This window comes from Saimiri boliviensis, chromosome 9 (assembly GCF_048565385.1).
Source record: "Saimiri boliviensis isolate mSaiBol1 chromosome 9, mSaiBol1.pri, whole genome shotgun sequence".
Taxonomy (NCBI): domain Eukaryota; kingdom Metazoa; phylum Chordata; class Mammalia; order Primates; family Cebidae; genus Saimiri; species Saimiri boliviensis.
The window spans coordinates 74,484,258-74,628,436 of record NC_133457.1 but is presented as its reverse complement, the minus strand read 5'-3'; positions in this window follow the sequence as shown (position 1 = coordinate 74,628,436).

The following is a 144,179-nucleotide window of genomic DNA, read 5'->3' as shown; positions in this document are numbered from 1 at the left end:
AGTTCTGAAAGAAGAGAATGTTTGCCTGAAGGCCACTTGAATGTTCACATACTTAAAAAAAAAAAAAAAAAAAAAAAAAAAGCTTGGTCTATGGACTTCAAATTAGGCAGGGAATACAGAACTCTCCTTCCCAGGAGTCTCTTAACTAAAGGGAGTTGTAAGAGGAACAGTTGGTCAGTTTACAATTCCATGGGAGAATAAGAACACCCCGAAGCTAATCAAGAAGGGCTGTGGATGCGTGTGTGAGTGCCTGCTTGTGCCTGAGGCCTATGTGTGTGGGCTTGTGCACATGTGCATGTGGACGTTTCCGAGGCTCTCAGAGGATGAGCAAGGCCTTGGCCGTTTCCATTCCGCAGGCGTTAAATGCATTTCAGAATGAACAAAATGAGTCTATAAAATGGGTGTCGTATTTTGAATGTTTACTTTGCACACGTGTGAGGTTTTGACGGTGATCCTCATGGCCTCATTTGGAGCTCATGTAGAAAGTTTAAAATGCGTGGCCTGCTGGGCTGAACAGCTCCATCTTCGGAGCCGCTTCTGGCCCCTTCCACCCCAGCAGAGGGCGCCGTGTGTCTGTGGGGCAAGAGAGACCATGTGAGCTGCCAGCTGCTTTTCCCGGAAGCAAGTAGGACAGCCACTGGCGTGGGAGAGGCCTTCTCAGAAACCCTGAGCCCTAATATGTTTATGGGGTATTTCCCACCCTGGACTGACCCACATCTGCTTGGAGGGAAAGAGCAGACTAGATTGCATGATACGGACAATGTGAGTTTGACTTCACTGATCCCTGGAGGCTGGAAATTTTCCCTCTGGCAAGCAAGGTTACATCTAAAGACTAAACCTCCCACAGTACCGGAGCCAGGAGGCTGCCAGCTGCAAAGAGCCCACGAGCCTGGGAGAAAGCTTTCTGAATCACGAAGCATGAGATTTCATTAGGCTCACTGGAGTTGCAGCTGCCATGGTGGGTCCATGTCTGCTCTGAGGCCTGGCCCTGCCATTCCAACTGGCGGCCACCACCCTGCTGGAAGCCCAAGTAGAGCTCTGGTCTGCAGCCCTGAAGCCTCCCAGGAGGAGACACTGGCAGGGCATGAGACAGACCCAGTGCAGCCAGGCATCAGAAGGGAGGGGCTCCGCCAGCAGTCTCAGGACAGGGGCAGGGCTGAGGAAGCCGGGGAAGGGAGCGCTTCCCTTATTCAAGTAGGTGGCATGTGGGCAGCCAGAAGAAACACATGCAGGTGGGAGACCAGGACAGCAGGGGCAGACATCAAGGTGTCCTAATGGATGGGCACATGAAGTTAAGGGCCATAGGCCAGGGCAGTTCAGCAGCTACAGGAGAAGAGATATATGTGGTACACGGGCCTAGAGGCTAGAGGTATTGTAGGCAGGCGCAGCCTGGCCCAGCCCAGCACCGAAGTATCTTCAGCATGTATTGCTGGAATTGAATTGTGTTGCATGGATTTGAACCGAGGAGGTGGATGAGCCAGGGAGGAAGAGGAAGGGCTCAGGGGATGAAGGCCGATGAGCTTACATTTCAGGCTCAAGCTGGCCTCAAACCTAAGGCCTATGTGAGAAGGGCTGGTGACTCAGACTCATATTTTTATCCACTGACTTATTCTCCAGCCCCCTCACAGCAATGCAAACCAGATTTGTGCTGACTCTCTGATGGCTGCAGAGGTCAGCTTGCTAACGAGGTACGGCTCTGAGGGTTTCACTGTGGTCTTAACTCCCCATAGTGCTGGGGTTCTGATGACTGCCAGCTCTCAGACCTGGGCCTCGCTGGGGGCTGTGCAGTCACGCTGCACTGAAGGCCTGATATTTTCCCATGTGGAAAAATACGTTCTTAATTATCGTTCAGAATGATCCTTGCTGCTGGGAACCACAGGCAGGCTCTGGGATCTCACTTTTGCTGGTGACATGGGTCCTCACACCCAAGCAGCCTTAGTGGAAGGGCAAAGGCGAGAACAAGAAAACAATTCCCTGAGTAGGGAGAGAACGGGAAAAAAGGCTGCTGCTGCTTTAACAAACATGAATCACAGAACTGCAGGCCTGCCAAAAAGTATGGCTCCTATTCATCTATCAAAACAGAACGGGCCTCTTGAGATTTGAAAAAGTCACATGCCTAATAGGGCAGCTTCTTTTGGCAAAGAGAGTGCGGATTTGCTTGTGATGTACATTTTAAAACCAGCCCACCCAAACTGAGGGTCATTCTATGAACCTAACCTGGAGTGATCAGTTGTCCAGGCCATAGAATATAAACGAAGGTAGGGGGTGCTCCAGGTGAAGGGAGGCCAGCGAGATGTCAGCAAAGTGCAACATGGCCTTGCTGCTTCTTCTGCCTCCACGAGGGACTTGAATGGTACAATTAGTGAAATCCGAATAAGGTCTGTAGATTAGATAATAGGTTTGTATTGGCCTTAATTTTCTGATTTTGATAATTTTTGTAGTTATGTGAGAGAATGTTCTTGTTTTTACACACACTGAAATCTTTAGGGGTAAAAGTGAAGAGAGAGGCAGAGAGAGAGAGAGAGAGAGATTGAGAGAGAGGAGAGCAGAGATAGTGAAAATGCTCAAATTTGGGGTCTCCGAGTGAAAGGTATCCGGGAACTCTTTCTGCTCTTACCGTAGCTGTTCCGTAAGTCTGGGTGGCTGGTTCCTTGCCCTCTTCTTGGCCTGAGACCAGCCCTGGATACAGTGACACGCATTTTTTTTTTTTTGTCCCTGTGAATTTTACCTGCCTGGTCCTGCGCCTGCTCTAGTCAGGGTCTCAGAGATGACCTGGCGTAGTCCTCTGCTTCCTGACAAAGGAGAGGAAGACGTGAGTCTGGTCGCATTCTGGAAATACTCTGCCTTCGTTCTCCTCCCTAGCAACCTCTTGAATCAATCCCTGTGCTTTCTTCCACTAAGCCAGAAAGCAGACTCAGACTCTGGGTAGCCATTTCAGTCCCTTGGGGCAGACACCTGTGCAGAAGCCTGATTGCATTTCTGTCCTGGGAACGGAGAGAAGAGAGCTCTGTGGACTGTGTAGCCTGGCAAGTCTTTCTGGAAGAGGGGGCCTGAGTTCAGCTTAAAGAATGGGTGGGTTCGAGGGGGTCTCAAAGCAATGGGAAGGGACTGGCATGGGTGACCTTGATTTGGGTCCACTCAGACATCCCTTGGAGCCAACTATATGCTTTGAGCCAAATATAATGCTTCTTTTTTCTCTTCCTCCTTAAAACACCTGTGTATAGAGAGGTTACAGGTTTAGAAGTAGGAAACGAAATTCTTTAAGTTCTGGGGTACATGTGCAGATCATGCAGGGTCGTTACACAGGTATACACACGCCATGGTGGTTTGCTGCACCCATCCCCCATCACCTATATTAGGAATTTCTCCTAATGTTATCCCTCCCCAATCCTCCCACGCCCTGCTATCCCTCCCCTAGCCCTTCCCCGCCCCCCAACAGGCCTCAATGTGTGATGTTCCCCTCCCTGTGTCCATGTGTTCTCATTGCTCAACACCCACTTATGAGTGAGAACGTGCGGCGGCAAAGTGGATTTCTACATTCAGCCTTGCTGCAGCATCTCTGCAGGTCAGAAAGAAAAGAAAGAACAGATGCTGCCTCGCACCATCCACATCCTTCTGACCCTCAGAGGTCACCTGCAGACATCCCTGTACATGCCAAAGATGTTCTCTGGCCTCCACGTGGATGGACCACGAGTGACTGGGGACCTACCCCGGCCTCCTTTAGCAGTGCTCAAACAATGTGGGTGGGTAAGACCCAGACTTTCTCACCCCTCCCTTTGGTGAGACAACTCCTAAGTCATAGCATCTGCACAGCCTCTCTGTAGCCTCAGTTGCCCATGGAAGTAGTTCATTCACCCCATTTTGTTTGTTTTTATTTTTTAAATTTTAGACTCAGGGAGTACACATCCTTGTTTGTTACATGTGCATTACAAGTGTCATCGTGGAGGTCTGGCTTCTAGTGTATCCATTAACCAAATATTGAACATGGTACCCAGCAAGTAATTTTTCAACCCTCACTTCCCGGCCCCGCCTCCCCTTTTGGAGTCCTCATAGTTTGATCTCTCCATCTCTATGTCCACATGTACCCACTCTTTAGCTTCCATTGATAAGTAAGAATATGTGATAATCTACTTCTGAGTTAGTTCACTTAATGAACTCAGCTGGATGGCCTCCAGCTTCATCCACCATGCTGCCCAGGACACGGTTTAATTCTTTGTTATGGCTGCATAGCATTTCATATTGTATATGCATAACATTTTCTTTATCCAGTCAACTGTACATCAACCCCATTTTATCAACATTTCTTCCTTCTCTGTCTCCTTACTCCCCCGGGGTGTTCTCTGTTTACCTTTCAAATATATTTCCTGCCCCCAGTGCTAGCCTCAGGCTTCACTATTGGAAAACACACATTAAGACCGCATTTGACTGTGAGTGAGGATGATCTTCCTATATTTTCTATGTGGCAAAGGCAAATGGAAGCTTGAGGACAAAGGCAGATCACTGAGGTAACAGGACACCTGCGGGACCTTCTCTGTGAGCTCATCTGAGGGCAGAGCGAGCTCAGAGACAGGGAAGAGCTGCCATTCACTTCCTGGCTGCCCCAATTCCTTCACTCTGAAATCTGCAAGAGAGCAGGCCAGTCTTCTGCCCTGAGGCTGAGGTGGGGGCGGTCCAGGCAGCACAGTTGCCAAGTTTTCGCTTCTGCAGGCACACCAGGGAGCACAAAAATGCCAAATCCTCCCCCAGATCCCCAGAAACAGACAGCTCTCCTGTTTGTCCTTCCTGGACTGCTGTGACCTGTGACCAGATAATGGACTGGTCTTAGGACTCTGGGTGACATTCCTCTGAATTAAATTCTCAGTTATCCGTTCAAATCTAAAAAGAACAGCTCACATAGAAAGTACATTTGGCGGGGGGTTCGTCAGGGTCCTGGGCCCCTTTCCGTCTGCCTTCACTGTGGGTGTGAGAAGCTGAGATGTGCTCGGGTCACAGGTAAAGGGCAAATGGAGGGGTCTCGGTGAGTATTTCCACTGGAGGGCACTACAGCAGAGCAGTTTGAGGCTGAGTTTTTTGTTTTCTTTTGAGACAAGGTCTTGCTCTGTCACCCAGACTGGAGTACAGTGAGGCTATCACGGCTCACTGCAATCTCGGCCTCCGTGCTCAAGTGATCCTCCCACCTCAGCCTCTCAAGTAGCTGGGACTACAGGTGTGTACCATCATGCCAGCTAATTTTTGTATTTTTGGTAGAGATGGGGTTTTGCCTTGTTGCCTAGGCTGTTCTCAAACCCCTGGGCTCAAGTGAGCCTCCTGCCTGAGCCTCCCAGTGTGCTGGGACTACAGGCGTGAGCCACTGCACTTCACCTTGGATTTTATTTTTTAAGATTCTTTATGAGCAGGCTAAAAGTCATTCTTGAATCATGAGGAATGAGTGATCTCCAGCCCACAGTTTACATTTCTGACAAGGTGGTGTCATTTTATGATTTCCTTCTGGGCCTGTCCTGGCAAGTGGGAGGCCTAAGAGAGTACAGCCTGGAAAAGAGCATTCCACTTCATTTTCAGCTCGATTACCATTTCCTGAAATACCACAGTTCCTCAGAGCGGGGCCCTGGGCCCCATGAGATGGGAGGTGCAGATTCACCACAGAGGCAGAGCAGGTGGGCCTGCTCCTTTAACTTTCTGGAGGCTGAGATAAGAACAAAAGGCACCAGCTTCCTATGGCTTGGGTTGAAGAGAAACTTCGTCCACTCCAAGGCAGTTGACACGCAAGCCAAGTAGGACTCCCTTGCTTTCCATTCTCTCCTCGGAAAAGGGCTTGGCCAAGGAAAGAGACACAAAGCGGGCTGCACGCGCACTGAGCTCTCCGAAGACACGAGCCCGTTTCTCCATGTACACCTTGGTGGGTGCAGCCCCGGTTCCTGTGGAGGTGGCAGAGCTACCATCCACCCCTACACTGAACAAGCATGGCTGGAGCCAGAGTTCCTGGGCTCAGTGAGCACGTCCCCCTTTCTTACAGAACACTCTGAGGCAGCTCTTAACAACTCAGACCAGATGAATGAGCACCCACACATGCCCGCTATTCCCCAAGTCAGTAACCAGCCCCTTGCAGAAGGCTGGCAATGCTTTATACCTGAAGTCCTTCTGGGAAAGGATTTGTCGTACGGGTTATCCTTTCAACATGGATAAACATTTTATTGCACATTAATTCTAATGTAACTGGAAATAATCCTTCTGGTGAGAAAAGCATAATTCTGCTGGCTTCTGGAGACTGGGAGAAGCTTTAGCACCCCCAAGGAGGAAGCCCTGTGAAAGGAGGAAGTGAGCATCACGGGCTTCAACGAAGATGGTTCTGCAGGTTTCATTGAACTTGCAGATGAGTCTTCACCCGCTTATCCGAACCTGGCCATTATGGTCTGCTTCTCAGGGGGCCAGTGACTTGACAGTCTGTGCATGCCAGAGTGGGGACTGTCACTGGGTGAGAGCACCCCGTCAGCCCCATTTCTGGAGAAAAGCAGGAGTTTAGTTCTTGGAAAAAGTGCATATAGGTCCTTAAAGAAATGATGTTGCCCGGACTGCCTTGCTCCCCCTAAAAACCAATGACCTGCTTCTAAGTCAGTGGCTCAGCCTGCTACTGTGGAATCCCCGTTTTAGAATAATGTGGGGTCAGCTCTCCCCACTCCATTGCATGCTGGGGCCCACCCTCTGAGCTTTATGCTTGGAAAAGTAACAGCTACCAGTCTCCTCCTTTAGCGACTTTCCATGGCTTAGAGACGACGGTCCAGGTTCGCGTCCTGCAGCCTAAGCGCCCTGTGTGACCAACTGTCACTCAGTCATCTGCTGAAGGCTGGTGCCTGTGTGCTCTATGTTCTGCTGACTGAGGTGCCCTCACCTTTCCCAACACATCACTTGGGGACACTCCCCATCTGTGTGTGGAATGCATGTAGAGCACCTCCTTCATCTCCTTAGCATGCTTCTATCATCTCTTGGGTTGCAGTTCACCCTGTGGAAGACCATCTTGAATCCCCGGCAGTTAGCTGCTCCCTGCTCTGACCTGTGAACATACCTCTGAGACTGCGCCATGTACCGTGGGGAACCAGTCTGCTCCTGGCATTCTTCTCTAATAGGGATCTCTGCCTTCCCACCTCCTACACCTGGCGCATGGACAGTGCTATAAATGTTGTTTGAATATAGAAATTGGTAGGAGGAGGTCTGGAGTCAGGGTGATCCAGTGCTCATGGGGATGGCTCAGCTCCTGTTCCCAGGCAGAATGAAATCCCTAGGGCAAGCAAGGGAAAAACCTATCTCAGAATTTAGCACCCCCAACATGCTGATGTCTTATATCAAGCATTTACCCACCTGCTAGAGATCAGTGGCTCCAGAGGAAGCAGCACATAGACCTTTGTTCCTGGGAGACACTAACCCGAGGCGTAACTCAGTAAAGGCTGACTTTGACTTGCCATCCACGAGTTTCTCAGATCCCCTTTACCTTCACCTGGTGGGGAATGAGCCATCCCCTGCTGTCTGTTTTCTGCCCTCTTGACACCTGGATTCTTGTACCAGGGTTGAATTTCTAGGTTTTTAGCAGAGACTTTTCAAGGGGCTGAACCCTTCTGAGCCTGAAGAGTATTGTTCTTCTCTCTTGCTCTCAGCAACTTGATTTTAAGGTCAGCATACCATTTCTTCTCCCACAAGGGTTGGGATATATTGTATTATTGTCTTTGTTCTTCACCCCTCTCTGTAGCCAGCCTCCACCATGTGACTTTGACATACTTCCCATTTGAATTGGGGCATAATTCCCATACTTCTTGCCATTGGGTGTAGTTATATGACTTGCTTGGGACAATAGTAAGAGGTGAGTATTTCTACTCTCCTCCTTGAGCCCTTGCCATGGCCATGAGAACATTCCAAGCTAGATGCTGATCCCAGGAGAAAGATGAGAGACAAATGGAGCAGAGCCAAGCCCCTAGACAGCCGAGCCAGGATTAGCTGACTCTCAGCTAGCAGAGACCTGTGAGAAATAACTGATGACTGTTGCTATAAACCTGAAAAATAACTCCAGATGGATTACAGATTTAAACATAAAACCTAACACCATAAAAACTCTAGAAGAAAACCTGAGCAATACCATTCAGGATGTAGACATAGGCAAGGACTTCATGACTAAAACACCAAAAGCAATGGCAACTAAAGCCAAAATAGACAAATGGGATTTAATTAAACTTAAGAGCTTCTGCACAGCAAAAGAAACCATCATTAGAGTGAACCGGCAATCAACAGAATGAGAAAAAAGTTTTGCAATCTACCCATCTGACAAAGGGCCATTATCCAGAATCTACAAAGAACTTAAACAAATTTACAAGAAAAAAAACAACCCCATCAAAAATTGGGTGAAGGATATGAACAGACACTTTTTAAAAGAAGACATTTATGCAACTAACAAATGCATGAAAAAATGCTCATAATCACTGGTCATTAGAGAAAAGCAAATCAAAACCACATTGAGATACCATCTCACACTAGTTAGAAGGATGATCATTAAAAAAACTGGAGACAACAGATGCTGGAGAGGATGTGGAGAAACAGAAACACTTTTACACTGTTGGTGGGAGTGTAAATTAGTTCAACCATTGTGGAAGACAGTGTGGCGATTCCTCAGGGATCTAGAAATAAAAATATCATTTGACCAAGCAATCCCATTACTGGGTATATACCCAAAGGATTATAAATCGTTCTATTATAAAGACACATGCACATGTATGTTCACTGAAGCACTGCTTACAATAGCAAAGACTTGGAACCAACCCAAATGTCCATCAGTGATGGACTGGATAAAGAAAATGTGGCACATATACACCACGAAATACTATGCAACTATTAAAAAAATGAGTTCATATTTTTTGCAGGGACATGGATGAAGCTGGAAAATATCATTCTCAGCAAACTGACACAAGAACAGAAAACCAAACACCGTATGTTCTCACTCATAAGTGGTGTTGAACTATTAGAACACATGGAAACAGGGAGGGGAACATCACACACTGGGGTATATTGGGGGTGAGAGAGCTAGGGGAGAAATAACAGGGGGTGGGGGCATTGGGGAGGGATAACATTAGGAGAAATACCTAATGTAGATGACAGGGGGATGGATGCCACTAAGCATGTGTATACAATGACACGTGTATATGTATGCAACTATTCTGCATGATCTGCACATGTACCCAAGAACTTAAAGTATAATAAAAGAAGAAAAAAACCTTTGGAGTGGTTTGTTACATAGCATCATTGAGGGAATAGTTAACCAACTAATATTTAGAGAAATTTTGGGCATAACAATCTGATGCCCAGTATGTTGCCCTGTCCACTTGGCGTGGGAAGCTCATACCAAGAACATCAACTTTGGCACACACACAACCCCCTCCCCATGACAAAATTGGATAGCACATGCTGCAGGGTTGTCTTCTTAAAAGACGTGTGTCCCTGTGACATGAGGTAACACTGACGACAGAAACTGAAGTGTTTCCACCAACTTCAAATTTCCATTTCCCCTTCTCCCTCTCTCTTCCCTCTACAAAGGTCTATAGTGTCCTGGTGATGAACAAAAACAACAACAACAAAAACCTCAAAGGAACTTTTGTTTAATTCTCAACACATCTGTTCTTCATTTATGGGAATAATGGCTAAAAACATCAGAGAGTTTACATCTATGTCACATACTATGCACTTTTATAGATGATTGTTTATTATTTATAGAATCCTTGCAATGTTGATGCTAAGTAAAGGTGATGCTTTAAGTTCACCACAATGTCTGATCTGGGAGCATGAAATAATGTCTTCAAGGCCATGTGTAGATCCTTTATCCACAGTGCACTTACCATGGTGCTTTCTCTAAGAAACACTGATTGACCAGAGAAATGTACAGCCCACATTTCAGCTCTAGGAGCTTCGTTGTGTGGATGGAGTGAAGGGTAATAGTCCTTCCATATTTTTTTAACCAAAAGAACAGGATTTTTCTTTCTTTCTTTTTTCTTTTTCTTTTTCTTCTTCTTCTTCTTTTTTTTTTTTTTTTTTTTTTTTTTTTTTTTGAGATTATGCAGTAAATGAGAAGCTCTTAAATGGGCAAGTTTATTCATTTCTTTGAGTATTTCTGTAAGTGAAACAAAAGATTTTACCCTAAGAAATATGGGGTATTGGCAGCATTAAATTTGAATTTGTTCTCCAAAGAAATTTGGAAGCCAGTATATCTTTTTTCTTTTCTTTTCTTTTCTTTTTCTTTTCTTTTCTTTTTTTTTCTTTCTTTCTTTTTTTTTTTTTTTTTTGAAAGAAAGAAAAAGAGAAAGGGGGAGAGAGAAAAGGAGTCTTGCTCTATTGCCCAGGCTGGAATGCAATCTAAAAATAGGTATTAAAAACCTCTTTTATGTCGATAATTGTGCATAACAGCAGAGACAGGAAGGAATAAGGAAAGAAAATAACAAACAGCCAACCAAGAACAGGATTTTTCTAAGTAGATATTTGGCATAGATGATGGTATCTTTTTTCTACAAAGAGTTTTTAAAACATATGCCCTTGTCTACTTTTTTTTTTTTTTTTGAGACGGAGTTTTGCTTTTGTTGCCCAGGCTGGAGTGCAATGGCACCGTCTCGGCTCACCGCAACCTCCGCCTCCTGGGTTCAAGCAATTCTCCTGCCTCAACCTCCTGAGTAGCTGGGATTACAGGCACGCTCCACCACACCCAGCTAATTTTTTTTGTATTTTTAGTAGAAACGGGGTTTCACCATGTTGACCAGGATGATCTCGATCTCTTGACCTCGTGATCCACCCGCCTCGGCCTCCCAAAGTGCTGGGATTATAGGCGTGAGCTACCACGCCAGGCCGCCCTTGTCTACTTTTAAAAGTATTTGTACACTCATTCTTGATTAAAAAAACTCTCAGAAAATTAGGAATAGAAGGGAACTTTCTCAAGCTGATAAAGAATATCTACCCAAAGTCTTTCATTGCCATTATATTTAATGGTGAGAAACTGAAATCTTTCCCAGTAAAATAAGGAACAAAGCAAGGATTCTCCCTCTAACCACTGCTTTTCAGCCTCACACTGAAAGTCCTAGCTAATGAAATAAAATGTGTACTGATTAGGAAGGAAGAAATAAAACTGTCTTTGTTTTCAGATGATGTAATTGTCAAGAAAATTCTCCCCCAAATTGAAACAAACCAGCTTTGGAAACTAATACATAATTATATCAAGGTTGCAGGATACAAGACTGATACATAAAAGTAAATTGCATTTTTTTAAACAATAAGAAAAGTTTGTTAAAATCAGGTGAGTTCCAACAAAGGGTGGCTCTGGCTTAAATAATACATCAGTTTCTTGATCACTTTATATACCCAAGTTTTGTTTTTTTTTTTCTTTTTCCTATTCTTCTTTTTATTATACTTTAAGTTCTGGGATATGTGTGCAGAATGTGCAGGTTTGTTACATACATATACACACGCCATGGTGGTTTGCTGCACCCATCGACCTGTCAGCTACATTAGGTATTTCTCCTAATGCTATCCACCCCAGTGTGTAATGTTCTCCTCCCTGTGTCCATGTGTTCTCATTGTTCAACTCCCACTTATGAGAACATGAGGTGTTTGGTTTTCTATTCTTGTGTCAGTTTGCTGAGAATGATGGTTTCCAGCTTCATCCATGTCCCTGCAAAGGACATGAACTCATCTTTTTTATGGATGTATAGTATTCCATGGTGTATATGTGCTACATTTTCTTTATCCAGTCTATCATTGATAAGTATTTGGGTTGGCTCCAAGTCTTTGCTATTGTGAACAGTGCTGCAACAAACATACATGTGCATGTGTGTTTATAGCAGAGTGATTTATAATCCTTTGGGTATATATCCAGTAATGGGATTGCTGGGTCAAATGGTATTTCTGTTTCTAGATCCTTGAGGAATTGCCACACTGTCGTCCACAATAGTTGAACCAACTTACACTCCCGCCAACAGTAAAAAAGGATTCCTATTTCTGCACATCCTCTCTAGCATTTGTTGTTTTCTGATTTTTTAATGATCTCCATGCTAACTGATGTAAGATGGTATCTCATTGTGGCTTTGATTTGCATTTCTCTAATGATCAGTGATGATGAGCTTTTTTTCATTTGTTTGTTGGCCACATAAATGTCTTTTGAGAAATGCCTGTTTATATCCTTCACTCACTTTTTGATGTTTTTTTCCTTGTAAATTTATTTAACTTTTTTGTAAATTCTGGATATTAGCCCTTTGTCAGATGTATAGATTGCAAAAATTTTCTTCCATTCTTTAGGTTACCTGTTCACTGTGATGATAGTTGCTTTTGCTGTGCAGAAGCTCTTTAGTTTAATGAGATCTCATTTGTCTATTTTGGCTTTTGTTGCCATTGCTCTCGGTGTTTTAGTCATGAAGTATTGGCTCATGCCTATCTCCCAAATGGCATTCCCTAGGTTTTCTTCTAGGGTTTTTATTGTTTTAGGTCTTACTTTTAAGTATGTAATTCATCTTGAGTTAATTTTTGTATAAGGTGTAAGGAAGGGGTCTAGTTTCAGTTTTCTGCATATGGTTAGCCAGTTTTCCCAACAGCTTTTATTAAATAGGGAATCTTTCCCCATTGCTTGTTTTTGTCAAGTTTGTCAGAATCAATGGTTGTAGATGTGTGGATTATTTCTGAGGCCTCTGTTCTGTTTCATTGATTGATGTATCTGTTTTGTTACCAGTACCGTGCTGTTTTGGTTATTGTAGCCTTGTAGTATAGTTTGAAGTCAGGTAGTGTGATGCCTCCAGCTTTATTCTTTTTGCTTAGAATTGTCATGGCTTTACAGGCTTTTTTAAGATCTGCATGAAATTTAAACTAGTTTTTTCTAATTCTGTGAAGAAAGTGAATGATAGCTTGATGGGGATGACATTCAATCTATAACTTACTTTGGGCAGTATGGCCATTTTTATGATATTGATTCTTCCTATCCATGAGCATGTAATGTTTTGCCATTTGTTTGTGTCCTCTCTTAGTAAATTGCATTCTTACATACATACCAGCAATATTAGCACCTCAAAGTGAAGTACTTAGGTATAAATCTAACAAAATATGTACAAGAACTATATTAGGAAAATGACAAAACTCTGATGAAATAAAAAAGAAATACAGAGGTAGTCAATGTTCATAAATAGACAAAAGTGTCAAGATTTCAGTTCTTCTCAATTTAATCTATACATCCAATGCAATCCTAATCAAAATCCAGCAAATTATTTTATGAATATTGGCAAACTAATTATATAGTTTATATAGAGAGGAAAGAGATCCAGAATAACCAATACATATGGAAGAACAACACTGGGGAGTTAACACTACTTTCCTTCAAGACTACGATCAAGCTACAGTAATCAAGACAGCATGGTATTGTTGAAAGAACAGATAAATAATAGATCAATGGAACCAAATATAGAGCCTAGAAATAGACCCACATACATGTTGTCAACTGAACTTTGACAAAGAAGCAAAAGCAATACAATGGAGGAAAAACAGTCTTTTCCACAGGTGGTGCTGAAACAACTGGACATCACATGCAAAACCATGAATCCAGATACAGACCTTACACCATCTATGAAAAATAACTCAAAATGGATTGTAGACATAAATGTAAAATGCAAAGCCATAAAACTCCTAGAAGATAGCATATGAGAACATCTAGATGAATTAAATATGACAGATACTTTGTAGATATAACACTAAGAAAAAATTGATAAGTTGGACCTCATTAAAATTAAAAAAAACTTCTACTCTGTGAAACACAGTTAAGAGAATGTGAAGACATGCCACGGACTGGGAGAAAATATTTACAAAAAACATACCTTATAAAGGACTGTTATTCAAAATATACAAATAACTCTTAAAAGTCAACAATAAAAAACAAACAAATAAAAAATGAGCCAAAGACCTGAATGAAAACTTCACCAAAGAAGATACAAAGATCACACACAAATGAGCATATGAAAATGTTTTCAACATCTTATGTCAGCAAAGAATTAAAAATTAAAACAAGGAAACACTACTACATGCCTGTTGGAATTGCTCAAATTCAGAACACAGACAACATATCAAACGCTGGAGAGGATGCGTAGCAACAGAAACTCTCATTGCTGGTGGAAGGGCGGAATGATCCAGCCACCTTGGAAGACAGCTTGGAGGTTTCTCACAAAACTAAACATCCTTAATCATAGGATCCTGGAATTGTACCTCTTGGTGTTTGCCCAAAGGAGTTGAAAAGTTAATATCCACACAAACATCTGTGTTTAGATCTGCAGATATTAACTTTTATTCATAGTTACCAAAACTTGGCTTTATTCATAGTTGCCAAAACTTGGAAGCAACTGAGATGTCCTTCAGTAGGTGAATGGGCAAATAAACTGTGGAACGTCCAGACAACAGAATATTATTTAGCATTTAAAAGAATGAGCTATCAGGCAGTGAAAAGACTCTTAGGTAACTTAAATGCATAGTACTAAGTGAAAGAAGACAACCTGAAAAGGCTACATGCTGTATGATTTCAGCTATATGACATTCTGGATAAGGCAAAAGCACAGAGAGAGTGAAATGACAGCTGGCTGTCAGAGACTTTGGGGAGGGAGAGAAAGATGAATGGTGGAGCACAGAGCATTTTTAGGGCATTAAAACGACTCTGTATGATACTGGAGTGGTAGATAGATGCCACTATACATTTGTCAGAATGCACAGCACCAAAAGTGAGCTCCAATGTACGCTGCAGACCAAGTGGCAGTGATGTGTCAACGTAGGTTCATTCATTATAACAAAGGCATTGCTCTGGCGGGGGATGTGGATTACGGAAGAGGCTGTGAGTGAGAGAGGTGGGGGATACATGGAAGATCTCTGTATTTTTCTCTTAATTTAGCTGTAAACCTGAACCTGTTGTTTAAAAAGTCTTTAACAAATAGCATTTGTAACAGCTAACAAACCCTCTCTGCCACTGAGCAATATTTCTTAGCTATAGTAGCCATTCTGAGGTCTGGCCTCAAGGCCCACCCTGCCCGGCTCATCTCGGATGGTATTATCCATCTGCTCATTGGGCTTTCTTGGTCATCTCAGCATCTGCTGTGCCCAGACTGTTTTCCTGGTTTCCCTCCAGGGTTCTTCCCTGTTGGGAAAGCTTGATTCCACTTGCAGCCTCCTGATTCTTCCCATCCTTCAATAGTACCTTCCACATAGCACCTGCTCTAACAATGCCATGACTCAGCTTAACATCATGATTCTCCTTCCTTCCTTCCTTCCTCTCTTCTTTCCTCCCTCCCTCCCTTTCTTGTCTCCTTCCCTCCTTCCTTTCTTCTTTCCTTACCTTCATCCTTCTTTCCTTCTTCCTATCTTCTTCCCTCCATTCTTTCCTGTCTTTCTTCCTTTCCTCTTTTCTTCCCTTCTTCTTCCTTCCTTCATTCTTCCCTTCCTCTCCCCCCCTTACTCTGTGTTTCCCTCCCTTCCTTTCCTTCCTTCCTCCCTTCTTTCTTTCCTTCTTTCCTTTTTTCCTTCCTGCTCCTTCCCTTCTTTCTTTCTCCCACCCTTCCTTCCTTCTCTCCTTTTCTCCTTCCTCTCTTCTCTCCTTCCCTTTCTTCTTTCTTTCCCTTCCTATTCCTCCATTTTTTTCCTGTATCCTTCCTTTCCTTTTTCCCCTCCCCACTTTCCTTCTTCTTTTCTTCCTCCCTTCTCCCCTCTTTCATTTTTCCTTCCCTCCCTCTCTCCCTTTTTTCCCTTTTGTTCCTTCTGTCTTCCATTCTACCTACCTTCAGAAAACGCTAGGTGAGCTCCCGGTGCGGCTAGCACTTTGTCAGACACAAAGACATGGGCAGAGACATAGAGAAGCCCCACCCTTGTGGAGCTTGCTGTCTAGCTGATACAGTTAGACATTAAGTAGATAAAAGTATAGAGTTACAAATGGTCAGTTGGATGAAGACAAAACAACAGGTAATGTGAAGTCACAAAACTTGACCTAATCTGAAGATCAGAGCAAATGTGAATGTGTAAAAGTACTTGAAAGGGAGGGAAAGGCCTTGAGGAATGACTGTCTCAGCACATTCCTTCAATGCACTCATTCAATCATCTGCACGTTTATTCCACACACATCAGTGTTCACCATACTTGAGAAACACTGGAGGGTCTGTGACAAGGCTGGGGCCGATGGAGAGGGAGGCAGATCCTGCCGGGCCTCGCAGGCCCAGTGTAGGGTTAGGGAACAGACAGGCGGTGCAGTAGAAAGACATTGTCAGATTTTAAGAAGGGGCTTCTCAAGACCAGGTGCATGTTTTGAAAACAATGTTATCTTGGGTTGTGGGCACCTCAGAAGTAGGCTCTGCGGTGGAGAATGTATATGGGAAGTTGATTAGTATCTTGGGGTCAGCACCTTTGAAAGGGAAGGTGGGGGAAGACAGCAGCATTGGGCCAAGGGAGGCGCTGAGCTGTTGTGCAGTCTCAAGGGGAAGTCTCAGTTGACTCCATGGTATGTGTTAGACCTGGAATGTCCCTTTGAAAGTGTCCCAAGTTAGGATGCGGAAGCTGAACCGCATGCCCGTCAGTCCTTGGATAGAGCTGAGCCAACAAAACATCTGACCCTGAGCGCAGCTCTTCAGCAAGAGCACAGAGGAAGAGGGTGTCTGCAGCAGCACCCCAGGGTGCTCCACATGTGTGTAGGGGCTGCTGAGTGACAGCTGCACCCGGGGTTGGGCTGGGGAGACCTGGAGGCCCATACACCTGGCCATTTTTGTTGGGCACTCTGCTGACCCAGCTCATGTGGGCAGAACTGACAGTGGAGGGCTGGCATTTGCTCTCATCTTCTGCCAGAAATCTGTCAGGATTTTTTTGCTCTGTAAGTTGAACGTAGATTCTTAGAAAATTAGACTAGATGGAAAAAGGTGCTGTCTTCAGAATTAAAAAGCTGAAGGGTGATCCAGTGACATTTTCCAACAGGCAAGTCTTATTGTACAGATGTTGGCCAGCTGTTCCTTTCACTGACGCAAGGCAGTCATCGGGACTGGGTTTAAGCAAAGACTCTCCAGATTGAGAGGCTCTGCTGGCCCTGAAATGAGAGCCTAAGAGACCTAGATCTTTCCTTGAGATGTGGGATGATGAATAAGGCTGTCTCTTGTCTATCTTTTAGACTTTGGTTAATAGACTATTCTCCGAGGCGCACAATAGCATTTTATGGATTTATTGCACCATCTGGAGAAATGTTTGCCAAATAGAATATTTTAGTGTATGTATATGAGTTAAATTCAGAAAATGTGCACTACTATGAATGTTATGAAGACATTAGGTTGGTGCAAAAGTAAAATAATGGCAAAGACCACTGTTACTTTTGCACCAATCCAATATAACTGACACATTCCGTTGTTTTTCTTCTTCTATCTCTGAAACACAGCTCGTCTCCATCCTTAGTGACCCTTTCGTGGTGATGTCAGTGTGCTTTAGTATCTGCAGAAGCCCCTCTTCTCTCCTAATGTCTTTTTAAACAGCCAGACAGCAAGACCTAAGCAGGAACAGGCCATCCTTCTGGGCACCCCTGTGTCTCAGGGTGCCTGATAAGTGCTGGCTGCTATGAGTTAATGACTTTCATTTTGTAAACAGTCTGGAAGCAAGATCACCCAAATTTTAATAAAAACACATTTATAATGTGTGCATTGTATCTTTTTTTTTTTTTTTTTTGAGCCTACCTGTGTCGCCCAGGCTCGAGTGCAGTGACACGATCTCAGCTTACTGCAACCTCCGCCTCCCGGGGCAAGCAATTCTCGTGCCTCAGCCTTCCGAGTAGCTGAGATTACAGACAGCTGCCACCATATCTGGCCAATTTTTGCATTTTTTGTACAGATGGGGTTTCACCATATTGGCTAGGCTGGTTTTGAACTCCTGATCTCAGGTGATCTGCCCACCTCGGCCTTCCAAAGTGTTGGGATTACAGGTGTGAGCCACCATACCTGCTTGTATCCATTTTTAAAACTTGAAATTGGATCCGTTTTTAAACCTCACTCTATAGCACAAGTAACTGCCACTTGAGTTGTATGACTTTAAATGGGCCTAGTGATTTCTGAGCCCAAGAACAAAATGCGTGTAACGGGAGTGATCAGATTTGCCTGACCACTTTATGAGAATTAAATAAGATAATGAACATGAAACCACTCCATCAAGTATGCAGTAGGGGCATTTTAATTCTACTCTAATAAAAATAATTTAAATGGGATATGAAATGTATAAAATGGATTGCTGTGGAACAGCTCTGACAACAAGGTCAGGCATGTTTGGGAACAATGTCTCAGGCCCCTCCTCTAGGACTGCCTCCTGGAAGAGCTGCAGCTGGACTTGGCTGAGGCCTGGCGGGTGCTATCCATTACACTTTACTATTACGGCTTTTCAATAGCTGTTGAAGGCACTGACTCACCGTAATGTCAAGTTTTCAACAACGTAGAAAGAATAAAGACAAGCTAAGGAAAAATTGTTTTTGCTGCTATAAATAAAAGTATAAATTGAAGTTAGAAGAAAAATGCTATCATAAAACACAAAAAGCTTCAGTGAGTATTAAAAAGGAAAAAAAAAACAAGGTGTAAGGAAGAAAGAGCTAGCAGAAAGCATGCTGAGCTCATCAGGCTTGCTGTGGTAAAGATATAAAAGTTTGCCATTTTGAAGAATAAAAATATGACTTTATGATTCCTATCTTGAAACCATATGCTCTATTAGACCATTAGTTACTTTCTCAGTGAGATGAGTGCTCTTTTTCCTTCCAATAAGTACAGTTTTCTTTTTATTTTTACCGGGATCCACGACTTCAAAGAAAACCTATAAACTTAATGAAGTTTCTCCTAAAATCTACAACAAAGAAAACAATGACAAAGGAATTGCCCACAGTTCTGTGACTCCAAGTGAATACTGAGGAAAAGAAAACAATGACAAAGGAATTGCCCACAGTTCTGTGACTCCAAGTGAATACTGAGGAAGAGATGGCTGCACTGGGCTCTCCTATCAGTTCTTGGAATCGTGAGACAATCCAGCAATAGAAAGAAAACAGAAAATCAGCTCCCTGGGCTGCAAACTGCCTGTTCCCAGTCTCAGATTTTGCAAATATCTATTTTGTAGAATCAGCAGGAGCAAGCCATTAATGTCTTTATGCAATCTACTTGAAGGCAAAAATAACAAAGATGCCAGTCAATACTCTGCAAATGATGTTTATGCTAGCCTGGGGGACTCATTGTTTGCCAATGTTTATTAACATAGCTAAACAAGAAATCCTTTCTATCTTGATGGTAGCACAGAGGGGATTTCATGTTGAGGAAATGCCCACAGCAGTCATAGTAAAACTTTCAGAGGTCTAAGCCATCTTTTCTCAAAGGCTGAGTCCCAACACCTCATTATCAGCTAACACCATTTCTGGTGTTTCAGCATAGAACCCTTTATTCTCTTAACAATGAAGGCTAATAAGACATTGTTAATTTCTAAAACAAACAAATCGGGACCTTAAAGTTTGACTTTCCTAAGAAATAAAAATATTTTCCTTCATCACCACATGCTCTACAGAGTGCAAAGTATTAGCAAAGGATAAGCATTTCCTTATAAATATCCAGATCAATATTGAAGTAGCTCAGGATTGTGCTTGACAGGATTTGAGCTTTATCGGTGGGAATCTTAAGGTCTCCCACAGTGGTTTTCGGTGTTGATAAAGTTGGCATTTCTTTATGACTTGAGTCCTTGCCTGGGGGCTGCAGTCTGAGAAGCAGCAGGATTTTGTTTAAAGCCAAAGACTTCCTTCATCCTCAGAAAGCAAGCAATGAGCTGTTTTCCTCTCCTCATTTGTCCTGCAACTGCGGATTTGTCTCTGGGGCTCCGCTCTGTTGACTTCAGAGAAGCTATGCATACACTTGGCCTCATTCTGCTCTAAGACTCAACTGCAAACACAATCCACTCTGTAAATTGGGAGATTAATTTCTTTTGAGAAGGCTCAACTAGTACCAAGTCTGCTTATAGGAATAACCTTTAAAAATCAAACGAGCAATTTACAGATGTCAGAACCAAACCCAGAAGGGTCAATGTTTTGTTTTGTTTTTAATGGAAAATGCACTGCATTTGGCAGAAGAAGAAAAAAAGCCTTCAAAGGGCTCCAATTACTCAGAGGATAATATGTCTTTATTTTGATGGCAACATGATCACCTATATTTCCAAACCTTCATGAAATGATGGAAAGTGGTCTTTCTAAGTAATCATCAGCACATTCTCTGTTTATCAAATTACCAGTAGACCCATGCAAGGAATTTTGGATAAAGAGCCATTTCTTATTTTGAATTACTCAGAAATGGAAAATATTACCTTCTGTTCAATTTTTTTCCATCCATACCACCATTCACAAGTGAAGTCAAGGGAATACTCACCTGCATAACATTTCACGGCAGAACTAAGGACCTTGGAGGTTTATCTGCAGCTCCTCAAACAACAAAACACTGGATATTTGCAAATAACTCCATAAGGAGCCCACTGCCAAATAGCAGCCCCCAGGCTTCTGAGTAAAGGGACTTCCCTTGACCAAGCACCCACCTAAACTGCTGTCTCCCACATGGGGGCCCTTCTGCTTCTGGCTCTCCTCTTACTGTCCTCCTGTCCCTCTTGCCACGCCTCTCCACCTGCTCCATTCTCCTCACTCCACCCCTGCTGGCTCTGGGAAGGAGAAGTATCAACCCACGAGGACAGGGAGAAGGGACTCCTTCTGACACACAGCCAGGGCCTGGGAGATTAGCTCAGGCCCAGAAGTGCCACCTAGGAGATTGGAGTGGATTCTATGGGGACTCCCAGAGGGGCACTGACTAAGAATGTCAGAAAACCCAGGATATCATATCACTTAAAAGGAGTGCTCTTAATAACTCAACTGGGGTAATGGTTTCACAAACCTGGGTATCCCTCAGGAAAGCAGCGGAGACAGGGGCTCCTGGGTGAGAAGAACATATGGTATTGGAAAGAGCCCAGATAGGGGAGCTAGACAACTTAGCCTCTGACAATGATATTGATAATGAGGAGGAAGACCCAGGCATTTGGGATTCCCTGCCCCTCTGTCATCCACTGTGCATCTCCATAAAAGAGAGAGAAGGCCAGCTGGCACCTCCTGAATCTCATTCCTGAAAACAATAGGCTAGGTCTTGGGGAAACTCTCCAGAAGGCACTATTTTTACTTAAAACAAGATCAAACCAGAAACCTTTTCACATGTGAGTCCTAAAACTGTAAACCAGAACCCTTTCATATGTGATTCCTGAAACAGTAAACAGAGACCTTTTCACATGTGAGTCCTAAAACTGTGAACCAGAACCCTTTCATATGTGAGTCCTAAAACTATGAACCTAAGATTCTTCTCTGTGTAACATCTAACGTATAAGCCTATATAGAGGCTGAACCTCCCTTTGTTAGACCAGCTTGGCTGTTAGGCACCTATGCCACCTTGCTCCCAGCTAAAATAAATTCCTTCCTCCTATATTTGGTGTCTGAAACATCCTTTCCCGTGGCCACTTCTGCTACATTTTTGATGCATTGGCCAGGAAGCAAGTCTTGAATAGCAGATGGCGGGAAAAAGTCTCTTAAGTGGTTTGCCTAGCCGTGTGAAGCATCCCTGTGGGGGGACTAATGCTCGCTGGGGTAACGTATCCTAAGAGTGCTCCCAGGCAGGTATTTGCCCAGTGGAAAAGCCTCGCCAGAGCAGAGCAAGGAGGCCCTGCAGTGTCCATCCGCCCAGTGGCTGAACACCGAGGAGGAACAAATATTTGGGGAAGTCTGGACACTGAATTTGGTAAGATTGAACCCAAGAAAGTAGCCCACCTCATTTTGGGTGGAAGTATGGACTTATCACCCATGGGTGTCAGATCGGCACATTGGAAGGTAGCTCTCTCTGTAATCTTGGAAGCTTTTGCTTATGGTTTTGAATTGGAGGGAGAGCAATCGGATGTGTATCTGTATGTGTCGATGTGTGTCTGTGTCGTCGAGCAATTTTATAAGAGAAGATCAAATCCAGGAAAGTAGCCCACCCCATTTTGGATGGAAGCATGGCCTGATCACCCACAGGTGCCAGATTGGCACTTTTGAAGGTAGCTTTCTCTGTAACCTTGAAAGCTTTTGCTGATGGTTTTGAGTTGAAAGGAGAGCAATTGAATGTGTGTCTGTGTGTGTAAATGTGTCCAACCGGACTCATCAGTCGTAAAAGTTATCGGGCCCATGAGGAAGGGCCTCATGTATCGAACAATTTGTAAGAATTAAAAACAGCCACAGAAGGCTTGAGTAAAGAAGCCTCTGGGAGTAGTGTAAAAAGATTAAAGTAAATGTAAATCAGAAAGTGCTCTGTGCTGCATCTTGCTAGGCAGAAATGGGAACTGCTGTGAGTGAACTAACACTCTCCTAACTGTGGGAATTGTTTCTTTGAAGTGTTTATGTGGGTCATTTCCATTGCCATTCCACCCTTTAGAAACCATGCTGAAAAATGTCAAGAAGGAATTTAGTGGGAATTATAAAGTAACTATAACACCAGAGAAATTAAGAGTTTTATGTAGGGAAAACTGGCCAGCATTTAGGGTCAGTTGGCCCCCAGAGGGGACCCTAGACAGGTCCCTTGTCTCCAAAGTAAGGCATAAGGTTATATATGGCGAGCTAAAACACCTCAATCAATTTCCATACATTAACTCGTGTTTGCAGTTAGTTTTAAACCCTCCAGAGTGGCTAAAAGAGCAAACAGCAACTGTTTTAGTGGCCAAGGAACAAACTGCTAAAAACGGCCATCCCCTCGCCGCTGAGAAACACGAAATCTCAAGGTCCAGGGAAATTCAGTGGTAGAAACAATGACTCCCAAGGTTTTAGTCAACCCAGTGGCAAAAAAGTTTTGTCAATAATGCCTCCTCCTCCTCAAGGACTCCCTGCCCCTGGGCCAGAGACCTCAGCATCCCCACCAGAGCTGTACACCCCTTAAAATCCTCCAGAGCAAACAAAGAAAAAATGTGAAAAAACTCCACCCATTGCTGCTCGCTTCCCAGAGGGTACCTTCCCCCTCTGGCAGCTCGTCTGCAACCCAAGGCCAGGGTGCAGATGCCTTTAAAAAAGTAGAGGTACACAAAAGTGAACAAGGATGGCCACATGGTAAAAAGGCGTGTTTTCACGTACCTGACATTCACCTCAGCTAATCTGATCAATTAGAAAAATAACAACCCGTCTTATACCAAAAAACCCCAAGCTCTCATTAATCTACTGCAAACTATTATTCAGACTCATAACCCTATTTGGGCTGATTGCTGTCAGCTGCTTATCCATCTTTTTAACGAAGATGAAAGGCGGAGAACACTCCAAGCCTCTTCTAATTGGCAGAAGGAGCATGTTCCTGCAGATTACCAGAACCCCCAAGAGTATAGAAAAAGGAGGCGGGGGAGGGTTCCTGGAAAGCCCCACAGTCTGCCAGCCCAGGCCTGCAATACAATCAGTGCATATTCTGTTAAGAAATAAAACACTAAAAAAAAAAAAAAAAAAAAAAAAAAAAAAAAAAAAAAAAAAAAAAAAAAAAACAATGTCCACAGTTAACTGAGGAACAGGACAATCCTAAGCAGGAGAATACAAGTAAGCGTGAAGGGGCTCTGTTCAATCTAATGGAAGGGCCACTGAACTAAAAGAGAGGGGGGCTAGACTCATATGCCCCCAAAGAACCCATGGTCCGGACAACAGCCCTTAACCCCCCATCAAAAAAACAAAGCCAGTGTTGTTAAATCTATTAAGGTGTTAAGACAACAGACTTTCTTGTACTTAATAAATTGCCCCTGCACCCCTTCTCCGGCAAAATCTGTTGTGCAAATCGAGGGCCACTATCCCATTCAACAAAAGAGACAACATGCAACTAAAACTGCCTCAGTCGGGGGTCATCCAGGCCCTCACTGTCCCTTAGGAAGGAGGGTGGAAAGTTTCTAGCCAGAAGCAGAGGACAGATACTATCACCCAGGCCAGTGCAGGGTTTGCGTGGCTTTGCACCCAACTTATACATGCAGTTGGGATTATTGCCAGCAGTGGATAGTTGGTTCACTTAATTGAACCTAAAAAATACCTCCTTAGCATTGGACTGGCCTTAGAGGGTCAAAAACTATTTGCATTTCAATGGGAAAAACCCAGAAGCAGGTGTAACCACTCAATACACCTGAACCCAGCTTCCCAAAGGCTCAGAAACTCTCCCATCATGGTTGGGAAGGCATCAGCCTGTGGCCATCCCCCAGAATCTTCTTGCTTGCATGCTTCATCCGTATGCTGATAACCTTCTGCTGGGACACCCTACGGTAGTCACGTGTGCAAACAAATGCCTTACTTCAGCACCTGGAGGACTGTGGGTATAAAGTCTCTAAAAGGAAGCCCTGATTTGCCAAAAAGCAAATGTAATATCTGAGGCTTACCATCTGGAAGAGGGAACGCAGCTTAGAAGCAGAGAAGAAGCAAGCCGCTTGCAAAGTAACAAAATCTGAAACTAAATAGCAGGTGAAAAAGCTCCTAAGAGTGGTGGGTTTTGTAAATTCTGAATTTCCAAACTTTGCAGTACTGGCCAGACCCTTACACAAAGTAACAAAGCGGGGAGAGAAAAAGACAAAACACCCTTCGAATGGGGCAGAAGCTAAAAGCGAAACTTCTGTCGGCCCTGGCTTTAGGGTTAGCCGATTTTAACACAGCCTTTTCATGCTGTCAAAAAAGAAAAAAGAAAAAAATGGCAATCAAATATTCTAGCTTCAACTCTAGAAAAAATTTAAATATCAAAGTACCTCACACAGCAGTGACTCTAATGAATACCAAAAAAACTCATTGGTAAGCCCGCCAAATACCAGGGCCTGCTATGTGCAGAGGTTGTACAAGCCGTACATAAGACCACTCTTTTAGGTCAAGAGTCACTTGAAAAGATGCTGTGCTGGTACTTTTACATCTTACACTTCTCAGCCTTAACCAAAACTGTAGCACAGTGATGCATTCATTATATTTTGGCCACACAACATGAGACAGGGTCCCAACTATTCCCCCTGGCATTCAAGCTTACAGAGCAGCTCTGTTTAAAAATCTCCAGGTAAATTTTACTAAAATGTCCAAGTGTGAGGGACATAAGTATTTGTGAGTCCTGGTGTGCACATACTCTGGATGGGACTGAAAGGGTCCATAAAGTACCCCGTGTGCTGCTTCAAAATTTTATCCCTAAGTTTAAACTGCCACTGAGCATCAGATCAGACAACGGGCCAGCATTTATGAAGAATTTAGTCCAAAAAACAGCAACGGCCTTGGGTATCACCTGGAAACTGCATGCCGCCTACCGGCCTCAGAGTTCCAGAAAGGTAAAAAAATAAATAAATAAACTGGACCATCAAAAACAGCTTAGGGAAAGTGTGTCAGGAAACAAAATTAAAGTAAAGTCAGGCACTTCCCTTGGTGTTATTCAAAATTAAAGCCACCCTCTTTAGGAAAAACAGGATATTCCCCTATAAAGTCTTATACCATAGGCCCCCTCCCCTACTCTAGGCACTCCTAGGAAGTCAGGAGTGGGGAGCGATTGAGTTAGGATGCCCTAGGGAGAATCGCTTAGGATACTTCAACCTGAGTAAATAATGAATGTTCTGTAAGCCTTTTTCTCCCCAGTTCACCCTTTCTCATTAGGTAATCACGTGTGGATAAAGGACAGAAGTACAGTACCTCTAAAGCCACAATGGAAAAGACCTCAGACCTGATCCTGACCAATCCCACAGCTGTGAAAGTAGAGGGAATCCCAGCCTGAATCCACCGCAGCCGTGTAAAAAAACAGTAACACCTGAGACTTAGACCAAGGCAAGGACTGCAGAATCACCTTAAAAAGGACAGCCAGCCTTGCTCCAGCCACATCCTGAAAGCTGGCTGGTCCATGCATGACCGAAGCATGTGGAAATTCATCGTGGGACTTGTTCTTTTTAATATTTGGACTTGTACAGTAAGAACATTAACTAATTTTAAAGAATGCCCTCAGTATGTACACCAGGTAGGGCATAAAAGTTACTGCCATTCTTTTGTCCTACAGTTCTTAGAAATGTACAGGGACACAGAAGGGAACCTGTTTATATAGTAATACTCAATATAAAGTGTGTAATCCATCAAATAAACAAATAGCTGTGTCATAAGCATCCTTAAGCCCTCTTTCTTCCTATTACCTGTTAAGACAGGTGGGCTGTTAATGTATTCAGTCTACTCACCTAGAGAGAAAAAGAAACCTAAAGATAGGAGAATGGACAGATAAGTGGCCACTGGAGAAAACTATTATGGATTATGGGCCAGCCACTTGGGCAGAGAATGGCTCATAAAAATACCAGACCCCTGTTTACACGCTCAACTGGATCATCCGGTTGCATGCTGTTTTAAAAATACTCACGAATGAAATGGACAAAACTCTGTCCCTTTTAGCCCAACAACAACAACAACGACAAAAGCTCAAAAAAAAAAAAAAAAAACAACCAAAAAACAAAAAACTAATTTACCAAAACTGGTTGGCCCTAGATTATTTGCTAGCAGCCGAAAGAGGAGTCTGTAAAAAAGTCCATCTAACCGACTGCCGTCTGCACATAAATGACCGGGGGCAGGCAGGGAAAGGTATTGTGCAAAACACGACCAAACTGGCACACGTAACTGTACAGATACGGCACAAATTTAACCCTAAGTCTTTATCTGGAGGTTGGTTCTCACCCTTAAGGATTCAAAACCCTCTTCGTAAGTGTTCTAATAATAATAGGTGCTTGTTCGTTGCTCCCTTGTCTATTCCCCCTGTTCCTTCAAATAATTAAGAGATTCATCACTGCTGTAGCTAGCCAAAATGACATCACAAGTATATTAGATAAATCATTATCAGTCAGTTTCTTCAAAAAATCTGGAAAGTAAAAATAAAAGTGAGATCTCTCACTGATATTATAAAATAGTGAGGGTCTCAAAAGGGGGGATGAGGAGGGAGACCCAGGCATTTGGGATTCCCTCCCGCTCTGTCACATCCACTGTGCATCTCAATAAAAGAGAGACCAGGCCAGCTGGCACCTTCTGAATCTCATTCCTGAAAACAGGCTAGGCCTTGGGGAAACTCTCCAGAAGGTACTATTTTTACTTAAAACAAGATCAAACCAGAAACCTTTTCACATGTGAGTCCTAAAACTGTAAATCAGAACCCTTTCATATGTGATTCCTGAAACTGTAAACAGAAACCTTTTCACATGTGAGTCCTAAAACTGTAATCAAGAACCCTTTCATATGTGATTCCTGAAACTATAAACCAAAACCTTTTCACGTGAGTCCTAAAACTATGAACCTAAGATTCTTCCACGTGTAACATCTAAAGTATAAGCCTATATAAAGTCTAAACCTCCCTTTGTTAGGCAAGCTTGGCTGTTAGGCACCTATGCCTCCTTGCTCCCAGCTAAAATAAATTCCTTTCTCCTGTATTCAGTGTCTGAAAAATCCTTTCCCACGGCCACTCCTGCTACAGTAAGAGTGAAATGATGCGTGAGATCACAAGAGAAAATTTTAGAGAAGTAAAACAGTAATACAAACATAAGCCACAGCTCTGGAACTTCGCAGCAGCCAAAGTCCTGGATAGTAGGGCTGGGAGCAAGGTGGCTGGATGGAGCAGGTTTTACAAGAATCACAGACATTTGTGAAAATGGGACTGAAGCTGTGGCCCTGAATATGTAAATTAAACATGTAACAGGCCACTGAGCATGAGTGGCAGCCTGTCTGTGTACACCATCACTCAAACAAGCTTACTCAAATGAGAAAAGTATGAGATTGCAGCGAGCTCATTGGTGAAGTGACATCTTGAAAGTGGTTATATAAGAATATCTGGACATCAGGCCAGTCCTATCCTCATCATCACCGCAACAGGAGCTGACCTTTCTCAGGTGCCTACCATGTGCCTCACACGTGCCATCTCATGTAATGGGGTAGGATGGGGTCATGGGGTCAGGGACATGATTGATTCTAATGGGCAGTGTGATCAAGTTCTGGGCTTGCTTCCCGGTCCAGGTGGGCAGTGGGATCCACAGTAGGACATTCACGGGGACATAGCAAGAGCAGCTGCTCTGGAGGAAACAAAAAGGCCAGGGTCCCTGGTCCAAAGCAGGTCAGGAATCAAGAAAACAGAAGGAAGGGCTTCTCTAGAGTATGGACAGGAGGATCTGTACATTCACAGGCACTCATGCTCAACTTCTGCGATTGCTAGGCACTTCTGACTTTCCTGCATGGCACAGGTCTTTTTGTGACCTATTAGCAATGAAATGGAGGAAAAGCAAAATTGGAGGCAGGCCCTGGGTTACTAGCACTGCTTCTGCCTCTACTTCACTTTTGTGACCTTGGGCCAAAGTTTTGTGGTGCATCTGGAATCGACTACCCTTTCCACGAATTTATAGAGGGGAGGCTGTGTGTGAACAGTTATCAGTTTATCTTCCAATATTTTGTAAATCATACCATGACGGATTGGTGTGAATGGAGACCTAGCAATGAGCACTTCCAAATGGTGCCATGGAGAACTGAGAGAGCAGTCTTACTCTGTGATGACTACTAACTTCACTTTTTCACTCTTTTTTTTCTTTCAATAGAAACAGGGTATTGCTCTGTTGACAAGATTGGTCTTAAACTCCTAGGCTCAAGCCATCCTCAGTTCATTCTGCATTTCATGAGTTAGTACTTTGGCTTTTAGTTGGAACTTCAGGTGCACAATGAAGCGAAGTGGAAAAGACTGAGCGAATGATGACTGGAGGAAAATATTCACAGTGTGGATCCTTGTTCTCATTCTCATCAATCACAATTGCTAAAAGAAAGCATCGGTAACTTGCAGTATTCTCAATATCACTAATATCTATTCACTAACAATTTTGTTTCCAAGCAAAAAGGCAGACTTTGCCAGTAGGAAGACAGTCTATGTGGGCAGGGGGACTATTTGGGGACTATATAGTATATATTATGTGATTCTTGAATTATGTGGTTATTTTTTTGCTTAACTTTGTGTAATCATGTGAATTTAAGAGATTTCAGATACATTTGGTTTTTCACATTAAACTGTAATTAAGTTAGGATTGATGAGCATTTAGCAGTCTCAGCTCTTTCCAGGATTTTAATTTCCTTTATGATTTCTAAGGTGCCTATCAAATAAAGTACACTTGACATCTAGGCTTGTAAAAGAGAAGCTCATTTATTGGCATTCTGTGCTTTAAACACACCTGCACACATTAATAATGGCAGAATCTCCCAATCACCTCTTCTTCCCTTCACTCACAGGGCTTGGATTCTGGACCAGCAGCTGTAAGAGCATGAGCTCTTTCTAGACCAATAAAGCCATGGCCACTGTGTGCATCTATCTAGAGAGCTATGATGAGTATGGCTGGCCTTAGCTGGTGTTGTATAGCACGTGTTGATTTTTCCAAAGACAACCTCCCGATTTTGCCCTGAGAACACAGGATTTTAGAGCCCCTGCTACAGAATGTAGGGGATTTAGATGCAGTTCACGATCAACCATTGCCCGATTTGCCCCTCACTTCCTATTAGATGCCTTCTGGAATTCCCACCTTTGGAATTTTTTTATTCTTCAGATTTCCTAACAGGGAGGGGTCCAATCTGCTTCTCTGTCATGTCCTCACCTCACACTGTCCCAAACACATTCCCCAAAGGACACTTTAACCTCCGTTAGCGATTGTCACCCCAGGGTTTTTAACTGCCCCCCCTCTTCCTTGCATGAATTTCCCATTCCACTCACTTTTGACAGGAATCTGTACAACTATGTGCAGGCATTTATAATTCTAGCAGGAAAAGGACGCCAGTGCAGAACACAGGGGATATAAATAGAACAGTGTATACAGGAGAGAAAATACTCTCTAGGTACCACTTGAATGTAGAAGCATGAATCAATGACACCCTAAGGATGAAGAGATACCATATCTCTGCATTGTTTTCTAAGTCAAATGAAAGCTAATTTTAGTCTAATATTTTCATTTTGTTCTCTGGAGTTGTTCATGAGCATCAGGAGTTCAGGGCCATATAAAGGGAAACCATGAGTTCATGGTGGTCATGGTGACAATTGCTGGCAGCATCTCCTTCCCTTTAGACATCATCACTGCCTTGGAAGTGGGTCCTGCTGCACCTAACTCCAGCTGAAGTCCAGCAGGAGTGGTTAATGCTCTCTGACCTCATCCAGACCACAAGGAAGTCTGGAGTGTTCCCAAGGAAGGGGTTTATCCCAGTCCTCACCTGCCCATGAAGCCATCTCCCCTTCTGGCCCTGATGGATTGACCTTCACCTTCAATATCACAAATGTGCCATCTCTGCCTGAGCCAACCCAGCTTTATTCTCCAAAGACCGCTGAGCCTACTGACATAGCTAAAAGCTGTTAACCTCTTGCTGCTTGCAGAGATTGAGCCTTAGGTGTAGACCATGGGAAGTGGAAATAATTATCCTCTAGGTGGTCTTCAAGGAAGAAAACAAACCCAAGTGAAAGACTTCAGGGTTCAGCTCCAATATGTAAAGAGCTTGGAAATTACCAGTCCCATTTTTACAACAAGAAAAGAAGGCTGAACACACTGAAAATCAACAGTGCTCTTTGACCCATTAAAGAACTGAGGTCACAGGGCAAACCCACCACCCTGAAGTCTGAAGAGGCAAGCACATTCAGGAAGTCACAGCCAAGATATGCTTACTGGAACCAGAAGTTGCTGTAGTAGTAACCCAGGAGGACAACTAAATGGTCATTTTGACTAATTGCTGGAGGCTGTGTGTGACTAATGTGAGAGTAAAAAACTCCTGGGGGCCACAGTCTTAGGGGATTCCTACACTTTCATGGGCTTTAACTCCAGGGGACCCACCACTTGAGTGAAGAGCCAAGAAAAACTCTCCTGTTTCTCACAGGAAGTAGGAAAAATAAGCATTAAAAATATACCTAGAAATAGAGGCTTCTCCCTAACAAAGACAGAAAGGGAAGTTTGTTGCCAAAACAGAGGGAAATCCTTTACCAGAGCAATATCCAACTCCAGGGGAGGGAAGTTTTCCAGTTCCAGCCCCCATTGGCATGTCTGAGTCAGGGAGGGGAAGCACTAAGAAGCCCATATGAAGTCACATCCTGGGGCATAGGCCTAAAAGACTGAGGTTTAATCATAAGAGTATAAAACATTCCTCCCCAATACTTTGCCACCACACCAAAAGAGCTCTACTGCAATAACAGTGGCTTGTAGTTGAAATGCTGCAAGCTATAAACTCTACTTAAGAACAAGTTCTTAGGGAAGCCCGAAGATAAGAGAAAAGCTATTGGGTAGTTATAGTATATGGATATCCAAAATGAATAATAGCAACCTTATCATGAACAAGAGGAGGACATTGGGATTACTCTATTACATGGTGCCTGCACTACCTGTAAAGTGATATGGTGTGGTTTGAAAGTGGATTTAGATTGTGGTAAATGCATATTGCAGACTCTAAGGAAACTGCTTAGAAAATCAAAGACAAAGAAAAAGGCTTGAAAGAAGCCAGAGGAAAAAAGATACCTTTCATATAGGAAATCAAGGATCAGAATTACATAGGACTTCTTTTTGGAAACTACACAAGCAAGAAGACAGTACAGTGAAATGTTTAGTGTTGAAAGAAAAAACATCCACTAACCTTGAATTCTATATCCAGCAAAATTATCCTTCAGCTTGAAGAAGAAGTACTTTCTCAGACAAATAAAAGATTAGAGAATATCACTGATCATTAGAGAAATGCAATGAGATACTATCTTACATCAGTCAGAATGGTTATTATTAAAAAGTCAAAAAACAACAGATCCTATTGGGGTTGCAGAGAAAAGGGAACACTTATACACCATTGGTGGAAGTGTAAATTAGTTCAGCCATTGTGAAAAGCAGTATGAAGATTCCTCAAAGAGTTAAAAACAGAAATACCACTCAGTCCAGCAATCCCATTACTGGGTATATACCAAGAGGAATATAAAGAATTCTTCCATAAAGACATATGCACATGAATGTTCATTGCAGCACTGTTCACAATAGTGAAGACATGGAATGGAGGTTAATGCCCATCAATGACAGACTGGATAAAAGAATGTGATACATATACACCATGGAACACTATGCAGCCATAAAAAAGAAGGAAATCATGTCTTTTGCGGAATGTAGATAGAGCTGGAAACTGTTATCCTTAGCAAACTAATGCAGGAACAGACTACCAAATACTGCATGTTCTTATAGGTGGGAGCCACAGGAACACAGAGAAGGGAACAACAGACACTGGGGTCTACTTGAGGGTGGAGAGTGGGAGGCGGGAGAGGAACAGCAAAAATAACTGTAATCAAATAATCTGTATGACAAACCTCCAGGACATCAGTTCATCTATATAACAAACCTTCATACATACACCCAAACCTAAAATAAAAGTTAAAAAGAAATAAGATATTTCATTACTAGCAGACTTGCCCTGCAAGAAACGTTAAAATAATTTCTTCAGAAGGACGAGAAATGATATAGTCAAAAACTAAGATCTACATAAAAAAAGAGTATCAGAGAAAGAATAAACTAAGCTAAAACAAAATTGTTCATTTTTCTTATTCTTAATCTTATTCTTATTTGTTCAAAGTAATATTAGCAACAATGTGTTGGGTAGTTATAGTATATGGATAACTGAAATGAATAACAGCAACATTATAAAGGACTGCAGGAGGAAATTGGGATTACTCTGTCATAAGGTGCTGCACTACCTGTGAAGTGGTACAATCTTATTTTAAAGTAGATTTAGATTTTCGTAAATGTATATTGCAAATCATAAAAAAGTTACTTACAAAACTTTAAAAGAATTACAATTTGTATGCTAAAAGGAACTAAAATAGAATTATATAAAATGCTTAATTAAAATCATGGAAAGAAAAATCTGAGGGAGAACTTTAAAAAAGGAACGAAGAGCAAATGGAGAAATAGAAAGCAGTTATTAATCCAGTTATATTAATAATCAGTTTAAATAAGAGCATTCTATATACACCAATGAAAAGGCAGAGACTCAGGATGGACCAAAAAAAAAAAACAAAACATGATTTGGATAAATGGTATCTACAGGAAAACTTTAAACACAAAGTCTCAGGTTTTAAGTGAAGGGATGGAGAAAGATATGTCATACTAACTAATCCAAAGAAAGTGAGAGTAGTTATATTAATTTCAGGCAAAACTGACGTCAGAGCAAGGAAGATTACGGAATAAAGAGAGTCATTTCCTAATGATAAAGGGATCAGTTCTTCACGGAGACATAAACATCCTGCTATGCATGCTTCCAACAGGACACTAAGGCATGCAAGGCAAAAGCTGGTAGAACTGCAAGAAGAAATAGACAAATCCAGTATCATTAGTTAAAGACGTCAATAACTCTATCAGCAACAGGCAGACTCGGAAGGCAGAAAATCAGTGACGACACAGTTGACCTGAGCTGCACCATCAGTTACACTCTGTGACCTTCTTTCTGCACAGGCGGGGCAAGGGAAGGGAACAGAGACTGGGACACGGTTTCCTCCTGGCCTTAACTAACTAGTAATGTTTACGTTTAAAGAAGGTGAGAAGGAATGTCCTTGAACACAACAAAGGCCATGTGTGACAGGCCCACAGCTAACATCCTACTCAGTGACAAAGAGCCAAAGAGTTTTCCTCTAAAATCAGGAATAAGACAAGGATGTTCACTTGTAGGGAATCCATGAGCCCCACATTGGGCACCAGAATGTAGGAAGCCAGCCCTACATCACCCATGGGTACCCCAAGTTCAGTGATGACAAAGGAATCAGAGAAAGACAGATTAAGAGAAAAAGTGGGACCAGGGGCCATCACTTTATTACTCTGGAGGCAACAGTGAAGGCCCTGAGCTCTGATCACCCACACTATTTATTGATTACCATGACTTTGATCTATAGGGTAAAGGTGGAGTGATGGTGGGGAGAGGGTGATGATGGAGTAAATCAGTGAGCCGGCACTGGTGTGTCAACCTAAGGATTGATAACAGTGGCAGTCTGGGAGTTTCACAAAACAAGAACATGTGGTTATCTTTAGCTTATTATCTATGTGCAGCTGGTGGAACATGGGCCTTACAAGGAGCCTGTAAGTCTGGCTACGTCATAGTGCTATGAAGGGGTTTTATGTCTTTGAGCACAATGTTTATGGTAACAGAGCCGAGGTCACCCTGCACTGGAACATGAGGCGTGGAGAGGCCTTTCTCCTCAGAGGCCTCCTGTGGCCTTCTGCAGTTTGTTGTTCCTTGTTGATATGTTACTCATAACCAATTTATGTAGGCACTCTGTAAGTCCTTTCTCCTTTTCAGTGTTTCCCAACACTCACTCTCACCACCTTTATTCAACACAGTACTAGAAGTCCTAGACAGAGAAATTGGCAAAAATAATAACAATCATGATCATCATCATCATCATCATCATCATCATCATAATGAGTACCCAAATCAGACAGAAAAAAGTAAAACTGCCTCTTTTCTTCTGTTTGCAGGTGACATGATTTTAAATAGAGAAAAGTCTGAAGATGCCATCAGGACACAAAAAAGGAACCACACACACACACATTAGAACTAATAAAAGAATTCAGTAAAGTTGCAAGATATGAGACAACATACAAAACTCAATATGTTTCTGCATGCTAACAATGAACTCTGAAGAAGAAATCGAGAAAACAGTCCCATTTATTTTCAAATAGCATTTGAAAAGTCTTAGGAATAAATTGAATGAAGGAGGGAAATCATTGCACCTGAAAACTGTAAAACATTGATAAAATTAGTTAAAGGAGATATACATAAATAGAAAAATATTCTTGCTTATGTACAGGAAAAATTAATGTTGTTAAAATGTCCATGTTACCCAAAGCAATCTACAGATTCAATGCAATTCTTATCAGAAGGCCAATACCATTTTTCACAGAAATAGGAAACAATTATAAAATTTGTATAAAATCACAAAAGACCCCAAATAGCCAGAGCAACTTGGAGCAAGAATGAAGCTGAAGGCATTACACTTTCTAATTTCAAATTATGTAACAAAGCAATAGTAATCAAAAAGGTATAGTACTGGCATAAAAGCAGACACATAGACTAATAGAACAGAATAGAGAGCTGAGAAATAAACCCACACATGCATGGTCAACTAATCTTTGATAAGAAGGCCAAGAATGCACAGTGTGGAAGGGCTGACCTCCTTAATAAATGGTTGTAGGACAAGAAGATGTCCACATGCAGAAGAATGACATTAGGCCTTTATCTGACACCATACACAAAAATCAACTCAAAATACATTGCAAAATTAAACCTAAAGCCTAAGATCCTAAAACTCACAGAAGAAAACATAGGAAAAGACCCTCAACATTTGTCTGAGCAATAATTTTTTAGATTTGACACCAAAAACACAGAGAGAATAAGCAAAAATAAACAACTGGGACCGTATCACGCTAAAAAGCTTCTGCACAGCAGAGGAAACAAGCAACAGAATTAAAAAACAGCCTATGTAATGGCAGAAAATATTTGCAAACCAGATCTCTGATAAGAGGTCAATATCCAGAATATATAGGAATTCATACAACTCTATAACAACAACAGCAACAGCCCAATTTAAAAGTAGGCAAAGACTTGGATAGACTTTTTCTCCCAAAGAAGAATACAAATAGCCAAAAGATATATGAAAAGATGCTCCACATCACTCATCATCAGGGAAATGCAAACTAAAACCACCATGAGATACCACCTTATATTTATTAAGCTAGTATTATCAAACTGTCAAAAGATAAGAAGTGTTGGTAAGGATGTAGAGAAAAGGGAATTCTTGAGCACTATTGGTGGCAAGGTAAATTGGTACAGTCATTACAGAAAACAGTATGAACGTTTCTCAAAAAGTAAAAAATAGAACTACCAGGTGATCTAGCTATCCTACATCTGGGTGAATATCTAAAGGAAATAAATCACAATCCCAAAGAGGTATTTTATTCTCATGTCCATTGTAGCATTATTCACAGTAGCTAAGTAGGAAAATAGGTGTCTGACAATAAAGGAATGGATAAAGAAAATGTGATACGTATATACAAAGAAATAGTACTCAGCCTTAAAAAAGGACATTTTGTCATTTGTGACAACATGAATAAAGCTGGAGAACATTATGCTAAGTGAAATAAGCCAGACACAGAAAGACAAACATTGCATGATTTCACTTGTTATAAAGTCAAATTCATATTAACAGAGTAGAATGGAGGTTATCGGGGAAGTGGGTGGGGAAAAGGAGGAGTTAATTAGTCAAAAGATACAAATTTTCAATAACAAGATGAACAATGTCTGGAACCCTAATGTACAGCATTGGTGACTATAGTTAATAGGACTGGATAGCATACTTGAAATTGCTAAGGGAATAGATCTTAAGTGTTTGTAGTACACACACACACACACACACACACACACACACGCAGAAGCACACACATAACTATCTGAGGTGTTGGATACATTAATTAGCTTGATTGTATGGTAATTATTTCAAAATGGATATGCATATGAAATCATCACATTATATGTCTTAAATAAATGCATTTTTAATTTGTCAATTTTACCCAAATAAGGTGAAAATAGCGATAAAATACCACCAACTGCTCCATGGGTAGTGATCACCCTGTAGTCAGACCTGAGCTTAGAGCCCAGACTCTCGAGCTGGAATACTGTCACCCCTGTGGCTTCAGTTTATTTAGTAACCTTAACGAGGTCTAGTAGTGTGTGGATTTTCACAGCACTCATCTGTATTCCCAGTGTTCACTGTAATGGCCATATCCAGGGGGAGTAATTACTTATAATTTTGAAGGATGAGGCTATTTCCTTCTCTCTGAAATACTCATTAAACAAAATTACTGCACTGAACAATAAATACTATTAAAAGCACACAGCATTATACATAATACCTGAAAGTACAAAACAGTATCTAATGGACAAAAAGATTCAATTGAATGAAAGCTAGACAAAAGGTTGGGAATTTGTGGGAGCCGTAATCAAGATGTCTACTGCATTTAGAAAATTACATAATTAAAATTGTACTTGGCCTTGGCTGGTACATAGCATACAAAGAGATCCTGACAATTGCAGAAAATTACTTTGCTGAGTGTTCGGCAAAGTATTTTGCCCTTTTTTAGGATCATTCTCCATCCTCCTGCCTTCCCCCTTTCTTCTAATTTGTGCCCACCTGTTCTGAGTTCTCATCCTTCAGGCAACTGGTAATGCCTTCATCATTCATGTGAGCTCAGGGGTCATTGACTCCCTGTTTCCTCCAGGTTTCCAGATTATCTCTCAGAAAGAAGAGAGGCTCTATATTCATGCAAGAAACAAGTCTTCAACAGCCTTATTCTATATTTAGAATAGAATAAGTGGGAATCTGTCCTTAAGCAAGCAACAGATCTCCACTTTTTCTATTCTAATGAACACAATACTCTTTGAAGAAGACATATTGGCTCGAAGTGATCTCAGTCAATGCAGTTTGAAACCTGTTTAAAGAAATTTTCAAAAAAGAAGGAAAAGAAAGTCTTGAGCAATGAACTGAAAGTTGTGAGTGTGCAGTTGCTCATTTCAGATGCCAAAAATGAATACTTCTAAGATCATTTCATAAAAACACTGTAATATTTTTGTGACGTGAAGAAGATAAAGACCTTGATGTTAGAGGCATGTGAAGAGTTTGAAAATCATTCCCTGCTCCTCTGAAAACTAAAATTGCACTTAGCGTATGCCCAGCAACTGCACTCTTGGATATGTGTTCCAGAAAAGTGAAAATTTATTCACAGAGAAACTTGCACATAAACGTTTTATTCATAAATAGCTGAAAATTGGAAATTACCCAAATGTCTTTCAGTGGTGGATTGTTAAACAAACTCTGGTCCATCCCAAATTTTGGGAAATTACTCAGCAATAAAAAGAATGTACTGAGACACGCAACAGCTTGAGGAATCTTAAAGGAAATTGTGCTGAGTGAAAAATTCTATCTTAAATGGTGACATACTCCATGTTTCCATTTATATGACATTCATGAAGTAAATGACAAAGATGGAGAATGGATTGGTCATTGTCTGGGGTTAGGGTGAGAGGGAGAGGGTAAACACCTATAAAGGGATGGCCCAAGGAGGGAGTCTGATGTAGGAATATCTTGATTGTGTTGGTGGTTACATGCAGCTGCACATGTGATGAAACTGCATGTTGATACACACAATCACAACTCATACACACAACACACACACACACACAACACATACACATATACACACACGACACATATACAGTGCACACAAACACATTACACACACACCACATACAACACATACACACACACACCCCACATATACATGTACACACACAACACATACACACCCAACACATATACATGTACACACAAATAAGTACATAAAAAAAAAAAAACGGTAAAACTGAACAAGCTCTATGGACTGTATTGACATCGATTCCTGCATGAATTTTGCTCTATGGATACTTAAGTTGTTACTGCTGGTGGGCTGGGTAAGAGTGTACAAGACTTCCCTGGTACATTTTCTTGCACCTTCCCATGGATCTGTTTTTGTTTCAAAGTCAGTTTTAGAAAATAATTTTATAAAATGTAAATGTGAAAGAAAAGGAGTAACTAGACATTGATATTTGAGATAATATGTAACTCTAAACAAGTATCTGTAACGCAGTCAATGAATAAAACATGACAAGAGTACCTCTATTTTATTCACATTTGCAAAATTAGTGTAGTTTTCAAAACGTCTTTCAAAAATATCTTCTCACTAGGAAAATGGGGATTGCCTGACATTTGGGACTGCTTCACATATGTACCTAAGTGATCAGGCTCTTCTTTGGTGCCCACAGCGCCCTGGGCATAATCCTATCAACACACACACAGATACCTGCTTGTGCGCTTCTCTTTTCATCAGCTGCTGTTTCTTAGTGTCAGAAAAATAGCATGGGTGAGAGTAGAACTGGATTAGTTCATTTCTTCCTTCGTTCTTTCCCTTGTTCATTCTTCCACCCACCCATTCATCAATGTGTTCATTCACTCATTCTTTCCACAAACACTGAGACCTACAACTAGGCACTAGGCATTGAGTGCTGGGTGCTGAGTGCACGGTCAGAAAGCTAGAGAGATAAGATGCATGCCCTTTGGAGTTTACATCCCTGTGAAAGAGCTAAAAAATAAAATAAAACACCAATCACAAAAGTAGATAAACTAATGAAGAAGATAAGTGAAAATTGTGATTATCTTTTTGCAAATAGGAATAAGAACTAAGGTAAAGGAGAGTGGCAGAGTTGGGGGCTGAGGCTCCTTTTGGTCAGAAGGTCAAGGAGAACCTCTCTGAGGATGGCATGTTTAGGCTGAGGCCAGAAGATTGAGAAGGGTGAGCAGTACGAAGAGCAGGAATAGCACTCCAGGCAGAGGGAGCAGTACGTACAAAGGTCCTGGGGTAGGGAATGGTCAAGTATGCTAAGGGAGTCAGTGGAGGCCAGTGTGCAGGTCTAGGATGCCCAGGGCTTAGTTTCCAGGGGAGAAGTGGAGAAGCCTGAACTCACACCTTCATCTGTAGACACTATTCCAGGGTAAAACATCGCTGAGGCTCTTGCTATGTTAATTCTTATAGGATACCAATTTGTTTATTTTCAGAACCACATCTTGAGTTTTGAGAAAAATAAAAGAACATTTTAAGGCTTAGAATACTGCTGAGTGTATGAGTTCAACTCTGGACTTTCCCAAAGCTTGTGGTTCTCTTTGGCCTAGGTCAGGAATGAAACGTGGAGAATCATGTTAACGATGGTTCCTAAGTTGCCATATCCACTCTTGGTGGCTACAGGGGTGAGGGGTACTGTCCTCCTGCATGACAACTCAAACCCCCTTATAATTTTCACCCTCGCTTTTCAACTCTGTGGCCAAGGAGGGTCACAGGCAAGGACAGTGCTGGACACGGGGTTGGTGGGGAGAGCCTTTCCATTTCCTGTATCAATGCTGGGGCTCCCTGGGGGCTGCCAGGTACTTGGTGTACTGATTGGTGTCCTCTGTGTACTAATCCACTTTGAGAGAGTCTTTCCCTTATTTTGCATGTCGGTTGTGTATGTGGAGAGTGTGGCAGGGAGAAGCACGTGGTCTCAGGAGGGGCTGAGGTCAGTCCTGCAAGTCTGAACCTGAGAACACTCCTTGACACTTCTTTCTCTTTCATCTCCCCATATACCAGCCATTTCTAAATCCAACTATTTTTCACCCAAATAACTCTTAAGTCTGTCCCCTTCCCATGATATCCACAGTCATCTCTTAGTCAAAGCTGAAATTATCCTTTAGTTGGACCTTGGCGTGTTTCAGAGGGGATGCATTTGCCCTTCATCCCCCAGATTAAACCAGTCCAGCAACTTCCCATTTTCCCACTGTTAGACCAAAAGTCAGAATCCTTGGCATGGACAATGGCCTGGGGATGGCCAAGACTTGTTGCCAGCCTGGCCTCCCTTGTTCTGCTCCCCACATCTCTGTGCCAGCCACGCTGGCCTTCTCGCAGCCCCAGGAGCACCCCGCACCATCTCCCACCACACGGTCCTTGCACACGCTGCTGCTTCTGCCTGGAAAGCCCATCCATCACGTCTTGCACAAATATATCAACCCCACTTAATTCTGCACATCTTCAAGGGCTCAGGCCTAAGCTTCACTTCCTTAGGGAGTTTTCTATCCAACGGACTCTACTCCAGTTGAGACCAGTTGCCTTCCTGCCCTGTGTAGCAATGATTGGCTTAGTATCTGTCTCCACTAGAGTAGAACCTCCATGGGGACAAGCGCCTCACCAACATTGTTCTCCAGTCTGTCCAAGGGGCCCAGTACGGTGGCAAACACATAGATATTGTTTATTCAGCAATAAAATAGGTACTGAATGAGCAAATAATGAATTAATTGGAAAGCGGGAGTGGGGGATCTTGGCTTCTAGTCTCTCTTTCCCTCTCTCCCACCAGCTCAATGAGCAGAATAATCAAACTAACTAGATAAGTAGAAGGGGTAAAACGACAGGGTTTGGCTAGTAAGAGCTGCGAAACATAGGAAAGAGAAATTCATAAATGTCCAATGGATGCAGGCAACTGAAGGACCCTCAGCATCTGACATTTCTCTGAATATAGCAGAAATAGATCTAAAACCCATCAGTGGCTTGGCCCTTGGGCATTTAGATTTTTGTAGACTACTACACATGTGGGCAAAACCACTTCCAAACTGCTGGGCTAAGTATAGATTACCACTTTCCTGCGTGCTTTCAACGTTTATTTATAGGAGAGAACAGTGAGTCAATGGTCCTGAGGGGCCCATGGCAGGCCGCCGAGGGCTCAAACAGTCTGGCAGCACCATTGGCTCATGTGCGTACCAAGCAAACTCATGTTCTTGCATCCAGCTTTGAAGCTGGTGGGAGATACTGGATAAGGACTCTGTTTTCAAGGGACAATCACCTTGAGCTAGCTTAAGACTAAACGGGAAATTTGCATCTCCAGACCTGAAGCCGTGTCTTATAAAGGATCAAAACCAAGCGCAAAGCCATCAGGCCTGCTTCGCTTTGGGTGTCTCATTCATTCTCTTTGATTTTAGAGTGCTTTGGTGGGGGTAAGACGGGATCCTGCTCCTTCCATTTAAAAGACTTGCCTAGTTTGAATGGGAATCTGAGTCCCGTCCTAAACTCTCAGAACAGGACCCCGACAGATCCAGCTGCATGAGGGTCTACACGCAGCCCAGTGAACCATGGCCAGGTTGGGGAGGTGGTCATGAGCAAACCACAGAGCTTCTGAGATGCACTCCTGAAAGTTAAGAGGGGCTGAGGAGCTGGTGGCAAGCTTGGTAAATGTGCTAAGAGGCTCCTACAGTATGACCCCCATCTTCGGAATGAAGAGTCTGTACTGAATGATTAATAGAATCAGCAGCAGGAGACTCCAGGTGAGGACGACTGCCTTTTCACTACGTTTCATCTGGTTTGCTGTACTGTACCCAGGGGGTGCATGCACACATGTACACATGTACTGTGCATGTGCTGTACATGGTATGAGACTGGAAGTCCCTGGGGTAAGAAACGGCGTGGTCTGGTGTTCTAACAAATACCGAATATTCTACTGGGGCTCAAAAATAAGTAATAATGACATCATCCCCATGGCTTTTTCATTGCTAACACTAGCATGGAAGCTATTCATTATGGCTTAAGTCATCCCCAATAATCAAAACAAGGCACAATCTTGTTGAAAAACCTACTTGCTTTGCTGCTGGGAAATGCTGTCATGTGAGGAACTGAAGCATAATGAGAGTGACACATAAGAGTTTCCACATGTTGAGAGCAGCCCGCCTTCTCAAGCCTTCCTTTGGTTTTCTATGCCTGTACATTTGATTTTATGCATCTTGTAGAATTCATGGCCACCTCCATTCTCTTTCCATTGAGGATGTCTCCTGCCACCCCAGTCCTTGACCCAGAGAAACAGCGGGGAAGTATCAGGAGTCTGGAAGATGTCTGAATTATCAGCAACTGACAGTTGTGGTGTCAGAACACAGCGAGGCCGGTCGTGAAGCTGAAGCAAAGAGGGTGATTTCACACTAGTGTGTGCTGACCACGAGCTCCACCGGTTCACACAGGTCTCTTTTATTCCAACAACAGCCCCTTGAGGTCGGTATGAAGTTACACAGCAGCACTGGGTAACCACTGAGCCATTTAATGCACAGATGTGAATTTGGGACAATTTTTCTTACAGTGATGTGGGGAGCAGATTCATCAACATATAGACTAGAGGCAGAATGTTTATGTTCTGCAGAGCAAAAAAGAAAAAAAATAATAATTCTCTCAACCATCAAAAGACCAAGAAGGCGTGTTGATTTGCAGGACAGAGGGGCTTCGGGAGCGATGTGCCTGGAGCCAGGGGAGTGCCGCTGAAGCGCGAGGGATGCGCGGGGAGGGGCCGGATACCGTGCGCATTGCCTGGAATCATTTTCCTAAGCTCATCAAGGAGGAGCCGGGTTTCCTGTGGCAGCCGCCCCTGTGATGACACGAAGGAAAAGGATATGATCAATATCCTCTCTGAAAAGGGTGGGAAAAGGGCACCCTCCCCTGGACTCACACACGTTTTTTTCCACCTCAGCAAGAAAGAGTGAGGTCCCCACAGTTTCTGCGCACATCAGGGCCACAAACATGGACACCGTCTGGTTCACCTTTCAACTCCGAGGCCTATCCTGGGACTTACAGAGTAGGTGTCAAATTCGCATTTTAAGACAAATGCTTAATGGCTCCATTTCAGACATTTTCCTCAATTCTCCCCTACACCGGAAGCAAGCTTAGTATAGAAAAATCTCCGCAGAGAAGTGGAAAGGTTTAGGTTATCTGTGAATGTTTAACTGAAGGACTGTGGACTCAGGACTCCTTTGGCTTCACACAGATAATTAAAAATTGAAAGTGCTCTGAACATTTGTTCATTTTTTTTTCATCAGCAGCTGATGCTCATGAAACACACAGAAAATTCACAATAGTATTTGGTCGAGCCCTTTGTTCTTCCTGCTCCGTGTAAATTGCGGCCTGCAGGAGGGTTCCCCGCAAACCTGCAGGGTGGTTATGAAGGTGGATGAGCTCTGGGCATACTCCGGTTTTCAACTCTGCTGTCGGATTAGACACCCTCCCAGATGGAACCGCCCCACCTCTGGCTATAAATATTATAACCCCAGGGATTTCGAAGGAAATACACATTCAGTGCTGAAGGTCCCAAGTGTGAATTTAGCCTAAGGAATGTGGAACGGAGCCCCTGCCTTTAAACTTTATAATAAGGATCCTTCCTGGAAGCGCAGACTCCCAGGCTCAGGTGATGCTTTTTTCCTGGAAAATCAAAGATCTGGAGAGCGGCGGCCGCCAGAGCAGGCTCTCGGAACTCTGGCTCTGACTTCCTTCTCTGCAATTCGGCTTCCTGACGCCTGCATGAAGAAGCAAAGCACGAAAATGGCCATTGTCCCCTTCTAATTGGACAAAAGTCCAGACAGGAATAGGCCTTGAAAAAAGTGAGATTCTGCCCTGTTTTCATCCAGACCTGACACTAGGATCCTTCTTATAATACTCTGGTGAAGAAAAAACAAGTCACATATTTTCTTTACCTGGGAATATTGTGAAATCATAAAACTTTAAATAGAGCATTATTAAACCCACACTTCAGAAAGAAAATAATTGTATTCCTACATTCCAATTCTAACATACACCCTTCCCATACACTCCTACATTCTTCGTGTTCCTGAAACAGAGATGCATCTTAGAACCAGAGTTTACATGAAACATGTGGTGTTCCTCTCTTGAAAACAAATCTGTTATTGAGCTGGTCTCTTCCATCTCATGGCATCTGAATTAGGGAAATGTGCCACGTGTTTTTCACCATCAAATTAATTTAAACAAAAATATACTCCAGAACTGCAAAAGGTGACTCTAATGAGCTCTCTCCCAAGATTTATTTATTCGTAGACAAAGGGATTTCTATTCTTATTCAGTTGGTCTTTTGCTTATTTTTGGTCATATTCTTCATGTAGGAACCCCATGTATTTCTTAGCCTACCTTGATCTTTATCGGGCTGTTATATTGCTTTTTCAAGACCTTGTTATTGTTTGCAAAAACTCCTTATTCTCTGACTAGGACTATGCTCATCATTCACTTTGAAAAAAATATTAATTTCTCCAGTGATTTGCTCCCCCTAATGCTCTACAAAATGCCAGCTGCCTGTGGATATTTCTGGAATTGGCTGCTTGAACCCAAAGGCTCTTGACTTTTGTGATAATTTTTCCCGTGATCCTGGCTGTGACTGTAGCATTTTGACGTGAAGAAGGACAAGCTGGCTGGACCTTGAGCTGCAAATGAATTTCGTGGTGGGCAGGACTGAGGGTATCATGTTACTTTCTGTGTAAGACCACCCACTGTCTGCCCGTGAACTCCTCACTCTCCCCCACCCACTGGGCTGTACAGCAGCTCTGGGTACAGAGCCATTTTCTTGAGTCATTTTCCTTCAAGTAGACGAGCCACTCAACAACAACACACATTTGTTTTTTGGGTTTTTTTTTTGAGACAGAGTCTCACTCTATCGCCAGGCTGGAGTGCAGTGGCGCAATCTCAGCCGGGGTTCAAGCTACTTTCCTGTCTCAGCCTCCCGCATAGCTGGAAGTACAGGCCCGTGCCACCACACCCAGCTAATGTTTGTATATTTAGTAGAGGCAGGGTTTCACAACGTTGGCCAGGATGGTCTAGATCTCTTGACCTCATGATCCACTTGCCTCAGCTTTCCAAAGTGCTGGGAACAAAACACACTTTAAGACTACCACTTTGCATCCACCGCTGTGTCAAGCACGATGGTGACAGGCAGGACAACCCTTGGCATAAAAAGATTGCTTTGATTTTCAGGTGTAAAGGTTCTGAGCTCATGAGCCTTTATTCCACAAAGACAAGTTACACGCACAGGAGTCCTCAGGGCATAACAGAAAAATAATGCAAGAAAGCACCTTTCTCCTACTAGTAATTCACACTCTGTCTTGTGTTAACCCAGATTCCTTTATCAGGACCCTGCAGCCATCCCTAATTGCTGGGCATGTGGGCTGCTAACACTTCACAGCTGCATACTTTTCTGAAGGACTGCCTTTGGCCAATGGTTTCCACTCGTCCTGAAGTGTCAGGCAGCGTACACATCCCATGGTATCTGATACAGGAATACAAAGGGCTGGTCCCTTGCCTCGATGTGGGATATGCCTATAGTGCTGTCGTGCTCGCTGTAGTGTCAGGCCGAGATCAGACTCCAGGCAACGCCACATTTTCACCTGTCCCTCCCCCCGCCCCACCTCATTTCTTCCTTGTCTCTTCTAAAATGATCTTTTAGTGAATAATTTAGAATAATTCTTATTTTGGGTTTTGCTTCCAGAAAAATTAACCTATGAAAAATGTTTTATCTCTTTAAGAAATTTAAAAAGAAAAACAAAGAAGGGAGGGAAGACAGGTAAGATTGCCCTTCATGAAGGCCTTTTTCCAGGACTTGCTCTGGAAAAGAAGCCACAATACCACCCCTGTGAAAGCTTCCTGCCTTCAGCCACGCCACCCCGGTCTCTTTAGAAGAACCTTTCAGTAGCATCCCTCTAGAGCAAACACCACACACTATGCACCCCAAATAGCTGCCAAGAACTGGAACAGGGGCAGCAATGGCTGTCCTTCCTCTGGAGGGGGGAGTCAGATCCTTGACCCATGTCAGAGTGGGAAGTAAACTCAGGTTGAGTTTAATAGAAGGATCATCTAAGGGGCTCATGCAGAAGGGAAAGGCCTTCGCGAGTCAGGTGTTCCGTGACTCTGGAGTTAGATGAGAATCTTAGAGTTCTATGAGGGAAGTCACTATGAAACAACTTTCATGGAATTCCAGAAACCCATGTCAAAAAGTAGCAAGAAGAGATTCTTTCTTGCACTGCAGTATATGTAGGGATAAAATATACATTTTGAAATGAGACACACTGACCACAGACAGAGTGAATAAGGGGGTTACAGAGGGCTGAATCCACCCTCAAGTTACACCAGGCTTAAAGCCTGAAAGCAGGAGATGATATCCCAACTCTGGTGACCCAACAGGCCTTTAGGTAGGTGTTGGAAATCATGGGAGACAGTTAAGCCAGAAAGAAAAGAATCCCACAGTGTGTGAACCTGAGCTGACTTGGTGGCCATGGCTGGGCTGGGCTGCCTCCGGCTCCTCTGGTGTGAACTTACATTTCAAGATATGACACTTGATCTCAAAACAGTGCAAAACACATGAGAGCAAGCTGTGTGCATAAATTGGCTCCAGCGCACAAAACAAATTAAGTACAGATAAAAACACATTTCTTTTAAATAGAACTGGCCTCCCAAGTTATAAAAATGTAGTGATTTGATTCCTGACCCTATGTTTCAGGACTCGTCACTGTAAGAACAACCAGACCCATCTTTGTCATTCTGTTTGTCCATCCATTCCTTTCTCAACAAAGGATGAACAAGGAAAGATAAGAAAAATGAGGGAAAGACTGAATGACTGTGGAACTGAGAAGCGTCAGACATGGATGATGGGTAGATGGAGGGATGAGTGTATACGTGAGGAGAGAGAGAAAAAGGGGAAATGGGAGATGGGGAGGCATACATTTATTTATAGATGGAGAATAAAAATCGCTATTTTGTCTCCATAGAAAAAGCATTTCTGAGAATGAAGTCAACACAGGAAAAAATAACGAAGACGAGAGAGGGACAGATGCCTGAAGACTCACGTGAACTACTGGGTCCCCTATAATATAGTAGGAACAAGAGTAAGCTAAAAATCAGTTTCAGAGTTTGCCTGGGAAGCAGGAGAACCTGTGAGTGCCCAATGTGCCTATCTGAGTACGTTCACTTAAACATTTCTGCCCAGGCCAATAAATTCCATTTCCCATTGTCTTAGTCCCTCATGTGTCAAGTGTGTTGGGGGGATTAATTTAATATTTGAAATATCATATGATTCTTTTTTTAAATTATTATACTTTAAGTTCTGGGGTACATGTGCAGATCTTGCAGGATTGCTACATAGGTATACACATGCCATGGTTGTTTGCTGCCTCCATCCCCCCATCATCTACATTAGGTATTTCTCCTAATATTATTCCTCCCTAATCTCCCCAATCCCTGCTATTCCTCCCTTAGCCCTCCCACACCCCAACAGACCTCAGTGTGTGATGTTCCCCTCCTTGTGACCATGTGTTCTCATTGTTCAACACCCACTTATGAGTGAGAACATGTGATGTTTCATTTTCTGTTCTTATGTCAGTTTGCTGAGAATGATAGCTTTCAGCTTCATCCATGTCCCTGCGAACAACATGAACTCATCCTTCTTCATGGCTGCATAGTATTCCATGGTGTATATCTGCCACATTTTCTTTATCCAGTCTATCTTTGATAGGCATTTGGGTTAGTTCCAAGTCTTCGTTATTGTAAACAGTGCCACAGTGAACATGTGGCATGCGTCTTTATAATAGAATGATTCATAATACTTTGGGTATATACCCAGTAATGGGATTGCTGGGTCAAATGATGTTTCTATTTCTAGATCCTTGAGGAATCGCCACACTGTCTTCCATAATGGTTGGACTAACTTACACTCCCACTAACAATGTAAAAGTGTTCCTATTTCTCCACATCCTCTCCAGCATCTGTGGTCTCCTGATTTTTAAATGATCTCCATTCTAACTGGCATGAGATGGTATCTCAATGTGGTTTTGATTTGCATTACTCGAATGACCAATGATTATGAGCTTTTTTTTCATATATTTGTTGGCTGCATAAATGTCTTCTTTTGAAAAGTGTCTGTTCATATCCTTCACCCACTTTTTGACAGGCTTGTTTGTTGTTTTCTTGTAAATTTGTTTAAGTTCTTTGTAGATTCTGGATATTAGCAATTTATCAGATGGGTAGATTTTATGATGGTGAATACTGTTGAAGTTTTCTTCATTTTGTTTCTTATATTAAAAAAATAATCCAACTGGGTGCAGTGGCTCACTTCTGTAATCCCAGCACTTTGGGAGGCTGAGGTGGGTGGATCATCTGAGGTCAGGAGTTCGAGATCAGCCCTGGCCAACATGGTGAAACTCTGCCTCTACTAAAAATACAAAAATTAGCCAGGCATGGTGATGGTTGCCTATAGTCCCAGCTACTCGGGAGGCTGAGGCTGGAGAATCACCTGAACCCAGGAGGCGGAGGTTGCAGTGAGCTGAAAACGTGCCACTGTACTCCCGCCTGGGTGACAAAGTGAGACTCCATCTCAAAAAAATAAAACAAAACCCATCTAATCTGATGGCATACAAAAAGCCTGGAAGTCATCGTTTCTGTCCTCACAAAAGGAAAAAGCTAAAGAAATTGAAAATCACCTCTCTTCAGGATTCAACAGAGATTAATGTCACAGGGCAAATGCTGCCCCCAGAACTGTAGAGGCAATCAAATACAGAGAATCATAGCTTACTAGGAGAAGAGAGTGCTGCTGCAGCCAGTGACTCATAGGAAAACTTAAGGGGTAATAGACTAATTAATTGCTGAAGTCTGAGTGTTTTCTCCCGGAAACCCAGACTTATGGGGACCTGCACTTTCATGAGTTTAATCCTCAGGAATTTAATCACATTCTTAGAGTGAAGATCAGAGAATATTTTCTTCCTAATTCCATTTGGGACCTGGGAAAAAGAACCATTTGGAAATATGCTCAGAGTATTCTGTTCTCCATAATGAAGACCTGCCCTCAAAATACACAAAGCAAAACAAAAACTGTTTTATCAGAGCCTTTCTCAACATGGATTAAGAGCAATATCCAGCTCTAGCCTCTTCTAATCTCACTGTTCTATCTAAGTGGTTGGGGGAGCGGAGAAGCATTTGTGCAGGTCACAACTCAGAGGCACAGATCCTCTAAAAGACTTGAGATCTAATCACAGAATTACAGAATGCTTCCTCTCGCCACACAGTTTACCACCACTTCAACAGGACTCCAGGGAATAACAAGATAACAGCTGAAAGAACTGTTAATGTCAGATCTTATTTAAAAAAAAAAAAAAGTCTCTGGGGAAACTGAAAGACAACAAGGGATACCCAAAAAATGACACCAGGGGATATTTACCCTCTGATACCTACAATTGAAGCAAATAAAAGATGTCTTAACTTCTAGTCAGAAGAATTTTAAAACATCACACTCAAGGCCTATTTATTTGTTTCTTTTAGTTAATATATTATTTTTGGTTTCAGTAAAAAGTTTACAAAGCATACTAAAAGACAAAAACAAAAACAAAATTAAAAACCCAGTCTGAAGAGAAAAACCAAGCATCAGAACCAGACCCAGACACAGCAGAGATTTTGGAATTATTAGACCAGGAATTAAAAATAACTGTGATAATATACTAAGGGCTCTCATTAAAAAAAAAAAAGTCAGTGTACAAGAACAAATAGGTAATGTAGGCAGAGAGATGAAAACTCTTAAAAAGATTAAAGTAAAATGCCAGAAATGAAAAACACCATAACAGAAATGAAGAATGCCTTTGGTGAATACATCAGTAGACTGGGTGTGGCTGACAAAAGAATCTGTAAGCCTGAACACATGCTACTAGGAAACTTCTCAAACTAAAAAGGAAGGAAAAAATAAAAGAAAATGAATAGAATATTCAAGAACCATGAAACAATTTCTAAAGGTGTAACATATGTGTAATGGGAATAATGGAGGAAAAGAAATGAAAGAATGAAGAGAAGAAATATTTGAAGTAATAATGGCTGAGAATTTTACAAAACTAATTACAGACACTGACTACAAATCCAGGAAGCTCAGAGAACATCAAGCAGGCCAAATACCAATAAAATCTATACTTAGATATATCACATTCAAACTGCATAAAATCAGAGACAAAAAGAAAACCTTGAAAGAAGCCAGGTGGGAGGGGGGACCACATTACCTATAAAGAAACAAGAAAAATAATTATATCTGATTTCTCTTAAGAAACAATTCAAAGGCCGGGCGTGGTGGCTCATGCCTGTAATCCCAGCACTTTGGGAGGCTAAGGTGGATGGATCATGAGGTCAAGAGATCGAGACCATCCTGGCCAACATAGTGAAACCCCGTCTCTACTAAAATATAAAAATTAGCTGGGCGTGGTGTTGTGCATCTGTAGTCCCAGCTACTTGGGAGGCTGAGGCAGCAGAATTGCATGGACCCGGGAGACATAGGTTGCAGTGAGCCGAGATCGCGCCACTGTACTCCAGCCTGGCACTCTGGTGACAGAGCAAGACTCTGTCTCAAACAAAACAAAAAAAAAAAAAAGAAAAAAAAAAAAAGAAAAGAAACAATTCAAACAAAAAGAGAGTGGAGGAAATATTGAAAGTCTTAGGAAAAAATACCATACACACACACACCAACCTAGAATTCTGTATCCAGTAAAATTACCCCTCAGAAGTGAAGGAGAAACAGACTTTGTCAGACAAGCAAACACTAAAAGAATTTATCATATAAGTTAATCTTGAATCCTGGGATTTTGTTATATAGTTCACTAAACAATATTTTATGAAAAGGCTTATGTATTTTATCTCTACACCCACAGAAAATGTTAACTTACTGTATCAGTCAACATCTTCATCAGAATCTGAGCACTAAATTTTATTTATTTCTTCTTCTTCTTCTTTTTTTTTTCTCTTAAAGTTTCGGGATACATGTGCAGAACATGCAGGTTTGTTGCATAGGTGTACCTGGGCCATGGTGGTTTGCTGCACCTATAAACCCATCATCTAGGTTTTAAGACCCACACACATCAGGTATTCGTCCTAAAACTCTCCCTCCCCTTGCCTCCCACCCCACAACAGGCCCTGGTGTGTGCTGTTCCCCTCCCTGGGTCCATCTGTTCTCATTGTTCAACTCTCACTTACGGGTGAGAACATCAGTGTTTGTTTTTTTGTTCCTGTGTTAGTTTGTAGAGGATAATGACTTCCAGCTTCAACCATGTCCCTGCAAAGAACATGATCTTATTCTTTTTTATGGCTGCATAGTGTTTGATGGTATATATGTACCACATTTTCTTTATCCAGTCTATCACTGATGGGCATTTGGGTTGGTTCCATGTCTTTGCTATTGTAAATAGTGCTGCAATAATCAAGTGTGTGCATGTGTTTTTACAGTAGAATGATTTATATTCCTTCAGGTATATACCCAATAATAGGATTGCTGGGTCAAATGGTATTTCTGGTTCTAGATCCTTGAGGAATTGTCACACTGCTTTCTACAATGGTTGAACTAATTTACTTTCCCACTGAAAGTGTAAAAGCATTTCTATTTCTCCACAGCCTCACCAGCATCTGTTGTTTCTGGACTTTTTAATAATCGCCATTCTGACTTGCGTGAAATGGTTTCTCCTCATGGTTTTGATTTGCATTTCTCTAATGACCAATGATGATGAGCTTTTCTTAATATGTTTGTTGGCCACATAAATGTCTTCTTTTAAGAAGTGTCTGTTCATATCCTTTGCTCACTTTTTGATGGGGTTGTTTTTTTTCTTGTAAATTTGATTAAGTTCCTTGTAGATTCAGGATATTAGCCCTCTGTCAGATGGGTAGATTGCAAAAATTTTCTCCCGTTCTTTAGATTGTCTGTTCATGTTGATGCTAGTTTTTTTTTTGCTAGCACTGAATTTTAAATGCTGACCTACTTGTTATTGCTTTATACTGGGTTCAACATGGACAGTGTCTTACACAAATATCTTTCAAGAATTACCACTCTTCTCTTCTCCCATCACTCCAACCAGGCCTACACCTGCCCTGAGTGGCTGCAGTTATCAGCAATGTGAGAAGTGGGAAATATAATTATAGCCATCATAAAAAAAATGTGAAGTTAAGTGAAGCTAAGGCAGTGAAGTTATAGTCCACCCTGCACTGCGGCTTTGGCGGTGCAAGAGAACTCAAAGCTGACACTACTTTTATTTATGTGCATCTCAGTTTAAAACAGCAGAAATTATCACTACCGGAGTGTTGAAGGGGAAGTGTGAAAATGTCTAAGCTTACCCCTACCCGCCCAGAAGTTCCATATTTTGGTACAAAACGTGAGCTGATGAGCATTCACTTCGATCATGCACAGTGTCACTGCTGGTCTGTGCAATGCCCTCCTCTTATTTCTATTGATTGATCAATTCATCCATTTGTTGTTTTGCACTTTCTTCTTATAATCACTATTATTCTCCTTTCCCAAAAGGAATACATGCTAATATTTGCAATAAATGTGCTTGTATATGTACATATCATTGAACAAGAAGGATTTTTTTTTTCTTTTAGAGTAGTATTTGACTTCTAGAAAAGTTGTGAAGATTGTACAGAGTTCTCATATATCCCACACCCTGTTTCCTCTATTATTGACATCTTACCTTAATAGGACATATGTGTCACACTAATCAATCAATACTAGTGTATCATTATTCATTAAACTCCATACTTTTTATTCAGATTTCTTTAGTTTTTCCCTAATGTTCTTTTTCTGTCCCAGGATCCCATCCAGGACACCATGTTATACTTAACCGTCATCTCTCCTTTGCCTTCTCTGCTCTGCTACAGTTTCTTAGACTTTCCTTGTTTTTGTTGACCTTGACATTGAGGAGCACTGATCATGAATTTTGTAGAATGCCTCTCATTCTGGGATTGTCTGCTGTTTTTCTCATGATTAGACAGGGGTTGTGAGTCTGTGGGGAGATGACAGAGCTGAAGCGCTATTCTCAACGCATCATACAAGGGTGCATGTCACGAATATGACTTATCATGGACGATGTCACAAATACAAGGACAAGAATACAAAGAAGAAAATTAGCATTTCTATTATCATGCTTGTTTCCGTTTTGGCCACAAGACTAGAGTTGATACTTAGATACTTATTTCTGTCACTACCCATTCCATGTTCTTTTGTCTTCAGCCAGCACTTCAGCGGCCTTTGTAGTGACCCCAACTTTTATTCCTAAAGAGTCTGAGTGATGACTATTTCCGGCTAATTTGATTGCAGAAATCTGTTTGCTTTTATTGCTAAATATGGGAGTCCTAGGAGATTTCTCAGAAAATCCCCTGGGTTCCAGACATAATCCTCACCACAAAGAAGCAGCAACTTTATTTCTATTGATAACCAGGACCCACATCAGGACCAAAAAAAAAGGAAGCACTAGTTTGCCCATCATTTCAGTGGCTACATTAATGGTTCCGATTCAAGACCAGGGCCATTGTGTCTTCTGGTTGAATTAACCCTCTCTCTTTAGACCCCTAAAATAGCAGAGCTGAATTTTCTGGACTGAAGCAAGAATTCTATGAGTAGATCATTAGCAGTAATTGAGAGGCTCCATTCCTGCTGCCATCCCTTGGCTCCTAAATGTGAATTTCAGCTATGAGAAAACCTGTACTATATATTGGTCACTGGCCTAGAGCATACAGGTCATTCTGTAGGATAACCCACCAGCCCTCAAGGTTTTTGTCACATGGCTGTTGCATTAATGGAGTCTCATACAGGTCATTGCAGCATTCTTTCAGGACAACTTTTTAGGGTGATGAGGTACATGGCAATCATGATGCCCAATCAATCTGTTTCTTTTCTTTCTTTTCTTTTTTCTTTTTTTGAGATGGAGACTTGCTCTGTTGTGCAGGGTGCAGGATGGAGTGCAGTGGCACGATCTCGGCTCACTGCAAAGTCTGCCTCAAGGGTTCAAGTGATTCTCCTGTCTCAGCTTCATTAGTAGCTGAGATTACAGGCACATGCCACCAGGCCTCACTAATTTTTGTATTTTTAGTAGAGATGAGGTTTCACCATGTTAGCTAGGTTGGTCTCAAGCTCCTGACCTCAAGTAATCCACCTACCTTGACCTCTCAAAGTGCTGGGATTACAGGTGTGGACCACTGCTCCTGGCCTGGACCTGTATTCTTGTAAAAGAGATACCCTGGTCAGAAGCAACACAAAATGGTCCAATGGCAGTAAATCAGATATTGTATAAATTCACAGATACTGATGCTGGAAAAAGCTTCATAACCAAAGAAGAAAAATCCACATCCAGAATAGATGTCTACTTCTAGTAAGGAAACATCACTGACCTGCTACATTGGAAAGAATTATGTATCAGTTAGGGTCCCTGCAGGAAACAGATGGCATCCACAAGGGTTAATTAAGGAAAATTTAACAATGGGCTATTTACAAGGGTATGATTCAAGGTGTAGAAAACTCACAAAGGTTGGTTCAGCTAGGGAGATGTTACCTGCTTTGGCCTGGGGTTGGAGAGCAGCAAGGAGCAGCTACAGAGCTGGAGCACCCGCTTATAGGAGCAGCACACCTCATGGGAGTGCTGTCTTCAGATAGAGGCAACCTTTCAGGGAGAGACCTGGGGAGTGAAATCCTCTGCTCCACTCTGCTCTTGTCCTCAACCCTCCTTCTCATGTTCGCCGTTAATCAAAGCCACCTAGAAGTCTGAGGATGAGAGAGCCTGCTGAGTAGTCCCCATAGGTTCCACAGGTCAGCCTTTGGGGACACGAACATGTCAGAGAAAGCAGAAGCCAAGTGGTGAGTGGTAAGTAGAGCTGGAGGTCTACATAGACATTCTCTACTCCCCTCTTTTCACTGGGCAGTCTCCATCCCCTCCTTTTTCCAGATGAAAGTCCCTAACAGAAGAAACACACAAATTTCCATCAGCTGCTTATCATGTAGGAGCTGTTAGTAAGGTTACCCTCCTTTCTCAAGACTTAACAATTAGTTTTCACCAGTACTTTCATATAACATTCCAAGGGGGTTGAATAGAAGGAGTAATAATCGGCATGAATCACAGCTACTCTAGTAACCCCTTTTGTAGCTGGAAGTGTGGTTTTCTTCACCCATATTAGGAGTGTGCACGTGGAAGATGCAGTTATTAGGAATACAGGATCAGAAGACCCAAGGCAGAACACTTGCCCTTCTCCAAGGAATGGCTGTTTCATCAAAATGCCAAAAAGTACCATGAAACAAAATTATTTCCGAAGGGAACCTAGGCATTGACCAACTTGCTGGGACTGCTGGGAGAGTGGTGTGTGGGGACAGAGGGTGGACATTTCACTCAGGGAGGGGGAGCTATCACCTTGGTCAGAACTCAGAGACAAGGGGCAACTTCATCAAGACCAAATTAAAACACTGAGTCATGTTTAGTTTGCAGCCGGTTGTAACCCAGTCCGTTGACCCTAAAATGAGACCTGGGAATGAAAAGTAGAGGGCCTGGAATGTTATATTCAAAACTCACCCTTCCATCATCCCTCATTGTTCCCATTCTCTGATCTACTTTTTTGACAAGCAATGGCTTTATCCCAGGAGGGAGGCAGCCTGATCCTAACGGATCCATCACATTCAGAAGTGGAGTCCTACCTAGAGTTAGGGCCCTTTCCAATCAGCCTGAAGACCTCATCACTAGGATTTGTCACTGGGATAGTACAATGGCAAAGACATGTCTTGAGGACAGAACTCGTAGAGTCAGGATTAAAAGTGAGGTTGGTGGAATGTCTGATCAGTCCACAGACGGGTATCAGTGTCTTCAAAAATGGCTTGGAGGCAATTAGGGCATCCTCTTCTCTTGTGATCACCAGATACCTGTGATCACCAGAAGACTGAATAAAATATGTTTAGCTGACGTAGACATACTAAAGGCTAGGGACTTTTGCAGAGAAAGCCCTGGCCAGATGATGATCTGATTCAGAAAATGCATACCAGCTCCACTTAGACCAAGTAAAATATAGAGCTATTTCAAGTCTAAAACTCTGTTCTTCACCTAAGGAGATAAAATCTGACCAGGTTCTGTCTATCTTCTGTTTTTAAAGCTGGTCAAAGAGGTAGGGACAGAAAGAAACCAAATATCCACAAAAAGAGTAAGGAAGAAAAAATCTTAGAGACATGGTGACACCAGCCAAGTCTGAGTAGCTAGGGCCAGTGTGGAGATAGCAGGTCAAATGGGAGCTGCCATGGAAGCTTCCAGCTTCAGGTAACAGTGCAGGAGAACCCCTTCCCAAGCCTGTATTCATTGTCTACGGCTGCTATAATCAGTTACCAGAAATTCAAGGGCTTAAAACAACACAAATTATATTCTATCATTCATAAATTCCAAAAGAGTCTTGCTGAGCTAAAATCAAGATAATGGCAGGACTGCATTTCTTTCTCAAGACTCCCAGAGGGAGTCCTTCTCGTTGTTACTTCCAGCCTCCCAAGGCCACTGTCTTTCTTGGCTGCTCACCCTTTTCTACCTCCAGAGCCAGCGACAATGATTGTGTTCTTACGTTGTATCACTCCACCTTTTCTCCTCTTCTTTCTCCACATTTGAAAGCCCTTGTGATTACCCTGGCTCTCCTGGCTTATGCAGGTTAATCTCCATATTTCAAGGTTGGTTGGTTTGGAAGCTGATTTTGCTTCCTTAGTTTTTCTTGTCATGCTATATGACATACTATGGGTTCTAGGGATGGCGTTGTAGACATCTTGGGAGTGGATAGAAACCATTATTCTACTTACCACAATTTCACTTAAGAAGCAATAGGTGAACCAGCAGCTGAACCTCAACACAGGAATCCACCTGGATCTTCTATCATGAAGAAGAAAAGCCTATCTCACTCAAGAATGCAGGAAAGCAGCAGGAGAGCTGAGGTGTCCCTGAGCCCTACCACAGAAGGGTCACACCAAGCCAACCCACATTCTATTCTTCCCAGAGCATCAAGTGGGTCCTCAAGTGAACTGCCCATGAAAACATAAGAGGTTGGAACTCAAGGTACTAGAAGTGGGTCACAAGTGACAGATGTGTTCTTGACAATAAATGACAGAGAGCTGAGCCACTGCCTAAGGTAAAGGCAGGACAGGCTGGGTCAGTTTGGCTTAAGGAGCAAAACCCACCTAACCATGCCTCCGTGGTCGTCTGTAAGGCAGAGCGCAGGGATGATAAGAAGGGAGATGGCATGTAGGGTGGGCGCAGAAGCAGGAGCTGGGGAATGTCAGGGCTGATGGAGACAGCTTCCATTCCTCAGTTGTTTTCTTAGGTTGTTTCCCCCAGAAGCCCACCGTGAAGCAAAGATTTGAGAATAAGATTTTATGAGAGGCGATATCAGCAAACACTGCTACAGGAGGTGGGTATGACATGGAAGGGAAGGCAGCCAATGTAGTGTGCCTTCGTGAGCAGGTGCCTCATGGGGAACTGGAACTTTATCCATGAAGACCTCTGGGAAGTTGGGAAGAATCTACCTCGGCATTGTCCCGACAGGGGGTGACAGAAGCTGGGGCATTTATCTATCAACGTTTACTTATCGTTGAAGTCTCTCCCGAGGCATTAACCTCCTGTCACCTTTGGCCTGCCCTGCATGTGGGCCCAGCATGTCTCCCTTGCCAGAGGAAGCCTAGGGCAGGGAACAACATGCATGGATGGTAACGAAGGATCTGAGCACAGCAGCAGCAGCATCTGCTCCGAGGATGGAGGAAGGCATGATGGGAAATCCCCAGGGTAGGGAGGGTAATAAACAAGAAGGTAATAAACGAGAAGACTCAGAGGTTCCGGATGGAAGGCTCAGGTCTGTCCCCAGCGTTCTTTTCAGAGTTCTAGCCCAGTATGGCGAGCAGCATGCAGAAATGAATAACTACTCTTCATATTCGCCTCCTATGTGCAGATACCACAGAAAGATGAAGGCTGAACAAAGCCAGGCAGTAATGGTACATAGCAATTAATCTTCTGCAGTGGTATGTATAAAGTCCTCCCAACCAAATGGGGTCTGAGAGTTTTATTTTGATAGCTCCTCGGTAGCGGACAGTGGAAGGAAAAGGATACATGGAAAAGAATACTTCAGGGATGGGATTTAAGTTGTCTTCAGACTGCGAGCAACACAGGACAGAAGAGAATAACATTTTTTCCAGACAAATCTAAGCCATGTTCATTGTTTAATATCAAAGACATGCAAAAACACATTGAATAGAGGTTAATTAAGAGTATAATAACTGAATCCTACAGACCTATAAATCCCCCATTGTCATGGTCCTGAAGGAATATAGCCAGCACAAAGCCAATAAAAATGCTTAAGAAGATAAGTACATTTCCACTTGAATTGAGGACACCTTGGACTGCTTGCTAAGGAATAGCAGCTTTAAGTAAAGGACTGAGAGAGTGTCCTTAGCTGGTTAGAACAAAGACACAATTTGCTTTCATTTCCCTGTTGGCTTTTATCAATTTACAAAGAGGCCTTGAAGCAAAGGAAAAGGTTAATGAGGATGTGAAACATATAGCAGCATTTGTTTATTTAGATGAGATAATTATTTTCACAGTGCAAGAAGAATAGAAGGAAGGTCTTTTGGATATCTGGTCCCCTCAGGAGAATAGTTTGATGTTGTCCTCAGACATGTGTCAAGTTCCCTACACCATTGTTAGTGGACAGGTCTCCGCCTGGAGACAACATCTACCTTGAAACTATTCATGATCAACAATAGCCATGCACCACCAACTGTAACAGAATAAAAGAAAAAAAAATGCTTCGGGCTTTCTAGAGGTTTTTAGGGTATTCCTAGATTACTGAGCTCACAATATCTTAAAGCAGGGTTAAATCTGGAAGACCAAGCCCTTCCAAAAAGAAAGGAAAAGACCACAGGATAAAGGATATTTATTATCATCAACTGGCCTCAATCCATTAATTATAAAGAATGTTAAAATATCTTAGGGAGTTTTATCCGATGTTTGCAGAGAAATAATTCCAGATTGGTAAGCCACTCAACTGTTTAAAGCAGACTTTTCAAATGCTTAATTCTTTTTCAAATAATTTTATTAAGTTCAGGGGTACATGTGTAGGTTTGTTACATAAGTAAACATGTGTCATGGAAGTTTTTATACAGATTATTTGATTACCCAGGTATTAAGCCTAGCAGCAGTAGTTATTTTCCTCACTGACAGTGTGTGTTCTTTCCCTCTATGTATCCTTTTGTTCTCATCATTTAGCTTCCTCTTATAAGTGAGAACGTGCAGTGTTTGATTTTCTGTTCCAACCCTAGTTTGCTAAGGATGATGACCTCCAGCTTCATCCAAGTCCCTGCAAAGAATATGATATTATTATTTTTTTTTCCTGAGACAGAGACTCACCCTGTTGCCCAGGCTGGAGGGCAGTGGTGCAAAATCTTGGCTCACTGCAACCTCTGCCTTCCCGGGTTCAAGCAATTCTCCTGTCTCAGCCTCCCAAGTACCTGGGATCACAGGCACCCACCACCACCCGCAGCTAATTTTTGTATTTTTAGTAGAGACAAAGTTTCACCATGTTGGCCAGACTGATCTCGAACTCCTGACCTCACGTCATCCACCCAGCTGGGCCTTCCAAAGTGCTGGGATTACAGGCGTGAGCCACTGCACCTGGCAGATACTGTTCCTTTTTTATGGCTGCATAATATATTATGGTGTATATGTACCACATTTTCTTCATCCAGTCTATCACTTATGGATATTTACGTTGATCCATGTTGTTGCTATTGTGAACAGTGCAATAAACATATGCATGCATGCGTCTTTATAATAGAATGACTTACATTTCTTTGGGCATATACCTAGTAAGGAGATTGGTGAGTCTAATGGTATTTCTGTCTTTAGGTCTTCGAGGAATGGCTGCACAATGGTTGAACTAATTTACACTCCCACCAACTGTGTAAAAGCATTCCTTTTTCTCTGCAATCTCACCAGCATGTGTTGTTTGACTTTTTGATAATAGCCGTTCTGACTGCAGTGAGATGATATCTCATTGTGGTTTTGATTTGCATTTCTGTAATGATTAGTGATGTTGAGCTTTTTTTATTCATATGATTTTTGGCCATATGTATGCCTTCTTTTGAAAAGTGACTGTTCATGTCCTTTGCCCACTTTTTAATAGGGTTTTTTTTTTTTCTGGTAAATTAGTTTAAGTTACTTATAGATGCTGGACATTAGACCATAATCAGATGCATAGCTTGCAAAATTTTTCTCCCGTTCTGTGGGTTGCCTGTTTACCCTGTTGACAGTTTCTTTTGCTGTGCAGAAGCCCTTTAGCTTAATTAGGTCCCATTTATCAATTTTTGCTTTTGTTGCAATTGTTTTTGGCTCCTTCATCATAAAACCTTTACTCATGCCTATGTCCTGAATGGTATTGCCTAGGTTGTCTCCCAGGATTTTTATAGTTTTGGGTTTTACATTTAAGTCTTTAATCCATCTTGAATTAACTTTTATATATGATGTAAGACAGTGATCCAGTTTCAATTTTCTGCATATAACTAGACAGCACCATTTGTTGAATAAGGGATTCTGTTCTCATTGCTTGTTTTTGTCAGATTTGTTGAAGATCAGATAGTTGTAGGTGTGTGACCTTATTTCTGGGTTCTCTATTCCATTCCGTTGATCTATGTGTCTGTTCTTGTACCAGTCAGTACCATGATGTTGGTTATTATAGCCCTGTGGCATTGTTTGAAGTCAGGCAGTGTGATGCCTCCAGTTTTGTTATTTTTGCTTAGGATTACCTTGGCTATTTGGGCTCTTTTTTGGTTTCATATGAATTTCGAATTAGCTTTTTCTAGTTCTGTGAAGAATGTCAATCGTAGTTTAGTAGGAATAGCATTGAATCTATAAATTGCTTTGGGCAGTTATAGCCATTTAAGGAATATTGATTCTTCCTATCCATGAGCATAGAATATTTTTCCATTTGTTTGTGCCATCTTTTGAACAGTGGTTTATAGTTCTCCTGTTCTTTCTCGTTCATCTCCCTGGTTAGCTGTATTCTCAGGTATTTTATTCTTTTTGTGGCAATTGTGAATGGGATGATGTTCCTGATTTGGCTCTCAACATAACTCTTGTTGGTGTATAGGAATGCTAGGAATTTTTGCACATTGACTTCATATCCTGAGACCTTGCAGAAGGTGTTTATAAGATTAAGAAGCTTCTGGGCTGAGACAATGGGGTTTTCTATATATAGAATCATCTAGATATAGAATCATGCCATCTGCAGTTTGTCTTCCTTTCTTCCTGTTTGGATGCCCTTTATTTCTCTCTCTTGCCTGATTTCCCTGGCCAGGCCAGAACTTCCAACACCATGTTGAATAGGAGTGGTGAGAGAGGGCATTTTTGTCTAGTGTCAGTTTTCAAGGGGAACACTTCCAAATTTTGCCCTCTTGGCATGATGTTGGCTAGGGGTTTGTCATGCATGGCTCTTATTATTTTGAGGTATGTTCCTTCAATACTTAGTTTATTGAGAGTTTTAACATGAAGTGATGTTGAATATTGTTGAAAGCCTTTTCTGCATCTATTGAGAATATCATGTAGTTTCTGTCTTTAGTTCTGTTTATGTGAAGAATCACAATGACTGATTTGCATATGTTGAACCAACCTTGCATCCTGGGAATGAAGCCTACGTGATCATTGTGGATAAGTTTTTTGATGTGTTCCTAGATTCAGTTTGCCAGTATTTTGTTGAGGATTTTTGCATCAATGTTCATCAGGATATTGGCCTGCAGTTTTCTTTTTTTGTTGTGTCTCTGCCAGGTTTTGGTATCAGAATTATGCTGGCTTTATAGAAGGAGTTAAGGAGGAGTCCCCCTTTTCAACTCTTTGGAATAGTTTCAGTATAAATGGTACCAGCTCTTCTTTTACATCTGGTAGAATTCAGCTGTGAAACCATCTGGTCCTGGGCTTTTTTGGTTGGTAGGCTATTTATCATTTAAGAACTTGTTATTTATTTTTACTTTAAAAGCCAGGTATATTTTTAAAAGATCATGCTTATAACAAGTAAATTACATAGTAAGAAAACATTAAAATAAAGTAGACAAATAAAAAGGCACACAAAAAATTCAAGAGCAGCAAGGACAGTTTCTAATGTTGGAAGAAAGAGAAAGAGACATTAAAATTAGTTTTTCAAGTGAAGGTTTCTGTCAGTTGAAGTAGTTTGCATTGGCTTCTTTTCTGCTGTATCCAAAGCAGGCTTTTCCTGCACTGGTTTCTGGAGAGGTGTTCAGTCTTCCACCATGTACAGGTGATACATTAAGGTGACAGCCACTGCTGAGATGGCAGGGATCACCTAGTTGGTCCACCAACTGGGTGAATCAACAGTAGTGATAAGAGTTTCTGAAAGCTTAACTTAAGTTTATCATCTGGATGAGCTCCTCGATTATATATGTTTTGGACAATTCCTGGCATCTGCAGAGTGCCTGACATCCTCAAAGTTTTCTGTAGGGTCACCTCCAGCTCGTTCCATTAAGACTTCTTCCCCACCAGGATGCTCAGGTATTCAATTTCTTCCTGGTTCAGTATTTGGGAGGGTGTGTGTGTTGAGGAATTTATCCATTTCTTCTAGGTTTTCTAATTTATGTACATAGAGGTGTTTATAATATTTTCTGATGATTGTTTGTGTTGCTCTGGGGTCGGTGGTAATAATTTCCCCTATCGTATCTGTGTTTATTTGAATCTTCTCTCTTTTCTTCTTTATTAGTCCAGCTAGAGGTCAATCAATTTTATTAATTTTTTTTTAAAAAACAAACTCTTGGATTCATTCATAGTTTGAATGGTTTTGTTGTTGTTGTTATTATCTTCTTCAGTTTCACTCTGAGCTTGGCTATTTCTTCTCTTCTGCTAGCTCTGGGGTTTGTTATCTCTTGGTTCTCTCGTTCTTTTAGTTGTGATATTAGGGTGTCGATTTGAGAACTTTCTAGATTTTTGATGTGGCAATTTAGTGCTATAAATTCCCCCATTAACACTGCCTTAGCTGCATCCCAGAGATTCTGGTGTTGTATTGTTGTTCTCATTTCTTTCAAAGAACTTCTTGATTTCTGCCTTAATTTCATTATTTACCCAGAAGTCATTCAGGAGCAGGTTATTCAATTTCCATGTAATTGTATGGTTTTGAGTTAATTTCTTAGTCTTGATTTCTAATTTGGTTGTGCTGTGGTCCAAGAGACTATTTGTTATCATTTCATTTGCTGAGGAGTGTTGCATTTTCAATTATGTGATCAGTTTTAGAGTGAGTGCCATGTGACAATGAGAAGAATGTATTTCTGTTGATTTGGGGTGGAGAGTTCTATAGATATCTATCAGGTCCAGTTGATCCAGAGCTTAGTTCAGATCCTGAATATTCTGTCTAGATGATCTGTCTAATATTGTCAGTGGGCTGTTAAAGTCTCCCACTATTATTGTGTGGGAGTCTAAGTCTCTTTGAAGGTCTCTAAGAACTTGCTATATGAATCTGGGTGCTCCTGTGTTGAATGCATATATATTTAGGATAGTTAGCTCTTCTTGTTCAATAGCACGCTTTACCATTAGGTAATGCCTTTCTTTGTCTTTTTTGATCTTTGTGTTTTAAAGTCTGTTTTGACAGAAAATAGGATTGCAACCTCTGTAAGGCAGATTTTCTTATAAAATCCTTCAGCAAGATGGAAAAGAGCACAAGGCAGCTAGTTTTTAGGAACTCAGGATAGTCCAGGGTGAAGCTTCTGAGCAGGTGTCCAGGGCCTTGGGTGGCTGTGTAGACCTGTTTTGACACTTGATGGCTTTGCTACAGTTTTCATTATCTGTGAAAACCACCTTCGTGGGTCTAGAAAGAGATAATGGCAACCAAACACAAAAGCCAGGACTGATCTAAGCAAGAGGCTTGTGTTATCCAGGCATGGTCAACCAGTTTTAAGAGAATGTGTGGGGTGCCTCTTGTGTTACAGATTGACCATGTGTTCCCCACTGCTGAGCCAGATGCTCCAGTCACTGGTGAGTGGTTGCATTGGCTGACCAGGTGTTCAGTGGTACTTGGAGATCAAGTCATATCTCGACAACAAAGTCAATCGCCCTATTTGTGGACAGACCCATATGCAGATTGCTGAGACAATTTCCCCAGCAGAGGTGGAGGCAATTTGGGAGTCTAGTGAACATGAGTGTATGGCCAAGCATCAGGAGGCATCCTACCATTTTCTCTCCCAGGTGATCTCACTCAGTTCTGGGGAAATCTACCTTCCTTAGTGCTTGGGTTGACTCTGAGCTAGAAGAGGTGATTAAAAAGAAGAATGGAGGGTTCTTGGCTAAAATGTCCAGGACTGTCTCCAAGCATTTAAAATTTCACCTTATTGTTAGAGCCAACTAGAAAACTTAAGAAACATTTGTCATACCATTTGTTGTCAGGTCTAGCATGAGAGCAGCAAAATTAATTGTGTTGTTCCAAAGGAGCATTCCTCAAAGCCATCTGCTATCAGCTGGTAGTGAGGGTTTAAGAGTCTATCAAGGTTTCTGCCAATGGTTGACTCAACTCATCTGGAATAAAATGTCCATAAATGCTAGATAAATGTTTTAAAACATACTTTTAAATGCATGGCAGCTCTTACCAGAAGATAAGAGAAATACTCTGGTGCCAAGAATCAAGCAAGAGCAGGAATCCCAGGAGATAAACAAATGCAAAAGCTGTCAGCTGACTTGGGAAGTCTGCCATTCACAGGAGGCCTGCACTTCGTTTTAACAGCAGGAAGTATTGGCATGGCTCCTGCAGATGGAGAACTAAGTAGGGAAAGTTGAATTTCCAGATATCAAAATATTATAAAGGTATGGTCATAAGAGTGAGGTTTCAGCATAGAAAGAGAGAAAAAATATCAAGCAACAGAACATAAGGAAACCCTAAGATTCTGATCCACAGAAACAGGATGGGGCAATTTAATATCTAAACAGAGAGCAAGCATACACACCTGCTTCACCCCATCCACCTTAGTGGATTACAGGCTTCAAAGCAAATGTTGCATGTTTAGAAGTACAGAGGAGAGTGTATCCTTGGGAGTTCAGGGTCAGAAAAGATTTTTTTCAAGAAAATATTAAAAAATAGGCCGGGAGCAGTGGCTCATGCCTGTAATCCCAGCACTTTGGGAGGCCGAGGCGGGCGGATCACGAGGTCAAGAGATCGAGACCATCCTGACCAAAATGGTGAAACCCTGTCTCTACTAAAAAATAAAAAAATTAGCTGGGTATGGTGGCGCGCACCTGCAGTCCCAGCTACTCGGGAAGCTGAGGCAGGAGAATTGCTTGAACCTAGGAGACAGAGTTTGCAGTGAGCCGAGATTGCACCACTGTACTCCAGCCTGGCACCTGGCAACAGAACAAGACTCTGTCTCAAAAAAAAAAAGAAAGAAAGAAAGAAAGAAAGAAAATATAAAAAATATAAACCACAAGGAAAACAGTGATGCATTCAGGTGTGTTAAAACTGAGAACTTCTCTTGATGAACAGAAAGTGGAAAAATGTGTGCCACACAGATCAGTGAAAACAGATTGAGAGAGGGAGAGGAGAGAGAGAAAAAGAGAGAGAGAGTGTCCACGAGCTTCTCAGATCAATATCAAGAATAAAACTTCAATGGAGAAAAGCAGCAAAAGATGCGGACTAGCGTTTCACAGATAAGAAAACACAATGGCCAAAAAACATTGAAAATTCACAACCTCATTAGTTACTGGAGAAAGGCTAGAGTAAATTTTATTGCACATACACTTGTTGGCAAAAGTTAAGAGATCTGATCACACCCAGTGCCTGGCAAGGCTATGGAGCAATATGGAACAGTTATAAATTACTGTTTGAAGTACAAATCATGAAAACATGGCATTATCTAGAAAGTTTAAGCTGCACATACCCTTCCATAAAGCAATTTTCAGACCTAATGGCATATGCTACAGACTCTGATCCATTTACTCTGTGAAATGTGTCTAGGAATCTTTACCACAGTGTTTTTCTTATAGCAAAAACCCTGGAAAGAACCCAAATGTCTATTGATAATAAAAGGACAACTTTTTCAGGGCTTTGGCTACTTTTAGGGGTCAGGCAGTGATGGGACCCAGGTGGAATATCTGGGAACGAGTGATCTGTTTCTTAAACTAGCAGGTGAGCATGTGGATTTCTATTTTGTTTCTGTACTTTACAATACAGATGTGCATGCTGTGATTATATATCAAATACACCACAGTTTAAAAGTCATTTGAAAAGATCCGTCATCGGGTGGGGGCAGAGATCAAGAGACCAAAAGTCAGAGACAGTTAGCCCAGTGCCAGGCTTCGAGGGCTGTCTTCCACTTACAATGGCCCACACAGGCAGCTCAATGCCACCTTCCCACTGAAGTTACAGAACCAAACTACTGAAGCCCAGATATATCCTTGCACCGACTGCTCATATCATACCCTGTCTACAAGCCCATTTCACCTGGCGTCAAAAGGCCCCAGGCACTTCTTAGCTCAGTAGCTTTTTTTCTAGAATGCCTCAGGTCACCCATAAGGTGTTGAGGATTTGGAGGAATACTTTAGTCAGCTGGAATCCAAAAATCCAAGATTGTTCTCTATCACCTTCATGGATCCTACTGCTTCAGTTCTTTCTCTGAAAGTTTCTCTGCTCAGAGGGCTGGAGACACTCCCGCTGGGCAGACAGGTCGCTGGAGTCACATGGCTCCAATCCCTCCTGCATTAGCATTTCTGTGAGCGCCTCCACAGCCTCCAGGGGGTGCCCAGCTCCTGCGCCCAGCCTCCCCTGTCTGGCCCTCAGGGAGCCAGAGGACACTGTCCACTAGTATCCACACTCACACTTGGTCCCAAGTCATCCTCAGGGGAAAGGCTGAGGACAGAGGACCCCTGTCATCTTCATGGTGGAGGTTCACAGAGATTGCAAATAGTTTCTTTGGTAGAGACAAAAAGACTTACCAGGAAGAAAAAAATGTGATAGGGTGACATTGGTGTGTTTTCTCCTGATCCTGCAATTGATTTTTTTTTTCTTCTACACCAAGGGTCTCCTCTTTTTCTCTCCACCTCTAACACACACACACAGACAGATGCACACGTACATCAATACATATGTACAGTTCACAGAGCCAGACATAACTCACTCACACTGCAGAGAAAAAACAAAAGTTTCTTGACTCAAATTTTTTCACCCAGAGCTAAAAAATCATTAAGCTTGAGCATTAAAGAATGTCCCAGCCTCTTCACATCGACACCATCTGAATTCTTAAAGAGTTTATGGCCCCCAAAAGCCTGGCTGCCACACTTCTCCCGCCTGTGTCACTGCCCGGCACCTCCATCTGGACCTCAGCCACTCTGAACTATTTTTCTTTCAGTCACGCTTTCTCTTGCCACAGTCTCTCACAGATAAATCCTCCAAAGCAAGGCCTACAACACTCTCGTCTCGCCCTAAGCCTTTAAACATGCCCGCTCCTCATCCCTGCAACCCAACACCATGCAGCTTTCGTTTCTTTTTAACTTTGCTTTGTCCTCAGCCCACCTCTCCCTGCACATTAAAAAATCATTTGGCCAAAGCCCACGAAATGCAAAGTGCCCAAACCAAGTGACTTCTATAAACAAAGACCTGTTACAACACGCTGTCTTCTGAGCTCTGGGTGGCCACTCGTGATGTGACCCTGCATGACTCCAAGGGGTGGCTGCTGGCATTCAAGGCTGCCAAGTACGAGAAGTGGTATGATTGCAACCTGCCACTTTGCCAGATGAGAAGCTAAGCCACCACTTCCTAGTTGTTTTCTATCCAGGCCACCTTGCCAGAACTCCCTGGGACCGAGGATAAAAGAGATGGACAGTCAGGCTTCCACAAAAGGAGTTGGAAGGAGACCTCAGAGCACACAGCACCAACTACAAGCTATTTCCATTGCATTTAAGCTGGCTCTGAGATGCCACCACATCCTCCAATTTTATATTCTCATGATTGGCACCTGTTGGAATGTGTAAGTTCGACGCTTCTCTGGAAAGACTGACATTGAGTTGGAAATAACAATAATAAGGATAGGAGCCATATCTTGAGAAATGGCAGTTTCTCTCTGCAGAGATTGCCACTAGCTTCCCCTAGTCACTTCCCACCTTTATGCAACAAAACAAAACAAATAAGTAAAACATGCGAAAGAATCAACTTTTGCCAGATATGGTGGCTCATGTCTGTAATTCCAGCACTTTGGGGGGATCAAGGCAAGAGGATCACTTGAGGCCAGGAGTTCAAGACCAGCTTGTGCAACATAGTGAGATCTTGTCTGTACAAAAAAATAAAAATAAAACAATAGCCAGGTGTGGTGGTGTGCACCTGCAGTTCCTAACTACCTGCGAAGGCTGAGGCAGGAGGATAGCTTCAGCCCAGGAGTTTGAGGCTGCAGTGAGCCCTAATTGTGCCATTGCACTCCAGCGTTGACAACAGAGCAAGAACCCTGTCTCTCTTTTAAAGAAAAATGACTATTCTGAGCTTCCATGTTTAAAGTATCTACATTGGTTTGCAGCAGAAACAGATGAGAAGTTTCAGAAGCTTCAGGGATCTCATTTCTTGTCAGGCAGTCCTGGGAGTTAGAACCCTTTCCTGCTAGACTCATACCCATAACACTCACTTGTGAATCCTTGTTTTACCTTTTTGGGCTGCACAAAACCCAGAGACATCTTTTGCACAAGCCCACACTTCTGATAACTAGACTTTTCCTAACTCCCATAAATATTAGCTTTTCTGAGAACGACAGTTTCTGTTTCTTTGGTCCTCCTCTGTGTGCATTGCTTCTTAGATTGCTCATTAGTTTATTTTGTCAACATGTCTCTCAAAAGGTGCCACCCATCCTTGCCCTGACTTTCAATACCACCTGAGCAAGAGAAACGATTTGGTCCAGTACTTTTCCTGGGGGCAATCATCTTCCCTCCTAAAATCTGCAGTCACTTTAGCAGCTGCAGAACAGTCTCTCACGGTCTGCTCAAGTCTAAAGACCCTTCCATACCCGCATTCGCCATCCCTCTGCTTGTGCAACTGATTTCAGACTTTAAAGATGGAGTGTTGGATGTCACAGCTTGTGTTTGAACTTCTTTTTCTGGTGCAGGAAAATCATAAGCTTTTAGTCTACCTTTATATTTTCTGTCTTTTTCATCACTGGGGAAACTTTAGGAAAAAGGAGTATCTCAGAAAACTGAAAATATTAATGCAACCCCAAACAGCCCTGCAGTCTAGGCGTTATTATACAGCTATGGAAACAGAGGCAGAGTAATAACAAAAGGCACTTTTGTTCTCCCTCCTTTCATTCTACTAAAGAAAATCCTGTATAGAATGGATACGGAATTCTCTATATCAAAACAGATGGCAATGACACAGCCTCAAGCAATGAGGGTGGAAGCTAGTGGGTAGACCCCTGACACTCGTCTCTCCTCAAAGAGACAACCCATGTCCTGTGTCGTCTTCCTTAGCATCCTGAGTTCCCATAGTCGTAACTGAAGCAATGGTGCTCCCTATCTTCCCTGTCCTTTTCCCCACACCCATCCCAGTGTCCTGGGATTACCTCCCAAAGAAGCCACATTCATCCACGTCTTCGTTTTGGGGTTTGCCTCTGGGCAAACCCAGTCTAAGACAATGAAGTCTTAGATTCTTAAATGAATATAGAGGGAAAAGGAGTGATAAATGGCAATAAAAGTCAGAACACTCCAAAAAGATGGGTTTCTGAATTCGAATACCTACAACTATATGTTAAACCAATCACATAGAGAAAGTTCTTCTTTTGAATCATGACACTTGGTTTAACTTACTAGAAAGTTTGAGTTACAGAATTTGTCTGACAATGCAGCTCTGCTGCTCTTGGATATATGCAATTTCTAGGCCTTCATTCATCACACAGAGCAGTAACCCACCACGGGCACATTTAGGAGTGGCTAAGAACCATCTGTGAACAGCAGACTGTCTACAGACAATGCATTTCCGAGCCTGAAAGCTGGTTGCTCTGTGATGTCATTTGTGTACCCTCATTAAATTATTCAACACGCTCCTCACTTAGTTAAATTCAGAACGGTTCTTAATATAGTTTGGGTACTTGCTCCTGCCCAAAGCTCACGTTGAATTGTAATCCCCAGTGCTGGAGGTGGGATCTGGTAGGAGGGGTTTGGATCATGGGGGCGTATTCCTCATGGCTTGGTGCTGTTTTCATGACAGTTCTTGCAAGATCTGGTTATTTAAAAAGTGTGGCACCTCCCCACCCACCCTCCTGCTCCTGCTTTTGCCATGTGAAGCGCCTGCTCCTCTTCACTTTTCTCCACGATGGTAAGCGTCCTGAGGCCTCTCTAGAAGCTGACCAGATGCCAACACCATGCTTGCTGTACAGCCTGCGAGACTGTGGGCCAATTAAACTTCTTTTCTTTATAAATTACTCAGCCTCAGGTACTTCTTTATAGCAATGCAAGTATGGTCTAACACAGCCCTCTGCCCAAATATCAAAAATTTAATGTGGTGTCTGAATTATGGCTGCTTTTTGGTGTTTGAACCAAGGCCCACGTGGAAATACTAAATTTGAGTCAAATCTCTAGGTTTCCATTAGGACCATACTTAGCATTCACTGCTGATGAAGCCGAGGCCCACAGTGGCTTCAGCACTCCTGCCAGGGTTGAGTTGGCCAGCATGGTCATGGTGGAACAGATAGGAGCAGCATTCCTCCCGTAACCATCTGGACAGAAGTCAAGCTGGCTGCTTCTTGGTGTTGGCAGAAATCTTAATTTCAGAGCTGCATGTCTTCCCTGCCCTGTGTGTCTACTAGCACCCAGTCACAGCTTACCCCTAGAGCATCCTCCTTCCTGAACAGCATGGAGTCCCCTGGACAGTCTACAATTCTATAACTCCTGACTCCAGCCTCCTCTCTTAAGCAGTTTGATTTTTTTTTTTTTTTTTGGATGCTCTTAAATGGGTGATGATGGCTTTGACATCATTCTCATTACCCAGGCCTCTTAAACTTTGAGTTAAGCATAAATCTGAAAATATCCTGCTGGGTAATGGTATTCCTTGGCCTTTGAGTTTTAACCTAACTTAAACCAGACGCACTAGGAAAAAAAAATAGACAAAGATGAAAAACAGGAAAGAAAGAATTGCATGACATTTCTTTTAATTATTGAAATGTAAAGTTCACATATAGGAGTAAATTTGAGGTCAGGTCTTTTTCTTTATCATTAGGACAGTTGGTCATCTCTAAAAGACATGTGTGTCTCAAAAGCTGAACAACCTTGGTTTAGATGCATTAAATGCCTTTAGAACAGAGATTTGGTGTAATCTTTTTTTAAGAGAGAAGTCCAGTGAATTTTTTTTGTAACTAAATGTCATTAATACAGGCTTTCAAAATAATAAAGGTAACCATTACCGAGCTTTAAAACAGATTAATAATGCCCAAAGTGGCTTCCCCTTTTCTTGCCCTGGCCTCACAAGTTCACAGAAATCCCCAGCCCAGGAGATGCCGCCTGTGACTGGCCGCAGTGACACTGGTGTCCCTGCACTCCTCCACTCTCCAACTTCCTTGGCGGTTCTCTGAGTAGGTGAGAGACAACCACCCTCATCTACTCCACTCTGACTTGACAGTGTGCTTGAGAATGTTCATCTTTGCTCTAGAAAATAAGAGAAATAATTGAATAAGGGTGACAGGTAAATCTAAGTGCAGAAGCAGGTGGCCTGCGAGTCACAAAGATTTCGGTGGCTCCAGCTAAGCATGTGTGTGTTACTGAGTGTGGACAGAAAAACATGGGAGGGCCAGAGACATAACCAACATTTATGAGATCTGAAACTGAAACCAACCACCCACTGGTGACAGACGTTCTGGCTCCACGTGTCTCACCCAAAACACACAGACAAAACTCATGACTAGTTGCAGGTCACCGGGAGATACAGCTGCTGGTCAGACGCACAGGCCTTTCATTTCCTGAGCCCTGCTTGGGTCCTTATCCCTCTCCATCAGTATGAAAAGGAACCAGAAAACACAGGATTACAGTGACGAGGTCTACCCAGCCCACTGGTGTTCTATCTGGAGTATGAAACTAACCCCGTCTTTTTTCTGATGCTTCTCACTGCATTTTAAAAGTCCACTCTGTTTTATGACCTCTGGGACAGCTGCCTCAAAGTTATTGAAGGCTGTCATTGCATCAAAATAATTTCCCACAGGAGAGAGGTGGTTGGCATGTCCCAGGGCACAGGGCCTGCTAGAAACCTGCCCTGCCCCATGGTTCAGATAGTAACTAAAAGGTGTGGAGGTTGAGCCAGAACTCAAGTCAGAGATGAAAGGCACTGAGGTTCCATCTTCTATCCCTTGATGATCTCACTTCATAAATGCACATGATATAATGTGAAGTGGAAAAAAAGAAAAATAGTAGCTTGTATAGACAATATAACTATTATAAACTGTTTTCATTAGAGATAAGTAATCATATTTATGTGTGCATTTGCATACTTACTGAGTAAATACTAGTGTGTCAGATTGGATGTTAAACAAGTAATTTTTCCTGTAAATATTGACAGCACGCATTGTTCTAAGTAGATATGTATTAATATATGTAAAAACACTGGAAGATGCTGGAAACAAGCACATAAAAATGGTAACAGTGAGTCATAGAATTATTGATAATGTTTGGTTTCTTCCATTTTTAAAATATTTTTAGGAATTTCTAAAAGTCAACAAGAATTGTTTTATAATTGAACAAAAATTATCATGCTACTCCAAATGTGCCCACAACACAGATCTTTACAGGAGTTCTAAAGCAGGGAAAAGACCAAACTCACAACACAGGGAGGTTTGATCCTTTAAAATCATAATTACAATTAGGCAGGAGGAATCAGCTAAAGAGACTGATCATACAGTATGATGGTTATAGTTGGTGGTGATATACAGCAGTCTTAAAAAACACAAAGAGTAGATGTTAAGTGTTCTTACCCCCTCAAATAATGCATTTGTTAACTGACTAATCATTCCACAATGTAGATACACTTCAAAACATCGTGTTATGCACAATGAATACATACAATTTTATTTTTCAATTAAAAGAATCAAATGACAGCCTCCAGCCATCCTTGGAAGGTCCCATTCAATATGGCAGGTATTCCTCCCAAGATGCATCACTCCTGTCACCTGCTGACCCACACCCAGCAACCTCCCGTTTCTTCTAGTTTCTACACTTCAGTCAATACCAGATCCCTAGGCTAAGATATACAAAGATTGATGCTGCGTTTGTCATAGGCCTCCTTTTATACTTGAATAGTGCTAAAAATACTACAAACTCAGTCACAATGTGGCAGCACCAGACCACATACCTACAGTTAGTTCCTTGCCCATTAATTCCATGGCAACTCAGTTTTGTGCAAACCACTCATGCCAAAGATGGCAGGGGGGCTGTTCTCAGGGTCTGTTGATGGGGAAGGAGTAGCATCATGATGCCCCACATCCCTCCACACGTTCTCGTGTAGCTTCACTTACTGCTCACTTATCCCCTTTAAATGTAATGGCTTAAAACAGTAACAATTAACAATTACTTACTCTCTCATAGTTTCTGTGAGTCTGGAACTTAGAAAGAGCTGGGCAGGTGGTTCTAGCTCAGTCTCTTGGCTGAATTTGGAACAGATTGGAGGGTTAGTAGGCTGGAGTGGCTGAGTGCTGGCTGGACAGCATTGTCAGTTTACATGGTTTCAGGGCTGCTCCATGTGGTTTCCCAACATGGGATGATGTGGGCTTCCTTCCAGCATGGCAGACTCAGGGAAGTCAGACTGCTTATGTGGCATCGCAGGGCTCCACTCATGAGGGTTCCAGCAGGAAGGTAGAAGCTGAGTTGGTTTTTAATGACCTAGTTTTGGAAGTCAATAAAAATCACCTCTGTCATATTCTTACGGCCAGGATAGTCACAAAAGCCCTCTCAGTTCCAAGTGCCAAGAAAGACCTAGACTTCACCTCTCAGTGGGCTGAGTGTCAATGTCACTTTGAAGAAAGAACAAGAGTGATAGAGATACTGTTGTGGCCACGTGTGAGAAACACACTCTGCCACACAGGTGCTGTGTCCCCACTGAACATGCCTTATGTCTACTACTCATTCTTGGAGAGCCAGCTGCTTGGATATTCGGTCTAAGAATATGGGCAGACACCTCTCAAAAGAAGATGTACACATAGGCAATGAGTGTGAAGAAAAGCTCAACCTCACTAATTACTAGAGAAATGCAAATTAAAACCGCAATGAGATCGCATCCCATGCCAGTCAGAATGACTGCTATAAAAAAGTCAAGAAATAACAAGTGATGGTGAGGTTGTGAAGAGAAGGGAATGCTTATGCACTGTTGGTGGGAGTGTAAGGCAGTTTAGTCATTGTGGAAAGCAGTGATTTCTCAAAGAATGCAAGACAGAATTATCATTTCACCCAGCAATACCATTATTGGGTATATAATATACCCAAAGGAATATAAATTGTTCTATGATAAAGACACGTGCCCATGTACGTTCACTGAAGCACAACAGCAAAGACATGAAATCAGACTAAATGGTCATCAATGGTACACTGAATAAAAAAAAATGTGGCACACCATGGAATACTACACAGCCATAAAAAAGAATGAGATCATGTCCGTTGCTGTCATATGGATGCAGCTGGAGGCCATTATCCTAAGTGAAGCAGCCCAGGCACAGAAAAACTAAATACAGCATGTTCTCATTTGTTAGTGGGAGTTAAACACTGAGTACACACGGACACAAAGAAGGGAACAACAGACACTGGGGCTAGGGCCTACTTGAGGGTAGAGGGTGGGAAGAGGGTGAATATTGAAAAACTACCTATTGGGTACTTGTGCTCATTATGTGGGTGCCAAAATAATCTGTATATCAAACCCCTGTGGTACACAATTTACCCATGCAACGATCCTGCACAGGAACTCCAAACCTAAAAGCTGGAAAGAAAAATGAACAAGTGAATCACTAGAGCCAGAAGGCCGTGTCTTTGTCAAATAGAAGTGATTATATTTGTCTAATACTTTTTAACAGCTTTATTGAGGTATGAACGATATATAAAATCTGCATATACTTAATGAATACAATTTGGTGAGTTTGGGCAAATGCAGACACCTGTGAAACCATAGCCACAAACAAGGGTTCCTATTACTTAATATACTTTTTTCTTCCTCCCTTATTTAAAAGGATATTAAAAAAAAATTTTTTTTTGCCTGTGTTCTTGATATAAGAGAAATATTTTTTTTCTTTGTTTGACAAAAGTACACTAATTCTGTTTTCAACTTTTTTTTTTTTTTTTTTTTTTTTTTTTTTTTGAGACGGAGTTTTGCTCTTGTTACCCAGGCTGGAGTGCAATGGCGCGATCTCGGCTCACCGCAACCTCCGCCTCCTGGGCTCAGGCAATTCTCCTGTCTCAGCCTCCTAAGTAGCTGGGATTACAGGCACACGCCACCATGCCCAGCTAATTTTTTGCACCTTTAGTAGAGACGGGGTTTCACCATGTTGACCAGGATGGTCTCGATCTCTCAACCTCGTGATCCACCCGCCTCGGCCTCCCAAAGTGCTGGGATTACAGGCTTGAGCCACCGCGCCCAGCCTCTGTTTTCAACTTTCTAAAGGATGATAAGACATCAATCTTGGGTCTGTCAGGCTGTAATTGCCTTAACTATCTAATTCATTGCAGTGTAAAACCATTTTTTTTGGCATTTCTCTTTTCTTGATTTTTAAAACAATATTTTGGTTGCTAAGACTGCCCACCCACTTCCATAAGAAAGTTAGGAAAATGGGTTGTCTTTTATAAATTAAGGAAAATAAAATAAAAGAAATGGGAGGGGAGAAAGAAAGAAAACCCAGGCTTTCTTACAAAACTGAATTTTTCTCTAAAGCAGAATTTCAAATTTTGCAAATGTGTGCTCAGCACTCAAGACACAAGCCAGGATGCAAGTTGGACAGTTTGAGATGACCTTAAGAAAGACAACACGAGCCCTCATCTTTGTTCTCTTTGATGCTGGACTTAGTTCATCTTTCTGATTTCTCCTAACATAATTTAGACTGAGTGAAAGGAAACAAAGGCCTCCTTCAGTAACCTGCTTTTCCTTTTATGTGTATCAGAAGCAGCAGTGCCTGGCAGAACTCTCTGCTCTAAGCTATAAACATCAATTTCTCAGCCACTGTAAAAACTAAAGCATTGTTTCTTGTTTGAAATTTGGAATATCTGTGCTAAGGTAAAATAATTTTCATGAGAACAGTAGGGTTTTTCTTTTTTGAGACAGAGTCTTACTCTGTTGCCCAGGCTGCAGTGCAGTGGCGCAATCTCGACTCATTGCAATCTCTGCCTCCTGGGTTCAAGCTATTCTCCTGCCTCCGCCTCCTGAGTAGCTGGGATTACAGGCGTGTGCCGCCACGCCCAGCTAATTTTTGTATTCTTACTAGAGACAGGGTTTCACCACGTTGGCCAGGCTGGTCTCAAACTCTTGACCTTGTAATCTGCCTGCCTCGACTTCCCAAAGTGTTGGGATTACAGTCATGAGCCACTGTGCCTAATCTAAGGAAAGATTGTGAAACTGGCTTCATTCTCCACTCCTCCTACTCACTCAGTATATTCGCCTCCTTCCTGTCTTTATTGGTGAGGGGTATCTCACTCTAGCTAACTGGGCTTCCTGATTAATTGCACACTGTAAATGAAACTATATTAAACACTCTTTAGAATCAAAACTCAGCTGAAGAAGATTTAGTTCTTCCTTGATGATCCAGAAATATTCATAATTAAGATCAGCAATTATACAAATGGGTTTCAAAAACATTGGGTTATTTGAATGGATGACTCAGGTTCTGATGAATCGTTTCCAGCTGAAGGAGCTTTGGAAAACCATAGAGAACATATTGTCCTGATTTAGGGAGCCTGAAGAATAGGCTTAAGGGACACAGAGATCAGAGAGGGCACCTTACCATTTGCAGAGAGGAGCTGGACTTCTGGATTCTTAGCAAAAATATGCTCCAATAAGAAATGGAAGTACAACCTTCTGGTCCTCCCCCACCCCCAGTGGACACACACTTGTAAGTGAGGGTGGTTTCGGAGACTCAAGGAGCCTTCTGACCCTGCAGTATGCACGAGGCTAAAGCAGCCCAGGAAGCCATCTCACCTATACCCAGGATGGAGACCACTAAACCCGGGCCAGGTGCCACCCATCACCAGCAGCGATGCGTGAGACCGGCGATGAGAGTGCAGCACCCAAGATCTCAACAGACTCCACCAGATCGCGCAGTCTGAGTCAAGGACATTCCTCAATTCAGAGCTGTGGACCTGGTGTAAAGGCCCTTTGCCCAGCCATTGCAGGGAGTCATGCTACCAGAGCCCTAGGGCCTGACCTCAAGCGAGGGCCTTCCTTTCAGGCTTGCGTGAGTGGGTGAGGAGGCTAGAATCAACAGTATCATGAGTAAACGCTGACCAATTTCCTTTTCTGCTGAGGCACTTTTAGAAATGTTCTTGTACTCTCATCATGAATAAGATGGTGATTGCAAGTCACTATAGTGCTTTATTCGTTCACAAAATTGGAGAGATTTTTGTTGAAATCTGGACACACTCGTAAGAGTGTGCCACACTTGAGACCCTTGTTCTTTATACATGTGGCTACTGGAAAAGATTAAGACCAGCATGTCTACTAGGTCCAGCATGATTTCTTAAAACTCCGTTTTAAGTGAAGATGATATTCAGGAATGGAAACTTATATCCACTCTGCCAAGAAACCATGTTCTCTAAGAGTGAGAGAAGAGAGACGGTGAGTGTGCTTACCTCAAACTTCCTTCTTATTCCGTGATCCCCGCCTCTCTGGGTTTCTTTCACTATCCACAGTTGCGGACTTCTGGCTCTGAAGATTTTCCTAGGAAGCTTTCTGTAGCAGACAACACTGAAGCCCCACTGTTGTCTACTAGGCCAGCGTTGCTCAAACTTGCTCCCTGAACCAGCAGCACATCAACATCTCCGGGGAACCCATGCAAAGTGCAGAGTCTTGGCCCCTCCCCAAACCTCTTGGTTAATATTTTGAAATAGAGGCTATGCCATCTGTGTGTTCGCCAGCCCTGCAGATGACTCAGCTTGTCACTCAGCCTGACAGCGGCAGCCCAGGATGCTCACGCTCCCACCTGCCCCACCGCTTCCTGCTGCAGGCCCATGGGGCTCCATTGACGGCTTGCTTAGGTGTGCTCACCTCCGAGATGTGCCCAGACCACTGACTTCTGCTGCGAGCCAGGTCAGAGGGGCTGAAGAGTTAGTGCCTGGGGGAGCAGCTCTCAAGCAGAGAGGGATAGGACTTGGAAAATAAAAATGCAGCTTCCTCACACATGAGATGGGACGATTCTGAGGCATGTTCCACCTGGTTCCTCAGAGGTCCCCATCAGGACTGAGCCCCAGTTATCATAGATGTGGTCTGCTCATTTATGCACCCAGAATTGCCTTTCCCTGTCTCACTTCCCCACTCCCGCCGGGTGCTTCCTGGGATCCCCTCCCAAATAAGCTGCTTGCTTCCACCTGCTTCAGGCTCTAAGCCAATATAAGAAAGATGTTGCACTATGAATGAAAATTAATAGGGATTTTTAGTGCCATTCCAGTATCATCATGTTTAATTTCCAGAGCAGCCCTGTAAGGCAGAAAGGATTGAACAGTGGGGGAGTGTGCCCCAAGCAGCAGAGTCCTCGATGGTGGAGATGGAATCTCTACCACTTTTGAGCTGATGGGAAACTTGTATGGCTACTTCTACTTTGCAACCTCAGCCAAAGTGATAAAGAGAAAATAGAGATGGCTTTTTTTTTTTTTATTTGCCTTTGTTTTATTTGTTTGGAATTGGCTTTTGGATTGTTTTAAGGGAGTAGAAGCAGAAGTTTCTTTTTATTTTATTTTATTTTATTTTATTTTATTTATTTTTTTTATTGCATTTTAGGTGACATGACTTTTAATCAGGGACTTAGAAATGGAGAAGACCCGACACAGGAGCCCTCACTGATTTGGACACGTTGAGGGTCTGGTGGGTGTGGTAATAATGTCAGGAGATCCAAGAACCTACCAGCCACTGAGGCAGAGGCAGGGAAGAAGTAGATCTCCGTGGTATGTGTTACCAAACAGGTTTCCTTTGCTTCTCACCATGTCCTTCTAAAGAAACCATGACATCATGCTTTGCTGCAAAGATGCATTAAGCCCTTGTTGCTCCAAACCCCTACTAAGGCACCAGATTCAAGAGGCCAAAGAAGAGACCCAGAGCCAGCAAACAATGCATAGTGTTTTATTAGGGGATTACATGCAGGGGAGAGAGTCCAGGGGCTGCAGGCCGGATGAGACATCCTCATCGCCTAGTGGTGGCAGGTTAGACCAACCTCTGGCAAACAGCACGCAGTTTATACAGCATTTTCACTCGACTCTCTCCCTTTCATGACCTGCACCTGGCAATCTTCATTTAACCCAAAACTCGGGGTCTCAATCCCCTGGATGGCCCATGTTTCGTGGAATAGACTCGGGGCTCAGATGTCTCTCATAGACAATGAACGAATCTCCATGTTGGCCACCCTCAGATTCCCCAGTTCAGAACACACACCGAGAAGCGTCTTCCATACAGCGTCATTCTGAGGGTATGCTCCAGTTATCACTATCAGGTGTGTTTACCCTACAACCCTTCACTGACAGCAATTATGGAGAGTGAAAGGGAGAAATGATCTGAAACTTACAAGGATATATTGGTCAAGACAACCAATGCATAAATAATGCGCAGAGGGTAATGTCATTATAAGTAGCTCCAAAATTAGCTCTAATTTTAATTAAGGAAAGAACTTCTAAGCATTGGCATTTTATGCTCGTTGTAGTGTTTTGGGCACATTTCCCATTGGACTGGGTTGCATAGGTATGTAAGGGAATCCCGGGCCACTGGCCGAAATCAGTGCTGGGGGCAAGTTTTTCAATGAGAACGGTGCAGCTCTCCATTTAGTAATGTGAGTTTCCAAATTGCTATGAGTAACCCAGGATGATGGCATGTTAAAGACATACAGAGATTTAAAAAATATATTCAAATCTCTTTATGAAAACTAGGAAAAAACAGAGGTTTTCCAGTGTTGGGGCTCACCCTGAGAGCACCCAGCAGGGGGTTAGTGGGAGCAGCAATGGAAACCAGATTCCATGCTCCGCTGCTTCCCACGTGAGTCCATCCCACCAGCCTAGAAATCGGAGACTCATCTTTGACCTTCCCTCTTTTTCCTTCCCTAAATGCAGTCACCCCATCTCCTGCCATTGCGTCATGTATGAATTTTGTTTCTTCCACTCCAATTCTCCAGCCCCTCTGAGGTCACTGTCTTTTGAAACTCACCACTCACACTTGTGTTTTTACTTCAAATGGCAGCAGCCTGTCTTTATTTGCTTCAGCCTACTTTGCATTCTCTGTCTACACTAATTTCCCCCAAACATTATTATTATTATTATTATTATTTTTTTTTTTTTGCATTTTAGGTTTTGGGGTACATGTGATGAACATGCAAGATTGTTGCATAGGTACACACATGGCAGTGTGCTTTGCTGCCTTCCGTCCCCTCACCTGTATCTGTCATTTCTCCCCATGCTATCTCTTCCCACCTCCCCACCCCCCGCCCCTCCCCCATTTCCCCCCAACAGACCCCAGTGTGTAGTGCTCCCCTCCCTGTGTCCATGTGTTCTCATTGTTCAACACCCGCCTATGAGCGAGAATATACGGTGTTTGATTTTCTGCTCTTGTGTTAGTTTGCTGAGAATGATGGTTTCCAGGTTCATCCATGTCCCTATAAAGGACGTGAACTCATCGTTTTTGATGGCTGCATAATATTCCATGGTGTATATGTACCACATTTTCCCTATCCAGTCTATCATCGTTGGGCATTTGGGTTGGTTCCAGGTCTTTGCTATTGTAAACAGTGCTGCAATGAACATTCGTGTGCACGTGTCCTTGTAGTAGAATGATTTATAATCCTTTGGATATATACCCAGTAATGGGATTGCTGGGTCAAATGGGATTTCTATTTTTAGGTCCTTGAGGAATCGCCAAACATTATTATTTAGTTTTCTTTTGTAAAGCAAGGCTGTCCTAAGACTTAGTGGTGGACAGACAAAGGCAATTCTAATAAATAGTGATTGTCATAACAGCAAACTGTAGGTACCCCCAGTGCCCTCCCCGCTCCCATATATGCTGATGTTTTCCTGCCGCCAGCCCCAGTGATGGCCTGAAGCTGTCTCTGATTCAGAAAGGGGCTTCACTTGCAGACAGAGTGGGCAGGAAGTACCGGGAGACTCATGCAGCAGGGAGCTGCGCTCAACCGGTGACCTGCAGGAGTCACCGGGAAAACACCTCAACTTCCTCGCCCTTCTGGAGAAGGGCCCTATGCTGCTTTTTGAGGTCTCCAGCGGGGGCAGGGTAAAAACAAAACATTTTTCTTGGTGGTAACCTTCGTGAAAACACCATGTATTCAGTCCCTTCTCTTTCCTCTCCCATGCTCCATTCCCCGCCTGGCAGTTCCTGGGGTTGCCTCCCAGATAAACTGTTGCATTGGAATCCTTATCCAGAAGCTGCTTTCCTGGGAAGCTTACCTAAGATAGAGAAAACTGAAGGGACTCACAGCCCAGGCGTCGAGGACCAGGGCATCACCTCAGAGAATGAAAGCCAAGATGAAACCTGAAAGGTGAGGAGGAACCCGTCCAGTAAAGTAATGGCAGGTGTTGGAGAGCTGTGTGGGAACCAAGCGGAAGATCCAGCAGAGCTGGGAGGGACAATGAGCCTGGCATCCTTGAGTGAAACAAACAATTTCCTGGACAGCGATTTCCTAGAATTTTGCTGCAATATAAGGTACAGGGCAGTGAAAGGGGAAAGCTTAGATGCAGCAAGGATTGTAACCTAAGACCCTTGGGAGCTGTGTTCTTTATGCTAAGAACAATGGAAAGTCACAGAGGGGTCTGCATGGGAAAGGACAATGATCATACTGGCATTTTAAGAGATTTATGTCTATAGATCCGATGAGATTGGCGTGGAGGGGAAGACTGCAGGCTGTTGAGATCACATAAGAAGCTATTAGAACCAGGCAAGCAAGAAAGATGGAAACAGCAGTGGGAACGAATGACTGGGTGGATCTGAAGGATTTGTGGACAGTGGAAACAAAAGGTCGTGTGCGTCTTTACAGTTACTGATCATGAGACAAGGGGGAACCCATGATGACCCTAAAGCCATGATTCACGCAACTAGATGGGAAGGCGGATGGTGCGGGGGAAGAAAGCTGGGGGAGGAGCTGGTGGGTTCAGTTTTGCCATTGCTGTATTTGAGCTACTATATGGCATGCACAGAGCAATGTTGGGTTACACAGTGGTATTATATGGGTCTGAAGTTTCGGAGAGAGGAATGCACCCAGTTTGGAAATAATCCATATAGAGAGAGGCTAAATGCATTCATAAAAGAGGACAAAGTGTTTCAGGGAAACATTGTTCATTTGAACAGAGAGTGAGAAGAGACAAGGGCCAGGAGAAGTATGAGAACTACGTCTAAAGGGCAGATCGAAAGCAGCAAAGGAGTCCAAAAGGGAATGGCCAGAGGGTGAGAGGAAAGCCAGGAAAATGAGAATACCACAAAGGACAAAGGAAGAAGCAGTTACCTGAGTGTATAAAACACTCCCGGGATGAAGTTGAGCTATGGACTAAAAACCCTATGTTACATTTCAAGACAAGGAAATCTTTTGTGACTTGGGGAGAACAGCTTTCATAGCGTGGTAGGGATACAAGATGGTTTCGGTGTGACTGAGAAGTGAGTGTAAAGTGAGGTGGATGTAGACAGCTTTCTATACGTTTGACTCTGAAGGGACTGAGAAAGATGAAGTAACAGAGAGAGACGTTGGCTTTTAATTGTGTTATGACGAAGACCGTCCTAGGAATACAGAAGGTGACTGCAGTGAAAGGTGTGGAGCTGGGTGCACTTGATTGCTAGGGGAACCTGGAGGTGATGAGTCTAAAATTTTGCCTGTTTTGGAAGAGAAGGGTTGGCTCATCTGAGAGTGGCGTTGTGGAGATGGCTGTGATGCTGCGGAGTGAGTTGGATGAAAAGAGAGGCTCTGGCCTAAGAAACTGCCATCCAAATTGTTAGGACACATAGCAGTATCTATTTATTCACAATTATCAACAGGGACAGATGCTGTGATGAGTTTTGGAGTGACTTAAGGAGAGAATGGGAGGAGAAATCCCTGCAGAAGCTGGGGGTGGACAGCCGGGGAAACCTGAAGAAGCTCATCGGGAGATGTGCATGTATTCAAACTGGATGGTGGGCACTGAGGACACCCGCAGTGCTGCACAGACCCTGAGGGAGGTTCATTTGTGTAGATCTTGTGAGGATAGCCCAGAAAGGTTCACCGCCCATTCTGCCCTCTTGACGTCTCTTTTATAGTCCTCTGTTTTGCACCCAATTTTATTTTTCCCACTAATACTACACTTCTTGACTTCCACCCCAGGGAGACACTGTTAGAATTGTGAGGACTGCAGAGGAGTCCCAGCCTCGCCAGCCAACGTGCTTGTGTTTGATCGTTTCCTTACTGTTCCCTGCTGTGAGTAAGCTGACCCATCCTCACCATCTCACAAACCCACAGAGAACAATTCCCCCAACTTATCTTTTGGTCTCTTTCCTGACTGATCTATTAGGACGAAATTCAGTTGTTCCTTTTCTGTGACCAACAAAACCGCAAATAATTGCTATTGTAACTTGTTTCAGTAGTCAATATTACTTTAATTAAAATCATCCTCGGAACAGCCGGGCTCACACAGAGGGCACCAGGGAAGAGGTAGAGGCCAGGCAGCCTCGAGGTGGAATGTGTGTGAAGGATAGCCAAGGGCCAGCACGTATTGCTCCCATTTACGAAGTCACTGGCAGCAATGTCCAGAGTCAACACTTGTCCAGGTGAAATATATTAGTTGCCTTTCATGGTGTTTCTTGGTCCCCGATTTGTGTCCTCTGATTTTCTGATGAAGTCACACTCATGACCTACATTTGCCTGGCCTGCATTGTTATTTTTGCAGTACTGTATACTGTTTTAAAAATTAACTGCCAAAAATGCATCCTTAGTCACTAGTGTCACTGAGCTTAGGATGAGCTCAGCTGTCATGATGCAAAGGCATTTCTATTGTTTAAAAAACTTCCATCTTAGACAATGGAAAAATATAGAAGAATATGTTTAATGTGATTTATTTATTCAAAATGGTCACTGGTGTCAGACATTGTGCTCGGTCTCGGAATAAAGGAAGAGAAAAATGTGGAGATAATCTCTGTCTCAACTCAAGAAACTCTTTCACTGGCAGGGGAGAAATGTTTATTTAAAAATTCACATTACAAGAGAAATAGAAACGTTTTGACACTGTTGGTGGGAGTGTAAATTATGGAAGTTCAACTATTATGGAAGCTGGTGTGGCAATTTCCCAGGGATCTAGAACCAGAAATACCATTTGACTCAGCAATCCATCACTGGGTATATACCCAAAGGATTATATATCATTCTATTATAAAGACACATGCACATGTATGTTTATTGTGGCACTGTTTACAATAGCAAAGACATGAAACCAACCCAAATGCCATCAATCATAGACTGGTTAAAGAAAAGTTGCACATATACACCATGGAGTACCATGCAGCTGTAAAAAAGGATGAGTTCATGTCCTTTGCAGGGACATAGATAAAGCTGGAAACCATCATTCTCAGCAAACTGACACAGACCAGAAAACCAAACACTGCATGTTCTCATAAGTGGGTGTTGAACAATGAGAACACATGGACACAGGGAGGGGAACATTAGACACCAGAGGCTGTTGGTGTGTGGGGAGCAGAGGGTTGGGGGATAGGGGAGGGGTATCAGAGAATGGGGAGATAGGGAAAGGATAGCATTAGAAAGAATACCTAATGTAGATGATGGGGTGATGGATGCAGCAAACCACCATGGCACATGTATACCTATGTAACAAACCTGCATGTTCTGCACATGTACCCCAGAACTTAAAGTTTAATAAAAAAATTAGTTTAAAAAATTAAAAATTCACATTGCAGTAACCTGTGCTATAATAGAGCTTTGCATAAACATTTTTGGGAGCCAGTCCTAAAATGCTCTCCATTTATTAACAATGAAAACCATTATTTTAAATAAATCATCCAAGATTATAAGAAACCAGTTTCAGTATGAAACCAATTAGCTGTTTTTTGGTAAGTTCTTATTTTTAAATTATTGAGTATATATTATGTGCAAAAATAATATTATTTGAGGTTAAAAAGTTGGTAAGCCATCTTAGTCATCAAGGAACATAAGGGGAATAACAGTTCAAAATCAAAAATGTCATATTGATTCTATTATACTTGTTTTAAGTATCAAAAAGAATATAGAAAATATTATTAGCTGTCTCTGAACTCCCCTATTGCATTTAGTAATTATTTATCCAGTATGGTTTGTATGTGTGTATGTGTGTGTGTGTGTGTGTGTGTATATATATATGAATATATAACATGTTTAATATAATTCCTCATACTAAAACATTCGTTTTAGTAATGATTAGCTAACTCTGAGTTCCCTTATGTATTCAGTAATTAATAAATTATATGTGTGTGTGTATGTGTGTGTGTGTGTGTGTGTGTGTGTATGGATACATAGGTTAGCTCATAGCTTAGTGTCTTCATAGCTTAGCTTCCATGTATCAGTGAGAAAATATGATATTTGGTTTTCCATTCCTGAGTTATTTCACTTAGAATAATAGTCTCCAGTCTTATCCAGGTCACTGCAAATGCAATTAATTAGTTAGTTGCTTGTTATGGCTGAATAGTATTCCATTGTAACATACACTACAGTTGCATTATCCATTCATTGATTGATGGGCATTTGGGTTGGTTCCATGATTTTTGCAATTGTGAATTGTGTTGCTGTAAACATGCGTGTGCAAGTATCTTTTCTGAATAATGACTTTTTTCCTCCAGGTAGATACCCAGTAGTGGGATTGCTGGATCAAACTGTAGTTCTAATTGTAGTTCTTTAAAGAATCTCCACACAGTTTTTCACAGTGGCTGTACTAGTTTACATCCCCACCAGCGGTGTAGAAGTGTTCCCTGTTCACCACATCCACACCAACATCTACTGTTTTTTTTTTGTTTTTTGTTTATGGCAATTTTTGCCATATTAAGGTGGGACCAAATTGTACTTCTGATATGCATTTCCTTGATCATTAGTGATGCTGAGCATTTTTTTTCATAAATTTCTTGGCCATTTGTATATTTCTTTTGAGATTGTCTATTCATGTCCTTAGCCCACTTTTTGATGGGATTGTCTTTTTTACTGATTTATTAGAGTTTGTTGTAGATTCTGGATATTAGTCCTTTGTCAGATGCATAGATTGTGAAGATTTTCTCCCACTCCGTGGGTTATTTCTCCACTTTATGTTTTTGTTTGCTTTGCTGAAGATCAGTTGGCTGTAAACGGACTTTCATTTTCCCCAGTGGGGTGTGTGTTCAGGAGTAGGGGATCCCCCTTTCCAACTTCCACAGTTGGGCACTTACAGTATTTGAGGTGTCTCCGGGGTCCTGCAGGAGCAATCTGATTCCTTCAGAGGGTCTGGGGGTCCTCTTGGATTTCCTGATTTATTCCTACAGTCATTCTGAAGCTAAAATTTACCATGCGAGCCTCTGCATGCTGCTCTGTCAGTACGGGTCAGAGCTGCAATCCAGTGAGTAATTAATAAACATTTTTATTTTAAATAATTTTAGATTTACAGAAAAATTGCAAAGGTAGTGCAGACACTTCTGGCATACCGTTTATGTAGCTTCCAATAACAGTAACATCTTACATTAACTATGGTACATTTTTCAAAACGAAGTAATTAACATTGGTACACTACTGTTAACTACATTGTCTATTTTATTTAAGTTTCACCAGATTTCCCACTAATGTTCTTTTTCCACTCTTGGATTGCCCACTGGATTCAGTCCTTCTGACTCCTGCTCTGTATTTCTGAGCCTTTCCTTGTTTTTCACAAACTTGACAATTTTGAGGAGTGCTGGTCAGATATTCTATAGATTGCACCTCAATTTGGGTTTTCTACATTTGCTTATGAATAGAATAGGAATATAGGTTTTGGGAAAGAATGTGATCGAAGTGTAGTACCCTTCTTATTATATCATATCGCGGAGTACAAGATATCGACGTGATTTATCACTGGTGCTGTTAATCTTGATTATTGGTTAAGGTAGTATCCACCAGGTTCTTCTGCTCTAGAGGTACTATTCCCCTTTCCCTACTCTGCTTTTTGGAAGTGAGTCACTATGTGCAGCTCACATTTGAATGAGGAGAAACATTACACTCCACCTGATGAAGGGACAAGCATCTTCTTATATTATTTTAAATTCTTCTGTCAGGACAATTTGTCACGTCTCTCCGTTTGTTCATTTATCCAGGCATTTATATATATTGTAATATTATAGACTCAAGTGTGTTTATTTTACGCTTTGGATAATCCAAACACTATACTACTTATGACATTTTATCAGAACACAGGAGAGGAACTGCTTTCTCAGGCTGTGGAGGAATTGAGGAGGTCTATGTCTCAAGGATGGTGATGTCAGATAGAGTAGGAAAGAACAAAAGCAGTATCAGCTAAAGGGAAATCCTGCCTAATAAGATAGTTTGTCAATATGCTACGGTTTTGTTTGTTTTGTTTTGTTTTGTTTTGTTTCTGAGATCATGAGCTTCCTTTTCAGTGTTGATCTGTTTAAGGACACCTAATGTGTGACTATATCTGCTTCTGTATTTAATGATAATTTATATAAAGCAGAATTAAGAAAGGTGAGAAAAGTGGCCTCCAGTAAGATTAGATGACTTGCCTGAGGTCCAAAAGCTAGTTGAGGACACAGCTGTGGAAACATCCAGATAATGTGTCTCTTTGGTATCTAAGCAACAGCCCTCCTATCAGCCAGCGTACACACATAATCCTGTGCTCCAAGAGAGCTGTGTTTAAGACATCTTTGAGGCTGTTGTATTCTTCAGTCATGATAGTCACATGTTCTATTGTTTTTTCTTGTAAAAAGGCACCTGAATCACCCTGTGTGGCTCATGCCCCCTCATCCCACATGTGTGTAATGTGTGTGTATGTGTGAATGTATCTACATGTCTGGATGTTGCTCAGAATCCTTGAAATCAATAACTGAACTCACTGTCTTCCTGGCGCTCTTCTTCTGTACTTCCTATCTTGATCAATGATGCAATTATTCAATCAGGCTCCTTAAAAAGAAATCGGAGTGTTATTTTTGTATTAATCTCTACACTTTTTCTTAAATTCTGCATTAAGAAGCCCTGTTGATTCTATTTCTTAAACATTGCTTAAAACCATCCCTACTTCTCCATCACCACTACAGCCCTTGGCAAACCCTCACCGACTTTCATTTACATCCCAATATTGGGTCACGACTAAAAGTTTTGAGTTTCTCCAGTCTCACTTCCACTCCACTGATGCTTCACTGTACAGACACCAGGTGAGCCATCTAAAGTCCAAGATGATCAAGCCATTTTGTTCTTAAAATCACACGGTGGTTCTCTCTTGCCTGCAAGGTCTCAAATGAGACAAAGATAAACTGCCTGGTCCTAAAATGGACTCTGCTTTCTCATCTGTGGTCCTCTTCACACACTTTCTCCTTTTCTGTCTCCGCCACAAAATTTAAGTTCCATTCTTACCAAACTGACCATCTTTTAAAACTTCATATATCTCCATACCTCTATGATTTTTGCTTTTCCTAAAATTCCCAATCTTTTTGGAAAACCTACTGACCTTCTAAGACCTTGCTGTTCAAAGAGTGTTCTGCTAACCAGCAGCTTCAACACCATCTGGGAGCTTGTGAGAAATACAGACGTTTGAGCTCTACCTAAGGCCACCGATTCAGAATCACCATTTTAACAGCATCTTCAGATGATTCACATGCATATTAAAGACTGAGGATGCTACAGAAAGACCTCTCGATTATCAGCTTCCTGCTGGAGTCTTTTCTGATGCTCTTCTCCCGGTATGAGGTACCCACCTTCATGCTCTCTGCCTACTTTGATGTTGCATAGAAATCATTGGTTGATGTGAGATTCTTAAAAGAAAAAGGGATGTGTCATGTTCATCTTTGTATCCTCAGAGCCTACCATAAGGCTCACTTTTATTCCATAAACAGCTTCTAAACACCTGTGATGGGCCAGCTACAGAGCAAAGTGATGAGAATGCCAACAGTGAATAGATGGCATGGTCCCTCTTTACAGTTTGGACATGGAGAAAATATTCATCAAAGAGAAACAAAGACTTGAATAGCAATCTTCACAAGCGATCTGAGCACGAGATGGCAGGACCTGGAGGAGCTAATAAACAGTTGTTGATGCTGGAATAGTGCCAGTGTCCACAGGGACACACTGTGTCCATTTAAGGCCGTAGTTTACACACATCAATACAGAACAGAGAAGACAAAAGTGTGGGGTTGGTAATCACATTACCTACCCATCAAATTGCTGAGACTAAATCCAAGAATATCACCATTGAAAGAGATCTTAGAGTTACAGCTACTAAGTACTCGCTGTTTGAGTCTCATTTTCAGAACCCCTGTCCCATGACTTTTCATCTTTTATTTAAAGCCTGGCACAGTCAGAGAACTCAGAACACCATTAAACAATCCATTTCCTTTTCGATTTGCTCTGGTACGTAACGTGCTCCTCAGCCTGCATTATAAGTCCACGCACACTACTTCCAGCCTCCCAAATAGTCGCCCTGCCTCGAGTTACTCTCGCAGTCATCATCCCACTCACTTCTTCCCTATTGGTATATCTTACAAATTCAAATTGCCCAGACAGGGTCTCACTGTGTCACTCAGGCTGGAATGAGTGCAGTGGCGCAATTTCGGCTCACTGCAACCTCCACTTCCCAGGTTCAAGCAATTCTCATGTCTCAGCCTCCTGACGTAGATGGGATTACAGGCATGTGCCACCACACATGGCTATTTTTTTGGTAATTTTAGCAGAGATGGGGTTTCACCATGTTGTCAGGCTGGTCTCAAACCCCTGGCCTTAAATGATCGATTTGCCTTGGCCTCCCAAAGTGCTGTGATTGCAAGTGTGAGCCACTGCACCTGGCTAGGGACTCTTTGTCAAGAAGTTAACACAGAAGCAACTGGAGCTTTATCCTGTGTGGGACCACTGAAGGGGACCTCGAGTCAGTCCACCTGAAGGGCAAAACCCATTCATCATTGCTCAAAGGCTAATTTTCAGAGGTGTATTGCTTCTCTGGCACTTTGGACTTGCCATACAGGCAAAGTATGTATGTTCCTACATCCAGAACAAAAGGCTTTGCTTGCAGAAATGAGTGCTGAGAGGAGATGAGGAAGTTGCCATGGCATCTGTTACCCAGGAAGGACGCACATTGAATTGTGCTCAACAAAGTGCAAACCTGGCTTCTGGGGAGCAGAAACAGAAGCTGATTTTACAGTATCACTTTTATGAAAGAACATTGGATACTCTGCCCCATACAAAAGTAGTGTAAATAGCAGGTTTTTCCATCAAGTTGTGTCAAGACAATTCTGTTTTAACAACCATAGCTGTTTCTATGTACTCTCTTTGGAATGGTTACGCTCACATCCAAGGTCACTTGGACAACACAGCCAGCAGATCAAGAGTGAAAAAAATCTTTTCCATCTTTTCTCCTCTTCTAGGGGTACTTCATACTACCACCAACTGCCCAGCCTGCAGTCACCCCAGACATCAGGAGTGACTGCTTACAAAAGACCAAGGCAGACTGGAATAATGGAACCCCTTCATCAAGACCCCTCTGCACCATCTCTTAGTCCTAGTACCTTGAGAGCGTTATTTACACTCTTGGAGCATTCCTGCATTTTTAAAGGTGTTAGCATAAAGGCCAAGGCAATAGACATAGACAAGGAAGCTGTTATGAGCACAGATCTCATGGGAGAAGCAAAACTTTCTGCTGTTTTTATTCAGAAATACAGAAACTTTCAGGAAGTTCGTTTATGAAGGTTATAACATTAGGCTCCCTAAACTCAGAACACCAGTTGAACAGACAGTATTTCTCTGTTCCCTGTGGTTTTGTCTGTTAAGCATAATCCCACCTGGATGCTGCAGGTAGCTTATGGCTCTCTCCAAACTTCCAAATGGAGACCTCTAGTTTCAGACTTGGGGGACTGGGAGCATGGAGCGCAAAGGAAAAAGAAAGTGAAATTTGGACTAATTATGAATCAGGGGAGGAATGGAGCAGTGAGAAAATAGTGATGTTGACTGTGAAGAGTTCAACCGAATTAAATTTAAAATTGTAAAAGAAGAAAATCTACAAATGCTAGACAACTATGTAAGGGAGTATTTTGTTCTGAGTTGGTTTAAGACCCATTCTTTATCCTGTACCCATAACCAACAACAGAAAAAGCATGCTGACATTTCTTAGCAAAACCTGATAAAATGAGTCTAACCACAATGACATTTTTCCAGTTGGCATAATCATGAGTCATTCCGCTCTCTGAGTACTTAATTAATGTCACCACAGAAGCCTCTAACTTCCCCATATTTATCATTTGGAAATGAAAACTGTTTACTTGCCATGCATGCCAAAGAAGAGATTAAACCAATAAAGAAAATTATAAGATTAACAAGTGCAATTTACTTGTCAAGTGGAGGTATTTCATCATCTCATGGAACTGTTTCCTCCCAGGACTCTGTGTGTTGGTTTTAACCATGGAGACCAGGCTGGGACCAGTCTAAAGTCAGTGGTTGGGGAATGGTCGGCCTGACTGTTGTGGTGGAGAAGAAACTCCTTCCAGCTCTTTGGTCACCAAAGAAAAAAACAAGAAAGGATTATTTTCTTCTACTCCCTAAGTTAAAGAAAGTTTAAAGTAAATTGCTATAGTGAAAGGAGCCACAAAAATAAATGAGAATACTAGAGGCAGTAAAAACAGGGAGGACAATCTATAGAGGCTGCCCACACCCACATTTCTTAAATCAAGACATAGAGGTTAAGTGTGACATGGTAACAACCACCAAACAGACTAAAATATACTATAAATCCTCCAGATTACCAAAGGGCAAACACACACACACACACACACACACACACACACACACACACACACACAGAGAAAAGGAATGAAAGGAGAAAAGAAAGGCAATTCCTGGAGTAAATGAGTGAATAAAAAATATACTGAAAATGAATTAAAATCCGCAAAGTTAAGCTCATAACATATAAAAGATAAAATGTAACGCTTGAGTAATGCATTTAGATAAAATAAAGCCAGTAAGTATATACAAGATAACATACCTATTAAAGACTTGCAGAATGAGGTACGTATAAGTGGGACACATAAAGTGAGAATGATGAAGATAAACCAGGCAAGTGCTAACAAAAAGAAACCTAGAGTTCACCATAAAAATATTAGATAAGGATGAAGTTACATCAGAAGGTAATAAACTAGAGGAAAATGGATAACAGTTATTAACACAGTTACACTGATAATGAAATGCTTTTTATGTACCAAATAGCAAGAGCCAAAAACAAAAACCCAAAAAGCATATGCTCTAGGTACTTCTAGAATAAATTGACAAAAAACAGTAGTATGAGACTAACTCGTGTTGATGATGTGACGATTGTGAAGTAGATACAAATTCACAAATTAATCAGTGAGGTAAAGCGGTGACTCTGAAACTTGACCCAGCCTCCGAATTCACTGATGAGTTGAGGCACCAATCACTGGGCCCATCCCTGTTTCTGCCTCAGTGGTAGGGAGGAAGGAGACTTGAGAATTTGCATCTGAGAAGTCCCCAGTCCATTGTAATGGTGCTGGGCTGCTGGACCTGGGGTCACACTTTCAGAATATGGTGTGGAGGATCAAAATCAAATAATAATAAAACTTAACCAAGAGAGGTCACAGGATGTATCTCTAACCACAGAGAAAGAACAGTTTACAAAACATTTGACCACTTACTAGGCCACAGAAAAATTCCAGCTAAATCAGAAGTAGAAATAACACAGAATCAAGCTCTGATCTCAGGTGATGAAGCTGGACACGGACAGACCCAATCTCTTGGAAGCATGGCATATAAAAACAGATGGAGTTTTGCTAAACTTTCTGACAGAAAATGTGTATCCTGAAGTACTTACATACATAGACAGAAGATGAATGAATAATCATCCAACCAAAGAAAAGAAATCTGAAACAGCATGTATGTGTGTATAATATTTTTTTTTCAGGGGAAGAACTAGATTCCAGAAGAAAAGTTTAATTTTTTATTCTGAACTTTCCAATACTTTCTAAATTCTCTGATTATGCATATGTACAACTTTAAAAAAAAATCATGCCAACAAGGTTCATTTGGGTGGTGAAATTGGGGACCTTTTGATTTTTGCTTTTGTTTTTCTCTCAATTTCCCTGCATTTACCTTTTTTAAATAAAGAAAAAAAAAAGATAGCATCCTTATCCTTTGGAAGTTGACTTGGAAGAAAAATAAAATATCAGGTGCCGCTAAGAAATTCAGTATTTCTAATCGATGTGGACAAGCGGGTGTAGTTCTGCGGTGGAGCTGGTCAGGGTCTGAGACACAGCTGGTTTTCCTGGAACCCATCATCAGCCCACTCTTGCCCTGTGGAGCTCCTTCTCAGACTGCAGCTACCATCAGGCAGGGGAGCTGTTTCATGAGTAGTTGACTCCCGAAAGACCGCTGGCTGGGGCAGCTCGGGTGCTGACTCCCATTCAGTATAGCATGTCAAAATGTGAACAATCAATGCTTTGCCTATCAATTATGAAGTAGGAATAGTCAAAAACAGAAGCTTTTTGAAGAGGATGAGAAGAGCAGGAGGCAGAAAGTAGGGAGGTTAAAAGGGCACAGGCAAGAGTTGATGATAAACTGTGTCCAAGTGGAAATTCAGCAGCAAAAACTGTACGAAGAGACATGGCCTCTTTGAAGGGTGTTGAATCGTGAACACAAGGGTAATTCAGCATTGAACTGGTAGCAGAGATCTCCAGGAAGGGTACGGGTTAGCCTTACAGCTCCACCAACCCAGACTCTAAAGTGAGCCCAAAAGGTCCACCGCAGAGACTTGGGTTACCTGCGGCCCCAGCAGGAAAGCAGCAAGCAGCGGGGGCCAGAGAGTCTTGAAATCACTTGCCCAAGTCTGCAAAGGAGTCCCTCGGGACCGAGAGGAAGTTTGATCCCACGCCTATTTCCAAGACACAGGCACATTCACTGCCCCTGGGAGAGAAGGCGGAAGAAGAATCTCACATCTTCTACTGTTCTGTCTTCTGTGATCTTACCTCTTCTCAGCTTCTGAAGTGGTGAAAATTTTCTCAAAACTTTCCCTCTATTTCTACCCCCAGATTTTGAAAGTTTTTCTGTATTCAGCTGTGCACCAAACATGCAACACATCTTCTGTTCCTGCACAGTCTGTTGAGGTGTGTCTTCTGTTATCCCATTTCACTGATGCAGTGTCTGTGGTAAGGGAAGGCAGCTACCTGCTTGTCCTCAATAACAGTGAGTGCTGAAAGGGACTTGAACCCCTACCCAGCTCTACTCCAACAGCAGCACACTCAAGAACCACACAGAACTCCACACCCTCCCTCCTTCTTCCCCTCTCCTTTTCCTTGGTGTCTACTAACTTTTATTATTGCCATCTGCTTCTTTCCCTCTCAGTGAAGTGTGAGGCTGGTCAGTGTTTTGGTTCTTTTCCCCTGTTCTTTCCCAGGAATCAGTGAAATTTATGTAAGTCTCAGTCAAAGCAAGCTTCCATCATCACATTCCATCATCTGCCCCAACTTCTTCCTCTTGACGTTTAGGTCTGGGATGGAGAGCAAAGGCTGTCACCAGAGAAAAGCCAGCTGCTCGCAGCCACGATGTCTCACTCACTGGTCTGTCCTCAGATGGCCTGTGGTGTCTCAGGGTCTGGTTCTCAACCTCAAAAGTTCCCCAAAATGACAACCTTCTCTCAGAGACGGGGCTCATTCGTTTGTACCAATTCTGTAATTCAAAAATCATTTATGTTTTATTTGATCATTCCTAGAGTTTTGAAGACACCTTGCTGTAATCTTTGTCTGCCTTTCTGGCTGAACAGAAGTCAACTGCAAGAGGAATACATCAGACCAGGAAATTGAACCCAGAGCCTCAGGCCAGCAAGGACATGAAGCTGACTGATGAGTACGCATCACAAACGTCAAGAGCATGAGAAAAACACTGCAGACCCATTACAGCTTGCACACGACTACTTGCTCCCCACCCAATCCTAAATGTCATCAGAGCTGTCTAGTGGGATGGGGCAGGCCTCCAGGGCCTTCATAGCTAGATATTCTGATGGCTCACCAGTGCCCTCTAGGAAGGCAATGTTAGATTTAACTCTGAAGTCTGGAGGTCTCTAGACAAAGGAGTTGGTTATCTTTTGAAATTTGACACACCAGAACATAGGGTTGAAGAGCCCATGGCACTGTCTTAATTTCCTATTATTCCTCAAATGTTTTCCATTGAGTGAAACACATTTTATAAAGCCACTTCTCCTCCAAAAACATTAAACCCATATTTCAAAATAAGAGAAATAAACTCCTTATGAACCTGATTCATACTTTTATGGGAAGCCTGATTCATACTTTTATGGGAAGCTTGGCAAACAGAAAATTGGCAGTTCCTCTGTTACAGATTGTGTAGCTAAAAAAGGGGGACAGGGTCTAGAGGACACTAGACTCCTCGCTTGACTCAACACCTTCCACTGGTAAGGGTATTGCCTCTTTCTGTGACCTCTAAAGGACATGATCCCTAGAAAACACTGGCCATGAGTAGGATGTGGCACTGGACTGGGGCTGAGCAAGTCCTCCTGCCCAACGACTCTTAAAGACCATTAAAGACTGGCTCTCAAGCCTTCCTTGCCTTCTCTTGCCTCCCACCAAGATCCTGGTTAAGAGACATTAACTTTTCTTCTCTGATTCTCTCGGCAGCCAAATATCTAGTCTTACCAAGTTTAAGTTTGCCCGCCTTTAATCTATCCTCTTCTCACTCTGCTTTGGTTCTGAATGATATTGTTAGTCATGTTGTGGCTCTGCTCAGAGATGACTTTTCTCCTCTCAATCACCTTCAAACCTACAGACTCTGCCTTTTCTTGCACTATTACCTCAAATACCTCCTTCCACATGCTTCCAGGGCCGCCACAGCTAGTCTGATGTTTTGAAAAGAAGTGCTTTCCTTCTCCTTCCAGTTCTCTTCTTCCCTCACTGTTCCCTTTTAAATCCTATTCTTTGAGGATCAATTTAATTAATACCTCCTCTGCGAAGCTTTCCAGTTTTGTTAAACTTGTATTTTTAAATGATTTTAAATTGGTTTACACTTAACTAACAGAAAAAGTATAAAAATAACACAGAATACCTATACTATTCATGCAGATGCTTATAATGTCAAAAGCTTACATAATCATAGTATGATGATCAAAACCAAGAAATCAACATTGGTTCAATATCATTAACTAAGCTAAGACTTACTCTAAATTTCATTTGTCTTTCTAAAAATGTCCTTTTAAAAAAGGACTATTCTGTGTTCCAATCCAGAATCTCACTTTATGTGTGCGGTTGATCCCTGAACACCATGGGTTTTAACTGCACAGGTTTGCCTATGAATTGATTTTCTCCTGCCTAGGATACCGCTGAGACAGCAAGACCAACCTCTCTCCCCTTCCTCCTCCTCCTCAGTCTACTCAATGTGAAGATGACGGAGATGAAGACCTTTATGATGATCCACTTCTACTTAATGAATAGTAAATGTTCATTTACTATTTTCTCTCCCTTATGATTTTCTTAAAACATTTTCTTTTCTCTAGCTTATTGTGAAAATGCAGTATATATGAAACATACCAAATAATGTGTTTATTGACTGTGGTGTCAGCAAGGCTCCCTGCCAACAGTAAACTATTAGTAGTTACGTTCTGCAGGAGTTAAAAGCTGTATCTGGATTTTCTACTATGCAGGGGTGGCACTCCTGACCCCTGTGCTATCCAAGGCCAGCTCTAATTGTTGTGTTCCCATAGTCCCCTGCAAGCTGTAATGCTTCCGTAGTCTTTCTCCCATGCTCTTGACATTCGTGACGAGCACCCATCAGTCATTTTGTGGAATGTCCCACAGTTTGGTTTTGTCTGAGGTTATGTGAGGCTGTCTGTGATTTCCCACATTGGAGGTAATTATTGTCTCTCTGTGCTCCCACCACACTTGGTCACTCCTCCTGTCCACACTTCCTCTGCCATGGTGTCACTGAGAAGCAAGACTGCATTTTATTCTCTGGACTCTGTAATGCATAACACCTTCTTAACATTCACTATCTGCCAGTGAAGTCACTGAATAAATGAATAAATGAGTGGTGAGCATAAAGAAAAAAGTATCCGCATTTAGGTGATTTTTTTAAAAACTAAATTTTTAAATAGAAAATAGAGACTTTTCAAAAACGGGACCGGTTCCTGGAAAACCAAGATAGCAACTGTCTCCTATCAGCCTCACTCAGATAATGAAATACCAAGGAAGGAAGGCTTCTGCAAATGGAAATAATGAACTGCCAATGATTTGAACTCCTGTCCTCTAAGAGTCAGAGCATGTCCCTGGTCGGATGTTTCAGTGCCCTTCATTCCACACTGAGCCTCTGTCACCATGCATCCTCATGGGAGCAGGGAGTGACAGCACCCTGTTAGGTTAGTGCTTCTCAGGAGAAGCAGGCCTTTCTGCAGGCACCTCAGCTGATCGCTGCCTACGCATATGACATGCAACAGGCTGGCAATATTCAGACATAAAGAGTAGAAAGCCCAAACACTTCACCTCAGCCCCCAAGAAATAAATGTCATGCAATTAAGGACTTCTCTCTTGCTTCAAGAGGGCATCTTGAATTTTTTATTTTGCAGGCAAGAGTTTATGCAAAAAAGAAAGTGACAAGAGAAGAGAGGTCATTCTTAGAATGACCTATTGATATATTGTGACATATCTAGTCAATAAATATTTATCGAGTGCCTATATGTGCAAGATGATTTTGGAAAGGGCAAAGAGTCACCAGGGAATTGGAGCTGGGATGTGTTTCTGGAACCGTGTTTGCTTAGGGAAATGTGATTAGTGATTCCTAAAACACCTTGATCTTCTGTTGCCAGTGTTCAGCCCAAACAGTGCTTTGTACAGCTCGTGTAACACACACGCTGCCCCGCCTCTTCAGGCGCCCCACACTTTATGCCATGGAAGGTCAGACAGGGAGACAGCTCACCCCCGTGCCATTATCTTAGATCTCTCTGGAAACACCTCTACCGAATTAGGATTTACTCTGTGCTCTTGTCTTTCATGGAACTTGACTTTCAAAGCAGTTATTGACCAACCGTTTGTATGCCATTCCATTTCACTTGAAGATCCAAGGGAAAGATACTTTCTAATAGCTGAAATGCTTGGGGAAAAGTTTTACCTTCCTGACAAAGCAGTAGACTGATTTTTTTAAATAAGGGAAACTGTGCAACCCATTTTTCCTTTTCTATTTGATCTTATGAGATTTTTAGTTACATTTCATGTTCAATAGCACAACTGACTGGAGGGCTCATATTTTTGGTACAATTTATTTTCCCCATTGCATGTCCCCAAATCATGTTAAAATACTACCAAAAATAAAGGCTTTAATATTTCTTAAAACTTAACAGTATCATTGTCCACACTATTTTGTTGTTATTGTCATTAGGCTGCTTCTAGTCTTTTCTAGAAGTAGGTAACATAAATAAATTGATAAATACATACATGTACACACATATACATTCATATATACTTCTCATTATCATGTTGGCAGGAAAGAATGAAGAATCAGACACCCAGTTGATTTTTGTTGTTGACAGAGCATAGACAGCAAATCAAACATTTGTTTCTGAAGAAATTTAGCAAACCAGCATTCTCTGAACTCATATGAGGGTTTCTCTGTGAACTTTTTCTGCTACAAATAAGAAAAAAAAATGAAGGGAAGCTTTCAAACTGTGACCCAAGTTTTCAGATCAAGACATTCTTCCCCCATGGATAAAATATTTAGCTGAAGAAATACCCTAACACAGTCTGGTGAGAACCAAGTGTAAAATATGTCCAGAAACAGTAGAATCATACTAGCCTAGAAAAATAAGGAATTTCCAGGTGTAGAAACTCATGATAGGGCTATTTGATGTTTGTCAGAATCAAGCTGCAAAATGACTGTAAAGGAATGTGCATGCTTATAAACAAAAACAACTTGTTTTGTCTAAACTCAGATGAAATTTAGTTTACTAGGAAACTGTGCTCCCTGAAGAAGTTGTGAAACCTTCTAATGGCCTATTTCTTCAGAAACAGCCTTCCAGGCAATAATAAGGAATATATTTCCTATTCTGGTTTGAGAACCAAAGCTACCCAAAATCTATACAGAAACCCACAAGAGCCCCTCAACACTCCTGAGTCCTCGTGTAGGTGAAACATTGTGTACAAGTTTGCACCCTAGTAAGATGAACAAGGAAACCTGCCCCATGGAAAAGACCACTGGCAGAATGTAATAAAACAATAATAAAACCTTACATACTCACGATATAAACACTACCATTGGCAAATAGCTCAAGTCTATCAAATACACAGTGATAAATTTCATTTTCCTCCAGATTTCCCCAGGTGTATTCCTGGGGGGAACAATGTGTTTCTTATGTCAAATAAGGCATGAGCATGTTGAGCAAGTGTGGACTTGGGGCGACCCTAGCTGTTGCACTGACTGTGCTAGGAACAGCCTAATTGCTGTTCTGTTGAACATGGTGTCGCTGTAATTTGTGATAAATATCCTTTACCACATTGAGGGTATTTCTCTCCGCTTTCTGAGACATACTATTATGAGAAATACATATTGAATGTATTATATCATTTCTTAAAATTCTTTAAAAATTTTTAATTTATCCTATTAATGAATTACACTAGGTAAAACAGAAGTTAAACATTGACCCTGCCTCTTTTTCCTGAAAGAAACTCTATTTGATTAAAATGTGATTCTTTTCATAAAATGCTAGGTTTGATGTACTAATATTCTATTTGTTGTTGTATTTGTATTCATATGTGAAACTGGCTTCTAGTTTTCTTTCTAGGGGGAGATTAGTTTGCTCAGGTTTCACTATTAGTTCATATTCTCGTAAAATAAATAGTTCCAGAGCAGTTTATCATGTAAAGAAATAATCTATTCCCAGGTAAAATTTTTCTATAAAACTATCTAGACATGAAGGTTTTTGAAAAAATAGATTTGGATATTTTCCAACCTTTGCTACAGTAATTGATCTGTGCACTTTTTAACCTCATTTTGGGTAAAATTTTGGTAATTTATGATTTCCTATAGAAGCATGAAATTCATCTGAATTTTTAAGTGTTCTGGAGGAAGTTTATATAAAAATTCTTGTAAAGAAGACTTTATATCTGCCCTTACATTTATTTTCTGCTTTGCAGTGTTGTCTATTGTGCTGTTCCTATTTTTCTTGAAGAGATGTGCAAAAGGCTGATTTACTTATTGGTGTCTCCTGGAAGGAGCATTTGGTTTCATTTATCAATTCTACTGTTCGCTTATGCGGATATTTTTGTTGATTTTAAATTAGGTAATGACTACTCTGTGTTTATTAATTCTTTGATCTAACTTCCTTTGGTTCATTTTGCTGTACAATTCTTCATTCTTGAGCAACTTTTGGTTAATATATATTTAAACATTTCTCCTCATTAACAAAAATATTGAAGGCTATTGGTTTTCTTTAACTGTAACTTTGGACCAATATATAGTGTTCTCATTGTCTTTAACTTCTAACAAAGCCATAATTTTAGTTGTCATATCTGGTTTAACCTAAGGTCTATTTTTGAGTTATTATTTTTAATTTGAAGTGGTTTTATTGGTGATAGAATAAGGGGACTCAGGACCTTTTATTTTTATTTTCTAATTGTATTAGTCAATATTCTCCAGAGAAACAAAACCGATCGGCCTGAGAACAAAGAGAGTCCAGGTTGCAATTTCCAGTCTGAGTCCAAAGGCCTGAGAACCAGGAGGGCTGATGGTGTCTAATTCCAGACCGAGAGCAGGAGGAAGCAGTATCCCAGTGCAAACAGCCAAGCAGACAGAACAGAGAGCAAACTCCTTCCATGGTCTTCTTTTTCTCTTTGGGTCCAGTGTGCTTGGACTGGAAAATGCACACTCACATTGGGTAGGCAATCTTTTTTACACAGTCTATCAATTCAAATGTGAATCTCATTTAGAAACACACTCACAGATAGACCCAGAAATAAAACTCCATAGCCCAGTTCAGTTGACACATAAAGTTGACTATTACACTAGCTTAGTTGCACTGTGACTAGAGAATATCACTCTTTGAGGCTTTCTTGAAATTTCCTTTGGCTCTAAAACATGATCAGTGGTTGCCAATGTTTCATGCACATTTGCAAAATGTGTATTCTCTGATCAATAAAAACGCTGAAAGTATCTCTTAGATGAAGTATGCCAATGCAGTTTTTTAAAAATGATTTGTATTTTTATTCATATTTAGCAATGTGTTTGGCCACCTCTGCAAGGAGTTTGCTCAGCACTGTGCCGCTATCTTGTTTTTATGAGGTTCTTAGATTTCTAACAGTCCTTGCTGCAGATGCGTCACTGACATTTATACATGCACTTATACATAAACATTCAAGAGCTTTTCATTTTCTTGGTAGATTTTATCTTTAACATTAAATGATACCTTGTGTGATAGCAATATTGATGTCGTTGCTTTCTTTTTATGGTATTTTCTTTGCCCATCCTTTAAATTTCTTTGTTCAGTTTCTAAACCTATTTCTATTTAAAAATAATATAGTGGTTAACAGAGAGGCTTCTGGAATCTAATTATGTAATTCCCCAGATCCAGGGCATTGCCGTGGCAACTTATCCATCTGACTGTGTTTCTGTTGAGATAGTCTATGTGAAAGTGTGTGGGAAAATGCCTAGTGTGTAGTAAGCACTCAATACATTTTGCCTGTCATTCTTTTTATTACTTTTCATTTATATTACAAATAGCAAAGCTTTTGGCTTATAGTGAAGCATTGGATTTTACTTTTTATGTATACTCTGAGTATCTATATATATTTTAATAGGGTGTTTTTAAAGACATTCAAATTTATTTCCTCTAAAAATATTTGAGGTTCTGTATCTTCCAACTTCTATTACACTTTCTACTCACTCTTATTTCTTACTGTCTCATTTTATTTCCTTTTTGGAATTCCAATTTTTATTCCATTTCAAACATTTTATTAATTTATTTTTTTAGGGTCCAGTGTTTTAGGCTCAGTGGGTCATTTCTTTTCAGCAATATGAGGCTCATTTGGCAGACAAAAGAAATCTGTTAGCTCTTCCTGGGTGGCCAGCACTGAGCTAGACATGGTAGGGGGGCGGGATATAAAATAAATATGAGATACAAATCTTGCTTTGAGGCAGCTTAAAATCTAGTAAAAAAAATTATAGGAAAAATAAAATGCAGCAAATAATAAGATATAAACCAGGTTTCCATTAAGTGTTCTTGGAATTTGGAAGAAAGATGGAAAAGCAGTGACTGAGCTGGCCATGGAAGAACCAGGAGGATTTGGATGCTGCATCACACAATGGCCATGCATGCGTGTGCCTACCCAGTCTGTTTCCAACCTAGACCCTAAAATTGACCAATGATGTCTTCCACTAAAACAAAAGGGAGACTCAGCACCCACTCAGTGCCCTTTCATCCTGCCATCCTTGTCCTGTTTCTTATCTTGGAGGAATAAACTTCAGTCTTTCATTGCTGAGTATTATTTTAGCTGTGGGCTTTTCATACATGACCTTTATTATGTTCAAGTAGTTTCCTTCTATTTCTAGTTTATTGAATTATTTAATCATTAAAAAAAATTGAATTTTGTCAAATGGTTTTTCTCCATCAATTAAGATAATTACGTATTTTGTTTTTTGTTTGTTTGTTGAAATGGAGTCTCACTCTGTCACCCAGGCTGGAGTGCAGTGGCGTAATCTCCACTCACTGCAACCTCTACCTCCTGGGTTCAAGTGATTCTTCTGCCTCAACCTCCTGAGTAGCTGGGACTACAGGTCTGTGCCACCATTCCTGGTTAATTTTTGTATTTTTAGTAGATACAGAGTTTCACCATATTGGTCAGGGCGGTCTAGAACTCCTGACCTTGTGATCTGCCCACTTTGGCCTCCCAAAGTGCTGGGATTACAGTTGTGAGCCACCACGCCCAGCTAAGATAATCATGTGTTTTTTCCCTTCATTCTCTTAATTTGGTGTATTACATTCGTTGATTTTCATATATTGAACCATCCTTGCATGTGGGAGTAAATTCCAGTTGTTCATGGTGTACGATCCTTTGAATGGGCTGTTGAATTTGGTTTGCTGGTATATTGTTGAGGATTTTTGCATCCCTATGCATCAGGGATACTGGTCTATAGTTTCCTTTTCTGCTTGTGTCTTTGTCTTTGACATCAGGGTAATGTTGGCCTTATAAAATGAGTTTGGAAGTGTTTCCTCCTCTTCAATTTTTTGGAAGAGTTTGAGGCACAGTGGTGTGAGTTCTTCTTTAAATTTTTGACAGAATTTACCAAATGTGAAGCCATCTGGTCATTCTTTGTGGAGTGGTTTTTGATTTCTGAGTCAATCTCATTACTATTTACAGATCTGTTCAGAATTTTTGTTTTTGCTTTATTCAGTCATAGTTAATTTGTTTCTAGGAATTTAAAATTTCAAGTAGGTTATCCAATTAGGTGATACACAATTGTTCATTACATTCTTTTAGAATTTTCTGATTTTAATTGAATCTTCTCTTTTTTTTTCTTAAATAATATAACCAAAGCTATATCCATTTTGTTGGTCTTTACAAGGAATCAATCTTTACAAAGAAGCCATTTTTTCTGAATTGCTTTTTTATTCTCTACTTTTAGAGAATAGGAATTTACAAGGAATCAATCTTTACAAAGTAGCATTTTTTTCTGAATTGCTTTTTTAGTCTCTACGTTTATTCTCTACTTTTAGAGACTAAAAAAGCAATTCAGAAAAATTGCTTCTTTATAAAAATTTATCTTTTATAATCTATTTTTTTCTTCCACTAGCTTTGGGTTTACTTTTGCTTTCTTTTGCTAGTACTTTAAGACATAAAGCTAGATCACTAATTTGAAATCTTATTTTTTAATATGGGCATTAACTGAGATACATTTTCTTCATTAGCACTGCTTTTGCTGCATCCCATAAATTTTGATATATTGTGTTTTTATTTTTATTTGTCTCAAAATATTTCCTAATTTCTGTTGTGGCTTCCTCTTTGATTCATTCAGACTGGATTGTTTGATTTCCACAATTTAATGTTTTTTCTGTTTTATTTTTGTTAGTTCCAACACAATCAGAAAAGATACACTGTACAATTTCATTATTTTTCAACTTATTTGGATTGTTTTGTGGCCTAGCATATGGTCTATCCTGGAGAATGGAATATTCTACGTGCATCTGAAAAAAAAAATATGTCTTCTCCTGTTTTTAGGTGGACTGTGATAGCTATCTCTGTTAGGTACCATTGGCCTGTATGTTGTTCGAGTCCTCTATTTCCTTACTGATCTTCTGTCTAGTGGATTTTTTCCATTATTGAAAGTAGGGGTATTGAAGCCTCCTACCATTATTGTTGAGCTGTCTATTTCTACCTTCAATTCTGCCAGTGTTTGCTTTATATATTTAGGACTTCTCACATTTGCTGCACACACTCATGCACTCATGCATGTGTACACACACACACACATGCACACTTCTAATTGTTATATCATCTTGATGAATTGACCCTATTATCATTATACAATTTCCTTTGTCTCTTGCAATACTTTTTAATTAAAGTCTATTTTATCTAATATCAGTATAACGCCCTCAGGTCTCTTTTGATTAATACTTGAATGGAATATTTTTTTCTATTTTTTCACTTTGAACATATATATATATATATATATATGTGTGTGTGTGTGTGTGTGTGTGTGTGTGTGTGTGTCCTTAGATGTAAACCATGTCTCTTATAAAAAACACATGCTTGGATATCCTCTTTTTATATCCATTCTGTTAATCTATAATTTTTGGTTACCATGGGGATTACATAAAACATCCTAAGTTATGACCACCTATTTTAAACTGATGAGAACTTACCTACAATCACATACAAAAATTCTGCTCCTCTACAGCTCTGTCCCCCTTTTTGTTACTGATGTTACAAATTATATTGTTACATAGTGTATACCCATTAACATAGATTTATCCTTATTTTTATGATTTTGTCTTTTAAATCATATAAACTAATTAAAAGCAGAGTTACAAACAAAAATTATAATAATACACATTTTTCTATTTGTTCATATATTTATTATACCTTTTCCTGAATCTTCAAATGTTCATATAACTTTCAGTTATGGTCTAGCATCCTTTTATTTCAATTCAGAGGATTTCCTTTAACAAATTTTGTTGGGTGGCCTAGCAGTAATGAAATCCTCCAGTTTTTTTTTATGTGGGAATGTCTTAATTTCCCCTTTATTTTAAAGAACAATGTTACCAGACATAGTATTTACTTTGTTCCTTTCTCAGTTGGCATTTTCCTCCTTTCAACACTTCATATATATATATATATCTCACCCCAATGCCTTCTGACCTGCAAGGTTTCTGTTGAGAAATTATCTTGTAATCTTGTAGGGGATCCCTTGTATATAATGAGTCACTTTTCTCTTAATGCTTTAAAGATTCTTTGTCTTTGACTTTCTACTATTTGATTACAATGTGTTTCAGGGTGGATTTCTTTGGATTTGTCTAAAAAAGTTCGAGTTTCTTATATTTGTATATCAATTTCTTTACTTGAATTTGGGAAATTTTCAGCCACTATTTCATCAGACAAGATTTCTGCCCCTTTCCTTCTTTTCCTTCCTTGATCCCCATCATGCATATATTGGTCTGCTACATGGTGTTCCACAAATCCTTAGCTCTTGTTTACTTTTCTTTATTCTTTTCTCTTTTTGCTTCTCAAATTTGATAATTTCAAATGACCTGTTTTCAATTTCACATATTAATTCTGCCTGTTTGTCTGCTGTCAAACTCTTCTAGCAGATTTTTCAATACGGTTATTGTATCTATCAGCTCCAGAATTACTGTTTTTTTTAAAAAAATTTTCTATCATTTTGAATTCTGTTTATATATTTTTTCCCAATTTTGCCTAAATGTCCACATTCTACTTCAGCTTATTGTATATATTTAAGATGGTTGTTTGAAAATCTTTTTAAAGTAGGTCAGAGGCCCATGTTTCTTTAGAATCAGTCTCTGGAGATTTACTTCTTTGTTTCTTTCAATGGGCAATGTTTTCTCTCTTTTTGCATGCCTTGTAAACCTCTGTTGAAATTTGGGCATTTGAAAAACAGCCACCACTGCCAGTCTTTGTGGACTGTCTCCATTCAGGAGCCTTCACTAACCAGCCTAGTGTGAAGGCTAAGGGGCCTCTCCAACTTTTACTTGGGATGCATATTCTTTTTTGTGTGCTTTTGTTTCAGCGTTCATATATATATATATATATATATATATATATATATATATATATATGGCTGCTTTCAATGTCAGTTCCCAAGGATTCTCACTCCTGCTTCTTCTTGGACCCATATATGCAGTATCGATCTGCCTGTGATCGCTTGACTTCAGGAGCTTGTGGGCCTGAAGTTTCCCTTGAACTCTCTCATGCCAAAGCACCTGACACTGCTTCCAACAACCTCCAACATAATATCCAAATTATGGCACAGTTCCCATCAATGCTTTCAGACAAGAGACAAAAACCAGTCCTCAAACAAGTCCTCAAAGAAGCTAGAATGTTTTGAGAAGGTTCCATTCTTTTCTTTACATTGCAAGGAAGGAGCTGGGAATTGAGTGTCCTGGTGACACCATGTAGGGGAGCAGATGGGGTCAGTCTGAGCAAAATGTGACAAAACTTCCTACCATTACGAGGGTGATTTTTCATTGATCAGGTGTTTGCTTGGTTGTTGCAACTGCTTAATTGGTTTCTAGAGCTCTCACAAAGGTATTTTCCTATGTACATTCTTATTTGTTGTTTTCATGAGGAAATGAAGGTCTGAAGCTTTCTAGTCTACCGTCTTTCCAATGTCACTCTGAGATAATTCTTTTAGAAATGTGTGAAATTCACATTGCATACATTTCTCAATGACTCTTCACAGATTTACTGAGGTCTACATAAAGTTCCAAGCAGAAGAAACTCTTTCCGAATATAGTTGCAGACTTATTCTAAGCCAAATAGAACACTGTCATACTATAATAGTTACAATTCTGATGCCTCAAATGAATAAAATCAATCAAGAGTCATAAGAACATTGATTTTTATCAAAACCAATTTGTAGGAGTTTTCTGAGAAAAGTCTACAATCTGGTTCAGCTACACAGCTGATAGAGACATTTCACTTCAGATCCTAAGTAAGATTTTTGTTGTCGTTGAGCTGAGCAGAGATGTCATCATACAGAGCTTCCTTACACTCCTGGGTACTTAACGTTTCTATTGATTTCTCTTTCTCACAAAAACTTCTTGATTTTAGTAATATCTCAAAGGACATATATAAAAATCTGTCTCAGTGTTATAATGGGTCTATTTTTTAAATTTACATATTTCTTTCGTTTGAAAGGCAGCTCTTTCATAGGTTTAATCTCTCCCACTGCTCTTACATAAAACTATTGCAAAAAGTCTATGTTTTTAGATCACCCAGAAGTCCAGGCATAACCTCTTCAGACTGCCAGAGAGTAACTCGTTTTGCTCTAGGCTTAGTAACTACCTGATTAACTCTCCACCTTCTGCATCTCCTGAGACATTTACCATGAGAAGCAGAATGAAATGTGTCTCTTTCTCTCTGCCTGCTTGGTTCTCTGCCTTGGTAAAACACTGTTTGGAGCATTAACACAAACTAAAACACTTTCTTGCTGACTTTAAATGGGCTTAAAATTAACTCTGAGACAAGGATTAAAGAGTAAACAGTTCATTTGGGAGGTAACTGTAGGAAATACCAGCAGGAAAACAGGTAAGTGAATTAGGGAAGGAGAGGAGGCCAAGGAAAGGCCACATAATTGAGCAAGTTACTGCTGTAGGCAACTGCAGCTCCGTCTCCTGGAGCCATCTTGGGAAAGCAGACAGAATACTCCACAGAGTTGTCCAATCGTGGGTTCAGGGATACTAGGATATTTATCCACCAGCTTCTCTCAGTCACTGACTGAGGGCTTCTCCTGAAGAATCAAACTCCCAGCATTTCTGGCCCTTCCCATGGGGCAGCAGGTTTGGATAACTAAAGATGATCTTCAGACAAACAGTCTCGAATATCTACAGTTTGCATCCTTAGCAACTGGGCTGCACAATGTGAGGTGATGAGTTTTGAGAGGATGCAGGTGGGTACCAATCATTCCTGCTACATACACTCCTATACATCCTTCTATCTGTGGAAACAATGACTAGATGTCTGCCTTCCTTGGTATTCTCCAGATGGAGAGTCTGAGAGGTCCTAAGAGCAAAGGAGATTATGATTTGGGCAATAAAAAAATTTTCCAGCTGACCTTTGATGTTAGCCAAAGGTATTTACAAGAGAATAAATTGTTATTCACAGAGAAAGATCTGTTTTCTGCTGACCTTAAGGTGTGGCTCTGCATATGAATGAATTAATCCACTGTTAAAGTAATAAAATGTCTCAGACTATCAGAAGCCTTGTCAATGTGGCTTTAAAAAGCCTACACAGACTTTTAAAAATGTACTCATTATACTGAAGCAGCAACAATCAGAAAAGGGATGTTTTCTGCATGAAAAATATAATGTACTTGGAATGCAATGTAATATACTTGGAACACATATTAGATTTCAAAGTATTTATAGATAAAAGCATTCTGCTTTCTTCTCAACTCTTCTATCCACCTCCAGAAACAATTGTGATGTTGGATGTGCTTCCATTAGCTAGAAATATGCTTTTAACTTGTTTGAAAGAAGAAAAATTGAGAGAGGTTAAAATAACTGGAAAAGCTGCATACATGTAATCATCTCTTTAAATACAATGACAGCCTCTCAGTGAATCTGATATTTTGTGGCAAAATAAAGTGCCTGATCTGAGGACTGGAGTTGGAAAATTATTTACAGTTAAGAGACCATGGTCATTTACAGATATTATGAAAACATGCTGTTATAGGCATGAAAGTATTAAATTGAGTATTTGCTTTTTAATAAAGAACTCTTTGCTTATTGTTCCTAGGCAGATTTTGGCATCACCAAAGCCAAAACAAGTTTTAACTTTCTTCCAATTCCTTACCCATGACTCTATGTCAAAATCCATCTCTCTTGAGGACTCTGCACAGAGCAAGCTCAGAGGTCTTCAGTTTGACTTTGGTTGAAGTGAAGAATACCAGTCCTGCACAGCCTCTGCTTCTGTGTGGGTTAAGCAGGAAGAGAACACACATACGTCCTGGAGAAAGCAGCGCGAGTGTATGTGGCGCCCTGCGCTGCTCCACAGCAGACCTCACCGATCAATCTGGGCCCTCGATCTCAGCAGGCCTTCGCGCTGGCTCAGAATTCTCCTTCCAGGGTGACATCCATCCTCAAAATGAGACCTAGCTGGCTTTCCATTTATATCCATGTCCTGGATCAACAAGAAAAAACAAACCACCACAAGGACTGAGCCCTCTTCCAGATAAAAGGGTTCTGTCCTCTAGAAACAGGAAGACGCTCTGCTTGCATGTGAGATACACTCTGCTGACTGCCTTCCATTCATGGGTACTGAGAAAAAGGGTTTGATGGAACATAACCACATCCATTCAGAAAACATCCATTGTGGACCTATTGTTTGCCAGAGAGAGTGACTGGTCCAAGAGACAAGTGATGTACGCCCAAGCCTTGTCACAGAGATCCCACAGCCTAGGAAGAAAGATGAGTCATGGAGGCAGACAGGCCAGCAGAGTAAGCAGGGCACACAGGCAGGGCAGGAGTATGGCCCAAAGGTGGATCATCGCTGCCTGAACCTTGTCTCTGGTGCTTGCTCATTGTTTGGCCTCAGAAAATAACTCAGTCTTCTAACCTTCAGTGTTTTTTAAATGTATGATGTGACAGTGATACTCTCTACCAGCTATGCAGGGCCACAAAGGCTAAATGAATTTAGAATAATGCCAGTCACTGTGCAAAGTAAATGCATTTATTAGTGGATAAAAATAATTGAATGATTTATCTATTTTTCTAGAATGAGTTAGCAGAAATGCAGTGTCTTTTAAACTACACACACTTATCACCTCATAGTTTCTGTGGACCAGAAATCCAGCCATGGGAAATCTGGGTCTGTGCATAACTAGTCCTTGTGCTTCTCCCCAGGTTTCAATCCAGGTATCATCAGCCAGGGCTGTGGCTTCATCTGAAGGTTCAACCAGGGAAGTATCTGCTGCCAAGCTCAGGGGTTGCTGGGAAAATTCCCTTCCTTGAGGGCTGGACTGAGGGCCTCAGTTCCTGCTGGCCATGGGCTGGAGGGCCCCCTCGTTTCCTTGCTGCATGGACTTCCAGTATGATAGGGAGAGTCTGTCAACCAGAGAGAAGTCCCAGGCATTTGTAATCTCTTCACAGAAGCCATTGTGGCTTTCAGTCAGAAACAAGTCACAAGGGCCGACACTCAAAAGGGGGAAATTACTCAAGGGCATTGACAGCAGGAAGCAGGAGGAGTTGGGGTCTCCTGACACAAACATGTCTGAAATATAATATAGTATAAATTCAACAGCAAATGTTTATCTTAGGTATGCTTGAAGGATATGAGACTCATAGTAAAGGATGTCAAGAAAGCCTTCCTCAGAGAGTGGCTGCTAAACTGAGAATGCAAATGTAAGAATTTGCCCAGAAGACCAAGCACAAACGGGCATTACAGGTACAGAAACATCCTGCACAGAGGCGGGCAATTGTGTGTAGAATCCTGGGTGCCTGTGGTAGGCTGGCGCTCTCCGTGGCACCTCCTTTTGCCCCTTCAAACCTTGGGTAATGACAGCTTCCTTTGTTTCTAGATCCAGGGTACAGGATAACCCTGGCGACCTAGAGCCTGATGAAGAGGGATGAGAATCTTAAGTGACTTCCTGCTGTGTACCTGACCATCAGAGAATAATTGTGACAATAACCCAGGTAAAAGGCTCAGAATGAGAAGCAGGTTTAAAAAACAGGTAATGAAGGTTGGGATCAGCAAAGCAGAGCCTGAAGGACATACAGGACAGCTGGAAGGAATGCCCATAAGGCTGTAGGATGCAGGCATTTGGAGCCTGGAAAGACACAGAAGCAGGAGGCATTCACTCGAAGGTTGTGTTGAAACATATGGCAGAGGTAGGAGCTGTCTAAAGAGACGAACTGGAGTGAGAGGGGCAACACATTTTAGAAATAATTCAGAGGAAATGAAAATCCAATAGACCTTTAATAATACCATAGTATTTTATCAGTTTACAACCTAGTAATTTATAGTAACTTATCATTTTCCAGTATAAACATTTACCTCTCTCTTTTTTTCATTCAGCATATAAATACTTTCTGAGCAACCACCATGTTGTGGGAATTGTTCTAGGTATGTTTTGTTCAAAATGATAAAAAGCAACAATTGTTTCTTGCCTCAAGAAGTTTACATTCTAGTGGAAATAAGGCTAACCCTAGTAAATAATTATCACTATAGTTTAGAAGTAAATATCATGAAAATAATAAGAGGAAAGAGTAGGCATGTTAGTTCCATTTTAAATGGTCAGGGGAGGTCTCACTGAGAAGGGAGGCGTGTTTCATAAAGCTTTTAGGGAGGGTGCATGGCTACTTATGATGGTATCTGGGAAACTGTTTTAGACAGAGGGAACACCCAGCCTCTTTTACCCCTAAAAAGAAGGAGCCATTCTGGCATGACCAAGACTAGCAAGAAGGTCAGCAATGGTGAAATGAAGAAAGAAATGACAGAAGAAGGAGAGATATTATGTTAAAGAATAAAAGAAAATATGTCATTTAGGCCTTAGCAGACATTGGGAGCCATTGTGACAAGGAGCCATTCTGAGGAAGAGGAGAAATTATGAGGGGAAGAAGCCATTGTAAGGGGAGGTATTTTCAGGAGAGAGAGGCACAGTAAGGAGGGGTAGGCATTGTGAGGAGCTGGCAGCATTGTGGGAAGGAATCATGGTGAGGAGGGGGAGGCATTGTGAGAAGGAATCATGGTGAGGAGGGGAGGCATTGTGGGAAGGAATCATTGGAAGGAGGGGGAGGCATTGTGGGAAGGTATCATTGGGAGGAGGGGAGGCATTGTGGGAAGGAATCATTGGGAGGAGGGGAGGCATTGTGGGAAGGAATCATTGTGAGGAGGGGAGGCATTCTGGGAAGGAATCATTGGGAGGAGGGGAGGCATTCTGGGAAGGTATCATTGTGAGGAGGGGAGGCATTGTGGGAAGGAATCATCGTGAGGAGGGGAGGCATTGTGAGAAGGAATCATTGTGGAGGAGGCATTGTGGGAAGGAATCATTGTGAGGAGGGGAGGCATTGTGGGAAGGAATCATTGTGGAGGAGGCATTGTGGGAAGGAATCATTGTGAGGAGGGGAGGCATTGTGGGAAGGAATCATTGTGAGGAGGGGAGGCATTGTGAGAAGGAATCATTGTGGAGGAGGCATTGTGGGAAGGAATCATTGTGAGGAGGAGAGGCATTGTGGGAAGGAATCATTGTGGAGGAGGCATTGTGGGAAGGAATCATTGGGAGGAGGGGAGGCATTGTGGGAAGGAATCATCGTGAGGAGGGGAGGCATTGTGGGAAGGAATCATTGTGGAGGAGGCATTGTGGGAAGGAATCATTGGGAGGAGGGGAGGCATTGTGGGAAGGAATCATTGTGGAGGAGGCATTGTGGGAAGGAATCATTGTGTGGGGGAAGCATTGTTGGAGGGAATCATTGTTGGGGGGAGGCATTGTGGGAAGATATCATTTGGAGGAGGGAGATGCACTATGAGGAGGGGTAGGCATTGTGAGGAGGGGTAGACATTGTATGGAAAGGGAACCGTTGTGAAAATGCGGTGGGGAGGCAATTATGACAGGGAAGAGCTGTTGTGAGGCCTGGGGAGCCACTAATGATTTGTTCAGAGGATCATAGATACCTAGCTTATGCTGTGACAAAATCACTTTGCTCCTGGTTAATCGAATCTAGAGGGTTAAAGGAGAAGCAGGGAGATTTCTCAGAGGGTCCTTTCAGAAGAGAGATTTTGTCCAGTGTGGTAACATTTATGATGATGAAAAGGGAGTGGATGTTGTGCTTAATTTAGACATAGAACTAATAGAAAGAAACAGAGAGAAAAACTATTTCCTATCATAGTAATAACTGATTTATTTGGGGATTATCAATAGATTTTATCAATGAGAATAGGATGCTTCCAAATCTTCAGGTGACTGTCTACAAGGCATTGATTAATCAAAGAAAGAAAATAGAGGATATTGGACAGACATTGCATGAGCCCAGTGATCAGAATTGACCTCACCGGTAATGGGACAAACGCCTTGTGTGCCTTCGTGATGCAGTGCTCTGGGAACACGATGTTACCTCAGCACTGGGCCCATAACACAGAGCTTGAATCAAAACACAAGGAAACATGAGACAAACCCAAGTTCAAGGCCATTCTACAACATAGCTCACCTGTACCAAAAATGAAAGAAAAACTGAGGAATTCTTTCTAATTAAAGGAGAATCAAGTTTATGATCCATTCCTTTCTTTCTTTTTTTTTTTCTTTTGATGTAAATGGCCTCACTGGTGTCCATAGGCAAAATCTAAACTATGTCTATAGATTAGAAATAATACTGGACCAATGTTAATTTCCTGATTTTGATCATTATGCTGGTCTAAGGAGGGAATGTTCTTATTTGATGAAATATGCTCTCAAGTATTTATGAATAAAAGGAAAAAAATTAGACACTATGTCTATGGCATCCCCCAAAGGAGTGGAAATAAATCTGCACAGAAAGAATGATAAAACAAATGTGGGAAAGTGTTAACTTTTGGGCAATCGGGGTAAAGGGTACACAGGAAGTCCTCATATAACTCTTGCAAATTTTCTGTTAAGTCCCAAGATTATTTCAAAAATTTAGAAAGCATTTTTTTCCCATAAAAATCATTTCCAGAAATTTTGGGAATTTCCAGAGTTCTTTGTATGTCTAATCAATGGCAACTTATGACTCAATGCCAGCAGATGTTATATTAAAGACATATTTAAATCTCTAAAATAACCATAAGGGAAGATGTGTTACTTAATAAATGCCTTCCTGAGAATTTCTAAATGTTTTTATTTGTATCAAGTTCATTAGGCAGTGGTGTGTGTTTGTTTTGTCTTTGGCAGAGAAACTCCTCTTTCAGATACCATTTTCTGCAGGTTGTTTCCATATAAAACTATTTCAAGCCTGAGGGTCTGCCAACTCTCACACCAAGGAAGGCTCTGCTATCCCTATGCTCCAGGAACCCAGTTTAAAAAGATTTCTCCAGAGAATCCAGGAGGAAATGGCTTAAAAAAAAAAAATAGAGAGATACTCCCATCTTCCTTAATTTTTTAAGTCCATAGGTGTTTCATACATCAGTGTTGCATAAATCAACTATTTATCACATTCTTTTTTTAAAAACTATAGAACCATAACAAACTACCTGTCTGGCAACCTCTAAATCATTCTTCATCATTTTTCGTGTCCAATACATTGTTTAAGAGAAATTTTTTAAGGCACACACAGGAAAAAGGAAACTGTTATGAGACCATGCTGAAAGAATCAAGTGATTTGCAACAGCTCTAGGAAGATGTCATGAAATTGTGAAATATGAAAGGAGAGAGACAGCTTATCTGAGCCTAGATGTACATGTTGGTATCTGAGAAAGCAGTAAGCTAGGAGGCAGACATCCCAGCTCAGTAAACAGTGCCCTGAAGTCCCCTGTTTGAGTTACAGTCCTTAGACATCATTTTTCTCTTCTCAGTGTTGTAATTAGATCGGATGCTATTCTTTAGTTAAGGCATCAGGGAACCAACTCAAACTGACTTATATAAGTAGTTCCAAGCAGGGGCTAATCTAGGAGCTCTTAGGATCTCACCACAGCTTGTTTTCTTTAGCACTTGGTTCTATTCTCTATGGCTTGTATAAAGCTTTGCCTCATAGTAGTAAAATGGCTGCGGCTTCCCCAGCCCTAATCTCTTTACACCATCCTGTCCAGAGGAGAGAAAATCTTCCCTCTAGGATCTCTAGAAGAGTAATCACTTGCCATTTTTCAGACAAGGTAACATGGCCATTCCTACACCTTATCACCGGCTTAAGCCAGATGGATTCCAAGGTGACCAACCTCACTTAAAATTTATTCCTGCTTGGCTAAGGGAAATAGAGATATGTCGGTGGGAGATAGGAGAATAGGTGCTTGGTAAGCACCTCAAATTGAGATGCACTACACACTCCAACCCTAAAGTCTTCTTTGCTTAACCCATTGAGTAGAGAGACCAGTGGTGGAGTTGGAAAGGAGCAGGGAATATCCGAAAGAAATTCGCCTCCCAAAACAAGTGGTCTTCAGAGAGCAACCTCAGAAAGGAAGAGACCTCCAAGGGCATCTAAAGTTCTCTTCAGCCCTGAGGCTGCACCTGCCCAAGAACTCTGGATGTGTGTGTCACCCACCATAGTGTGGGAGGCGCTGTGGGAAGGGTTTCACATGAGGACTCCGGATCTGTGTGTCACCTTCAACTGTGTGGGAGATGCCGTGGGAGGGATCTTATTCATACCGGTTCTTCAAACACTCACTCTCATGCCATGAGGTGGGATGGGTGATGACATTACCCTTGGAGAAGGGACACTGGGCGATAAACCAATTGACCTCCACCACACAGCTGGAAGGTGGCAGGGTCCTGATCCAAAAACCAGATCTGTCCGATGGCAAATCCCATGTTCCTAACCACTCTGCTCATCATGAAAGCCTGCACGACAAACACTACATCATCTTTGGAAAATTTAAAAAATTAAAGCTTGGAGGGTGTTCATTAGGAGGGATGTTTTGGGCAGCTGGGGCCACAGGGCTGTTTCTTCCTCAGCAAGTATCTCTTGTGTACCTACTCTGTACTCAGGTCTCCCTCTAAGAACGAGTCTTTCCCCTGGAAGTGGGGACTTGCCCAGTGCCTCAAGATTTACTGGAGCCTGGGCTGGTCTCTAGGTCAAGCCCGGGGTCTCCATTGTACCAATGAGGCTTTGACAGTGTAGGTAACCTACAGACCCCTTCTTAGAATGATACTTTTAACATACAAAACATAGAATTACAAAGGAAACCAATTATGTAAAAATGTACTTATCAAAACATAAAAACACTGTTATATAATAAGGATGATCTTCTTTAACAAAGAAAGAGCTAGCAGTAGATCTAATACTGACCTAATTTTAACATAATGATTTGTATATGGGATGATTTCAGATATCCATGACAGCAGTTATCTGTGATATGAAAATACCCCTGATCTTTATGGGTTATGAAATAAAACACAGATTTTGCTAATACTACCGTAACTTGCTATCACATTCCTAACCAAAACACATGCTGAGTTTCTAAGGCAAGTGTAAAAAGGGATGTGGGTTTTTCTCCTCACTCAAGTTCATGGACCCCCTGAACTTAGATGGAAACTTACTACAGAGAAGGAGTCTCCACAGCCAGTGTTCCTGGCGAGAAGCAATGCAGACTCAATTTATAAGGAAACTTTTCTATGTAAGGTTTTTTTTTCTTTTGTTTTTTTTAAAGAGTACATCGAGGAAGAAGCTCGTACCATTTATTGCTTGGAGAATATTTCCTTCCTGTTTCCATTCTGAATGACGTTCCACCTGCCTCCTCCCCAAGAGAGAAGGCTGAGCTCCACACATGGGTCTGTGTTTTCTCCAGCTGGCCCCAGACAGCGAATGCTCACACTCAGTCCCTCAGGAGAGAAAGATATCTTTGTTGGTTTAAGCAGAGGGTAGAAATCTAATAATTTGCTAACATATGTAATGTAAATTATTAGTAATGTAAATCGTTAGTAAATTTAGTAGATTTGAGATCATACTAAAAATCCAACTGAGAAACATTCTTTTAGAATCTAGAGTTCATATACATATGTATGACAAAAGGAAATAGTATTCTTCAAAAAAGACATTTTCCAATTTAGCCCGTGTTTCTCAGATGCACTCAATTTGAAAATAAAAATTAGCATTTCTGGTGTCTTGAACTTTTCCTAAGATAGGAAACCCACTCCAGCTTGGTTATAAAAGTGGAGTCACACAGCCTGGCTGAGTCCTAGTGACATTTTTTTAAAATCCAGAACAAGGAATCTGATTATTTTATTACATTTTTAACTCAGGTTCTCTACCAAGAAGGAATGGAAGCTAGAGCCATACAATCTGAGTCAGGGTCAGGCTGAAGAAAGGAATGCATCCCTTTCCTTTAACATATTTCCAAACTCTTCTCTCTTGCCAAGAGGAAAAGCAACACTGACTGCAGAGGTCCCGGGTAAAGAATCTGCAGGCTCCCTGATATGTCTGACCTAGATGAGACTTCCAAGCCAAATAGTGTCTCCATCCAAGCAGGAGCTTAGAATTGTAGGAGACACCTGTGCTGCTGTCTTAACCAGTTTGGGATGCCAGAACAAAATGTCATGAGCTGGCTGGCTTAAACAGCATTTATTTCTTATGCTTATGGAGGCAGAAAGTCTGTAACTAAGGAGCTGACATGGTGGAATTATTGATGAGGGCTCACTTTCTGGTTTGCAAACAGCTGCCTTCTTGCTGTGTCCTCTGTGGCAGAGAAATAGCTCACTCTGATCTCTTCATTTTTCATAAGAACACTAACCTCATCCTGGGAGCACCACTTTCATGACCTTATCTAAACCAAATTACCTCTCAAAGACCCCCACCTCCAAATACCACATTCGGGATTAGGGATCAGCATAACAGTTTGGGGGCAACAAATAGTTCAAAGCAGCTGCATATTTTCAAAGATCCGTAAATGCCTAGTAAATCTAAAGCTTTTATCAATATGTACTGTGATTGTTACTTTTAGGCATCACCAGGATTAAGGAATGCCTAGATAGCTGGACAAGCATTATTTCCAGGTGTTCTGTGAGGATGCTTCCACAGGATGTTGGCATGTGAGTTGCTGGACTAACTTGGGGGGATCCACCCTCAATGCGGGGTTGGGGATGCACCATCCAATCTGCTGGCCCAAATGGAACATAAAGGCAGAGGAAAGTCAAATTTGCTTGCTCTTTCTCTCCTTCTCTCTCTCTTCGTCCTGGAGCTGGGACATCCTCCTCTCCTGCCTTTGGGCACCAGAACTCCAGATTCTATGACCTTTACACTCCAAGACTTGCATCGGTGGCCCCTGGATTTTCAGGCTGTCTGCTTTGGACGGAGTTATATCATCAGCTTCTCTGGTTTTAAGGCCTTTAAATCTAGACTGAGCCACCTTATCACCTTATCACTTTCCCTGGTAATCCAGCTTGCAGACAGCCTATGGTGGAACTGAGCCTCCGTAATGAAGTGAGCAAATATCCCTAACAAATCCCTGCTCATCTCTATCTATCTATCTGTCATCTCCTATTGATTCTGTGTCTCTGGAGAACCCTAACTTTGTGAGATAGATGTCCTATTTACTTTATGCTACAAAGTATCAACTATATTTACCTTTTTTAAAAAAGCATTTTTTATAATATAGTAAGCACCTATTTTAAAAGCATTTTGAAAAATAAACTCATAAAGAAAAATGTGAAAGTCATTTGAAATTCCCTGATCCAGAAATAACCATTATTGCCATTTGGTGAATATGTATGTTTTCTAGTCCTCTCTCTATGCATGTTCATATATGTCTAGAGATAAAATTTTATATAAAAGGTATGCATTAAGAAAGACTTTATTTATATTCATTTTTCAACTAAAAACCTTTTCTCATTACCAAATATAGATAGCCATCATAATGAGTGTTATAGTAACCCAGAGCATATCTGTAAAATAATTTGTGTGAACGCCCACCCCTCCATTGGTAGGTATTTCTGTTGCTTCCTGCTGTAATGGACAGCCTGCACAGTGGTTCTGTATCTTGCTTAATGCTCTTCTGAGGAAAAGGGTCTGGAATTGGAAAAAAAGATGAGCACATTTCATGCGTCATCCTACAGGAAGTTATAGTCATTTTCACTCTCACCAGCCCCATCAGGGGTACCTGCTCCAGCACAACACCAGCTGCAGATTTTATTAATCTTTCTGACCTTTCCAGGCCTGAGTGTTCAAACTCCTTCTTGTTTTGATTTACATATATTTGATGCAAACTTGAAGCCATTTTTTATTGGCTAATCAGACAACATTTTTAGAAAAAGCACATAAATTATTATGATGAGGAAGGTAGTACTTTGTAGGCACTAGATAGTTAACAACTAAAGAATCTTGAAAAATAAGCTCTACTAAAACAAATCTTAAACTTTTTCAAGATGTTAAATTATACTGAGTCAGCAATAGTATGACTTAGGATCCCTACACACACAGCGTTACCTTTCTTATTCAGTGACCAGAGCACTTGGTCCATTTTTCAATCTCCATTATTCTGCCTGCAAAAGACAAGACAATGGGAAATGTTGATGCCCCTGTTTGTAGAGATGGGAATCTTAGTGTTGGGTGCATCTGGGTTAGAAACCTGACTCCATTCCACACCCACTGTCATCAAGTTGATTTTCTTTCCTTTTTTTCTCAAAACATTACATGTGTTCTTAAAAGTACATATTTAGGAATAAGTAAACATTATCATTTTCACTTCGTACATAGAAGCAGAAAAAAGTATATTACTTGCCCCCCAAAAAATATATGTGTACATTTATGTAGCTTTTGCATAGTCATCATATTCATTTCCCAATGTGACTGATTCCTCTCCTATATAGGAATAGAGACAGCTGGTGTTCCCACGTCTTGAATAAAGACATGGCAGCCCAAGCAATGAATGACTTGCCAGGGTTTGACATCTAAATAGTAGATTAGGGCTACAGCAGAGTCATCGTGACTCCTGGTCCAGCATTCTCCCCACACTCTATGCTAAAAGGAAAACAAAATGTCATTAAATAGCCCTTTTAACAACTGCAACTCGAAGCCAAGGCCACAAATGGCACAATCACTAAAAACCCACAGACAACGCCCAATCAAACCACGGTCTGGGAACAGACCCCAGACAGCCCCTGGTGGGCCCAGGCCCTCTCTGAGTTTTTCATCCCATTAAAGGGTTCTGTGAAATCTGACCATTTTTCATTTTCAAGGAACCAAAATTAAAGATTGTTTTTATACCACAAGTTGATTCTTACCATGGGCAGGGATGAAACTATATTTCTCTTTCTCTCACTATGGTTCTTGCCCAAATAATTGTGCAATAAATGTAAATTAAATATTGGCTAAATACATTGCCGCCCAATGATCCTGAGATATGAATCAGCCTTCCTTCTCAACAAAGAAACAGTTGATGCCAGAATTAGCAAGGCAATTATCTGCCTGTCAGTAATATTTGCCTAAAAACCACGTTCTAAATATATGAAGCCTGGTGGAATATATGAGAGGTACCCCCTTTCTTTCTTTCTTTCTTTCTTTCTTTTTTTTTTTTTTTTTTTTTTTTTTTTTTTTTTTTTTTGAGATGGAGTTTCGCTCTTGTTACCCAGGCTGGAGTGCAATGGCACGATCTTGGCTCACCACAACCTCCACCTCCTGGGTTCAAGCAGTTCTCCTGTCTCACAGCCTCCTGAATAGTTGGGACTACAGGTGTGCGCCACCATGCCCAGCTAATTTTTGTATTTTTAGTAGAGACGAGGTTTCACCATGTTGACCAGGATAGTCTCGATCTCTTGACCTCGTGATCCACCCACCTTGGCCTCCCAAAGTGCTGGGATGAGGTACCCCCTGCCTTAAGGAGCTCATAACCCAAGCAGTAAGAAGAATCACAACATGAAAAGGCCACCAGCACTTACAGTGAACGTCTGAGACCCGAGAGTCAGAGACAGCTCTTGACTCAGGAAGAAAAGGCTCTGTCCTGGGCATCCGTTCCGAACTGGACTCTGCCTTAGAAATGCTACAAACATCCTCAGGTAACAATTCCCGCTGCCTCCATGTGAGTATTATCGTCTTCCCTGAGCAGATAGAAAACTCAGATTCTGTGAATATAAGAGACTTGAACTGGGATCTGGACAACAGTTAAGTTTTGTTTCACAGCAGAGAGGATGAGGAGGCAGAGGTGTGACCTCAGGATGATGGCCTCTAGTCCTGAGTAGACTCACTCTCCCGCCAGGAACTTGAGTGCTGGATAAGCCTCGCAGCACTGTCTTGCATCTGGGAAATAGAGCTTTCTGCAATTCTTGCAACCAAGGAGGCACCTAGTCATGCTGGAAGTGCTTAGAAAGAGTATTTCCCCAACTTCACACCCATGAGAGATTTCAGCTCCATCACCCAGGGCTCTACGCTGGCCCCCACAGGGATCCTCTGTCAAGAGAAATGGAAGTCGAGGAGAAGCTAGAGCCCCAGTGTTCTCTTTTGTTATGCAGGAATGAGGTCCCTGTACCACCTCAGCTGAAGTACAAGTGTGGGTTTCACCCATCACCTTTCTGTCCCTATTCAGTGGATTAAATTTAGCCGTTATGACCTAAAGCTGAAAAACCTAAGTCAAAACTCCAAGAATAATCCAGTGTTGAGTGATGTCTGAGTGGGAGGAGAAGAAGTTAAAAATAACAGATGCACAAAAACACTCAGCTTAATAGAATAAATATATCCAAGTCCATGAGGCAAAGTGATTGAAATAATTAGCTCTCAGGATTGCCCAAGAGATCTTTCAGTGCTAACGCAACTCTTTCACATCTACGCTGCCCGATACGGTAGTCCCCAGCCATGTGCAGCTACAGAGAAATCAACTAATGCCATTAAAAATCTCAATGTTTTACTCAAAAAATGTGAACAGAATGGACAAAATTCTAGAAAAAGTAAAATTTCACAAAATCAATTCATGAAGAATTTTTTTAAAAAACTTGATTTCTGATTGTATTGAATTATAATTTTAAAAGATGTAAATAGCCACATGTGGCTAGTGTCTACAGTATTGGACAGCAAGATGATCCAGAACTCTTCTTCCCAAGGAAAAGCACACCTATCAGGTAACTGGGGAAGCAGACTGGGAAGTCAGGCTTAGGGACGGTGGGGAAAGTCATGAAGTGCTGTGAAGACAATGGCTAGTGGATGGGATTGGAGCTCATGTAACCTGCCAAGGCAAAGAGGAAGAACAGAGGAGGCAGTCCTCATTAAACTTTATAGAGGGCAGGGCCCCAAACCCCAAAGGTCTTCCCACCAGTTCACTTCACTTTAAAAATTGAGAAACCAATTTCCACATGGTAATAATTTGCCTGGTCAAATTAGTTTGGCAGAGGTTGAGCTGTGTCTGCAAAGTTAACCTCCTGATTCCGAGTTCAAATGGTTCACAATTGTTCTTCACCACTTTGGGGGAAAATAAAGACAATTTAAATTGTTAGTCAAAGAGGCTGTGTTAGACAAAAAGAGGAACGTTTCTGACTGCAGAGGCCCTACGACCACTGGAACCAGATTCCCCGGAGAGCTGAGGTTGCTCATTGTCCGACCTACTGCCTGGCATTACTGTCAAATGCAGGGTGGGCACCAGGCAGAAGGTTCCAGGGAAGGTGACCACTCCATGTGGCCCCCTTTGGCTCTCTGCAAAAATTAGATGAGGCAAACCTACCACAATAGCTGGTCAGGTCTAGAAACTCTAGAACAGTGATTCTTGGCTGTGGTGATATTGCTCCCCCCAACCCCAAGACACTCAGCAAAGTCTGGAGACGCTTTCTGTACATCACTAAGTGGGGAAGGGGAGCTATGGGCCTCTTATGGATAGAAAACAGGGATGCTGCTACACATCTCCGCAACACACAGGACAGCCCCTATCAGAAAGAATTCTCTTGCTCAAAATGTCAATAGTATCCAGACTGAGAAACCTTGGTCTAGAGTAATATGGGTGAATAACATTTAAATTCCCATCATGGCATTCTCTGCCATGTGTAATACAGCAAAAATTCTTACTCTGCCAAGGATACGAGTGGCTTCCAAGACCCTTCATATTTTTCTACCATCTCCTGTATCCTGTTCTGGCATCTGAAGGGGTCCAGAAAGACCTGATACAGAGGATTCTATATTGGTATTGGTTAGAGCAAGTCATGACACCAACAAGAGACAGACACACATGAGACAGGTTTGTGTCTCAGCCCAGAGTTCAGGTATGCCAGACATCATACTGCATTCCCTTCTTTACACTGACCCAATATGGTTGCAGAGACAAGTATAGACCACGTCATCAAGAGAGTTGACTAAAACTGCTTTACCAAAAGGGAGGCAGGAAAATGGAAGTGCAGCTGGAGAGGGATTTGGGTTTAAGAATGCATAAAGGGATAATAATATTTAAAATCATGACTCAGATAAATATAAAATAAATATGTGTCAAAGATTTTATTCAACTTATTAATTAATGAAGAAACAGAGGTAAAATGTTTGCAAATTTGAATTCAAGGAGAATTCAAACTAACACCTTTCAATAACTGAATCAGGAATGCTAAAACGAATTTTATAAATAGATGCCAAACTGGCTTTTCCACTGGGGCAGAATAATAATTAATTGTCCTTACACAAAACAAAATTTGTGTATTTATGGGTAAGAATCATTTTTATTGCTATCAGATATCTACAACTCACATGGTTATAAAACAACTTAAAGACAATGAAGGGTGCAGAGCATGTCCCTGTCCACGCCCCCGCCGCCCCCTCCCCCGCACCACCACCAACTGGAAAAGCAGCTAAGCCAGGAGCTATGGCTGAACAATACCTGTTTTCCACAGAAGTCATTCAGTAAGCTTTTGATCTATTTCAAAGTTCTTCACAGTTTTCCCCACAGAAGTTTATGTGGCTCCCATTTTGGGGGGATATTATGACATGTTTGTATGCTGACTGGAATGATAGGGAAAATTTGGGATTCGAGAAGGAAATAGGAGAATTGATTGCAAGAACAAACTCGGAAATGCAAGGACATGCGGTTGAGTAAACAAGATGCAGAGCTGAGCTTTGATGGGAGCAAAGAACCCTCAGGGACACACTGGGAGGAAAGTGAGAACACACGGGCTGGAAACGCAGTTGGGAGATGCTGTAGTGGTGAGGCGGTGAAGTGACTCCCTTCTGACACACCTACTCCTCAAGGCGGTCAGAAGTGAGGATGCAGACAGAGAGTGAAGTGGGTGCAGAGGGTGACGGACATGCAGCAATCAAGAGATGTTATATGGCCATTCCCGTAAGAGCAAAGACAAGCAGAATGGGGGATCTGGTCAAGGCCAGCAGGGATTCCATGAATGACTTTACAAGGTGACCAGAACCATTGGCAAAGTAGTAGATGCATAGATGGATGGAACAGAAGAGAGCATCCAGAACAAGACCCACAAATATGCCCAATTGTTTTTCTGTTTTGTTTTGTTTTGTTTTGTTTTGTTTTGTTTTGTTTACCAGGTACAAAAGCAATTTAATGGAGGAAAGACAGCCTTTCAACAAACAGTGCTGAAGCTACCGGACATCCACAGGCAAAAAAAAAAAAAAAAAAAAATCCTAACACTCACACAAATAAACCTAACACACCTTTGAACACAAATCAACTCAAAATGGAGCATGGATTTAAATGCAAAAAGTACAACTATAAACCTTTTAGAAAAAACAAGAATATTTGTAGAATCTGGGACCAGGCAAAGAGTTCTTAGAATTGACATCAAAAGTTGGAACATTTGATAAACAGAACTTCAATCAAAATTTAAAACTTTTGCTCTGTGAAAGACCCTGGTAAGAGAAGAAAAAGAAAAGCTATAGGCAGGGAGAATGTAACTGAAAACTACGTATCCAACAAAGGACTCACATCTAGAATATAGACGGAACTCTTAGAACTCAACAGTATAAAAACCAGCCTAATCAAGAAACGAGCAAAACACATAAATAGACATTTCTCCAAATGGATTAAACAGATGGAAAATAGAAATAGTATGATTCAATTTAAACAACATTCTTGTAATGACAAATTTGAGGAAATGGAGAACAGATAAGTGCTTTCTTGGCCTTAAGGAAGTGATGTGGATGGAAGAGAAATGTGGCCGTAAAAAAGCAGCAGGCAGGTCCCATGGTGAGGGAAGGTATCTTGACTGTATCCCTGTCCGTATCCTGCCTGTGGTATCGTTCTTAGTTCTGCAAATGCTATCTTTAGAGAAAGTGGGTAAAAGACACACAGAGTTTCTCGGTATCATTTCTTACAACTGCAAACGACTACAATTATCTCAATTTTTTTTCTTAAAAAAAAAAAGCTTAATTAGTGAATAGTCAGCATGGATGTGGGCTCTGTCCTGGCGACAATCCTCAAGTGTGCATGTTGGTCAGGAGAAGAATTAGCTTTCATTCTGTTGGTTTGCAATTTGCCAGGTGAGAATAGTGAAAGGAGCTGAGGCAGGGAGAACAGAGTGCAGCCAGGGCTGGGTGAGCAGGGAAGAGAGGAGGGGAGGAGACGGAAGGGGAAGGGGGGGCGTCTAAAGTAACTAGATAATGGTTCAGTTGCTGTGTCCTACTGTGTGGAGTAAGGTTGACAAAATGAGTGAACTGGAATAAGACAAGATGGAAGTTCGAGAATGGGATGCTCAAAATTGGGATCTCAGAGATGCTGTGATCATGGAAGGGGATTGCTGAAGCGGAGGAGAGAAAGAGAGTTAGGCATGAGGAAGTCCGGGTGCTGAAAAGCCAGGGCAATGGCTGGATGATTTCCTTGGATTTTTAAAATGTGTTCAAGAGTGAAGACAAAAGAAGAGTCAGATATTAAAATACCCCTTAAGTGAGGGAAGGTGGTGTAATCTTGTGGTATGTGCTTCAGATGAGCAGAGGTGTTACAGGACAAGGGAAGAGTGGTCTGGTCTGGAAGTCGCAGAAACAGACAGCTACGTCCTTGCAGTCCTGGTGTGTGACGAGGAAGGCTGCATGGGAAAGGTCAGGAGAGGCTCAGGGAGCAGCCAGATTTTAACTTAGAGCTGCGACTCTCAAAGTGTAGCCCCCTGGGCCAGCAGCATCAGTATCACCCGGGGATTTACTAGAAATGCTAATTCTCAGGCCTACCTCAATTCCACCAAATCAGAAGCTCTAGAGGTGGGCCTGGAATCTGTGTTTTAGCAAGATATGGCACTATAGCTGAGTGTGGAATTTGGGACTGGATGCCAAATACCAACGGCTCAGCGAGGAAATGCATGGCCTGACCTGATCTGAGACAAAGAAAGAGGGGTAGAGGTGGCAGCGAACCACAGAGCACGTGTCCTTTCTAACTGGGGCCTGGAGGACTGCAGTATCTTAACTCTGAACTTTTTTGTTTTTTTCCAAGAAAAGCTGATGCTCCATGTATATATGTAAAATCGTGGATGTTTAAAGGTTGGTGGCAGAGCATGGTGGCTCAAACCTGTAATTCCAGCACTTTTGGAGGCTGAGGCAGGGAGATCACATGAGGTCGAGAGATCAAGACTATCCTGTCCAACATAGTGAAACCCTGTCTCTAGGAAAATACAAAAATTAGCCAGGCATGGCGAAGAGTGCCTATAATCTCAGCCTCTCAAGAGACTGAGGCAGGAGAATCACTTGAACCCAGGAGGCAGAGTTTGCAGTCAGCCAAGATCACACCACTGCACTGTAGCCTGAGCAACAGAGAGATTCCATCTCAAAAAAAAAAAAAAAAAAAAAAAAAAGATTGGTAACTAAATTTTAAAAATATATAAAACTGTACAGGCTATTAAAAAGCACCCCAACAGAGTGCCAGCATGTGCCTGAGGGGTAGACAAGCAGGGGGAATTGGGTGAGGATGGGCATTTCAGGGGTGGGAAGCCCAAGAGCGCAGGCCTGGCTCTGGCCCTCAGGGCCTCTGTGAAGGCTGTGCACAGCATCACTGGTAAGAGGAAAGGGTGAGGGGAGGGAATTCCTTTTTGTGGCTAAACAATGAGGTGGGCAAGATGAGCATACCTCTCTGGGAGCATCTGCAGGCCAGCATGAGGAAATGAGTTTGGCTTTCTGGGCAGTAAGGACCCCTGGAGTTGCTCCAGGGAGGGCAAAGCCTGCCTTCGCTAGTAGGGAAACCCACGCCCCAAACGCCCAGCCAGTGTGTCCCCCATGAGCAGCATGGCAAGGCGCCTCAGAAGATGGGCTCTGAGCCAGACTCCCTGGATTTGTTGATAATAGGAATACTTAAGCCATAGGCCTTTTGTGAGGGTTAAACGGGTTAATACACATAAAGCCTGCCAGTGCATGACACATAGTAAATACTCAATAAGGATCTGCTCTTATTGCAGATTACTAGCGTTTTATCAGTTATAGGCTTCCTGGAAATTTGACCTTGCAACTTGTCATCGAAATTTTTCCTGGTGCCTCCAAACCATAAACAAACAGGACTTCGTTTTCATCCTAATGGCTAGGACTTACTAAAGAACTAACAAAGAGGGGGTGGAGGGGTAAACAAAGGCATTCATTACTCACCAAACTCTCTGAGTTTCCTGGGAGGCAGCAGAGTCAAGAAGCTGCCCCTGAGCTTGAGAGAATTTCCCATTCCCATTCTGCTTTGAAAAGTGAGGGACCCCACTGTCTTCATTGGGGGTCACCCTGAAAGGAGAATGAGTCAAGGTTCTGGAAGCAGGGAGCCTAGTTGAAAGGTAGCTCGGCGGCAGGGCGTTTAGTTGGGAGAGGACCCCCCTACCTTTAAGTAGCACTGGAAGTAAGGAAGGAGACCCCCTTCTCTCAGCCTGTGCTTGGAGAAAAGGAGGAAATGGAAGTTAAAAGTCAGGCAGAGGAGGTCAGTGGAAGAACCAGTTAGCGTGGCTGACCAGGTCTGGAGGTTAAAAATTAAACTCCCTACTCCGAACCACAGTCCTATCTATAGATTACAGGCATGGTGTGGAGCAGGCGTCCCCAAACTACGGCCCGCGGGCCACATACAGCCCCCTGAGACCATTTACCTGGCCCCCAGTCTTACTTCAGGAAGGCGCACCTCTTTCATTGGTGGTCAGTGAGAGGAGCACAGTATGTGGCGGCCCTCCAGTGGTCTGAGGGACAGTGAACTGGCCCCCTGTGTAAAAAGTTTGGGGACGCCTGGTGTGGAGGAACCTTATCCCGGAAGGCATTGTTCTTACTCAGCCCCCCAAGAACCCTATCTAGTCATGTCTTGCTTAATCAATCACCCTCTCACGTGAGCACCTGTGAGATCCCTTAGAGTGCAAGCCTTTAGAAGGGCCAGGGTTTTCTTTGTTGGGAGCTGGGTTGTTGAGGCACCTGTGCCTGCCGCAGCTCCTGGCCAAATGGAATTACCACTTCCTTCCTGTTGGGTGTTTGAGAGGTTTGTTCGCAGCTCCTCCTGCTCCAGAAGCAGCTGGGAAAGGGGGCACAAGTGGGAGGCAGGTTATTGCTGTAGGTGGCTGGGCTGGGCATTGGGGAACTTATCACTGACTCCCGTCTCACATCGACAGAGGGTAGCTCCTAGCAGCACTTACTCACCTTTCAGCCCGCCCCTGTGCCCAGATGCGGGAAAAGGTCCCTGCAGAGGCTGAGAGGGAGACAGGACTTGGGGTGGGCCAATGTTGGCAGGCACGGGAGCTGGGCCATCCAGCCTCAGGTGAATGCAAATGTGGGGTAGAGGATCCAGAGCAGCTGGACCCCGCATGCCCCAACAGACTTATCCTCATGAAATTGGTTCAGATGGGCGTCCCTCTGTTGGGAGGAACAGACCAACTGGAGCAGCCTGCTGACAGGCTTGCTGTAGGACGCAGACTTTGAAAGAACACAGCAGGGAACGCAGTGCGGCTGGGCCTCAGGAAGGCAATGAGGATCAAAACGCTGAGTGATGCCAAGGAAGCCCTGCCTCTCAGGCACCACATCTTCTGTTTCTTCATGCAACTCTGTCCCCTCTCCCACTCTTCACCCCAACCCCACTCCCAGACGAGCTTTCTCCATTCACCAGTTCAGGTCCACTCACCCATGGTCCACACAACCATGCAGCTCAGCTCACTTAGGCCAGCTCTTGGTGCTATGATGGTGAAACCGCAGGAGGTGAAACATATTAGGCCATCTTGGGTGGATCAGCTCTCTGGGGTGGAGGATGCTTGAGTCAGCTGCTCTAGAAGCGGAGCCTGAAAGGAGACCTGTGGACTATGGGTACCCTATAAGGGAGCAGGGTAAGCAGAACAGGACGGGGACACAGGAGTGATGGAGCCTGCGAGGGCGAATTTCAGGCAAAGGCTGCAGCAGGCAGCTTCACCCGATCCTGCAGGGAAATTGGGAGGCCAGGTGACCCCTCAGAGGTGTGCCAACCTGAGACTTTCACATCCCTGCATTACCACTGTTGGAGGCCACCCTTGGGGAAAAATAGAATCCCTGGCACCCCTACTGGATGTGGGCAGGTGAGTGGCTGCAGTTGCTTTAGGGCTGGCCTTGGAGGAGCCATGGGTGAGTGCTGCCAAAAGCACGCTAAAGCATTTGACAGGGGCACACAAATGCTAAAGGGAGCTCAGGGGATCTGGGCAACACCCACAGTATTTACTGAGGGCCGGGACTCAGGGGTTATGAAGCAGGGTGGAAACCAGTGCGTGGCATGGGTCACTATGTCTGCCCCTTCTGTGGGATCCAGGTTGATGATGGGTCTAAGGGGCAGGTGCTGTGAGAAGCCAGCCTCTCGAATCACACCCCAACAGTGATTCAGGGTACAACTGACAATGCAGGAATCAAGCATGTCACACCACTTGGTGGCCATCTACCAGGCATCACTAACTTGATAAAGTCACGTTTGAAGACTGCTTGTTGATTTGCAGACTTTGCATGAAAATGCCAACACCCCCATCTTCTGTTTCATGGGTTTAAACTCCCTTTGGGTTTAAGGATGTGGTGCCTTCAAAAGTCACCTACAGAAACCACTGAGGTCCCAGGGGGTGCTGCAGCTTAGCTTTGTTGATTTAGAAGGGGGGTTAGCATCTGAGGACCAAGAAGAGCCCTACTGGGGATCGGTATCACCAGAGCGTATGACCTGAGCTTTCTGCTGTCACTGAGCTGAATTCACCACAGTTGTCGGGGGTTGCCAAGATGACAGAAATCAGGACATTTTCTCAAGCTCTTTCTGAAGTGTGACCACACTTTAGGAAACCTTAAATACATACTCAGATAAATACTTGTTTTCCCTCCAGTTTGTGATTTCCGCAAGTCTTAACAACCCTTCACAAGCCCCACGGGGTTGGGAGGGTGAAATTGAGGGTCACAGATTCTGCCTGGAGCCCACATGATCCTCTGCTCCCTTTCCTCAATGCCTCCTTTCCAGGCATTTTCCATCTGAGTCTTGGCTGCTGACTCAGACATCTGAGGGGTCCTACGTGCTTTGGTGAAGCTCTAACCAGACTCACATCCTCCCACCACAGCCATCATAAGGAGCTGTTCTGGCTACATCTCCTGGGTGGCAGAGTCAGCCACCAAACTGCAGCCCTCTTTTTCCCCTGGAGGGCTCAGATATAACCTCCCCCAACCCCATCTCAAAAAGGGGATTTGAGGCAAGCAGAAGCCAGTTCACAAACTACAATGCTCATTCTCTCTGCATCTTCTCAACTCAATGGGATGTGCTGTTTTCAAACTGGGTTAACAGAAATGGACAGAAATTATCTGTTTCCTCAAATATAAAGCTGTCTCTTGAGTAAACTCTATCTCCCTTTAGGTTAAACCAGTGGTTCTCAAAGTTAGAGCATTAGAGTTGTCTTTAGGGCTTCTTAAAACACATGACAGAGCCAGCCCCAAGAACTCTGGGGCTGGGTGCTTAGAATATGCCACCATGAAGTGCTGATGCTTTGAGATAGGCTGGGTTAAATGGGAAATTCACTCCAAACTCTAAGCAGAGCTTTTCCTCCCTTCTCTCAAAATGTTCCGCCCTTTTAATACGGTTTGGCTGTGTCCCCATTCAAATCTCAACATCAATTATATCCCAAGAGAACACCCAGCTTGGTAGACCAGAGAAAAGCCACTGGATAAAATTATCTGCTTACTCTGAGAAGGGGAACTGTCCACTTCACTCTGTAAGTGCCAAGTGGAGCACCCCAGATGAAGAAGCTGATATGCTTCACGTGCAAGAACTAGCTTCATGATGAGCTCAATATTCACCCACTGAATCTACTTATTACCTAGGCCACGGTAAATGCTGTGGTTAAAGGGGACCCCTTTGCATGAGCATCTCATTATTGCCAGTGCACTGCTGCTAAAGCTATACGATATCAGGTACCCTCCCTAAAGGTTCAGGGACCACTGCAGAAGAGGAGGGCTCATGACATTGTAAGAGCAAATTAGGGAGTGAAGTGTGGAGGCCAAAGAACTGCATTTTGGATGGTGACCTGCCATGCTGGCTTCTGATTAACCCTGTTCCAGGAAGCCACTAGGATGTCTAACTTACCTATCACTCCTTGTGTAAGAGCAATTCCCTATAAATCCTGCCCTTGGATCAAACAACCTTAACGTTGTTATGCTTTAAATGTCCTACAACCCTTCTGAGCCATTCTTTCCTTATGGTATGTAAGCCCTGGGTCTGGGGGTGATGGCGTGGGGAATCCACCATCTTGTCTCACTGCCACCCGAGACACAGACATGGCTCTGTTTGTAAGTCCCTATTTCTTTCTTTCTCTCTTTTTTTTTTTTTTGAGAAACTGAATTCCTCAACCTCTTCTTCGGCTTCTTGGCTTCCTCAGATTTGGGGGCTGGTTTGTATAGACTTGCCTTCTGCAGAGCACTCAAATTCACCAGGTTAGCTAGGGAGATGTATATCTTCATAATTTCATTGCTCTCCCCCATTGCCTCTATACGCATTGTAAAGACAGCAGGAAACATGGAGGATTCTTTGCCTCGTGTTCATCTCACCACTGCCAGGTGGGCTTCCATACCACAGTTAACAGCGGCCAAATTGCACCCACCACACAGGGGTTCTTCTAACATAGACCAGCCAAAGGCAGAATCCCACAGGTAGGTTTTTAAAAAGGAACTCAGACAGGAAAACCCTAGTTTCAGCTTTCTCTTTCCACAGTAATTTAAATAATATTCAAAACTTTGTGAAATTGCTCCTCATGTTATATGAAAACTGAGATGCTTCCTTGTAATTTACTACCCGTACCCGTCTGTTCAGATGCAGAGGGGATTTCGTTGCTTATGCAAGATGGTACAGGGCTTCTGGGCAAAGGTAAACATAGGTATTGGAACAGTGACCAGAAAGGCCTCATGGAGAGCACAGATGAGGCTATAGATCATGGATTATAGGCTACAGATTAGCTGTAGATTTTGCATTTTCTTCACAAAGCTCAGGCAGTTCCTCTCTCTTCCTGGTATGCTGGGAGTCTGTATCACCAGTGGGTGTTGAATGCTATCAGAGGCTTTCCCGTGTCCATTTTTTTTCCATTGCCTGTTGATACAGTGGCTTATATTAACTGACTCATTTTCTTATTCAAAGATGGACGCTCAGGATTCAGGGGATCATGGCGGACAGGAGGCAGGACTAGATTGCAGCTCCAGACAGAGCAGCTTGCGGAAGCTTGCATTGTGAGTTTTAGTTCCAGGTTAACTTCAAGAACAAACCAGCAATTCTGAGAGGACCCGCAGACCCTCCAAAGAAAGGGGACTTCTCCTTCAAGACCCGGGAAATACCCCAAATACTTTGAGTGCCCCAGCAGCAGAAGTTGGAAAAGGAGACCTCCTCTTTCAAGCACACACCCCCACTGGAGAACTTGAAGGTCTGTTTGCAGAAGTTTCTGATGTTACTTGGAGCTGAGACAAGTTAGAGAGTCCAGCAAACTAGAGGGGTAGAGTAAGCAGCAGAAAGCCCTGGGAGCTCACCAGGTCCCCAAGCAGCCCATTCCTGCCTGGTACATAGGGTTCCATTGGGAGAGTGGCCGAAGGAGAATGGGTAAAACTCCACAGGGAGAAGGAATTTTCTAGCTGAACTTTGTAACAATTTGAATAGGGTGAGAAGCCTCCTGGCTAGAACTCTGAGGGAGGGCATAATCAGGCATGCAGACTTCACAGGCCAGGGAAGGACTAAGAACTTTTATCTCACAGATGGGAGGCCAATAGCCTTGGGCAAATTTTCAAGCCTGTCTTGCCCTCCTCCTGGAAACAGACTTGAGGCTGCTGGGTGGGGTGCACACTGGGAGTCAGACTGGCCCTTCAGTTTGCATGGGAGCTGGGTGAGGCCTGTGACTGCCAGCTTTCCCCCACTTCCTTGCCAACCTGCGTGACTCAGCAGAGGCAGCCATAATCCTCTTGGGTATACAATTTTGGTTACCTGGGAATCTCACTGCATCCCCAATAGCAACTGTAGCAAGACCTGCCTAAGGAGAGTCTGAGCTCAGACATGCCTAGCCCCACCCCCACTTGATGGTCTTTCCATATCCACCCTGGTAGTGGAAGACAAAGAGAATATAATCTTGGGACTTCAAGGGCCCCGTGCACCGCCAGTCCCTCTCCACACTGCTACAACCGCTGCTTTCTGGAAAGTACCACCTCCTGTTCAGGAGGCCAACCAGTACAAACATAGAGCATTAAACCACCAAAACTTAGAACCCTCACAGAGTTCATTGTACCCTTGACCACCTCCACCAGAACAGGCACTGGTATCCATGACTGAGTGACTCGTAGATGGCTCACATTTTGGGACTCTCTGCAGATAAGCCCCAGTACTAGCCCAGAGCTGGGTAGATTCGCTGGGTGGCTAGACCCAGACGAGAAACAACAATCACTACAGTTCAGCTCACAGGAAGCCACATCCATAGGAAAAGCGGGAGAGTACTACAGCAAGGGAAAACCCTGTGGGACACAAGAATCTGGACAACAGCCTTCAGCCCTAGACCATCCCTCTGATAGAGCCTACCAAAATGAGAAGAAACCAGCAAAACAACCCTGGTAACATGACAAAACAAGACTCTTAAACAACCTCCCCCCGCCTCACCCCCAGGAAAAATTACATTAGTTCACCCGCCATGGATCCAAACCAGGAAGAAATTCCTGACTTACCTGAAACAGATTTCAGGAGTTTATTTGTTAAGCTAATCAGGAAGGAATCAGAGAAAGGAGAATCCCAATGCACTGAAATAAAAAAAAAAAAAAAAAAAAAATACAGGAAGTGAAGAAAGATATATTCATGGAAATAGATAGCTTTAAAAAAAATTTCAGGAAACCTTGGACACACTTTTAGAAATGTGAAATCTCAGGGATAGAATTGAAGAAATAGAATAAAAGAAATTCAGAACTCAAAAAAGATCTTCAAATTAACTCAATCCACGAAGACAATTAAAAGGGAATAAGAATATATGAACAAAGTCTCCAAGAAGTCTGGGATTATGTGAAACAAGCAATCTATGAATAATTGGTATATCAGAGGAAGAAGAGAATTCTGAAAGCATGGAAAACATATTTGAGGGAATAATCAATGAAAACTTCCCTGGCCTCACAAGAGACCTAGACAGCCAAATACAAGAAGCACAAAAACACCTGGGCAAAAAGATCATTGCTGAGGCACATTGTCACCAGGTTATCTAAAGTTAAGATGAAGGAAAGAATCTTAAGAGCTGTGAGACAGAAGCATCAGGTAACCTATAAAGAAAAACCTATTAGATTAACAGCAGATTTCTCAGCAGAAACCCTACAAGCTAGAAGGGATTGGGGACTTATCTCCAGCCTCCTCAGACAAAAGAATTGTCAACCAAGAAGTTTGTATCCAGCAAAACTAACCATCATATATAAAGGAAAGATGCAGTAATTTTCAGACAAACATGCTGAGAGAATTCACCACTAGCAAGCAACCACTACAAGAACTGCTAAAAGGAGCCCTAAATCACGAAACAAATCCTGGAAACACACCCAAACAGAGCCCCTTTAAGGCATAAATCACTTAGGATCTATAAAACAAAAATACAAGTTAAAAAGCAGAAACAAAAAATAAAAAACCCAAAGTACACAGGCAACAGAGAGCATGATGAAAGCAACAGTAACACACATTTTAATACTAACATTGAATGTAAATGGCCTAAATGTTCCACTTAGAAGATGCAGAACTGCATAATGAATAACAACTCACCAACCAATTATCTTCTGTCTTCAGGAGACACACCTAACACATACGGACTCACGCAAACATAAAGTAAAGGGGTAAAAAAAGGGATTTCATGCAAATGCACACCAAAAGTGAGCAAGAGTAGTTATTCTTCATCAGACAAAACAAACTTAAAAGTAACAGCAGTTAAAAGAGACAGAGACAGTTTACAATGGTAAAAGGCCTTGTCTAACAGGAAAATATTACAATTCTAAACTTATATGCACCTAACACTGAAGTTCCTAAATTTATGAAACAATGACTAATAAACCTAATAATGAGATAGACAGTAACACAATAATAGTGGGGGACTTAAATACTACACTGACAGCACTAGACAGCTTATCAAGACAGAAAGTCAACAGAGAGACAATGGATTTAAACTAAGCCTTGGAACAAATGAACTTAACAGCTACATACAGAACATTTCATCCAGTGATTGCAGAATACACGTTCTATTCAACAGCACATGGAACTTTCTCCAAGAGAGACAATATGATAGGCCATAAAACAAGCCTCAATAAATTTAAGAAAATTGAAATTTTATCAAGCACTCTTTCACACCACAGTGGAATAAAACTGGAAATCAACTCCAAAAGGACCTTCGAAACCATGCAAATACATGAAAATTAAATAACCTGCTTCTGAGTGAGCACTGGGTCAAAAAAGAAACCAAGTTGGAAATTAAAAATTATTCAAACTGAATGACAAAAATGACCAACCTCTGGGATACAGCAAAGGTGATGCTAAGAGGAAAGTTCATAGTCCTAACCACCTACATAAAAAAATCTGAAAGAGCACAAACTGACATTCTAAGGTAACACTCAAGGAACTGGAGAAACAAGAACAAACCAAACCCAAACCCAGTAGAAGAAAGGAAATAACCAAGATCAGAGCAGAACTAAATGAAATTGAAACAAACAAACAAAAATACAAAAGATCAATGAAGCAAAAAGATGGTTCTTTGAAAAGATAAATGAAATTGATAGACCATAAGCAAGATTAACCAAGAAAAGAAGAGAGAAAATCCAAATAACCTCTGTAAGAAATAAAATAGGAGACATTACAACTGACACCACTGAAATACAAATGATCATTTAAGGCCACTATGAACCCCTTTATGCACATAAACTAGAAAACCAAGAAGAGATGGATAAATTCCTGGAAAAATACAACCCTCTTAGCTTGAATCAGGAAGAATTAGATACCTTGAACTGATCAATAACAAGTATCGAGATTGAAATGGTAATTTAAAAATTACCAACAACAAAAAAGTACAGGACCAGACCAATTCACAGCAGAATTCTACCAGACATTCAGAGAAGAATTGGTACTAATCCTTTTGACACTATTCCACAAGATAGAGAAAGAAGGAACCCTCCATAATTTATTCTATGAAACCAGCATCACCCTAATACTAAAACCAGGGAAGGATACAACCAGAAAACTACAGACAAATATCTCTGATGAACATATATGCTAAAATCCTTAACAAAATACTAGCTAACTGATTCCAACAACATATCAGAAAGATAATCTGCCATCATCAGGTGGGTTTCATACCAGAGAGGCAGAGATGTTTTCACATACACAAGTCAACAAATGTGATACATCACATAAACAGAATTAAAAGCAAAAATCACATGATCATCTCAATCGATGCAGAAAAAGCATTTGACAAAATCCAGCATCCTTTTATGATTAAAATTCTTGCAAAATCAGCATACAAGGGACATCATATAATAAAAGGCATCTATGACAAACCCACAGCCAACACAACACTAAATGGGGAAAGTTGAGAAAGCATTCCCTCTTTCGATACAAGGATGCCCACTCTCACCCCTCCTCTTCAATGTAGTGCTGGAAGTCCTAGCCAGAGCCATCAGAGAAGAGGAAGAAATAAAGGACGTCCAAATCGGTAAAGAGGAAGTCAAACTGTCACTGTTTGCTGACGACATGATTGTTTGCTTTGGAAACTCTAAAAACTCCCCCAGAAAGCTCCTAGAACTGATCAAAGAATTTAGCAAAGTTTACAGATACAAGATTAATGTATACAAATCAGTAGCTCTTTTATACACCAACAGTGATGAAGCAGAGAATCAAATCAAGAACTCAACCCCTTTTACAATAGCTGCAAGAGAAATAAAATAATTAGGAATAGACCTAACAGAGGAGTCAACAGATCTTTACAAGGAAAACTACAAAGCACTGCTGAAAAAATTTACAGATGACACAAACAAATGGAAACACTTCCCATGTTCATAGATAGATTGAACCAATATTGTGAAAATGACCACACTGCCAAAAGAAATCTACAAATTCAGTGTAATCCCATCAGAATACCACCATCATTCTTCACAGAATTAGAAAAAAAAAAAATTCTGAAATTCATATGGAACCAAAAAAGAACCCCCATAGTCAAACCAAAACTAAGCAAAAATAATAAATCTGGAGGCATCACACTACCTGATTTCAAACTGTATTATAAGGCCATAGTCACCAAAACAGTGGTACTGGTAGAAAAACAGGCACATAGACCAATGGAACAGAACCCAGAAATAAACCCAACCACTTACATCCAACTGATCTTTGGCACAGCAAACAAAAACTTAAAGTGGGGAAAGGACTCCGTTTTCAACAAACGGTGCTGGGATAATTGGCTAGCAGCCATATGCAGGACAATGAAACTGGATCCTCATCTCTCACCTTATGCAAAAATCAACTCAAGATGGATTAAAGACTTAAATCTAAGATCTGAAACTAGAAAAATTCTAGAAGATAACACTGGAAAAACCTTTATAGACATTGGCTTAGTCAAGGATTTCATGACCAAGAACCCAAAAGCAAATGCAATGGAAACAAAGATAAATAGCTGGAACCTAATTAAATTGAAGAGCTTTTGCAAAGCAATAGGAACAGTCAGCAGAGTTAACAGACAACCCACTGAGTGGGAGAAAATCCTCACAATCTATACATCTGACAAAGGACTAATATCCAGAATCTACAACAAACGGAAATAAATCACTAAGAAAAAAACAATCCCATCAAAAAGTGGGCTAAGGATATAAATAAACAATTCTCAAAAGAAGATATACAAATGGCCAACCAACATATGAAAAAATGTTCAACATCATTAATGACCAGAGAAATGCAAATCAAAAGCACAATGTGATACCACCTTACTCCGGCAAGAATGGTCACAATAAAAAAATAGAAAAACTGTAGTTATTGGCGTGGAGTGTAGTGAACAGGTAACACTTGTACACTCCTGGTGGGAAGGTAAACTAGTACAGCCACTACAGAAAACAGTGTGGAGATTCCTTAAGGAAATAAAAGTAGATCTACCATTTGATCCAGCAATCCCACTACCGGGTATCGACACAGAGGAAATGTAGTCATTATTTGAAAAAGATATTTGCACATGCATGTTTATAGCAGCACAATTTGCAATTGCAAAATCATGGAACCAACACAAATGCCAAATAATCAACAAGTGGATAAAAAAAACTGTGAGACAGATGTATATGAATACTATAAAGCCATAGGAATGAAGTTACAGCATTTGTAGTGACCTGGATGAGACAGACTACTATTCTAAGTGATGTAACTCAGAAATGGAAAACCAAATATCATATGTTCTCACCGATCTGTGGGAGCTAAGCCATGAGGATGCAGAGACATAAGAATGATACAATGGACTTTGGGGACTTGAGGGGAAGCATGGGAGAGGCGAGGGATGAAATACTATGAATATGGTGCAGGGTATACTGCTTGGGTAACAGGTGCAGCAAAATCTCGTAAATCACTAAGGAACTTATTCATGTAACCAAGTACCCCCTGTAACCCAGTAACTTAAGGAAAAATTTTTTTAAAAAATCAAAAAACAAAAAACAATGGAGTCTCACTATGTTGCCCAGGCTGCAGTGCAGTGGCAGAATGCTGGCTCACTGAAGCATTTAAGTGGTTCTCCTACCTCAGCCTCTGGAGTAGCTGAGATTACAGGTGCATGTCACCACGCCCACCTAATTTTTGTATTTTTAGTAGATACCTGATTTCACAATGTTGACCACGCTGGTCTTGGACTCCTGACCTCAAGTGATCTGCCCACATCAGCCTCCCAAAGTGCTGGGATTACAGGTGTGAGCCACCATGCCTGGCTGATATTAAATGTTACAACAACCTTACATAACTAGAATAAATCCCTCTTGATCATGGGATGTTATTTTTTTGTGCATTTTGCGTTGCACTGTTAAGGTTGTGAGAATTTTTGCATCTATAGACTAACATCTCTCAAGAACTTCGTTTTCTTTGGTTTGTGCTCTCTTTCTAGCTTTGATATCCAGATAATAATGGCTTTCTCAAGTGCATTGGGAGAGGGGACCTGCCTGAAACAGTTCCTATAAACTTAACAAAAATCAATAAGAGAGTGAGACACAAAATAAGCCCCGTTTGCAGCCCACTTTGATTTCATCGTGAGGCCAGTGGCTCTCTGACCTGCTTCTTCAGAGCTGTGTGGTGCTTGTTGTGCTTTAGTCACCTATACCCTGTAGTTCCTGTTAACTCCTCTGTAGATAGAGTTTCATGATGTTCAAGGTACATTTTCCCTTTGGGAGGCTGCTTCAGGTCCTGTATACTGAGGCAGCTACAGATTCAGCTTGTCTTAAAGACCCCACAGGGAGCTGACTCAAAAGAACAGTTCTACATCCTGATGATTTTATCCACCCAGCCCCATCCAACAAACAATCCTAATTTTCCAACCCCTCAACTTCTGCAGTCCCCTTAGGAACCCCAGCTCAGAACTCCTCAGGGAGACGCATTTGAGAGTCTCCTCCCATCCCCCCACTTGATGCACTATGATCATTACACTTTCTCTGCAAACCCTGTTCTCTCCATGTTGCTGGTCTACTGCATGGCAAACATATCAACCTGTTGGTCCTATGACATGCTTTTTTCTTTTTTGGAAGTGATATATGATATGAGTGTTACCTTGACTTTGAATGTTTGGTAAAATCTTTCAGTGAAACAGACCCTTGTAATTAGTATAGCAATGAATAGATAATATGCTATCTTCAATCCTCAAGTAAGAGTTATAAAAATGTACTCTAAAAAGGATAGCATCTAGTCCAAATTCTTCAACCTACAGGTAACCGGAAGAACTTTGAACATTCATTTAGAAGCAGGCTGCATCTGAGGTGGCCGACCCACTCCTGCCCCTTCCGATGTTGTAAGTCATCCAAAGGGCCACAAAAGAAGATCCATTTTGGGTAAGTCAGAAGAAAAGCCACCAAAAAGCTTCAATATAAAGGGCCCAGAAGAGGGTAGCAAAATTGTCGAAGCTATTTCTGAGAAAAATTCTAGGTCACTGGTGCTGGCTCTTCAAGCTGGGGAAGGGGGTACCTGGGCATGCGCGGGAGCCCAGGGGTCTGAATCCTCGGGAACATGCCTAGGGCTGTGTTTCTGCCAGGAGAAAGAGCTTACAGGAACTCTGGGAATGGGCAGGAGGGCTAGTAATCCAGGATCGTAGGATGTGCTGCCTGTTGATCCGTGGTCCAGTCATTATTATGGATCCATTCCTTGAGCTGGAAGAGGCAATGTCCCTCCGCCTGGGCTTTATAAAGGCACAAGCATGGGGATGCCTGTCCAGACCCGCCTCTGACATTAGTCAGAGTTGCTCTACTTTACCTGCTTTGTTCAGGATTCCAAATAGTTAACTTGAAAACTCAAAGTTGGATCACTCAGAAAACAAGTCCTTTATCTCTCTAGAATCACCTATTCCACTCACCCCATGAGCTGAAAGGAGCCCTCACTGAACCAGACACTCCCAAGGGCAGCTGCGCCTGGAGCTTGGCACACCTTGTGATTGAATCCTCCTCCTTAGCTTTGAGCTTCCACGTTGGCTTTTGTAAAAGCTGTGGGGGAGGGGAGGTGTTAGGTCTTCCCTTGTTTCCCTGTTGGCTTATCCACCTCTCATTTCCTTCAAGCACTGACACTGTCCCATCTTCATCGTTTCCTGACACCTAATAAGGGACCCTTGCATAGAACTTTGGAAGAGCAGAGGATAGTAGGTTAGATGGAAAGAGCTTAAAGCTGAGCAGACATCATTGTTTCCCCTGGGCACAGGCCACCCCCACCTCACGCATACATACTCACCTACACTTACCCTAAGGCCTTGTCCAAATGCCTCTCACAAAGCACCTGCCTTGCCTCTCCTTCCTCTGTCCCAAGTCACAAGAAACTTGAATTCAGGCTTCCCAGGGCCGTAAGGAAACCTTCTCAGCTTAATATGATCAACAGCTCCCCATAGTTCTGTGCAGCCTGAATGGCTCTTTTGCAGAGCCAAACATCCACTTCCCAAGCAAAATGCCCTTCTCATCGTGGGGAGAATTCTGTTAGGAATAGGGATGGGATCTCTACCTTGAGGTCTGAGGACAGAAATCTGGTTACAAAGAAACTACTTCTTTATTTCCACTAGCCTGTAACTGAAATTTGGCATCTCCTTCTACCATGAGTGGAGGCAACAAGCTAGAGTTTTATGATCAGGACTTTATCTCCAGTGGAAATTGAAGATATTTTCATTTCATTTCATACATGTAAATATATCTTCAAATAGCACTTGTGTTCCCCACTACTTTGAAATTATAGAAGTTATCACACCAGCCTCTAGGACCTGTTAATAACTAAAACCACACAGATATGACTATACCTACATAGTTTAGTGCTTCCTCTTTGAATCACACATATTTGATTTTCAACACTTACCAGCTTTCTTCTGAGAAGGGTTTCATAGGCTCCAGCAGACTGCCAGAGGTCCACGGAGCGCGCGCGCGCGCGCGCACACACACACACACACACACACACACACACACACAGAGGCATATTCTAGACATATCATGTGATTGGCTGCAGTCTACCTGTAGCACAACCTGTCTCCTCTTTAAACATTTCACAATGTAGTCAGCTATCCATTACCAAATAAAGGTATATCAAAGCTTTAGAGTAGAGAACTTACTCAAGGACTTTGCGGATGGGGAGGAGAGTGAGCAGGTAGGTGGGGAGCTACTTGTACCAACACCCTATCCATATTGTTTTCGTCTTGCTTTTCCCATCGGCCAGGGTGCCCAAACTTGCCCTTCCCTGACCAGCTGGCATGAGGATGGCATTGTCACATGCTTTGCCATCTGGGGCAGAATTTGGTCCTAGATATCCTGTTCCCAAACCCAGAGATGGTGGGAGGCAAAGGAACAAAGTTGAAGGAGGCACTAGGGGAACAAGAGGTAACAAGGTAAATATTTAACATATAAAGAAACCATTGGAAGACAGTGAGAGGAGGCAAATTATCAATGGTCAGATGATCAGGGAGTCCCTAGCATGGGTTGATGAGTCCATCCCCAGTGGGGAAGGGCACTTGCCTGTGGTGTTAGCTTCTATGATGGAAAGTTCTTGAAGAAGAAGTTCTACAAATGGGGAAATTGAGACAACACAAGCAAACCGAGAAACTTTGAACACGTAGTAGAAATCTAGATGGTATTTTTAATGGATAGGCATTCTTTAAAGGGAGTCCCAAAACTGTAGGGATCAGATCCTGCTAGGTTCACCATCCCATCTGGCAGGAGATATTGTGAGAAGGGGTTTAAGTATAAAGTAAACTTGTAGCAAGAGTGGCTGACATCAGTCTAAGCAAGAGGTACCACAAGGAAGTTGTGCACATCTAGGATTGTGGAGTTCTACAATTCTCAACTCGCTTGTGGGAAAGTGTAGGGCTGCTTTTGACTAAAGCTATGAAAGAACTGAAAAGCGTGGCTCACCAGGAAAACACTAACTGTCCTCAAGGACACTCGCTGAGGACCTGAGAGGAAGCAACACCCTTGGATCTGCTGTCCCTTGTCTAAGAATGGCAATCATCCAGTAACAGCTCACCCTTGGCTTTCAGGACGACAGATTTCAGGCACTTTTAATAACCTGTGCCACCATCGCCCCTATTTTTTTACCCAGTTGTCCTGCCAGTCACCTTACATGGCTTGCCCCCACTGGCTTTTTACATTTCAGAATTAAGAAACATCATACAGGGGCTGGGCGCGGTGGCTCAAGCCTGTAATCCTAGCACTTTGGGAGGCCGAGGCGGGTGGATCACGAGGTCAAGAGATTGAGACCATCCTGGTCAACATGGTGAAACCCCATCTCTACTAAAAATACAAAAAATCAGCTGGGCATGGTGGCGTGTGCCTGTAATCCCAGCTACTCGGGAGGCTGAGGCAGGAGAATTGCCTGAACCCAGGAGGCAGAGGTTGCGGTGAGCCGAGATCGCGCCATTGCACTCCAGCCTGGGTAAGAAGAGCGAAACTCCGTCTCAAAAAAAAAGAAACATCATACAGCAAACGAAGGGTTGAGTTACAAAAGCTTGTTTGCACTTTGTTTTAGAAATTCAAAACACATTTCCTGTAGAAACAATGCAGACAAGCCACAAGGTGGATGGTTCCCTTCCTTCAGCCCCCACCCTAAAGTTTAGCCTGTGATGTTCTGAAAGCACCGTATTATTTCACCATTACATTGGTCCTGAAATAATGCATTTTGAGTCACAATTCAGAATGCCTACCTGAATTTTGTAGTGG